The following is a 144,179-nucleotide window of genomic DNA, read 5'->3' on the forward strand; positions in this document are numbered from 1 at the left end:
ATTTTATGAGCACTCTGTTACCTCTATATATATCTTTTAAAAGATTAATTACTCCATTTTCCACATCCAATGTGCCGAGTATGTCCCACAAATGCTCCTGAGTAACGTTGTCATAGGCTCCCCTAATATCCAGAAATGCTAGCCATAAGGGCCTATGTTCCTTTTCCGCAATTTCTATACACTGTGTCAATGAAAATAGATTGTCCTCCAACCTCCTTTGTTTCCGGAACCCATTCTGTAGTTCCCCTAACACCCCCTCGTTCTCCACCCAAGCCTGCAGTCTATCCTTTATAATTTGCATCACCACCCTGTAAACCACAGATGTCACTGTTATGGGGCGATAGTTACTTACGTCTGCTTTGTCCCCCTTTCCCTTATATATCATGTTCATTCTACTTAATCGCCATTCATCGGGGACTTTCTCATCCACTATCATTTTGTTCACTACCTGTATTAATGTTTGCTTGGATTTTGGTCCTAACTTCTTTATCAACATAATCGGGATCCCATCTGGTCCTGTTGATGTGCCACTAGGAACCTTCTTCTCTGCCCTTTCCCACTCTCCTTGCTCAAGTGAAGCTATTGCTGTAACCGGTCTATCCTCCTTCGATAAACTATGTACCACGTGCTTTGCTGAAAATTTTTCCGTCATCCTTGTTCCTATGTGTTTTATTGCTTCATCCCCTTCTAGTCGAATACCCTCATCTGTAACAATAAACCTTTGTTCTAGCCTAGTTTTATTACTCATTGCATTTAGATGTTTCCAGAATTTTTGGGCTGCTTTTCTATCCTTTTTATTTACTTTTGACATCCATTGGGCACCCTTTCTTCTAATTTTCTCATTAATCAAATAGGATGCGTCCCTTCTACACTTTATGAAGGTATCCCATTTTCTGTCTACTTCGGGTTTTGGTTCCCCCCTCTTCTTGGAATATCTGTGTTCTCTGGATGCTTCCTTGCGCTTTTCTATTGCCCTCTTGACCTCCTCATCCCACCAACTCTTGGGTTTGCGTCTTTTCCCTTTTAACTTTACTCGCACCTTAGCTAGCTCTAGCTCCAGTAATCGAGTTAATTTGGTATAAGTCCATTCTGTTTCACTATCCTCAAAAATTACTTTCTCGATTCTTTTGGCTGCTACTTCCAATTGCTTTTCTGAGTAAAAATTTCCCCCTGATTGTTCATCTTGCTTCAGTCCTACATTGCTTTTTCCTCTGAAGCTCAACTTGATACGCTTGTGGTCACTACCTAGACTTCTGGAACCTTCTTCATCTATGCTCATTACCCCTAATCTGTTATACATCCTCTGTGACATTAGTGCATAATCTATCGTCGAGTGCAGACTCCCCGCCTCCCATGTTATGAGCCCTTCACACTTCTCGGTGCTGTTGCATACAACTAAATCATGCCTGTCACACATGTCCTGCAGCATGCTTCCTGTCGAATCCGTGTACCCATCCAGGTCTTCTATGTGTGCATTCATGTCACCTAATATAATTATCTCGCCCTGTCCTCCTAGCTCATCAATGTCGCTTGCAATACATTCTAACATTTTCCTGTTTTCCTCTCTGGCATTGACCCCTGTCCACAGGTATACAAAGCCAAGGAGTGTTAGCTTGCCTGCCACTGTTCCTTTTAGCCATAAATGTTCCCTGCATCCCAGTCTAACCCTTTGAAAATTCATACTTTTATGAATGAATGCCCCAATTCCACCTCCCTTTCTGCTGCCCTCTGTTCTATTGCAATATTCCCATGCGTAGTCTGGGTTACAGGGTGGTTGCTCCATGTCTCTAAGATGTGTTTCCGCTAAACCATATACCATTAATTCCTCCTGTCTTAACTGTTCTTCTATTTCCTCCCATTTCAGTCTATTCCTGCCACCTTGCATGTTAATGAAACCTATATCTGAATTAACTTGGCCCTGGCGCTTGCGTCTCTTTCTTCCCCTATGGTTCCATTGTCCGTTTGATCTTAATTCTTCCTTCTCTACACTGGTTCCATCAGAGCTCTGGGTCCCCCCAAAAAAGCTGTTGCCTGGCGACCTATCCTACTACCCACCTTCTTGCCAGTGGCACCACCGTAGTGGATGCCATCCTGTGCAAAAGGGTGGGGCCTAACCTCATACACTTCCCTGTTCACCTCCATCACCTCGTATCTTAGTCGTCGACTCAATAGCCTAATTACCCGATTAGTCTCCACGACCCTCCTTTCCGTTTCGCGAGCCTGTCTCTGGACCTCTGGGATTGTGCATATGGTCACATGCACACTCTCAGAGGCCTCTCTAAGCCTACGCATCCCCACCTCCAACTGCGTCTCAAGATTCTGGCTCCTCCCCTGCAGTACATCATTGAGACCAGCATGGATGACCACAAGGTGTTCGCCATCCATGCTGCCCACCACCACCTCCCGGGCTCTGGCCATTGCATCCACCATGCACTTTCCCGACTGAGCCTCCACCTGCACCCGCCTGTCTGCCTTCACTGCCGTCAGAACGCCTCCCTCAACCCTCGCTACATTCGAGTCCCCGACCACAAGAACTCTCCTGCGCCCCAAACGTTCGCTTCCTAATTCCATCTGTTGGCCTCCGGATCGCTCTAGCTGCCTCTCCTGCCGCTGTACGCTATTGTCGCGAGTTTCCATGCCCGCTTTAACCTTTTTCATTGCGTTCTCATTTTTCTCACTTGATGCTCGCTGCACTACCGCACTGTACGATTGACGAGCCTCGTCCCCCGCCTGACACTTCTCCGAACTGGGGTGCCCAGCCGGCCGCGACCTGAGCGCTTCAACCTGTTTTTCTAGTTGGATCCGCTTTTCCCTCTCTTCTTTAATCTCGCCCACCATTCGCTTCAACAGGGCGGCATTATTCTCCTCCTTTTTAATCAAATCGGCGACCTGGGCTTCCAGCTTAATCCGTGCCTCTCGTTCGACCTGCCAGTCCGCATTAAGTGCATTAAACCCAGCTTCCCATTCCCCTTTTAACGCATGAACGGCGTCCCCAAACCGCTTGCACATCTTACACACGAAGCTAGCCTCATCCGCCTCGGCTAAGCTCCCGAACCCAGTCTCATCTAAGTAACACCAACGGTCGCACTCCTGGCACTGTACTAACTCCCCGTCCTCGTCCTCCTTAACTTTCCTAGCTTGCCGACCCATCGTCCGGCCGGCTACGCCTTGTGAAAGCCCGCCAAAATTCCTATGCCGATAGCCCTCGACCCTGTGCAACGTAAAAACCCGCTAAAAATTATTCTCACACACCTCCGCTGGCCTCCCTACCCTTAACTCGGTTTAAAACTACCGCCCGACAGCATGTATAAAGTGTAAATACCAAAAACACTTAGCTTCGGACGTAGTCGCTGCAGCTCCCAGCCACGTTGCGCCCACTGGCATCCGATCTCACAGGCTGCGCCATCTGCCGGACGGCGAGGCAAACGACGTCTCGGCTCGGTGGATGCGAGAAGCGCGCTCTCTTCGAAGATGGGGTTCGTCTGACGGCCGGAATTAAGATCACAAGGAACATCACTGCTTCTGCTACTAAATACCGCCGTGAAAATGTGATACCAACAGCACACACTAATAACTGATAAGTCGTCGCTTGTGAGTTGCATGTTCATCTGGCAGATGACGCAGCCTGCGAGACCGGCTGCTTGGCTCGCGTCTGCAAAAACTGTACTCGTAGCCGAAAGCAGTTTCTCTCCACTTCCACCAAATACAGGTAAGTACGGATGTTCATTTAGATCTCAAACAACTTGGGCAATAATATTCTACCTTGTGAGCGCTGTTTGCTCTCAATTAGGCGAGTATTTTGCACAGAGGAGTTTTTAAAAATCCGGCGCATAAAAACGAAAGCCCCTGTATTAGTAAGAAACTCTATGGGTTTACCTCCTGCGCCCGCACAGTGGATCCTTCTAACCCTAACAATACACTGCACATGCGCAAGAGGAGTCCGGTAAACCAGTATACGTCTCCGGTATGCTAAAAACGTCTATTATAAACTGAGGTTGGAGGAGGGCACCAAGGGGGTGGAGCCTTTAGTCCGGGCCCCATTTGCCGCAGATCTCCGGGTGGCCTGAGCGATCACTGGTCGTCCATGGCCGTGTAAGATGGCGGCTGTCCAGTGGGTCGAAAAGAGGTGGTATAATGGGGTACTGAGGGAGGACTGGGGCATTCCCATGTTGAATGGTAGTGGGCGAGATGTGAGCCAGAAAAAGGGCAGTTTTCGGGGTAGCGTGTGGGATAAAAGGTGTGCCTAAGATGGGGGAACAATGTAAGTCTGGAGTAGATGCCAGAAAGATGCTTCTTCGTGATGGAGATTTTGTAAGGCGGCATGTTCTATGGGACAATAGGTAAAGTTGAAGTATGCGCAAATAGGTGAGTGGGGTGGCCTCCGCTTCTTCTCGGTTTGGGTGGCCTTCCAATGGCGCCCGGAGTCCTCGGGCTGTTGCATGAACGCGCTCGATCATTGCCAAGGAGACATGCCCAGGTGTCCAGGCGAGGTAGGTTTTGAGGATCCGATTGGTGCGATGCAAGATGCGATAAGTGATGGGGGAGACGCGTCCTTTTGCGTAGATGCGTCAGGCCATTTGCGAGCCAGTGATTATGATGGAATGATCTGGGGGCCCTGTTCGCATGGCCAGGGCTATGACACATTCTTCTGCTTTTGTGCTATTTCTAATGCGTACTGTGGTACTGTGGCTATGGCGACTGTTTCACTCTTGCAGTCAGCCACCGCCGACGTCGTATACCATTGCATAAGGTGTGTGCCGGCGTCCGTGTTTAGTGTTTCTTATTTTAACGTGATAGCATTAAGGGTCCCATTCAACGGAAAACCCGGCGTCGTCAGCGGCGGCGTGAACGAAAGATCCGCAGAGATGCAGCCTACCTGGCAGGTGGGTCACCTAGGTCATGTCACCTTGCGACGTCATTACAAGCCCCACTGTCGCAGCACCAGCCATTGCAGAGCAATGGCACATAGCTTAACCGCTGCGCCAAATGGTATGAGGGCTTCCAGCGACCTATGAATGAAGTTCTACATATATGGGCGTTAACCCACTAACGCTGCCCCAAAGAGCGTGTCCGTTCTTGGCTTCCGTGTCGTAGTAGTCGGCGTAACCGGTTGTCCAAGTAGCAGAGTGAAATTCCACCTGGAAGGTGGCTACCAGGGATGATCCCGGAGGGTGGCTAGCAGTGTAAACGCTGCTCGCCAGCCATGAAGAGCTGCACTTAAATTTCGCATTACTAGCTATCGTAATAGTCTGTGAATTTTTTTTTTCTTACCATAGATACGGTGCAAGGCTTTTTGGCTTGCCTCGCATGTACCCTCAATCAAGAGGGCGCACTCAGGAGGATGCCCTAGTTCAAGAGGATGGAGTTAATATACTGGTCAAGCGTCCTTAATTGTCAGGTTTTGAGATGATAACTTGCTCCTGCAAGCGGCCGTGGCTTTCACTGTTTACAAATTTGCTTATTGGCGAGAAACCATGGCTTGCTGGTTAATAAATCGCACATGTAGTTGAGGTCATTTTTTCTGAAAATGTGCCCTGCCTAGCTAACCCCGAATTCTTGGTTTCATGCAAAGTTAGTAATATTTTATTTAGGTTACAAGAAGCACGAAAAAATTGCATAACCACTGATACACAGCTTTAATTCACTACAGTGCTTAAGCCAGCCTGCTTCATGAGCTGGAATGACAACAAATATGCCTCACATGACCTAACCACTTAATTCTTACACATCACAGCCATATCGTTCAGTTGATGAAACCAGAATAGTATTAAGAAGAAATCCAATTATAAACTATTTGGCGGTCGTGAGCAAATACCACATGGTGATCGATGTATTCTAATGTCTAACGCATCATTCAAAAGACGAAAACGCGCAATAAAAAATTTGGTGTCTACACTTCTTTCTACCCGGTAGCAATGGCGCCTGAAGAGCTTGGCTGCACTTCCGCGACGTTCGTTACGCGGGTTGCGATGCCAATCAAGCCACTTTCTGCAGACGCGCTACCAGCGGAGCCTGGAATGTTTGGATACACGTCTATTGCGCCCTCCGCAATAAACTCACTCATAGCAACATGCGGAGATGTCTTACCATCTTTGGCCATTGGCAGCTCTCGCTTGCAGCTTCTGTAACAGTGTGCCGCTCTGTACGTTCTTCGAAGGGGTGTTGGTTGCCGAAGTTTTGAGAGTCACTGAAGTCCAAACCCAGAACAAATAACAAGAGGTGAGCAAGCATAGCTAGCTGAGTGTAAGAGTAGACGCAGAGCCCTTGGCTCCCATGCCACCTCTGCCAGTTGCTAGGGGCATCTGCTGAGGAGGCCAATGCTGCTTTTTTAACTGTTTGCTCCTGCGCATAGAATCCAGATGAGACTCCAGTTTTAAAGATGAAGAAACAAGCTTAAATTTCAGTCGAGTCAAAGATAACACCACTTGGTCACGGCGCTGCAAAGATACCTGGGTTAAAAAAAATGCCTATTTTTTTGGACCATTTCAAGTACCACTGCAGATTTCAGCAATGAAACTTTGAGGCAGCGCAGAAAAATGAGTCATACGAGCAGATTACTGACCATGACCATTATTTATTTCTGCCAGACTATATATCTGCAAGAAGGGACCATACTTTCAAAGTAAAAGAAATTAAATGCAGAACTGATTCACTAAAAATGTCATTTCTTCCAAAAACAATAAATGAATGAAATAAGTTGCCCCAGGAAGTCGTTTCAACAAAATCTAATGAATCGTTTGCCACGTTGCTGTAATTTTATGCTTGTGTTTGTTCGTATCAAATTATGCTGCAATGTATTCTCTGTATTTCTTTCTTTTCCTGCCACTATGTTGTATGATTATGTTGTAACTCTCTCCCCCCCCCTGCAATGCCAAGCAGGCGCTGTGGTAATAAATGATGATGACGATATTGAATTTTTATGGCACAAGGAGCGCCATGGTCTTCTCAAGGTGGGGTCAAAGACCCATTTCCCAGGCAATTTCAAACTAAAGAAGCCGAGCACCAGGCAGGAGAAAGCTTGTACCCATTGTATCACCGGTGGGCACCCGGCGGCACTGGGGATCGAACCCCGCACCTCCCGCATGCGAGGCAGATGCTCAAAGGACTAGGCCACCACTGCGGTTATAAGAGTGGATACTTTGATTTTTTGAAAACTGAATTTTTCGCCAGTTTTTGCAATTTCATTGTCATGTCCCCCTTTTAAAACACTTGCTATAATAAATGGCAACGTCTCTGTGCTCCAGCCAGTAGTGGATTTATGAACCACTTTTACAAGGTGTGGATGAACGGCAAGGGCATGCATATTTTCATAATATATTTCTTGAACTTTATTAGTTGAAAAAAATAAAATGGTGGCCAACATTATTTTTCACTGAGAAATGCTGAGGTGATTCTGCATTGTGTGCTGCATGTTGTGCTCTGCAGTGTGTGATTTGAAAGTGCAAAAAGAGAAATAGAAGAACAAAGCAACGTCTCACTTTAGCATTCACCATCAACCCTGCGTCTCACATTCAATTGCCTTTATTTTTAACAGCATTGCACTACAAGTGTTTCTACAGTGCAATTCATTACCGCCCCAACAAAATTTATTTTCGAATATACAGAAACCAAACAGGACTCTGATGTTTGCAAGGTTCACCAGAAAAAGCTTGCCAAAACATAGGCGTGGTCTGACTTTTGTTTTTTATTTCCGCAAAGTGTCTGGAAATGCTTTTGTTTTGTTAAAGAACTAACCAAGCAGTCCATCATGTGCCATTGTGCATGCTGGCCATTTGCTTGAAGAAGTCAATGTAATCCATTTTGCACTGGCCACTTGTTGGCAGGAAGTGACCTCCCGGGTGGTAGAGCACACTCGGGGACACGAAGAAGGGAAGAATTTCTATTGCTTGAGCTGGAAGAGAAGGCAGAGTGAGTGTGGTGTGCCTACATTCACCAGACAAGAAGCAAGATCTCAAAATGGAATGCAAAACACGGCATATTTACTTGCAAGTGAGGAGGAGGTAGCAGCAAAAAAAGTAATAGTAAAAATAGTAAACAGTAAAAATATTAGTAAAGACAGGAATAATAATAGAACCATAGGAGGTAATAGTAAAAAGATGTTTGGAAAGGAAATGGTTCAAGGCATTCTGGAACCTTATGCAGTGTTTTCAATTCGTGCAAAGTTCTGTTTGATGTTTACACCACCACCCTCCAAGCAGCATTTAATTTTTATTTTGCTACAGTGCCCAATTCACGAAATACAGATCATAAATATAGAGCGGTCAAAGCACACAAATATGGTGACATATGCAGTAATATAAGCTGCTGCCACTCTAGCTAAGTAATTTCAATGTTGGACAAAAGCAATCAATGAAAACATGAGCTGAAACAGAAAATACAAAAAAGAAGTTACACACCTTTTGGGATGATGTTGTCGGTTTCTCCCACGATGTGCAGGGTGGGCACATCTATCAGGCCTTCTTTTGCAAAGAGGTGATCATGCGCACTGGACCGGCTACGGAACCCGGCCACTAGGACGCCAAACTTAAAGCTGCACTCCACCTCTGCAAAAGATCCAAAATGGCGTGATGTTCCTAACCAACTGGCCAGCTAAATCAAGCAGCCAACACAAATCATGGTAACGAGTCACCCACATTCATTAATTATCCTACAAATACAGGAGTGCAGAACTAGAAACACGGCTTTACGTTGTCACACTTTGGCCATGATAAAACAAACAACTCCAGCACATGTGGCTTCCATGCTGACAAGCCTCATTACCCTGTCCTTCCGTCCCATCTGACCTTCCCCAGGCTGGCCTGCGTCTAGTGCCCTCCTGTGCTTATTACCGACACTACAAGGTACACTAGCACCCCCCCCCGTGGCACTGTCCATAACTAGGTCTCTTGTAGCCGATGCCAGGCACTGCCAGACACTCCTAACAAGGTTTAATCAGTGACTAGCCCAGGGTGTTCACATTCCGTTTTCAGTCTGTGAGTGAAGAGCTGCCACCTGTGCAGTGTTGTGTTGCACACTGACAACGAAACAGGGCAGCAGCACAGTTTGGTACAGTGATAATGAAGCTAGGAAAAAACTGAAATTACTAGGGTCTGATAATGGCATGCTATGAAAAATTACAGTAGAACCCCTCTATAGTAAAGTCACTTGTACCAGCAAAAATCTTTACAATATCAGGGTCTTCACTATATCAGATATTGGTGATGGCATAGCTCTGAGGATTTCTCTGGCTATTTGCTAAATACAAAGTGTTGGCTTATAAAAGAAACAGTCATAAATACCTTCCATCCTTCTTTTATCAATCCTTTATGTGATAACTATTTATTTTCAGTTACCACAGTTTACGTTATCATGTTGTCGATTTTGTTCATGTATTCTGTAAGTAATGCATTTGCATGACTACAAACCGGCTACAAATATAACGCTGATTCCATGCAAAAACAAAAGCTTTGCGTCAACACAGCATGGTCTTCTGCGTGACACAGTTAAGTGCAACAAAACCGCCCATGCAGCACTGCAGCTGCCGTGCTGCGAACGTTTGCCCTTTTCTGCTCTTCTCTACAGATCTCTGTACTTTTACTAGATTCCTTTCTCAGCGAACCGTGCTGCCTTCTTTCTTCGTTCATAGCCAGCTTTACATTTTTTTTTTCCCATGCGCGCTGCATGCTTTGCCACATGGCCCCAAGGCCTTCAAAAAGTTGGCATCTCCTGGCGCTCTTGAGCTCTGTGGTGAAGCCATCTAAAAAAAAAAAAAACGCCACTTTATCGTTTTTGGAATTCATTTGCCTCCAAATGTTGGCTGCGCGATCGTTGACTCCGCGACCGCCACAATGTCATCAATCTGCGGGAAGTACGTCGCCATGGCCAGACGCTCTTTACTACAGCCGTTTCTTGCACAAAAATCTTTCCAAAAAACGAAAAAAAAATGCAGTCATCTATGGAAGGCAAAATTGGACCGCAGTTTCAATTTACTATATCCGAGTTTACTATATCTGGGTTCTACTGAATTCTTTACTACACATCGCGCTGCTTCCACTAGTGTCTGTCATTAGCACTACATTCAGTGTTATATGCGACAAGAGGATGTATGGAAACCAACTCGTCCTATGGGCAGTTCTTCATTAATATGAGACTGCCTATGAAAGGAACTGTTTCCACATAACTGCAGCGTAAAATTTACGAGCACAAAAAAGGGAGAAACACATACGACACGGACAAAAGCTGCACTCACAACTGATTTTATTTCGCCAGGAATGGGAAATATAAAGGTTCCGTCGCGGATGCGCGCGCAGCAAGTACACGTACCTCGATCACAAAAACCAAAAAAACCAAAAAAAAACCAAATCCAAAAACCTAAACACAAAACTTTATCACACCGTGAAACCCATCTTATCGCCTGGCAGAGAAAAGGTCACATTCCGCTTGATACAGATGAACAGAAGTATCGCTTACGCAAAAAACGCCCTTTTTCTTTATATGGTAAGCTTCCAGTAGTTCACGTGTAGTTTGATCTTTGCTTTTGCCCTCGCATCTCCGGTAAGGAGGCAACAAAAACTGGCTGCGGGAAAAAGCATACTAAGCCCCATGAAGAGTGCCAGGCAGGAGTGGTCTATGAAATTCCGCTGTCATGCGGAAAAGCCTATGTCGGCCAGTCTGGCAGATGCGTCAACGATCGATTGAGGGAGCATGAAAGAAATTTAGAGAGAGATGAAGATGTTAATTTAGTTAAACATTGCAGGTCTTGTCAGGATTGTTCGCCGCATTTTGAAGGTGCAAGGATTCTAGGCAAAAGCAAAGATCAAACTGCACGTGAACTACTGGAAGCTTACCATATAAAGAAAAAGGGCGTTTTTTGCATAAGCGATACTTCTGTTCATCTGTTTAAAGCGGAATGTGACCTTTTCTCTGCCAGGCGATAAGATGGGTTTCACGGTGTGATAAAGTTTTGTGTTTAGGTTTTTGGATTTGGTTTTTTGGTTTTTGTGATCGAGGTACGTGTACTTGCTACGCGCGCATCCGCGGCGGAACCTTTATATTTCCGATTCCTGGCGAAATAAAATCAGTTGTGAGTGCAGCTTTTGTCCGTGTCGTATGTGTTTCTCCCTTTTTTGTGCTCGTAAATTTTACGCTGCAGTTATGTGGAAGCAAAGTAACCAACTTGCCCAAAAGCTCGTTTTACGAAAGGAACTGTGAGCGGGAAAATTGATTTGAATCCAGTGCGGCTGAATGTTGTCTGGGGACAGCACATACACCTGCTGACACAAAGAAAGCTGCTCTGTGGTAAGCAACAGAGTAATAAAAACTCCATTTACCAGTGATATTGTACAATGCATACTTCTGCACAATGGGAGATGGCACAGGCAGCCGACTGGCTAAGGCTGGCAAAGTATTTGAAAGAAGTTTAGTACAACTCAGCATATCTGGAGGCAAACTATTCTGTCCCTAAGCGAGTAACTCCCGGTGTCCTAAGCTGTAATTGACACAACTAAACCACTGGTGCTGCAAGCAAGATTCCTAACCTCCACAATGTTTTAGTTAGCACTAATGGTTGAATTAGCTCAATTCACGCTCAAGGAGGGGTGACATTAGCAGGCAATCTATCCTTTTTGGCTAGCAGCCAACATGCCAGTATCTTGTCATGCAGCACTGCCCATCTTTACTACATTCCTTAATAACCCTCTCAATTACGCCATCACTACCAAAAAAGAACTGCTATTGCACCTGCAGGTATGTTGGGTGACACAGGGGAAAAAAAAAGATACCCTTCTGCACACATCGAACGTGGAAACAGTTATGGCAGGCCCAGCTATTTGGCTACACTGCAGGCAAAGTAGTGATCAAAGGTTAAGTTGATGTCTCTGTGCTTGTTTCGCACAATAACTGTGATAGTCAACTGTCAGCGAAATTTAGAAAATGTCCTGCTAGGCACAGCAGGAAAATTTCGGTGAAACTGATGAAAAAATTTCTTAAGAACAAGCAGGTCCAAACAGTAATGGCATTCTCAAAAGTATACAGGCCAATTTTCAGAGCTCGAGGCAGTAGCTATGCACCGGATGTAAATGGAATTGCATACGATAGCAGTAGTGCATGAGCACACACTTCTGCGTGATTAAGAGGGCAAGATTTTCAAAACTTTAGAAGCATTTATCACAAACAAAGTGCGTTGTGTTACAGTCGTGAAGCATAACAGTATGCGCTGTGGACGCAAAGTAGCTTCAGCAGAATGCTGCTGACTACAGCACGCCATGTGGCTGACGATGGGTGGCTGCAAGGCAGTCTTCGAGACGAAAGGTTATTCAAACAAGCTGGCTAGAATGTACATGAAGAGACTGTTGAGATGTTTTTATCATGAAACCAGAAGTCAAGTGCAAAAGTATGCTCAGTGTATCAGTGCATGATAAAGGCTTATCTTTCTTGGAGAGCCTCGTGCAGGAAGTGGCCTTGGCTGAACCCTACGTTTGTTTCCTCTGCTGTCCTGCTGGTCTTCAAGAGAGAGCTGTGAGCCTGAGCACGTAGCCGTTGGTAACTGTTCACAAAATGTGTGGCTGACAACTGCCTGTCTGGTGTATTCCTGGCTTTGCCTTAGTTAAGCTGATGACTTCAAAGATGAAATTACACCAATAGCCATGCCAAATAGTTAATTTCTTGTGCTGTCCTTTCTTCTGCTTCAACTCTCATGGCACTTTTGTAACAATCAATAACTAGTTGAGAATGCTTCAGCTGTTTCGTGAGGCTTTAAATTCATCATGTGCTTATGGCTGTCAGCCTTAGCTGGTAGAAGCAAGAATTGTGAAGTAAAGATTATTGAGATTACAGATCACAATATCTACTCACAAAACAAACTACAGAAACAGTTTTGGGGGGGGGCATCAATTGCTTCCTTCTATTCTTTACTGAAGAAGCATGGTGACCAAATACCACGTACACATACACAGTGGTCATGCAACACATTAGTAATTCACACTAAGAAGTTGCCAAACACCACTTAAACTAAACTAAAAATAAAAATTAATGTCCTTTGTTATGATCAATTGGTTCATAACCTATCAGCAACAACACTCTTGCATAACAAATGCACCTACCATATTAGTCAATAATAATTAAGAAATGTTTATTCCCACAGAGCAAATTTTACCCTGCATTTATGCCACATTAAAGGACTAGTCTTCTGATTTTTATTCACAAAATGTTTTTTTTTTAGCAATCAAAAGCTCCTTGCACAAATAAACAAATATCTGGCTGTGCTACTCAAGAACACAGCAGAACGATTAAAAACCAAATCTTTTCCTTATGCTAGCCTCACTTTCTCATGGTAGATGGCATCTGAGAACCCTCACACCTGGGACAAGAAATATAGTCAGTATACAGTGACTCCATGCAACAGTATGGACACGATGACTGCCACGTTGCCTCAGTGGCATGTAATGACAGTACTGTGTATGACATACACTAAGATGCATAGGTTTTGTTAAAACTACAGTTGATAGCACTAAGGTGGGTTTAAAAATATTACCAACAAAACCACACACGCGGTATCTATCATAGATGGTAGCAACTACTTTTGGTGGCATACCGAAAGCAGTGCTGCTAAAGCATATAGGTGGTGTCAGTAGTGTGATCTATTTTTTTAAAACTTTTTAAAGGGTGATAAACCAAGGCTAAACAATAAAGGCAGTTGTAATTTACCGAAAGAGTGAAAATTGCGCTCTTTTAAGTTTATATGACCAATAAATAACTGCCTGTGTGACACTGGGCTAGTCATAAAATGCAGTATATTCACTCCAGGTGTCTGCCATGTTAACTGCAACAAGGGAACACAGCATGCCACTGCCATCTGCTCAGACCTGACTTCGTTTCACAATTTAAAATACAAATTCCTGTATAAACCACGAGAATTGCCCTCGTTATTGCCATTATGCAGCGAGAGCTGCTCGAATACGCAGAGATTTTTATACCCGTCTCCGACAGCAGACTGTCCCTTTAATGCTAACCCTCTAGACAAAAAAACTTCATTCATAATGCGAAGAAAATCTGGTACAAAGATGAGATCACAAACGGCTGAAAAAACCACCCGTACTCTTGAGGCACTGCATCAAAAGGATCATGGCAGCCATGGCAGCGCCCTGGCTGAAGCCCAGGATTCCGTCAAAAGGACCCTGCATGAAAATTCGGAGTCCCCACATTTTGAAAGCAAGAAAACAAAAAGTTCAAAGCCTCAGTGAAGGGTAAACCCATCTGAGTCATTCACTTTTCAAGCAGAAAATGAGCTTCAGTATGACGTGGCTGGCTGCAAATTGTGAGCATGACACTTCTGGTTCTGTGTTTGCATCCAGTGGATGCCGGACACAAACAGCATTCAGTAAATTTATATCCCCATATGTAGGTCAGACATCTGAGAACAGCTCTTGCAATAAGAACAGAATTAATGACCGCTAACTTCAGAGCATACTGATGGCTTTCTCTGGCAACCACACCTGCCTGACACACCAGTGCTAACAATTCTTGAGACCAAAAAGTGCAGCCCAAAAGGCAATACCCTGCTTGTGAAAGAGAAAAAAAAAGAGATGCTTACGGTAAAAGTGGATTTAAGTTGGCATGTTTAAAACTGCTTGCATGCTACAATGCTAACAGAAGGCCATTAAGAAAGAGAAAGGACCTGGAAGGAAGAGTGCCAAGAAATGAAAGATGAAAAACATAGATGGAGTAACAACAGTAAAACACTCTCCGGGGCATGTTGGTTCATAGCTAACAAGAATAAAAGTGCAACAACACGACACAAAGAAGGAGGAAACCAACAGGACAGGCGCTAACTTGCAACACTTTACTGTCTTCATAAACCGCCGCGTATATATCAACCACAGGGGGGGGTGGGGGGGTAAAGACAGATAGGGGGGGTTGAAAGCACGTGCGTAGAAAACTCGAATATGGCACAACAAGAACAGGTGATTCCGCAGATACTATGCCATATCTAAAAACTGACATTCTTTTTTATACATCACGATTGACGGGGTGCTAACACATGCACTCCTACTCTTACATATTCTGTGCGCTTCTATCAATTCGCGTGCGATCGGTCATTACTTTTGCAGATTACACTTGTTTCCAGAAGTTTTGCTCCACATGCCTTCTTTCTTCCTTCTTCTTTCCAGCAATCCTTACAGTGAATCGGTAGATTTGACCCGGTCCCATTCTTTAATGACAGACTGTGTTCTCTCAAATGGTCACTAATACATCACCCCGTTTGGCCGATGTAAGTTTTACCACACGTCAGTGGGATGCTATACACAACTCCAGCCGCACAATCTACAAAAGGATTAGCATGTTTCGTTTGGCAAACTTTATTCTTGTCCTTATCCGGGTTAGTCATTCGGCACAATGCGGCGAGTTTCCTGGGAGCAGAAAAAACCACTGGCACCTTGTACTTGGAAGCAACATGCTTAAGATTATGTGCAACTTTATGCGAATACGGGATCACAACTGGTCTAATTTTCTTTTCTGGGGTTCCACTTTCGTCTCTTTTTTCTTTTCGTACTTTCTTCACCTTTTTTAGTAAAGCTTCGCTGACTGAGCTCAAGACCGAAGGTGGAAAGCCCGCCTGTTTTAGCTTCTGAATCTGGGCGTAAAAGCTTTCCTGCGCTTTGTGGCAACACGACTTCTTTAGAGAGGATTCCAGGCACATCATGGCGACGGCGTGCTTTACCGTTTTCGAATGCGTAGAGCCGTACGGGCGATGTATTAATGACCGTTTGAGAGAACACAGTCTGTCATTAAAGAATGGGACCGGGTCAAATCTACCGATTCACTGTAAGGATTGCTGGAAAGAAGATGAAGGAAGAAAGAAGGCATGTGGAGCAAAACTTCTGGAAACAAGTGTAATCTGCAAAAGTAATGACCGATCGCACGCGAATTGATAGAAGCGCACAGTATATGTAAGAGTGGGAGTGCATGTGTTAGCACCCTGTCGATCGTGATGTATAAAAAAGAATGTCAGTTTTTAGATATGGCATAGTATCTGCAGAATCACCTGTTCTTGTTGTGCCATATTCGAGTTTTCTACACACGTGCTTTCAACCCCCCCTATCTGTCTTTACCCCCCCCCCCCCCCGCTTTTTCTTCTCCCTCTCTAATAGCGCACCCAGCTCTCGAATACATCTACCAAACCACCCTGAATGTAGAATGAGAAATGCCCTAGATGGCTCCTCTGAGTTGATTCCCCTCAAAAAAAAGAACAGTAAAGACAAAATTTGCGAGGACAGCACAAGCAGGATCTCACAACTGTCTACTGCACAAAAAATGAAGATAAACAAGAAAACAAAGAAAAGCATATCTCTGCACTGCATATTTCCAGTGCTAAGAGCAAAATTTGCATGCTAATAAATCTGCCAGGTGTAATTCAGCATGAAAAGAAGCACATGTCATTGTTATGAAAGCTAGTCGTGCAATTTATGAACGTTTTTATGGATGCGAAAAAAAAAATGCTGAAGCAGATGGCCGGCAGTAAACGTGGAACAGAATGTCAGGGCTATGCAAGGTGTGTTGCAGTGTCACATATATATGTGACGTCCCATAAATTGACGAAATTGGGCCCAAAACGTGACATAAAAGGGTGTTTTCAGAGCTGTCAAGTATGGAAGGAATGTGCAAAAGGAACCAACCAGGGCATTTTTTATTCTACATTCAGGGTGGTTTGGTAGATGTATTCCAGAGCATGTGCAGGCCAAGGCTGAAAGCATGAATGCACAAGCACGTTGCCTCAGCGCACGAGGAATCTAGTCACACACTGCAGCAGGTGCGCACGCAGTCCCAAGTTGCATGGCACGTCTGTTCTAGGGTAGTCACGTGACAAAAACAGCTTGACATGTACGGCAGGCCTTTTGCATCATGACACGGGCCACAGACTCACATGTATGCATTCTATAAATCACACCAACAGAATAAAAAGAACCATTCATAAAACTCGCATGTGCTTAACACATCACGAAGAATAACACATGGCAAATGAATTGGCACGAAAATCAATCAGGAATAGATGTGTTACATAAGGAGCATACAACACATTTTTCTTTGTTTTGTTAGGAGCCTTTCTCATTCGTAAAATGAACAGTTGGAAGTTTGGGTTCTTATTGCCGTCATCGTTTGCCTTGACTGTCTTCGCTGTCTGTAAAACTCAGTACAAAAGAACAAAGATCAATGCAGCAGTTTTTGGTTAGGAAATAACGTGTCACCAATGGTGCCGACATCGTCTGTTCAACAGCTACTGCTGTAAAAAACAAAAATGCATGCCTGTCACTCATGTTTGGGGAATAGCCATTCGATGCATGCTAACTGAGTGTTCTCTGTCACACTGCTTGTCCATGTACTTATTCTGCTCTTCTTCTTTTTACTTCCATTACATAAAAAAAATGGCACAGTACTGACACTCACCTGTTTCAATCATTACATTTCTGTTAGTAAAATTCACAGTGGTAGTTTTTGCATAGCAATTGTGCTATGCGGTTTATATGATGCGGCTGTTTCGGTGGACGGCTATTGCAATGGCCCAACAGTGACAAAAAAGGATGTTGCAATATCTTCAAACAGAGCGTTAGTTCAAAATGTGGAACACCTTGTCATGCAAGTGGTTATTCACATTGCTTCAGAGGAAATGACTAGATTGTTCACAGTATCAGAAAGAACTAGCGTGGTTCCCTCCGAGATTCAGCTCCAGCGTTTGGGAAACTCCACAAGGCAGAGGCTTAAGTTACACATTCGCTACGAAAGCAGTCGCAACGACCTCCTCACCTCCAGTTTGCATGCCTGCTCGATGGCCTTGACAGACTCCTCGAAACCTCGGCATGTGTCTGTGTACTCCCGGGCGCTGAATGACTTCTCACTCGAGAACCACCAGCCACGGCCACCTGGTCCACAGGGCGCGCAATTCACTTTGATCACTGTGCACGCAAGTCTTTTTTGACAGAAAAAAAGTAAGTGCATTTGTTGCTGCATAGGCTGCCAAACCATGTTAGGGTAATGAGTCAATCCCACAGTAGCTTAACAAATACCGAAAGGCAAGCAAACTAAGCTGCATTCTGTAAGGAAAAATAACTAACACGTCTACCACCAAAAAGCTGCACTTATGAAAGTAGCATTCTTAGGCTGGCAGTCCTTTTGGCCAGAGAAGATACATGATAAAGGAGTGACCACTCATTAGCATCCATCCAAGCATAGCCATATGGCTACAAGGGAAATCTATACAAATTTCATAGAAACTTCGCAGTTGAAGAAAAATTCCACTAGACGACACTGATTTGCTTGCGCATCAAGTGGCACAGGTGAGCCATATGTAGCAGAATTTAGTGTTGCAGCATGCTGTGATGTTCACTCAGTCTAGCAAAAAAACAGATGCTTGGTCCATAATAATGAGGCTGCACCTTCAAAGAGAAAACTCCACAACATGAAGATCAGCTCTCTGCTTTTCTCACCTTCATTGTCCCCAACACAGAGGGCGTCATTCTCTATGAGATGAGGTGCATCGATGAATACTGGAAACAAGCAAGCAAGGCCATGATGCCCAGTGAGGAAGGGTGCAGTGCACAGAACAATGGCGAAGGGGACATGGAGCAGCACTGTATGGTTTACACCAGCCTGATAGACACACAATGAGAAAAGATGAAAAAATAAACACCCAAATAGTGTGATAATAGCATTCACAATTCAGCCCCACCTTCCTTAGGCTTTTTAAACACTCTGTGCCACCCAGTATGACAGGAAACACCGGGTCAGCCTTTAGCCAACATTTTCTCTTCAGTAATTGCTGACTTCTACTAAGCGATCTTTATGTAGGAAAATGAGCACCCAGACGTACCAAGCTTTGAGTCACACCCCTTGGTACATGATTACGAAATACACACTGCAGAAGAGGGAGCGGCTCTCGAAACAGTATTCTTCATAGCTGAGGTTTTTCATACGCAAAAGAGACAAAAATAAACTAATATATATAGAAATGGCAGCGGTTGACATGGAGCACATTTAGGTATTTTAAATTTTGCGGTTACAGGAAGTTCAGTCAATTTAACGGCAAACTGCAATGAAATTTTACTTTGGCTGCAACATCTCATAATATGTTGGGTACATCACAGAATTAAAGATGTTCTGTGCTTCTTAGAAAATAAGATATATTGTTATAAGCATTTAAAAAGCTCTAGAGCAGAAGATGATGCATGCACGTGGTGGCGTATTGTGCAGTTAGAGAATGTACCGGACACGACATGGGAGGTCACCGAGAACCTTCTCAAGCTGGAACCATTGAGAATGAACAATTTCCGGACAGCGTGAATTGAAGCTAGTGGCTGAACTGAAGCTTGGCTGACCTACTGTGGAAAAGATATGGAATTTTAGGTGAGGTTATCATGCCAAAGTGCTGTATAGCCATCGGGGGGCATGAGTGCACATGCTGCACACGAATGCACATGCCACATGCATTTATGAAGTATGGTAAATAGCGAGCTTTGTGCGGCATACGGCAATCTGGTTTCTTTCACGTGGCATTGTGGTGAGGTCCTTGCCTAGTTTGGTCAGAATTAATCGAAACTTCGCATCAGCTGCAGCTATTGTCGAAGAAACACAGCTTTTGCAAAAGCTCTACTGGCAAGGAAATCTCTCGTCGGAGACCGAAGAATGAAAGCAGATGCCGCATAATAACAAAAGATGGTCGCGGTTGGCGGGTATTTGTTTGTAGTGCTGTAAATTCACGCGATTGGCGACGCGTCGCCCACAATACACGACAATAACTTATGCATGCCCCGCTGCGGCTTCTATGGGCAGCACTGATCTGCCAGAATGCCATAACTACAGTGCCCCAGTAGTTCCAAGTGTGCCGGCTTTTGTGTCAATGCCGGCTCTTAGTAATGGCCGCCCTTTTCTCGGTTTCAGTTAGAAAAATGATGGTTTTTGCAAGTGATTTCTGGTGCACTTGCTCCTATTAAGAATGCCACCTTTTGTTTTTAGTATTTTTTCTTGACATACTACTGGAAAAGCTCTTCTACAGGGGGAAATATTTCATTGCAGATGGCTTTTAAATATGCCTTACCATGTTAATGGGTTCCCTATTGCTGTGCACTGAATTTGCAGTGCACCATACTATTTGTATTGGCAACAAAACTTTTGCCTGTAAAAAAAAATTAATTTTTCAACACAATGCAGTCTGCTTTTACATTTAAAAAGACATTTTAACGGCTGCAGCTTTTGCTCCTTTGTTTAGCACATAAAAAATGCACGCACTCTCTTGAAAGTAGGGGCAGAATGTCATGTCAGGGCCAGTAGATTAGTGAGAAGGTCAAAAAGAAAAAAAAAGCATTGTGATGAAACGCTACAGCTGGACTTAAACATATGGGGTTAGTTAAAAAAAACAGGCCCAACATCCATGAACTGCGGCATGTGGGCAACAAACTGCCATGTTCCAACATCAGACAATAAGACAAAAATTACTTGAACAAATTCACATACGTAGCTTGCCGCATGACCTCATAATTACGATGAGTTCTTCAACTGTGCACGTGGGCTTAATAGAAAAAATAGTAATAAAACATAGGTACAGGGCATGTGACTTAATGAAACATGCCACACAGAGCTGGCATGAACATTTTCCCTTTTAAAATGCCGCTAACAACAACTTACCTGAGCCAAGCCTTTGCCCAGTAAAGCTTTGCCAGTACTTTTTGTGTGCGTACAAACTGCCATTTCCCCACTACCAATACAGAAATACGGTCAGTGCTTACCCAAATCAAGCAGGGACTTTGTTGCCTTCCGAAAACCACCAAGCTTGGACTTGAATCCTGCGGCATCCTGCCTGGAAGAAATTGAAGGTCAGCTTCATAGGTGGGCCTGTGGCCAATTCTTGGAAAATGTAGGTGGGTAACGGGAGTCCTATTTTCCCAATGCATTCCTTTAACTTTGTTCATGGGAAAAAACAAGGGACAGAGCGGTTTAACCATGAAAAATCTGCCCATAATGAGCTTTCGCAAAAAACTCTGTTGCTGACAATTTGTGCCCTCTGCAAATACCTTCTGCCGACTTCTCAGCCTGTTTGTATTAAGTCTGGAAGTCAGGACACAAAAGTCACAAAGAACCGCACAAAAAGATCAAATTGACCCTTGTGGTTTAGAGCACAGTGTTGTTCACATACAACCGCTGTACAGAGACCATGAGGAAACTACGTGTGAGGTGGCCAGGACATCATAAGTGGATTGTACCTATATGATGTCTATGGTATAGACAAAAGTTCAGCGATAAGCTGTACTAAACTGATGACTGGACCCTGTGCTAAACTGCTCTTGGGAAGTGATCTGGACTAAAAGAAAACAGGCAAAAGTACTCCTGTAATACTATTTATGTGGCCAAGCCTAAACAGTGCTTAGAAGCGTCATGCAATGCAACAGTGTTAAAAGTAACATTCTTTGCACGTTGCAAAGGGCTGAAAGCAGAAAACATGAAATTCATTTCCTCGTACTGTTATAGAGAGCAATACTGGTACAAAAAAGCCTATTCGTAGTAAAGTTGGTTTAGAGAAAAAGATATTTCGTGCTAATAAGCGCCAAGACACTACAAGAGACTCATTTCTTTGCGAAAAGCAGAGCTCAGCTTTATTACAGACACATTACTCACCTGCTCCAAACTTTTCCTTCTTTGTCTTGTATTCCTAGATATTTACATGATATAATTTTTTGCTGACGAGATCCCAGCCTCTAGCTTAGTACCCCATACCACAACTCAGTGCTCACAGAATGAGTACCAGTACTCATGTACAATGCACTACCGATCTTACAGTTCCTCCATTAAAGAAATCTTGAGTTTTATGGTGCAGGTGAGCTGGGTGAAGTAACTCAGATTTCACTACAAGTGAGCAAAGCACTTCTCAACAGCCCCTTAAAAAATATTTTTTTTTCCGTTCTTTCATCTACGTTCCAAGCCCGCTCTTAATTTTTTTTTCTTTATTCTGGTTTGCAATGAACTAGATAAATGCATAGCCATCTACAAGACGTGAAAGGGATCTGAATAAGTGCATTATGCAATACCAAGGATTCACTCATTCAATCACATCTCGCTGGATAGCCAAAATGCACTGAAAAGATTTCAGGGTCAAAGGCTTCTTTCTTAATCAGCCACCCACATGAGAAGGTGAAAGTACAAATGTACTGTATACCTGGACTGTAGATTAAACCTAGAAAAGAACCATGTTAAAGCAAACATTAAAAAACTCTGCGATGAATAAATTTGTTACTGTTGTTAGTGGCTATTTATTAATAAAAATAACAGTGGAAGGAAAAGATGTTGCTAGCCGCAGCATCTGCCATCGAAACCTGAAGCACCTGAGCTGCGGCTAGCGGTAATAAAAAGACAGGGAGGGGACAGGGAGAGGGAAAGAAAAGGGGGAGCGGTAATAAGAAAGGATAAGGGATAAGGGTAGGGTGGCAATATACCCTATGTACAAATTCAGGATATGAAATAATAAATTTTGAATAAATTTTGCCTTTGGAGAACATACGCCTCCAAACATACGAGGTCCGCTCAATATGCAGGAGGCAGAAGCATGCTGTTATGAAAGTAACCGCATGAAGTGAAATAGCTGCAGTTTTCATAAGGTACAAAGCACAAGGTGCGCTGCAAGAAAAGGTAGCCCATGGCAGCACTGACTCACCGATAGCCATGTAGGCAAAGTATCTGAAATAAAAGAACAAAACAAACATGAATCTCACATGTCCAGAACACAGATTTGCACAATGCATTTCTTGAACTTTACTTTTAAAGAAAATAGACCAATGTGGCCTTCCCACAGAAAATTTCTCACTTGGAAGGTGGTCACCTTCCAAGTGAGAAAGCCGCCCCTCTAAAGTTTTAAATCTGCACCAGCACTGTAGATACGAGAACATGTTTTTTGCAGTTTTTTAAGTACAGTTTGAGATGTACTTTACTTGATCGAATTTTTGTTGATCATTAATGGCCAAATGCTTTTAGGAGCGAGAGATATAGACAAAAAATGATGCATGCATGACATAAAATCTAGAGGTCATTTGAGTGGTCAAATTAAATTTTTTTTTTTACATGTTGAATGCTGCATTTGTGCACAGGGTGACAGAGAGTTACATAGACTGGCCAAATGAATGAAGTCTGGCAGAAAGCAGCGATGGGATCCCTGTGTCCGTGCAACATACAAAGGTGCACAATATTCAAAACATCCATTGCTGCCATGTGCCGGATCCTGGATTATCGCAGTCCAAAACTAACGCAAAGGAAGTAATGGACCTCCTCTTCCATATCACAGATAAGGCACACAGGGTACCACAAGAAAGTTTCATAAGCTCACACAGGGCTCCAAAAGTGAGGTCTCGTGATTAACTGTGTAGGTTGAGAATGTCACGTACGATCTACTCAACTTGAACTTGCCGGGAGACCTGAGCTGTGAGATGATGAATGCTCCAGCACAGCTCGGGGCTGGCTGTAAATGAGATGTCTCGGTCAGCAAATGGTGTGAATGGCACTGCAAATCATAGTGTGAGCATGGGGCATGGTGACTTTAGTAGAAAGCGATTTCTGTGTAGCCACCAGTTCCACACAGAAGATGAAGGGGGTTCCATGACCTTAAAGCGAGATGTCAGCAGGGTGGCTAGAGCGACAAATAGACATCAGTTCCCTGGACACTGGCACTGACAAAGAAAATGACAGAGCTGAATGGGTCATGGCTATCATGGTCAACAATATGAGTGGCCAAAGTGTGGGCATAGCATGATCTGACAAAGGTCAATAAATGAGGCAAGGTCTGTTGTTGCACGGTTGTTCCAATTCCCAATGAGGTAGAACAAGTCATGGCAGTGGCAATAAGGCATGTGTGGCGAAGCCCAAGCCACAAAGGTACAATAGCTTTGAATCACATAGGCTTGCTTTCGGTCTGTGAGCTTTGCACTGCACATGCATACACCTGCATTTGGAGGCACCCCTTTGGAGAAATGCTGCAAGAGCGATGAGGGGCATAAAGGTGATATCGTTTATAACCTTCAGATTCACTGCTTAAAAATGATTCCATGTCCCTTTTGCCAAATGCCAAATAAAATTCGGATCGATTGATGAAGCGTGCGTGCACAACCACTCCAAACATACCATGCCGTGCGACACTGCAGCGGGCCGAACCTGTTTATCAGCTACATGGCACATCAGAGCTATCTAAACGGCGTGTTTATGCGCAGGCATTTAGTTAACATCGTGGAAGTTAACATCCCCGCATCTTAACCACGTGAAATTCTTGCGCATGGGCAGGTTAGGCAGAAATCCAACGCGACGTTCCCAGCGGTAAGCAACTGACGTCCTTTTTCTTTCTTTTTTTCCATGCAGAAAGCACAAGGCCGACTCACTCGCCATCGTAGCCGCTAATGCTGATATCTGTGACACACCGCGGAGAGGCGAAAATGACTCGATTGCATTTCCGCTGCAACGCATATGCAAATTGTTCAGCCTTCAAGGAACGATTTTACGAACTTCTGCACCCGCATAGGCAGGAGGAGCACATCAGTCGATTGACTGACTGACTGAAATACCTTTATTATCCGACAAAGGATGGGGTTGCGCAACTCAATGATCCCAGGTAATGAAGAGACAGATCTTTCACGCCATTAATTTCGACATACAACAATCGGCTGGCCGCTACAACGCATGTCTCAAGCCCGCCAATGATTCAACACCAATTTACAGCGTTTTAAAATCAACTTCCATTCAAAGTTTTGCATTAGGCAAGTCTGCGGAACGCTGACAACTTGACTCCTCAGACAGCGTAGCAAGTTCCTCGTCCAAGCTCGCACGAAAGCGACAACAACAAGGCGCTCGAAGGTCACCAGAGACAGCGCGACGCGACATCCGAGCCGTTGTTTTCCCCACGACGAAATCCGATAACTGCCGGCAGTCGGCATGTCCAGCTACCCATCGTTCGGTCCAAAACTCACCCGCAGCTTCGAGGCGTCCGCCATGATGGTTGTCATAGCAACCAACACAGGCGTCAAGAGGCGCTGCAGTCGACACAGCTGTCCATGCAGCTGTCGCAGTTCGCAGTTTCAGTTTCAGATAACAGCGCTCCGTTTGCGCCAACTGAGCTGACAATTCTTCGAGTTACTGGCCATCTCCCATTGTGTTTCCGACCCTCACAGCGGTTAGACGTTGCGTGAACGCAAGGAAAGAACATGTCGATCGGTTTTCTTGGCGCTGGACGAATTGCGCAAGCCATGGCTAAAGGATTTATTGAATCAGGTACGTGATCGAGCTGCGCTAATCTCTCAAATACAGCGATTTTAAATTTGCTCGTGCACATTACCGGCAATTCAGAAAGATGGTCTGTATATTACCACGTATAACCGAACCCTTTTTAAATGCATATGTCGCTGGACACGCGTAGAAACAATTACAGCACATTAACTGCTTGCGCGAAGCTTTAATTGATAGGTATTTTTAGATAGATACTTTACAGTCGAGAATAGCTAATTAAGCAATATAGCGACAAGGCATATATACTAAAAAATTACATTAAATTTCTCGGGACGAAAATGCGTTGCAAACATGAAGCTTAATATAATTTATTGTCTTAATATGGACGCGTGCAGAATATGATACATGCATGTATTAAAAATAGCATGATCTGCTGTTCTTTCTATTTAACCACTTCCCACTTACCCATTCCCATTCCAGACAACTTCCCATATAACAAGAATGTAGAAAAGCAGAAACTCCTGATATAATTCTAGAAAAGCCGAGAAAAAGAATATGGGAAGAATATGAAAAAAAAAGACGTAGAAAAAATTACTTTTCGATATGATTCTGCCTAAAGTTCTGTTTAGCATCAGAAGTCTGCTGCAAACTTGACTTACTTCAATCGCTCATAAATGACAAATCTGCAGTCGCAGTTTGTGAATGTTACAGACGTACGTCGCGAACGCACCTGTGGGAGGACAAGCGAAAACCGAGCGAAATTTGACAGCGATCACCGTGCCCATAGAGTTTCTTACTATTAAATAGAGGGAAAGCTAGCTGGCGGCGCTGCACCTGGACCTCCATGGGCGCGCAAAGCATAATGGGGCGATGAGCTACTTGGTGCGGGACAGTAGGTTTTTTTTTTTTAGGAACATAGAGTGGCGTTACTGAGATGTCCCATTCCGTATCCACGGCGCGCTTCACGCGCAGACGACTTAGGCGTAAAAGTAGCGTGCAAAAGCGTAGCAAAAACGTACGCAACAGCACACGACGCCAATAAAAGGTTATTGTTTTCCGAAATGCTGTGAGAAAATCTTTTAAATTGTTCAAGCGACAACATTTTTTTTCAAAAACATATTTCTTTTCAAAAGTGCGCCTGTTATGCACGAAATGTTGGCTTTTGAGGTCTGCTATGCTTGGCCAATAGGAGAGCAAGGCATCGCTTATTTTGGACAAACTTTACATTCACATGCTTTTCTGCTCGTTTGTTGCAATTTATAGACAGTATATTGAATGTTAGAACATTGTTAGTATCGAACAACGTTTGTTTTTTCATTATTTTTTGGCCAAAAGTTGTGGTTCTGCAGTCGGCAGCTCTCCGCCCATGATGCTTAGAGCGCCCATGGTGGCTCAGGTGGTCTCGAAGAAGCTCCATGCAAACTCCCATAGGCGGGGCGCCAGCTTTCCGTGTAGTTAATAGTAAGAAACTCTATGACCGTGCCCGTATACATTTCCTTCGCGAAAGGAATAAATCACGAAACGACAAAGAGTCCCGCCCTTTGAACCACGCAGAAAACGGGGTCACTGCGCAATTCGTCGTCGTCCACTCGAGACGAGCGCCTTTCACTCTTCCGCGCGCGCGCCTGGAGAGTCTGAGAAAAAAACTTGCATGCGTGGGCTGTTCGATGGAGGAGATTCGGTGTCCTCGCAACTGATAGGGGCGTTTTCCAGACAGCATACGCTCTCCGCATGCGATACGCATTCTCGCTCAGTCAAAGTGCGCATATCCGGGTCTTCGTTGGGGCGCTCATGTGTGTAAAGCGCAAACAAAAATAGAGAGGTCTCGCAACTAGGGCACTTCCATATCGAGTAAACGTTATCTGCAATCGATGGAGTGGTACAGTGTGAGTCCCCCCCCCCCGCCGCCCGGCTGACGCAATGCGCACTTTTTTGAAACGGAGATGTAGGCGCGTGTATATGTGCGACATGTGTACCTTCTGAAAAATTTCCTTGTAAATTATACAACATGAAAAAAAAAATGCGGATAATAATATTTCGGGTTCTTCACTGCTTGGTTTGCGCCGAAGTAAACAGAATTATGTGTAATATACAGTTGAACCTCGTTATAACGAAGTTGAAGGGGGCCGGCGATTACTTCGCTATAGCCCGTGTTCGCACGCTTCCAAGGGAAATCGTCATTCCTTCGTTATATCCGTTATTTCGTTAGGAACCGTTTCGTTAATTATAACCAGGTACTGCACAATCCATCTAGTAAATGTTTTCTGCAGTTGAAGAATCCAGTGGTGATATTCCATTCAAGATACCTGTAAATTTTTTAGCCGCCGCGGTGGCTCAGTGGTTATGGCACTTGGCTGCTGATCCGAAAGACGCGAGTTCGATCCGGGCCGCGGCGGTCGAATTTGGAAGGAGGCGAAATTCTAGAGGCTCGTGTAGTGTGCGATTTTCTGGGGCCCTTCACTATACGGCGTCCCTCATAGCCTTCATTAGGGGCAATCTTAGTCAGAGTGTTGCTGCGCAATATGTGTGCTCATGAGGAGTTCTCTCACTGCAACGAAATATCTATGATTTACATCCAAGGTATAGCCATATCATGATTATCCAAAACACTTGGAAAGCATATGTGCACCGAACTTGCACTAGAACGCTTGCCTTGGAAGAAGGCAGCTGTGGTAACGTGAAATTCATCTGGCGCATAGCGCCAAAATCCCGATTCTTCAATCAGTTTTGGCGTGCGATTACTATTTCAAGGAAGGCTTTCGCTGCGTACAAATATTGTGCGCATACTACTGACGTTTTTACAGCAGCGAGATGGAATGGGCAAAGCGGAGAGAACAGGTACATATATTCGAAACCGAAAAAAAACTGGACTCAATGCAATCGCCACGTTCCAATCGCAAGCGGCAGCACGGCATGACGCGGGCCGCCATTTTGGTCTCCGCGGTGATTCACACACCGCACACGTCTGCCGGTGCGCCGTGCGGTCGCTGTCGTTATCGAGAAAGGCTGCAAGTATGAAGCACGTGGAAGAGGCGGCCATCCGGGCCGTCGGCAAGGTCCTTAATGACAAAGACCGGCCCTTGAAAGAGCGCTTTCGAGCTCTCTTCACCCTCCGCAACTTGGGCGGTGAGTGCGCGATCGACTGCATCGCCAGCTGCTTCACGGACCCTTCTGCGCTGCTGAAGCACGAGTGCGCGTACTGCTTGGGCCAGATGCGTGATCCTCGCGCCATCCCGACGCTCGAGAGGCTCTTGCGAGACGAGAAGGAAGAAGCAATCGTGAGGCACGAGGCTGCCGAGGCCCTGGGTGCCATCGCCGAGCAGGAGAGCGTCCAAGTGCTGCGCGAATTCGCCGCCGACCCGACGGCCGTCGTGGCCGAGACGTGTCAGTTGGCCCTGGCCCGCATCGCTTGGCTCGCGAGCGCAGAGAGCCGGCTCGAGGCATTCGCCGACAGCCCGTACAGCTCGGTCGACCCAGCGCCGCCGCTGCTTGACGACGGGGGCGGCGTGGAGGAACAGGCGCGTCTCCTGATGGACAAGTCGGCGCCGCTGTTCGAGCGCTACCGTGCCATGTTCTCGCTGCGTAACGAGGGAACCGAGCCGGCGATCCGGGCGCTGGCCGAGGGGCTTCGCTGCCCGAGCAGCGCGCTGTTCCGGCACGAGGTCGCCTACGTGCTGGGCCAGGCGAGGCACGAGGCGGCCGTCGAGAGTCTCGGCGAGGTGCTGGCCGACCAGAGGGAGTGCGGCATGGTGCGCCACGAGTGCGCCGAGGCCCTGGGCTCCATTGCGACGGGAGACTGCTTCGACATGCTGCGCCGCTTTGAGGGCGACGAGGAGCCGCTGGTGCGAGAGAGCTGCGCCGTAGCGCTGGACATGTGCGAGTACGAGAACAGCTGCGAGCTGCAGTACGCCGACACGCTGCTCAAGGTGCAGCCCGAGGCGCTCATCTGAAGAAGCGATACACGGCCGCCTGTGCCCTGCTGCTGCGCGAGTTATTGCCCCGACCTTCACGGGCCGTGTTGTGATGTTCGCTGTCGATGTTGTTTCTCTGTTATCGCGATTTTCGGATGAGGTGGTCACTGGATGAAGTGCGGGCTTCCTCACCTCTTAAATGATGTTTTTTTTTTCATGTGCAGCCATCACCTCACAGTAATGACCCTAGGTCAGGCTTGGCCTAAATGTAATATATAGGCGCTACCGCGGCTGTCTGTATGAACCTGCACAGCATACATCATGCTGAAGCTGGTTCGTATTGTAGAATGTTTTGCAATATGCACTCATTGTTCTCCAAGTCAGTGGGAAATGGCTACATGTTGACTGGTGACACTAGCACGGGAAAATATGTAGGCGGCGGGAACTGCTGCTTGGTTTTTTTCAGTTTGTACGATATTACAACGTCCACTTTTGTTGCATTTTGGCTTATTAGCAGCATTCATGCCAAGGTTTACAGGATGAATAAGTTCAGTTTCCACCGTGTTGAAAGCAAGTTTTTGCTGTCGGTTTTTTGTGCAGCTTCTTCATTAACATACCCTGTTATAGCATTGCTTTTAATGTTGGTTCACTGTGCAGTGGGTGCATGCTGTCTACTATATGGCTTGTTTGTGCAGCCTTAGATGAGGTTGTGGCTGCCCAAACCACATGCTTCTTGTGAAATGGTATTGCTGTGGACTAGGTGACTAAGCGGGTAGTGACACGGGACAGAACACTTACACTGGGGCCCACCAACCATTAAATCATGTTGCCATCTGCTGTCTCATCCTGTTCTTGGCTTGCCATCGTGTGTCAGTATGAACAAACTTTGGAGGTGTGTTCTTTACAAATTTGTGGTTTTAGGTAGCACTGGGGAAAATGTCACACTTGAAAGGCTGCCATCAGCTTCAGATTTTTGCCACATAAGACTGCATTGACAAAAGGTGTGAAAAACGTAATAACATTTTGTGCCCTTCTTGGCAACGTTCCACCTTGCTCTTCTTCACTGACAGTTCACTGCGTGGCATGAACTCTGGACAAATAATTTCCCTGCGCCCCTATTCCACTCTTGCCTCGGTCCACTCTGCCTCGATGCCTGCGCTATGCCAATCATCCTACCTATCTTCACATGATCTGGCAGTACCGGGGCTGTTACTACAGTCTCACCCATTGTCAACCCCACCCCCGATTTCATAGGAGGGGTGGTTTACAGACAACACAGCTACTGGCCAGCGACTCTGTGATGTTTATTGCTACTACTAGCTTGAGGTTAATTTCTTTGCTGTCTTTTTTCATAGTTGCATTGACATTTGGCTCTCAGACTCTCAGAACTGACTTCTGTTGTCCACTTTTACGATGCACTCTAGTGAGACGCGTTTGGCGCCTTGCATTCGTGCAGCGTGAAGCAGTTGATAATGCTACGGCATGCCTACTGTCATCAAATTTCATTCATCTGACCTGCCTGTCAAATGGCTGTGAGTGATGATTGGATCAATCTTTAAAAATGTGATTGCAGCTTCTTTAGTGCTGCCAATGGTCTGCATTTCCAAAGGTGTCACTATATCGAGTGGAGGCCTATTTACATCTAATACCCTTGTCAAGTGGGCAAGCCCACTTGCGGAGTGTGTCAGTCGTTATAAGTGCACTTTGTCAAATCTAAACGTCTCAAGTGGAGTGTCACTCACAGAGGATTGCACTCCGGTTGGAGTGCGTTCACGGAACACACTTCGAGGGCTGAGTGTGTAACCTTGACAGCAATGACTTTGAAGGCACGATATGTATGGTGCATAAAAACACATTTTTTCGTTATAGCTAAAAGTGAAGCAACACAACAAAGGAATGCGATCAGATGCAATTCTGCTGCATGCCGCCATCTTGTTTGTTGTTAAAATTCTGGATAGTATTGGGTGGTCTTGGCTTTTCTTCTATTTCTATTGTTTTTCACTGTTAGAAACTGTTTAAGCTCGTGTTATTTGCGCTGTCATGTCACAGTCATTATTTAATTTCTTTTTCCTTTTACGTTGAGCTTTTCAAAAGTTTTGATCAATTTGTGTCGCCATTTTTTTTTTGCTACGAGTGCACTTTGCCTTCCCGTTTCGCACCGTGTCGCCTAAAGTCTCACTCGGGATGCCGAAGCGCACTTCCCGTAAGTGCACTTAACTTGTGCGCTTGACAGGGGTTTAATTGGGCAGTGAAGCACTCTTTTCGAGCATAGTAGGAATACCCTGCCATTTATTAGATTAAGTGCCCGTGATCATCTGAGACAATTATAGTAGTTGTATATACAGCAAAACGAGTACAATCCTGCTCTTAAGATTGTCTTCCATTTCCTGCACCTTGTCGAGTCCTTGCGTTCATTTTGCCCTGCTGTGATTCCATTTCCAGTGGTGTCAAAGTGGAGAGCTGGTAGTTGTGTAGTTTTGGTCAGTGAGACTAATGGCTGGCACAGCCTTTGTTAAAAGTAGAGAGCTCGGAGGTTTGCTTTTAAGCCTTATGGTGGTGCTCGTGTAGCATTTGCCGCTGTCTCAAGTTTCGGATGGATGGGAACGAGAGTTCCTTTTACATTCAAAAGATATGGAAAGCTGGCGGTGCTTGACGAGCCACGCAGTGAGGTCCAGAAGCAAACCTCTTGGGCTTTGTGCTTTTGACATAGGCTGCACATAAGGCAGGCAGAGCAAGCCTGGTGACTTGTGTGCCTAAACTAGTGTTAGCCTAATTATGCATGCCAATGAAAAGATACAATGCATAGCTACTGGGCTGAGCAGCATCATAAGTTGTGCAGGTGACAATGTGTAGCCTCTATAGCAGTAGGAATGATGAGAGGAGAGGGAGAGCCTTAGAAGCATTAGGGGAGTTCTGATCGCTGGTAACTCTTTTTATTGTTTAGATCAGGTTATAAAAATTTTGCAGTTGATTCTACAAAGGCTGGCTCCTCATTCAGCGCAAGCTTTGCAACAATGGCAAAGTGTGCTTTGGGGCCTCGTCACTGTTAGACTGTTTCAAAAAGCTTGTAGGTTGAGTTCCTCTACAGCAGCTAGCTAACACAAGCTGAAGTAATCATTCTAGAAGGTGGCTTCAATTTGTTATTCGAGTACTTTGTGAGTGATTAGCGCTTACTCACTGGATTTTGGTATTGTCCTTGCTGTTGTGTTGTTACATTACATCAGTGTGTTAGGTACCGATAATACTTCACATCGGCATGTGCTGTAGCTTCCAGACTGTGGCAACCCAGTAGATGCTATGAGGTTATATTGAGTTCGAAACTAAAAGGCATGAGCCAGACGTTACCTGCAGCTGTCGTTCGCACTCCACTTCTGTGTGTATGTGTGGACGAGTTTGTATAGCAAGATGTGAACACGCAGCAATAAACGAAGCTGGGAAGCACATAGCACTTGCGCAGCAGAAATGTGTATCTGCTATTTTTCAGGTGTGGTTTAGCGTTGCAGGTTCATATCATGAACTAGTGGCATGGTTTGTTGAGGCAGTGTGCGACTGTGTCGTGGTCTCTAAACATCAACTTGGGCAAGTAATGTTTGCATGTTTCATAGCTGGTTAACGTAACAGGCAGCCTTTACGTGTTCTATCGTTGATTGGCAGTCTTCACTCAGAGTAACATGGTCATTGACCTCGAGTGTATAGGGCTTGGATCATTTTTGGAGTCTGGGAAAAGCATCAGGCTTCTGCTGCAAAAGGCTAATTGCATACAGTTTGTGACAGTTTGGTCACATGAATGAGCAAAATCTACAATTGTGTATAATTTATGTCTAACGCCAGCACGTTTTCCTTATCCAATCTTAAAACGGCACTAAAGACGTGACAAAAGAAGGAGACAAAACAAGCGCTGACTGACAACTGGTGGATTTTATTCCAAGAATCACAGGAAGATATATAGGTTCAAATGGATGAGCAAAAATACAATTATAAGCACAATGTAGCATGACAAGGAAAAGGCACATGCCCAGCTGGGCTGCTAAGAGGGTCTCAAGAGAACAACCGGAAACTGCAAAAGCTACAAAATACATGAGTATACAGTTGGCAACAAGTCTATAACAAGTGTACAAGATAGCTAAAATCTAGCGGCGGGGCGCACATTTGAAATCTAATGGTCTAGAAATTCGATTTCTTTTGGAAACGAAGCGACAGATGGTGTGCAGACGCAATGTTCTTTTGTTTTGAACATGAAAGCTTCTCATATCTCCCGCGTGCACTGTTCGCGATATTTTTTGAGGATACACGCTTGATTTAAGAGAGGAAAACAATCCTCGCAATCATGGCAATGAAGTGCATGGTTAGAACCTGTTGTCGAATCTTGTGAATTGGTGTGCTCTTGTGGCCAGCCATTAATGCACCTTCTGGTTTGTCCTGTCTAAAACCTGCCACATGAAAGTGGAAACTCAAACTACATTTGACTTGCATGCAATAAATGGCTGCTGGTGCTTCTTGCTGCACACTGCCTTCTGAGTCGTGCCAGTGTTGACCTGCTTACATATGGTGGCTAGCTTGTTTGGCGCAGGAAACAGTACTCATATGCCGACCTTTCCTGCTATCTTTTTTATCCTGTGTGACAAGCCATGCAGATGTGGAATGATAGTGGTATGCACCCAGTCAAACTCTGGGCGTTCTTTGCTGGCCCTGCCTCAGAACACACAATAATTTTTCCACCAGATTGTTTCTAGACGAGAAATGGGGCGGCAACATCCCATGGGTGATTTTGTTGCCAAAGTGGATGTGCCGTTGCCGCTTCTCACGGGCGTGGCTAACTTGATGGTGCTGAAAGTGAAGCATTTTCAGGGTAGTCTCTCTTACCTGTCGCTCTTATTTGTCTGTTCATTTTCTCTTTTTGTATCTTTATGTCGAGCCTCTGCCCTCTCTGTGAAATGCTTGGAGCTGAGGAAAGGTACAAAGGCCACCATAGTTTTTCACAGCTTTTATGGGTGAGATTCTCTATTCACTGCATGGATGGGGAAAGTTTGTGAACAGTGGGATGTTTACATTTTGGTTGAGGCTGTAGAATTCGACAGGCATTTGTAGAACTTCCAAAAATGCTTTTTCAGGAACAGCCAGCATTGAGAGTGTTTTATTTTTATCTGTTGCCGAGTTCCTGCTTCTGTTGGTACCGCGAGGTAGGGGCACGCTGGATAATTCTGACCCGAGTTCTTGCCTTTGCAGGCAGCAGATGGAAGCTTGCAAAATTTAGTGCTTGTGAAATATTCTTAAACTGCGCCTTTAGCTGAATTTGTGAAATAATAAACTCGTGAAAAATAAGCATGTCACAGTATATTTACCCAACCTGAGCAGTCTACCTGCGACAAACGTGTCTTTAAGTGCAAGTTCTGTCACCCATAACCATGTTGTGAGGTTCCTGTTATATGGACTGTGCTGATGTCATGTTTTCATCAATGTTACCACACTTTTCTGTGTTTCTTTTCATTGTGTTGTGTTTCAGGACTGCAGCAAAGGTCATGTTGTGTAAAAATGGTACAAACGCATGATTCAGTGTTCAGGTAAAATTGTGTTTCACTTGAAGGCTGGAAAGTACAGTTCAAGTGTAAAAGTGAGCATGCCAACTTCACTCTTGGGCAGTGTTAATTGCCAGTGTTAACAAGCACAAAACTGAACGCTGAAACCATCGTTCTTTCACTTATTAAGTGTGTTGCGGCAGTGAACTATAGAGGTAGACATGTGTACCTTGCCCCTAACACTGTGCTCTTTCACAGTATTTCACCCATTGGTAGCAGTGCAGTAACGTAGGTTTCATGAAACATGTTCTCACACATTGCACAAATTGGCTTACAGCTGTTGGAGATGGTATTCCTGTCTGTTTTGCAACCTCGTCCAATGCATTACCTTTCCTCTCTGTGACGTTTGAAATAATATCTCATTGTTGGCGTCATAGTCGCAAAATTATTGCTGGGCATAGAGCAGCATAGGTGGCTTTTGCTCTAGCATTCTTGGTTGTCTCTTTTGTGTGCTGGCTACGTTACGAATGGTTTTAGTAAGATTTTTCACATGTTAAAACATGTTTTTTCATATTTGGTACTTGTTATACCTTTGCCAAATTGCTTACATTTGAAGGTGCAAATTTTGCAGACACTTAATCACAATTTCACAGCAGTGCATAATGGCAGCATTTAAGCATTTTTTTTTGTCTCTGACTACAGGCCCGACAGTCTATATCTTTTTCATTGCAATGCAATATTCTGTGTTGCTTTCTATGTTGGCTTCTTAAAACGACACAACATCCTCCTGTTTGTTTGGGTCTGTTTCAAATTTGTGAACTAATGTTGAGCCCTTGCACATTCTGTTGCAAAAGTTTCTAGGCCTATTTGCCTGTGATTTCTATGGGTATAAAGCTGTACAGTGATACACTGATCGCTGCCACTTTTCTTTTCTTTTTTTTGGTCAGAAATGTTGCAGAAGAATTCTGGAGTCGTTCTAGTGTTTGTGTAAATAGATTACTCTCCTGTTTTGCCAAGAAGCACATACAACCCTATTTGAGCTGCAACTGTTTTGGCCTGGGAACTTTTGTAATAGATGGTACCTTCCATGGAATTGCTCTGTGTAATGGCAGGATAGTTGTACTACATGTAGTAAGTTATTACAGTTGCTTAAAATAGCTTTATAGTAGGAATGGTGAGCAGTTAACTGCAGTACCAAGAATTGGTTCATTAATGTATATTCAGTTTTTTTGCTTGCGTGGTTGTCTTCATACGGTAGTTGCATGGCAGAGCTGCATATAAGAATTACTGGTGCTGTTCGTTTTATATTTCAGGGCTTGTGGATCAGAGATATGAGGATTTTGTGTCATGAGTGTGCTCATGTCATGTGTAATAATGTTGAACTGGTGAAATCTGCTAGACTGTGAGAGACTTTTCTGCAAGGAACATTACAGTACATGTTTCTATAATTTGTCATTGGGCTTAGTCTCGTGATGTGCTCGATTTCTTAGAGCATAAAGCTGTATGTGCCAAGGTGGTTTTTATCATGGTAGTTGCATGATGTTGTTCCTGCCCAGTATGGTGGAATGAATGTTAGGACAAGGCAGACATTGTCATTGGGTCAAACTGTTTGCTTTTTGCTGTTCGAATGTTGGAGTTAGGAATGAGTTTATGGGCCAGATTACAAGTAAGATATCTGTACCATGTGAAAAGAAGGAACCAGTGCAGTTGATTTATCTGCAGTGCATGCAAAGAAAGCAAGAGTGTGGCTCTGTTCATGCGACATCACAACTATCAGGGTGATAACAATTTTCGAAGTGTTAGCTTTAAAGTGTTGTAGCGTTTAGTTTGCACGGCCAGCAGCATTTTATTGTGACTCAGGTTTTAATACAGTGATGTATTTTGCTCTAGTACATGTCCGAATATTTATTGCATAAAAGGGCATCATGCCAGCCAAATCATCATAGCAATTGTAAATGAAGTTTGTCCTAATAAATATCTATAATCAAAAGACGGATTTCGCTGCCATTCCTTTTTGGATGTTGGTGCAGTACTAGCTGTGCTTGTACCAGACTTGCACAAAATGTCAAAGAAAAATACTTTTAGCCAACAGACTGTTATTTTGTTTTTAGAAAAAATTATTCATTTGATTTATACACAATACTAATCCAATCTGGGTTTGTTGCAGGAGTGCATTACAGGATCAGTAAGAACGACTGAAAAGAATACATTCAGTTGGTCAGCGTTTTAAATGAGAACAAGAAATGGCAAGGGTAAAGCAGGACCACAAGACATGGTGTCTATCAACCGGGAAAACCGGGAATTCTCAGGGAATTTAGATAATCTGGAAAAGCTCAGGGGATTTTTGCTTATATAAGGGAAAATTAGCTGCAGTTCTACATAAAAGGAAAAAAAGTCGCGATAATGCTGCCTCGTGTAAACAATGCGGACTGGCATTGCACGGATTGTCCAGTGCGGCGTTACGCGTCCTCTCCTCAGCGACCGCTGGCCTTCAACGTTGAGCTGTCAAGTGGAGCATCCCAGCAAAGCGGCGCTTTCAATTTCGAAGCGTACTACGTCGAAAGCGAACATTTTCCCGCGCTTCCTACTGTTCGCACATGCGCTGTTCGATGGCCAGCGGCCTCCCCTTGTTTTCCTGTGTTTCCGAGTGGGCAGCTGCAACAAGGCGGCAGAAAACGTTGTGAGAACTTGCGATGGTCTCAAATGAACTATTCCTCCCTGTGCGCATCCCATTGATGGAAGCGTCCATTTGTGCCGCAGGGGGTGCACACACGTGATGCATGCGGCGCAGCTTTGGGAGAAAGGGAAATAGTTTCGCGCCTTTTCGCGATCTGCCGACGCTAGCAAAGCAACGAATTCTGTCCGTACTTAGCTGCACCGTTTTGAACCGACTTGGTTTTAATGACTGCTGTGGTGCCGCAGGCAAGCTGTGTGCGACGAGTCAAACATCATGGCGTTCAAGTGCACTTTCGTCCATGACTGGACGAATGAGAAACATTGCGAGTTTGCAGCCTGGATTAGGCCCGTCGAAAGTAACCCGAACGGAGCGTACTTTGCGCTATGCAGAAAGCAGTTTTCGCTCAACAACATGGGAAGGAGAGCAGTGACAAGTCACGCTGAAAGTAAGAAGCACCGACTGGCCATTACTGGAGCCGGGACACCCTCTGTAGCCTCATTTTTGACACCGCCGGCCACTGTTATGACCAGTGCCGGGCCAGTGCCGTCAGTTTCTGCGCATCCTTCAAGTACTTCAGCTACTGCGACGGACGTCCAACCCGACCGTACAGCAAAGGATATCTCGTGACTTAGAGGTCATAAATGCTGAAGTGATGTGGTGCCTCGACGCTGTTGTGACGCACACATCATTCCGTGCTGCCGTGGCATCGGCTTCTCTGTTCCCTTTGATGTTCCCATCATCAGCTACAGCCAAGAAAATGCAGCTTGTCAAAGACAAGGTAGGATATACTATTGTAGATGGCCTCGCACCTTTCTTCAAGGAGAACCTCATGTCGGAAGTAAGCCAAGCCTTCCACCTCGTCGTGGCGTTTGACGAATCGTTAAACAAAGTTGCACAAAAAGAGCAAAAGGACGTGTTGGCTTTTGGTCGGACGCAGAGCGGAGCGTGAAAACGCGCTACTTGACGTCATGCCTTCTGGGGAGCACGCGGGTGGAAGAATTGGTGCCCGCTTTTAAAACTTCCACAGATGGACTCTCCTGATCAAAAATTCTTCAGATCTCAATGGATGGGCTGAATATAAATATAAAATTTTTCCATGAGATCAAACAAGAACTTTGTGAATCCGGTGGCGGCCATCGTATTCTCGAAGTTGCTGGCTGTGGCCTTCATGTTGTGAACGGTTGTTTTAAAACCGGACACGCGGCAGCAAGGTGGCAACTCGTGAAATTTCTTGGTGCTTTGTACAACTTATCCAAATGTGTATCTGCCCGACGGGCTGGATACGCACGCATAACCGGGAGCAACATTTACCCTATGAAGTTTTGCGCTGTGCGGTGGCTTGAAAATGTTTGTGTAATTTAAAGAGAAATTGAGATTCTGCCGTACCTAAAAGTGTACGTCGAGTCGTGTCGAAACGAGAACAACCGACCGACTAGCTCCAGTTGCTGCGTGGTCGAAACAGCCATTCGCGATCCTCTGCTGTATGCAAAGCTAACCTTTACGCTTGGCATCGCGGAGGAACTGCAGCCGTTCCTGGCTCACTTCCAGACCGATTCGCCTATGCTTCCATTTCTTGGCGCGGCATTGGAGAACCTGCTACGAGCACTATTGAGTAGAATAGTAAAGAAAGAAGTAATAATGGCGGCGGACCGTCCATTGAAGTTGATCAAGTTGGACATGGACCTTACTTTACTGCGAGCGTAGTTGCAACGCCCAAAGTTGACTTTGGGTTTGCTACGAAGAATGCGCTCCGAAAGGCCCTGAAACTTTCAGATTCGGCTATCCTAGAGTTCAAAAGGGACTGCGCCAAAAAGATCGCGGAGAGGCCGCCGTTGAAGCTCAAGCTGGCGAGTGGACCGTCATCTCTGGGTTCCGCGTGCGCGCTGATTCCCGAACTCGGGGAACGGCATCTAAATGATGCACTTGAAGTTCTAACGGAGCACCAACGGATGATAGGAACAGAAGCTGACCGGGCGATGCGGTCCTAGAAGCATGTATGCTCCCTAGCCTCGACGCAAGCGGCATTGAAAAATTTCAATAGGAGCACGCATCGGCTTGATGCCCTTGGGCAGGCATCCGTGGTTCGAACAAAGAACTGTTCGCATTTGTGAAGGTGATTCTGTCTCTTTCACAAGAAAATGCGTCTGTCGAGCGGGGATTTTCTATTAACAAGGGATGCGTTGTTGAAAATCAGAAGGAGCAATCTTTGGTCGTCCAGCGAATCGTGTATGACGCCGTAATGTCGGCAGGAGGAGTTGCCAACGTTCAGCTGACCAAGAGGATGCTCCAAATGGTCCGTTGTGCGAACGCACGGTGGAAAGAGGAGCTGGAGAGGATGAGGACAGAAAGGGCCGATGCACTGAGGAAGGAACGGGAAAGGAGGCGTGCCGCCGCTTCTGTGAAAGAGCTTGATCTGGAAAAACAAAGTGTTGGCTGACGCCGAGATGCAAGTGTCCCTCATCCAAACGAAAATAAACTCTCTAAAGCAGTGAAACAACACACTGAAGCGTTGCGCACGAACTTGACGGTGACTTTCCAGGGTTACTTTGAGGTTTGTCGCTCTTTCACTTCTACAAACTAAGGTTTCTATAATTTGCAGTTCGTCTGAATAGACTTGCTGAGGGAGAATCACACTTGTGACGCTGAAGTTCAGGTTCCACACCATTGTGGTTACTATCAGAAGATAGAAATATCTCACATTTGAAAATATTTGTTTCCGCATGCATCTTCCTTTTAGTTCGTAGTTGAAAATGTTCAATTCAATTCGCAGTTTATTTTAACATTTTTTGAAGATATTCGATTTGTTATGCGTTTTGCTAATCTCTACCCTTTTTTGAAATGAAATAAACACTACGCCATAGGATTAAATCGTTTTTATTTTTTTACCATGCTTACTGGAGAGTGGTACCATCAGGCGGCTTAGTGGAAAACGCAGGGAATTTGGAAACGTCAACTTGGTGGACACCCTGCAAGAACTAATCTAGTACAACAAATCTCTGACATAACTGAAAAAAAAGAACAAAATAACACAGCAATGGGCTCATTCTTGTAAAGAACAGCAACAGAAGAGAGGTGAAAGTTCTTAAAACACTATACAATAAAACCGAATACAAGATGAACCGCAAGAGATAAAAAGCAATGTTAGTTGGTGTATAGCTGCGCAGTTGAAATTTCAAGTTAAAACATGAATAACCGTACACTAACAGAGGTGTGAAGTTAGGAACGAAGAAACACTTGGAAAATCATGTGCTAATTACGTATTCTGCTCTTAACTGCAGCAGTGAACATTTTTAATGACAAACTGCTAGTAATTGAAGGATGCAAACGGTTTTATTCTCTAATTGCTGATGGGAAAAATGAGTGTTTAACGCATTCAGTATGAAAATGGTACTCATTAAGTGTATGGGAATGCTAATGATGCGTTGTCATCTTGCTTCAGAGAATGAAATACATATTGCACTGTCAGTGTCTAGGTTTAAGTGGCGATGTATTACCCTAGCTGGTAAATGAGCTTAAGCCGCGCGAGTTAAGCGCGAGTTTGCAGTGTTGGTATTCCATCTTCTATCATTATTCCAGTTGGTGAATCAGTTATTTTGTATTTGTTAAATATAAACCTGACTGATTTTTTTGGACTGCTCCGAGCTTAGCTATATTCCAATTAGTATAAGGGAACAAACGACGTTAGCATAGTCGAGAACAGATCTAACCAAACTATTGTAAGCTAACAGTTTAGTTTGAGGAAAGGCTAGTCGCAGCTGTGATCTAATATAAAAGTCGTTTTAGAGGTGTTGAGGTAATCCCATCTATATGTGCATTCCATCTCAGGCCATAAGTTATTGGTAGGTCGAGTTATGTTCAGTGACTGGAATGAGTGGCATGTCATTAATAGTGCATGAGAATTCCAATTTGTGCTTCCTCCTTTTTATTGTCATATAAGCTGTTTTAGTAGAGGTGAGAGTCATCAGGCACTTAGTGCACCTTTCTGTTATAGTTTCTAGTGTGTTGTTAAGAGTTTCATGGTCGGGAAATGTGTTGATTTTCCGATAAATGATGTAATCATTTGCGAAGAGTTGTTTGTTATTGTTAAGATTAGCCGCTAAGTCACTAATGAAAATTAGAGGACAGGGGCCAAGAAGCGACCCTCAGGATAGGAAGCTTATTGATTAATTTCTATAAACTGTGTTCGGTCTGATGAGTAACTTCTAATCCAGTTAACTATAAGTCCATGACCTAATGCCGTTTATAGCTTATTAACTAGTTTAGTGAGTGTAACCCGATTGAATGCCTTTGAAAAAACAAGTAGTATTTGGTCTCTGTTTCTGGCTATCCATGTTCTGGGATAATTAAGTGGTGCACTAATTCTATTAGTTGTGTTACTGTTGATAGCCCTTGGCAGAAGCCATGTTGAAATAGTGATATATAGGTACGTAGATAAACGTTTATCTTTGAGAAAAATCGTTAAGCGTATAAGGATAATTTGTTCCAGTATTTTAGGCATTTAGGAAGTAATTGAGATCGGTCTATAGCTCGTAATATCTCTCTTGCTTCCTGACTTGTGTATTGAGATGATTTTATCTTTTTTTCCATTCCTTGGGGAGTGTACACGTATTTTAATGATTTATCAAAGTTTATGTATAAATACTTAGTCAACCATTTGGCATATCATTTCAGACAGACATTGGGAATCTTGTCAGGTTCTGGTCCGTTTTTTGTGTAGAATTTCGCTGTCAGTCGAGTTGGTGGTTGTACTCGTGTAATAATTAATTATTACACCAGTATAACCACCAACACTCAAGAAAAAATAAGTAGTTTCAAGGCATTTTAATGTTTATCTCTCGAATACTCATTAAAAAAAAGAAAACTGTTCCTTCAGATTAAGAATCAACTGAATGCCCTACTAGTTCATTTAAGTGTACATGCGGTGCACTAAATTACTGCTAGCTTGCATCACGTCAGTCTCGCTAGCAAAAAGTCTCGAAGAAGCTCTTAGAGCAGTTAATTCCGCTGCATTAATAATAAGCGAGCCTTATAATTTTGCGCTATTGTCTATAGACTTAATATAAGCTGCACCCTAACTGCGATAACGACAGTCGCGGTGCCCCAGGGAGGCGCGGAGTTTCCCCATTGATTTGACAGCCCATGCCAAAAATTTTCCGAGAGCTTCCTTGGGACCATATGGCGAAACGGACCCTTCCGATAATGCAGCCGTCTTTGCTAGCATGTAAAGCTGCTGCCGCTGAATATTATTTATTTTACCTTTTATTTTCAGCCTTATTTAAAATTTGTATGAGAGGCATCAAACCTACCCAAACGATGATGCAAGACACAAGTCAGCTTAAGCAAGTTTTCTTCAAGACATCCTGCTTCAGAAGACTAGAGGTCTTCCTCACTAGACGTTTTAAGGCTTGATCTACGTATACGGGCGCATACATGGGGTGTTCTTTTAAAAACTTTTACAGATTATTAGCTTTAAAAAATTCTAAGAACTATTACGATACTCCCTAATGCGAAATTTGAGCGCAGCTCTGTCTGCTTCGGCGGCGCGAAGCGCAGGGTCCTCTCGAAGGCAACGCCCAGCCGTTGCACCCAAATCGGCACCCTAATCTTTTGGGTCTTCTGGGCGGCGGCAGTGTGCTTCGGCGACACGAATGGCAGGGTCCTTTCGGCGTACCACTGTGGCGCGATCTGCGAGCGGTGGTGCTTTCGTTCGCTCGGCACGGCCGCTCTTCCCTCGCTCGCCTTCCCTCCCCTCGCTCCCATCACGCTCGGTTACACCTCCGACGGCGTGGCGACGCGGCTCAACTCACGGTGGATTTTACCGCAAGGCGGACATGTACGTGATAGCACACTACTAAAATACAATTATTTATTTTTATTTATTATAGATACCTCAACTTATATTGCTCAATTAACTTATATTAACTAATGCACTCTAGTATTTTTTATTTTAGGGGCATGACTATGCCACAAATTTAAAGGCCGTCATCCGTGAAGGTGAGACCTGTTTTTAAATCTTGTTTACCGGCAATGTGGTTCGAAATATCGCGCGTTAAAAATACGAATTTCCCATCTCGTTGAACTGGCTTTACCACATTACATACCTATAATATGGTGGCACTCGCATTTGTAATGCAGCAAATACAGAGGCAATTTCTGTATTTTATGACGTAGAAGCAGTTAACATGATTTTAGCTACTACAGAACGCGCAATGATATTATGTAGTGTGGGAAAGCCGACTCAACGAGCTTTAAAATGCATAATTTTCACGTTTTGATGTTCGAACCACATTGCCGATAAAGAAAGTTTATAAACTGGGCTCGCTTTCGAAGTAAACGGGCTTCAATTTTGAATTATAATAATCTTGCCTCTTAAAATCAAAACTAAAAAGTTTATTAGTTAATGTTTGTTAATTGTATTTTAGTTGAGTGCCATCATGTACGTAATGTCCGCCCTCCTTTACTGCCTTCCTGCATAGAACGCACCAACACATCTCTCACAGTATTAAAAATAATAATGCGTAAAGGTAAAGAAAAAATCAGCGAGTATATGCAGCTGCAGTGCAATATATACGGTAAACAGGAAAAATGCAGAGTTGCGTGTCCATTTGAAATATGACAAAAAAAAAACAAACTCAATCAACACGTGACCAAAATGTACATGCTTGCATAACTGCACACAGCAGTAATATTTTATCACTGCGGATATGCTATTCCGATTCCTGCGCCCCATGCTTGACAAAAGTCCCTGCTTACTGCAGCACCAATCCATCTACCAGACAGACATAAGACGTCTTACCAAGATGTACAAGCCGTCTAGAAGACGTGTCAACTGATCCCTGACACGGTTACTGCATGTTTATACAACGTATTGAGGAGATGTGCTTGGCATTTCGCAGACTGCTTGCAACACGTTTCTAGACATCTTGAACATCTCCAGCTTAGCTAATCCTCCCACATTTTTGAGCTGTAAGACGCTTGGAAAGACTTCTTGTATATCTCAAAGACAACTTCTAGATATCGGCAAAGGGCACGTATGACAGTCTACGACAGGAAACGTTCATGACAATCAGAAGTCCGAGCAACTTATTTTGGGCTGTACCCGAAAGTGTTCTGCTCCCTGAGCACAGTATATCTCAGAAACACAAAAACCTAAATAGATCTAAAATATTGCTACGTGGTGGCCAGCCGAAGATTGAGACGCGATGAACAATGACAGATAGATTATTTTTGCTGTTGTTAGCCTAAATGGTCGCTGGCTTAGCGCGAGCGCTCCGAACCGCTTCTTCTTCTTCTCCTTAGTAAGCATTCACTGCCAGCTTCATCGTCTTCGTGACACTACCCGGGGCCACCAAGCGATGGTCCCGATCGTTGACAAACATCGCGCGAAATGGCGATGGGCTTGAGAGGATGGTAGAACAGTAATGACAAAGTGGTAAAGTGCGTGGAAAGCCGGCCGTACAAAACGTGCACAGGCCACAGTTTTTTATTAAAAAATAAAAATAAGACATTTTCCAGACGTCTATAAGACGTTTTTATTCGACCTTTTTTGTAGAATGCGCGTGCTTACGCATGAAATAGCTTTCACTTTTGAGTTTATTTTCGTGCTATGGTAGGAATCAACACGTTCAAATAACAGAACATCGCATTTAAATGAGACTAATTCTAATGCTCCAAGGATAAATTAACAACCACGATTATACCTTCAATAACTATGTAGGTCAGGAGTTCTCCTTGTGTACATTGCAGAGGCGTTAGGCGCGGGGAATACAAGGATGAGCGAAGGTTTTCGGTAGAGTAAGGTGATTGCAGAGTTTGTATTCCTTGATGCTTCGTGTGCTTGCAAGGATGACTCAAGGGCTTCCTTTGTTAAGCAGCACGTCCTCAAGAAATCTTGGCCAGTTGAGATGGTATACTTATCTAGGCGAGTTGCCTTATAGCCGTCCAGTAGACAAGTTGGTGTTCAATGGAAAAGGCCTTTGTAGAAGTACAAAATTCGTCTTTAAGATTTGTACAAGATGTCTTGCAAACGTGTTGTAGCTTGAAACAGTGGGAGCATTAGCTGAGCAAAAAGATTGCGATGTATCAAAATGTCTAGAAATTTCGTGCAAGCACTCTGCAAGTTATCTTGTCCAGACATCTTATAAACGTTTGGAAAACTCTGAGGCCAGCTGAAATGTCTATAAGGCGGTTTATTTTTCTTGGCCACTACAAGAAGTCTGAACTTTTGTATTTTTTTAGAAGTTATCTTTGAGTCAGCTACGAAACGTCTTCTAAAAATATCGTAGCTTGAATATGTGGAACATTAGTTGAGCTAGAGGATATTTACAGAACGTCTGAAAGGTATCTGGACACATCTTGCTAGCAATTTATTAGATGTCTTCCTAGGTCATTTCGCAAGTGTTTACAAACTGTCTGAAGATTCAGTTAGGAGGTCTTCAAGACGGGTTTGACTGCTTGCCAAAATTACTTGCCATCTGAAAGGTGACATAGCGTTCAGTGGGTACGCGTTGCTCAACTTTATAATGCAATTTTATCGCAATTCCTAGCTGGAAAGGTAATCAACGAATGCGATTAATTAATACGAACTGAGAACATTTCTGCTTACATAAATTAAGCTTAAATGCCAGCAGATGTAAGTCAACAGAGTCAGTGAAACTTCACTTGTGCAGCATGCTGTCCTTTGTGCTTAAGAACAATGCTGTTTTGAGCAACCTGTTTTCTTTCTTCTGAAGGTGTGGCGAGCGCTTCTAAAATTATGGCCAGCTGTCCGGTCGCTGACAAGCACCTTTTGGATGAGATCAAGGCAAGCCCTCTGTTTGTGTGTGTCGTGCCGCGTGCGCTGCGCTGCTATATTTTGAACGATTGTTTCGTAGACGGTTGCACTGATTACACTCCATCAGGCGCATGCAGCGTCGGTGGGAAAGTACGGATTTTATTATATTATAAGTGTTAAAAACAATACATAATTCATGGGTTGCGTATCAGCTGCTTGAAGCTCATAAAAGCCCAGGAAGCACTGAACGTTAAAATAATATTATAAAAGTGTTATATAAGTTGCAGTAACACTGTATTTACATTGGAATGTTACAGTAATGTTAAAATTAAAATATAACATTATACGTTGTATCCAAACGTTTGTGTAACATTGCAAGTAAAGAATGTGCTAATGCTGAGTCCTAAACGTTGTTACACTGTTAAAAACTAAAAAATAAAATTTATATGTAGTACATGAGCATTAGTTTAACATTCCTTCTAAACATTACTCTAATGCTGTGTCTTAAATAACAGCTATAAAACAACACTGAAAATATATTTAAAGCATGGTGCCACGAAACTTTTTCCACTGTTTTTACAGTAATGATTTCCTTCAACCAGCGCAATACATTGAAACTGAATCTCTTAGACCTTGCCTGCTGCCATAGATTGGATTGCATGCAAAACCCAATTGTTTTGCTAAAAAATTCTGCTAATTGGCCATTCATGACTAATCTTCATGGAATACCCTTCAATAACGAATATTAAGTTTGAGTCTATAATATCCGTTCGGTGGTGAGTGTATGAGTTGCACGTTGTGCTGTATTGTGGGGCTCAAGTGTCACCCTCGTTGCTGGCCCTTGCAACGTGTCGGCAAATTGTGCACAACTGGTGGTACTGCACACTCCTGCAGGGTTGCTTTACCCAGATAATGTATAATTAATGTTTTTTAGATGTTTAATTAGGGTACGTAGGCAAATGTTATCCCGATGTTAGTGTGTAACATTTCAGAATGTTAGAAAAAGCGACTAAGAACTATGAATAAACGTTTGACCAAAATAGACAAGTAGTACTGTTTTAACGTTTCGGTGCTACCTGTGGGGTCGTCGCTTGAAAATGGGCGTGGGTGGTCGACCACACCCATCTTTCGCAGCGTATGTGCTCCTATCGGCGATAAGTCCTGTGTATATCGCAAAACTGCTCAGCGAACATCGAAAGCCACGCGATAAAACCGTTGTTTATAGTTATGAGCCATGTACACAATGGACGGTTTCGCGATTGTTCGCTGTTGTTGAAGAGTTCTCTCAGGCTACAGAGAAAATTAATCGGTTTGATGTTACGAGGTCTGAGTTTCAATGTTTCTTCAATGTTGTTAATTCTGTTGTCTCCATTGTAGCGGACACTTCGAGAAAGAGGAAGACGAACAGATCAGGCGACCTTGCAAGTGCTAATTTTCAGGAGAATTCAGAAACTGGAGCGTGTGGACGTACTTTCGCAATTCTCCCGAGGTGGACGTTGTATTAAAGTCGCGCACTCCTGTCTGCCTCGATCTGAGCCAGCGCAATTAATTTTTGTGGGCGATAATTCCTGAACGGCAATTTCACATTTCGCTTATATATCTTCTGGCCTTGTCTATCTATTGCCTTGAGGCTGAAGACGCTCGAAGAATTCGATGCATCCCAGGTGTTCTCAGTGATGCTCCGACTCGCAGAGTACTGACTTTAAACGTTGAGCTGCATGGAGGCAACATTTTTGGTGCTTGACTAAAAGGCACCAAATGTTCTACACATGCAGAAAGAATGTTCATTTATAAATGCACCCAGTTCCTAGTCAGCAACCAGCACCATGTTAATATGCAAAATACCAGGTATTTCGAATACAACGTTAAAGAGAGATTCACAGAAGTTCATTCGACATGTTACATCTACGCAAAGCGCACTGTGAAATGGTCACCTAAATGTCGTACGATCAATGCTGTATGCATGCACTACTGAATCTGCACGTCAGAAGATGTTCCAGCTTTATTCTGTAAATATCTAGCTAATGTAACCAAGGCACATTTCTTTTATTCAATATTTTAAGCTAGGTTTTTAATATCAGGCTGCCGTGTAGGCAACTTGCTGTGTAAGCTAAGAGTGCAGTGATTGGGTGGTGTGTTTATTATGGACTTCATGAATACCGTGATGTAAAGATAACATTATGAACATACCGTCATAGTGCATTTAACATACAACGTCTATGTTCACCATAACGCCATACAACAAGCAGTGCTACAAACTCTCCAGCCACCTCATTAAAAAAGTAATCTTCACTCATGCCGATAGGTACACCGCTCCAGAATGGTGCCCATAATATATGGGCTGGTGAAGAATTGTTGTTTAGCAGTTATCTGCATGCATATGCTAGCTATTGGTTTATGGTTCATGGGGGTTTAACGTCCCAAAACAACTCAGGCTATGAGGGACGCCGTAGTGAAGGGCTTTGCAAATTTCGACCACCTGGGGTTCTTTAACGTGCACTGACATCGCACAGCACACGGGCCTCTAGAATTTCGCCTCCATCGAAATTCGACTGCCGCGGCCGGGTTCGAACCCGCGTCTTTCGGGCCAGCAGCCGAGCGCCATAGCAACAGAGCCACCGCGGCGGCTTTGTGCTAGCTATTGGGTCTGTGTGGTAACAGTTCATTTGTTTCATTAACAGTGTAGTTTTAAGGAAAAGCCGCGATTACTGATGAAAATTAAATATAAGCCGAAGAGACCAGCTGCTCTTGTGCTCGCAAGACCGCCCATCACAATGCTATGCAATGTCCATTCTATAGGTCATGGGTTCGGATCCCACCGCCGGCATGGTTGTTTTTTCTGCTGCTTTATAAGTAATTTTCTTTAAGCGATAGATTAATCTTAGTATCATTATCCCACTGATTAGCACCACACATTAAAAAAAAGAAAAAATTAAACATTCCCCCATGCACCTTGGTTTTGGTGACTGTTGGCTCCCTTCATAAGTTTGTCAAAACGAGTCCCTCATTTTCCTTACCTTATCTGCTAATTGCTTAACGAGGGTCTCGGTTCTGGCAGTCTTGATGCCATAGGTAGCATAAGAGGGCTCTCGCACAGTTTCCGCCCTCGCCGTTAGATGGCGTTCTACGTCACACTCGCGGTATTACAGGACGTGCTACGTCCACGGCTATGGACGAGCGTGGCGCTGGTGAACACTCTCAAGGTTAGCTTACAAGCAAAAGCATAAATACCCACGAAAGCAGCAGATTGGACAGCCGTCGCCGTAGCTCAGTTGGTAAGAGCACCGGACGCGATATTCGGAGGTCGTGGGTTCGGATTCCACCGGCGGCGTGGTTGTTTTTTCTGCTGCTTTATAAGTAATTTTCTTTAAGCGATAGATTAATCTTAGTATCATTATCCCACTGATTAGCACCACACATTAAAAAAAAGAAAAAAATTAAACATTCCCCCATGCACCTTGGTTTTGGTGACTGTTGGCTCCCTTCATAAGTTTGTCAAAACGAGTCCCTCATTTCCCTTACCTTATCTGCTAATTGCTTAACGAGGGTCTCGATTCTGGCAGTCTTGATGCCATAGGTAGCATAAGAGGGCTCTCGCACAGTTTCCGCCCTCGCCGTTAGATGACGTTCTACGTCACACTCGCGGTATTACAGGACGTGCTACGTCCACGGCTATGGACGAGGGTGGCGCTGGTGAACACTCTCAAGGTTAGCTTACAAGCAAAAGCATAAATACCCACGAAAGCAGCAGATTGGACAGCCGTCGCCGTAGCTCAGTTGGTAAGAGCACCGGACGCGATATTCAGAGGTCGTGGGTTCGGATCCCACCGGCGGCGTGGTTGTTTTTTCTGCTGCTTTATAAGTAATTGTCTTTAAGCGATAGATTAATCTTAGTATCATTATCCCACTGATTAGCACCACACATTAAAAAAAAATTAAACATTCCCCTATGCACTTTGGCTTTGGTGACTGTTGGCTCCCTTCATAAGTATATATATATATATATATATATATATATATATATATATATATATATATATATATATATATATATATATATATATATATATATATATATATATATGTTGGCTCCCTTCATAAGTGTATATATATATATATATATATATATATATATGCATAGGGGAGTGTTTAATGTTTGTTTAATTATATATATATATATATATATATATATATATATATATATATATATATATATATATATATATATATATATATATATATATATATATATATATATATATATATATATATATGCATGCCCGTGGGACGTATTTCATATTGATAACGGTGCAACAAAACAATAAGCCGCCCCACCCTATGTGTAAGGTCGCAGCTAGTTCGAGAACGACGTATACCGCAGCGGTGGCCGTGTGGTTGAGCATCCGCCTCGCATGCGGGAGGGGCGGGGCTCAATCCCCGGCCAGTGCCGCCGGGTACCCACCGGTGATACAATGGGCACAAGCTTTCTCCTGGTCTGGTGCTCGGCTTATTTAGGGTGAAATGCTTGGGAAATGGGTCTTTGACCCCACCTTGAGTAGAAGGAAATACCTTGTGCCATGGCGCTCTTTGGCCGTAGATGCCCTTGCACCATAATAATCCATAATCATCATCGAGAATGATGTGCTGAAGATTTCTGACGCGGCTTAAAAAGCGGCCCGTCAGATATCTATTTTTAACCTATTTCCAGAAAAGCTCCTCTATAAATTTAGTTTGAAAATTGCGCAGAAATTTCTTCTACACGTCCGAGAATATGTTACAATAGGCGTAATCAGGCATACAAGTAAAGACTACAAGTCGGAACATACAGTCGTCAGCAAGACGTGCCTCGTATTGATTACGGAGGGGGAAAATGCATGCCCTTTCATACCTGATTTCTGGTGATTGGCTAGCGTGACTAGGCCGAAATAATTGTTTTCCGCAAAGCTGCATGCGCCCCATAAACTTTTGCCGCCGACTGTACTTAAACGTATATCTTGTGTGAGATATTACTGGCTATGCATAGAATTTTAAGCTCGCGGTACTGGCCACAATGTTCAACTTACCCATGGCACATCAGGCGTTAAATAGATGTCATTTTAACTCTGGAGTACATACGGACATTTGAGGTATCCGCCAGTAAGTGTGTGTAGTTTCCTGAAAAGAAGATTCATAGTGCGTGCGGGCCGACGTCCTGGAAAAGTCCGTGCGAATGTTACAAAATATATATTATTTTTAAATACATGTGTGCTACAAATAATTATTATTGTCCTCGTAACGTCGCTTTGATATTATATGTGGACTTAGACGTTTGGATTTTGCTGGTCTGTACAGCGGATGTTGGGGTTCGCTGGGATTATGTTCTGTAGATAGCACTGCAGCAAACGAATGGAGGGCGACCATTTTACTGACTATTAGTTCTGTCCTAGCTCCAACGCTTTAAGGCGTCTGAGCTTGCGGTTGGCATACTGTGCTACTTTAGACGCTTGCCATTCGGCTGAGCTGCTGTGGGTTTAACTTTCGTAAATGTGATGGATGGTTGTCGACGAGGGCTAATATGCGCACTACCTGCAGCAAACCGTAAAAAATTACATCGACGTTCATAAGATATTGCCAGTCAATATTTGACACCTTCAGCAGACATCAATTTTAGTCTTGTTTTCCAAAAACGTACGTGCCCAGAACAATAAAATTAGTGTACGTGTAGTACGTACTGTAGATATTCCAGCTGGACGTCTGCGAGATTTGTATTAGTATAGAGCGCAGTGGATAGATGGGCAGCCTCCATGGCCTAGACACCTGTGATGTGAAATAAGTGTGATTGATTTTACGTGGTGCCAAAAGATGAGATCACAATTTTATAGAGTTGGGTATTTATGACATCGAGGGTACAGGAAGCACACCGACCTGCAGAGAATCTATCATGAACAAATAATGCCATTATATTTTCGGTCAGTATGCATGGCTGTTCGAATCATACAATCGTGCACAACACACCATCATGACACTTAGAGCATATCCTCCTTCAAGAGGATTGCAATATTATATAACACAAGTATTTCGCACATCTCTCCACTCACCTGATTCAAATAAATGACTTTCAGTTATGTTTATATACTCCCAGGAAGAGTGTCCTCATGATAGCTAGTGGTAGACTGTTGCTTAGCCAAGTCATATAAATGAATGTTGTGACATTTTATTCATTACCTGTGCTACAGTGTCGACTAGGCTCATCTGCAGTGCTGTGTTATGTGAAAACCGCAATTAGTTCCGAAACACTAAAATAAGCTCAGGTAGCAGCTGTCAGTTTATGTGCATAGCCTACCAAATAAAAGGTCGGCCTGCAATCCATACATCCATGCGACGTAGTATCGGAGACGCGGGAAATGCGACCTGGGCGAACAGGAGTCAGGTGATTTTTTAGTCTCCTCATTTCACTTCCTCACGCTAATGCACGCGAGTCCAACTTTCACCTCAACAAATATCAGTTCCAGCCAGCCTCTATTTACAGAGGTATGCGCTTCTGTTGCGCCTTACACGTTCTGGAGACGTTTGTCTTTCGACAGCGGTGAAAAATGCGCCTAGTCTGGGCCCAACCGAAGAAATTTCAGCTTTGTCCAACAGCGAACTGGAATTAAGAAATGTTGCTTGATTTGCTACTCCCAACAGCTGTTTTTATCCTGAACGCAGAGCAAGCACACGAAAAAAAATGTAGGCATAGGTCAACAGGGTCGAACAGATTTAGTAATTCACCAGGATTTGTATATGTGTAATTAAAACACGGATGAAGAAAAGTGATTTTATGGGTGTCAGTTTCCTTCGATGTCCCTGAATAACATATATATGCGTAATGTAAGACCGATGTAGATGCAACGTCATGAGTACATTTATAGTTTTTTTTTTCTCAAGAAAGGTTGGTAAGCTGGACATTGAAGAGATGGTACTTATGGACGTAGACGTTTAGGCTCAATCGGGAGGTCGTTGGGAGGTTTGTGGTTTACTCGGTATGGCAGGATACCGTGACGAAAAGAGATCAGTATGAATTTCAAATTAAATGATAAAAAAGCTCAGCAAATGCACAATAAAAATCATAACAGGTAAAGCGATAATATTTCAGCACGATGCTGGTGTGGATATGATCGAATTAGTGCATAAAAGAGAAGTATTATCGTCGAATGAAAATATTGCTCATTGTAAGCTAAGGGGCTGGTTTGAACTGAGTATTGGTCCTGATAACCTCCATGTGACAGGGGAGGGTTTTCATGCACCAGCCGTTTTGCGCCTTCTGTCACATTCCACGTAGCACTGGTGGTATAACAGGACGTACCGCGTCCGCCGCTGTGTATTTGTGTGGCGCTGAGCATACACAAGGTTAGGCTGCAGGTAACGCGAACAAATGCGAGAGAAGAGAAGGCAGCTACAGCTGTAGCTCAGATTGTAGAGAACTTAGCGGGGCATGCTGGGATCATCGATTAACAATGTTCTCATTGGCGTCATTAGTTGCCTTAAAGTATGTCGTACGAAAATAATTACTCACTGAAAATTCTTTTTTAATGAACATTTCTCGAAAAAAGTAAATTTGAGCTATGCTTCCTTGGTTTCAGTCACTGTTTGCCCCGTTCATGCCCTTGTTGACCGTTGGCGTCGTGCATACCATGAATAAAAACAATAAAAACAAAAATAGTTTGGCATTCGGGTCTTGACTGTTCTTGAGAGGGAGTCCTAAGTTGCTGCTGTTTACTAACGTGAATGTTCTAAGCGCTGAAGTACAGATACTCTGCGTACAGATAAATGGCGCACGCAACGGTGGTCGCGGTGTAGCTTAGGTTTCGCGTACGCCACCTGTTCAGTCAAGGGTGCCGCTGGGCACCGTTTAATTGTGCGAGTTGGAGAATCGAAAAATGCTTGCGCATTGCTCCTTGCGCGGGAAAGAAAAAAGCGCAAAGGAACAGCTTAACCACGTGTTTATGTGCTGTGCATACCGTCCCAAAGCTTCCACTTGTCTTTGTATTGCGTTCGCCTCTGAAAACTCCTGCCGTGATTCGCTTCCCAGGCGCTGGGCTGCCAGACTACCCACGACAACCTCGCGGTGGTGGCCCAGTGTGACACTCTGCTGGTGGCGCTCAAGCCTAACGTGGTGCCCCGCGTGCTCGACGAAGTGGGGCCCTCGGTGCAGAAGCGACACCTGGTCGTCTCCCTGGCGATGGGCGTCACGCTTGCCGACATCCAGGAGGTACGACGACGCACGACAGGAAGAAAGCGAACGCGTCTTGGATTCTTTCAAGTAACTAATGAGTCCTACCCGGTGGCGGCAAGGCAGGACGGTGGCATTCTTCACAACATAAAGTTCTAGAAGAAAGACTGTTTTGTAGCGTAAGCTACACTGGCCGAGGTTGACCAGCCTCGGATGCGCGTGCTGCGCATGCGAGGAGAGCCGTGCTGCGTATGCGCGAGGAGCAGTGATATCAAAAGGTGAATTAGAATTAAAAATGCCCTGTGTTGAAGCTGGGAATCGAGCCAGGGCCTTTGGTGTCTGAGGCGGAGACGCTGCCTCTCCGCCACGACGGCTCGATGTTTAACCGTGAATAAAGGCGCAAAATAAATAAGCGCAAGTTATCCGACATCAGGAAGTGTAATATGGAGAGGATCGAGCATGCTCTAAAGAACGGAGATAGCCTGAAAGCGGTGAAGACGAAACTAGGCATAGGGAAAGCCAGATGTATGCGTTAAGAGGCAAGGAGGGCAATGTCATTAGCAATATGGATAAGATAGTTAAAGTAGCCGAAGTAGCCGAATGGGGTGGAGCGCATATGGCAAGTTCTCTCAGATCATGAATAGCAGGTTACCAATATCCCTCAAGAGAAAAGTGTACAACAGCTGTACCTTACCGGTACTCACTTACGGGGAAGAAACGTGGAGGCTAACGAAAAGGGTTAAGTTAAGGACAGCACTGCGAGCCATGGAAAGGAAAATGATAGGTGTAACGTTAAGTGGCCGGAAGCGGGCAGAGTGGGTGTGGGAACAAACGCGTGTTAATGACATCCTAGTTGAAATCAAGAGGAGGAAATGGTCTTGGGCAGGGCATGTACGGCGAACGCAAGATAACCGCTGGTCCTTAAGGGTAGCGGTGTGGATTCCAAGAGAAGACAAGCGTAGCAGGGGGCGGCAGAAGGTTAGGTGGGCGGATGAGATTAGGAAATTTGCAGGCATAGGGTGGGGGCAGCTGGCAAAGGACAGGGCTAATTGGAGAGACGTGGGAGATGCCGTTGCCCTGCAGTAGATGTAGTCAGGCTGATGATCACGATGATGATGATGATGATGATGATGAGTGAATGCACGCCTTTCATATATTAACTCTTCCGAACCAGATGTCGCCGCTATTACGCTACGTATATCCTGGCCTAGCAGGGCTAGGCCATCAGCAATTTATTCGACATCAATTTCCTAAATGGCAATGTCGCTCATAACAGGTAAAGCTTCATAACAGGTAAATGTAAAGTTAAATCATAACAGGTAAGATCAGAACGCTGCATTCACGTCTCTGCAGTTTTTTGGTAATTTGTGCTATAATCAGGGAGGCGCCGCTCCCTTTTTGCCACGGCGATTGAAGTGGAGGCTGCTGGCCTCTATTGGAACCGGGTGGGTCGGCAGCAGCCGCCCATTGGGAGCGCTTGCACTGCCAGAGTGACTCGGGCAGCCAGGGCACTGTTGTGTACTCGGTGCCAAGTGAAGACTCTTCGTCCTCGGCCGACGATGGTTTCATACCGGTTGTTGGCAAGAATGCCAAGCGCAGACTGCGTAGACAAGACGAATCGTCCTCATCGAGCACGTCAACGGTGTCCTCATCAAGCACGCCAACGATCATCACGGCGCGAAGTTCCTCGGCGCATACAGCCTTGTTTGTGCCGTTGAACCCAACGGACTACTTGAACCTCTTGGACAGGCAAGCCATCTCTATCTGGAGAGCCTCGTACCGGGAGGCATTAAAGATGTCAGAATAAACTCGTTCAAAAACGTCATTGCCATTGATGTGGTGGAGAGAAGTGCACTAGAGAGTTTAACCGCAATCACCAAACTCGGCCACATCAGTGTACGCCCCCTTATTCTCCAGGACAGCGGCACTACGGCTGGCGTAATCTACAACGTCCACATCGCCATCTGTGACGCAGATTTACCCATGTTGATCAAGCCGGCAACCAACGGCATTTCCATCATTCAAGTTCAGCGGTTAGGAAGATCTACATGCATCAAGCTGACCTTCAAAGGTGACTGCATACCATCATACGTGAAGGTTGGACACTTTCGTCATCCAGTTCGACCTTTTGTACCTAAGCCACTTCAATGCAGGAAGTGCATGAGTATCGGCCACGTGAGCGGCGTCTGCATCAACTCCATCGTGTTCCCGCGATGCTCCGAGTCACACAGCGGTGACGTTTGCCGCCCGACTACCTTGAAGCGCGCCAACTGCCACGGCCCTCATGACTCTTCCTCGAAAGACTGCCCCCGTGTAAAGACCGAGCAGGCGGTACTGAAGCAAATGGTGCGAGACCATTTACGCACAAAGAACCCGCCGCAAAGGTGCGACGACGTCGTTCGCGCCGCCGAAGGTCGTTAAAGAAAGCAGTCACATTTGAGAATGCCCCAAACGCAACTGCAGCTTGTCCGCCTCCACCAAAAACCGTACCAAATCACGGGAGCCCGGCGCTTGGTGAGGCTGGACCTGCTGCCTCAGATGCAACTTGGCCACCACTGCCAAAGCGGCAGTGCGCTAACCACACCTGTCTAAGGAACGTTCTCTGCTCTCTGCTTATGTAGGTGAGAATTCTAGTGTGCAACTGTTTCTACCTTATGTATTTTGTCTGTTATTGTGGTGCACTGCTGCCGAATACTGCCCTTGCTGCATGATGTGTTAGAATGGGGAAGGGGAACGTGAAAAACGCAGGAAAAGAGTGTGAAAAAGAAACCACAGATATGAAGGAGCTGCAAGAGTTGGTAACCGCATTTGAAAATTTTAAGCGTGATTTCAGGGCTGAAATGCGCGAGCTAAAAGACAGCGTTTCATTCTGCACTGATGTTTGCACCGAAGTAAAGAACACGGCCGATGAAATAAAGCAGAACATCATCGTGCGGTTTGTGCGCAGAAGCAAGCGAAATGACATTCTGAACAAATGCAGAAAAAAAAAGAGTTGATACCACTGTGCTGGGTGATGAAACGGGAAAACCAATTTTTGTCAATGAACACCTAACTCAGGCAAACAAGGTACTGCTTTCTGCTGCAATCAAGAAAAAGAAGGAAAACGGTTGGAAGTTCGTTTGGACTGCAGGCGGAAAAATACTTGCCCGTAAAGAAGAACATGGGTCGGCTATTCAAATCGCTAGTCACGCGGACCTGGCCCTGATTACTGCATAAGAGTAGCAAGCGAAACACCAGCAAAAACACCAGCACACCACAGGTTAAGCATGTATAGCTACTATAGCACCCAGGAATTCAATAACCAGCACAGCAACAGAGATAGTACTTTTTCCGCAATGCATGTGAACATTCGAAGTATTAAAAAAAAGAGTGACGATATAAATACGTTTCTCGAACCGTTCAAAATAAATTATGACATCCTGGCCTTTTCCGAGACATGGATTACAACTCCTGATGATGCACCACTTTTCTCCGGCTACATTCCTCGGCATGTATATCGCGAACACAAGAGAGGCGTAGGAATCTCGGCATATTTTAAGGAAACACTCACGTATGAAATATTACAAGATTTCTCATTTATATCACCAGATATTGAATGCCTAGGAGCACGAGTTGGGAAGTTTGTGATCTTAGTTGTGTATCGTCCTCCAATGGGGCACAAAAGAAACTTCTTGCAATTTCTTGACACGTTTTTTTCCTTCGTTGGTGCAAAACAATATTCATGCGTTATTCTGGGAGATATAAACATAGACCTTTCTTCCAATGACTTGCACGCCAGCGAACTAAAGACTCTTCTTTCTACATACAATTCCGAAAACAGCATACGCATGCCAACAAGAATAACGACACAGAGTGCAACACTGTTAGATGTATGCGTAACAAATTTAGAACCTCATGAATTCTATTCTGGAGTGCTCTCATCTGACTTGAGCGACCACTTGCCATTATTTTTTATTGCGGTATCCCAAAAGAAAACCAGGAAAGACCCGGATGCGCTGCTTCATACGCGTCGAAAAATCACTGATGAAACTCTGCAGCGCTTTGCTCGTCTGATAGAAAGAGTTGACTGGAGTGAAATCTATAAACAAAAAGACGCTAACAAAGCCTTCGATATATTCTTCACCTTGTTACGTTCCTCGTATGATGTGGCATTTCCAGAAGAAAAAGTCATTTCTCGTAGAAACAAAAAATTTTCGAAAACCATGGATGAATTCACTTCTTTACAGCCGCATAAAAACAAAGGACAAAATGTACCACGAATTTTTGCACAAAAGAGACCCAGGTTTATTTTTGAAATTTAAAAAGTACCGGAACGCACTAACATCGGATCTGAAGAAAGCTAAGGCAGAATACTTCCATAGTAAATTCGATAGCATAAGAGAAAATCCTAGAAAGGTGTGGGATGCAGTAAATACACTCACTGGAAGAACTAAAAAGTGTTTAAATATTACTGAAATCACCATTGATGGCAAGATTGTGCGCGGTGATGCTCTCGCCAATGCTATGAACATGCATTTTATTAAAGTAGGCTTGAATGCCTGTACAACAAAGAATTGCACTGATCAGTCAGTATCGACCATAGCACCGTTATGCGAGTCAATTTATATGCGCCCAACAACTCCTCACGAAGTAGAAATGTTAATAAACAAGCTTAAAAATAATGCTGCTGCTGGAATCGATGTCATCGGCCCGATTGAGTTGAAGTATATATCCGCAGTGATATCCGTTAGTTTGGCCTTTATTATAAATCTTACGTTGTCCACAGGAGTCTTTCCACAAAAGTTAAAGGTAGCAAGAGTCACCCCTATATATAAAGGCGCGGGCCCTGAAAACTTAGCAAATTACCGCCCTATATCCGTCCTGCCAACGCTTTCAAAAATTTTTGAAGGTGTCATTCATAACCGATTAGTGTCATTTTTTGATAAACATAACATTATTACAGAAAGTCAATATGGTTTTCGAAAAGGGAAATCAATGGAGCAGGCTTTGTTATACATTAAGGATAAAATAATTTCTAACATTGAGGATCGAAAATACACTGTAGGACTTTTTCTAGATATTAAAAAGGCATTCGATTCTATACAATACAACATCTTACTACACAAATTATCTATGTACGGTGTACGTGGTGTTGCCCTGCAACTTCTATCTTCTTATCTTTATGACCGATATCAAATAGTACTCATTAATGGCTCAAGTTCATCACAGTTAAAACTAACTCAGGGTGTCCCACAGGGAGCGATATTAGGACCGTTGCTCTTCCTCGCGTATAATAATGATATTGTGAAAATACCTGAATCACCAGAGATCATTATGTATGCAGATGACACTAATATTTTTTTCACATCGCATGAGATAACAGCACTCGAAACCAAAGTAAATAACTATCTAGTGCACTTGTCCAGCTGGCTGAAGGAAAATATGCTAGAACTGAATTCAAAAAAGACAACATTTATCGTATTTCGCCCAGTTAACAAACCACTGCACAAAAGAATAACACTTAAGTTTGATGACCAATGTCTTTCCTTGGTCAAAGAACAAAAATTCCTTGGCGTATGGTTCCAGGAAGAATTGTCATGGACGCCACATGTGAATCATCTAACAAATGAACTAGCACGAACCGTAGGATGTTTATACAAAGTAGGGCGCATAATTCCTCTATGGCTAAAACAATTGTTGTACAACTCCCTGTTGTATTCAAAACTAATATATGGGATAATGGTGTGGGGAACCACAACAAAGGGCAATTACAATAAGCTCATAATACTGCAGAAAAAGATATTACGTTGTTATGAAAATTATTATGGACGTTACCAGCTACTACAAACTTCTCCTTTGTTCTTAAAATATAAAATGCTGAGGACTGACCAGCTGTACTACTATAAACTACTTCAGTTCGTACAACTCCGGAAGCTGCACATTTGTGACAGGGAAGAAAACTCCACTTATCCTTTCCGACACAATAAAAGACGCATACCAAAAACTAGAACCAATTACGGTAAACAAACAGTTCCTTATCAAATGGCTTCGATTCTTAATAAACTTGAAGGTAACTTGAATTTCGGATCTAGTATTAGCATATTCAAAAAGCACATTAAAGATGTCCTAATAATATCAGGTGTTTTGTACGGGGAGTGACGAGTACATATGACATGCATACTCAGGATGTATCCTTCTTTTGTACTATGGTTTTTCACTTTATTTTTGTAATAAGTGTCCTTCAATGTATTGTCTACTGAACAAAATCTCTGTATAATATCCTTGCATTTTTTTGTACTTATCATATTGTGTTAATGTTGTGGTTATAATAGCATAATTTACCCACATTTGTTTTAATTATGTGACTTACCTTCTTGTTATGCTCAAATTTGTATTGCACTTCCGTCGACTGCAGAGGGACAGAGGCCTCGTCAGGCGCCACAGCCTTAGCCTCTGCCCCTGCAGCAGATGCTGTAACTGCTCTGCTGAAATAAATCTTTCTTTCTTTCTTCTACGCCTACTGTGTCAGGGATGTGGGCGCATTCAGGGCAGTCTGCAGCGCCTACGACTGATCCAGCCAACAGGCACGATCAAGGCCATGGCCCAGATATGCAAGTGATTGCAATGCTAACGTCACTAATGAATGTCATGCGTGCTCTGCTTTCCAGCCTACGCACGCCAACAGCAAATAGCGCAGTTCAAGTGCTGGATGCGCTACATCCAGTTCTTGCGGCTCTACAGCAGAAGGCATCATGAATTCTTCGGACCTGTCTTTTCAAAAGAAAGTCAAGCAAGCTCTCATTTTCCAATGCAATGCTCGTGGACTCCAGTCCCGGATTTCTGATTTACGGCACTACGTCAACGAGAATCACTTCCCCATTCTTGTGATTTGTGAACCAACGATCCCGGCAATTTTGCGAATATCCGGTTACGAGGCATTTGCATCACCCACGCACAACAGGTTCAGCAAAGTCATCGTCTACACTCGACGTGAACTTACATATGTACAACATTCGGTTCCTCCGAACGAAGACAATCAGTACGTTTGCCTGACTGTGAAGAGCCGAGACCTGACGTCTGCGCTACTGGCGGTGTACTTGGCGCCATCAAGTCGTTTAGACGCCAGAAGGTTGAGTGGTTTGATTGCAGCTACACCTGCTCCGTAGGTAATTATGGGTGACTTCAATGCTCATCACACCATGTAGGGTAGCGTTAGGATGGACGTTAGGGGAAGACAGCTTGTGTCCTTCACCTCTGACCATGATCTCCAGTGCCTTAATGACGGAAGCCTGACCTGTATTCTAGGGGTGACTTATAGCAGCTGCTTGGACTTGACTTTCGTTTCACAGTGCCTTACCAACAGCGTCCGGTGGTTTTCGGATGTAGAAACCCATGACAGCGACCATATCCCGACCTATCTGATTATTACCGGCCATTCCACATTTTCCCCAGCCACGTGTAGGTAGTGCATTGACTGGACAGTTTTTAAATTACTTATGGAGGCTGCTTGCTCAGAGGGCTTCTCTACCGGTCTTGAACAAAAAATTAAGAAGGCCATGGAACACGACATCTGCCCTTTTAACCCTGTCGCTAACTACACCGATTTTGACTTCGAAATGCAGCGACTGCGATCACAACGGCGCAGGGCAGAGCGCAGATACCGACGCACAAAGTCACGCCTAGACCTAGGAGATGCTAGGCGCATACAGAAGAAGATTCAGCGCAGAATTCAGGCACTGTAAACACAGCAGTGGAGGACATTTTGCCAAACACTTGATCCACGGAAGCCTTTGTCACGCGTTTGGAGTGTAATTCGGGGTCCTCGCACGTACCCTCAACAGCGCTACCCGTTCAAATCCGTCGCGCTCCACCAAAGACGCGGTGTGGTTGAGGTAGCTGAAGATTTTTGTGCAAGAATAACAGGCCCTCCGAATCCAGGCGCAACGCTGCACTGCAACAATGTTTCACCCTCACGGGATTCTCGGATGGATGCACTATTCTCCATGGCAGAACTTGATGCTGCGCTGGCTTGTTGTAGAAGGTCATCATCACCAGGGCCCGATAGTGTGACGTACTCCGCACTTGCCAACCTTGGCCAAGAAGCTCGACGGGCTCTTTTGGACACTTGTAACAAGTCATGGACTGCTGACATAGTTCCTCATGATTGGAAGACCAGTCGTCTGGTTCCACTTCTTAAACCGGGGAAATCGCCGCTCGACCTTTCATCATACTGTCCAATTGCACTCGCCAGCTGCGTCGGCAAAGTCATGGAAAGAATGCTGCTCACACGCGTGGAATGGCACTTGGAGCGATATCAGATTTATCCAACCTTCATGTCTGGGTTCCGACGGGGCCGCTCTTCTGTCGACGACAACGTGGTTGACCTTGTAACGTCGGTGAAACACAGCAAAAGTTTGAAAAGATTGTCCGTGACATTGTTTTTGGATATCAAGGGCGCGTACGACAACGTAACGCATCAGGCCATTTTGGACGTAGTGGAAGCTGCTTAGATCGGAGGCCGCACGTTCAGCTGGATACGCAGCTATTTATCAGAGGTCGTTTTTTGTCCTGACTGCGGACGGACCAACGTCCTTACACCGAAATTCGCGCGGAGTCCCTCAGGGTAAAGTGCTGAGCCCAGTTCTCTTCACCCTTGCTCTCATCGGCCTGGCCGACGTATTGCCACAATCTGTATTTGGGCATCAGGGGTGACCCGTCCTCAAGTTCCTGCAAGGGTTCAAAAGGCGGCATCGATATTGACATCTTATCTTCGCTTGCAGGGCCTGAACATTTCGACCGAAAAGTGTTCACTTGTGGCGTTCACACGCAATATAATGTCACGTTACACCATTCGCATCAATGGCGAAGCCATTCCCTATGAGAGAAGCCACAGATTACTTGGTGTTGTCATCGACAGAAACATCTCGTGGAGTTCACATATCTACGACATGAGAAAGAAACTAATTGTGATTGTCCACGTCCTCTCCTTCCTCGGGGGAAAGTCCTGGGGAGCATCAGTGCGCTCGATGCTACAACTGTACCGTTCCCTATTTCTGGGCTACATGCGGTACAGCCATCCGATATTCAGTTACATTAGAAAGACAAATATCAAGACCCTTCAAAGTGCAAGCGCAAGCTCTCCGCATCTGCCTTGGACTGCCTAAACGTGCATCAACAGCAGCAACCGTTCTTGTTGCCCGGGAACATCCTGTTACTACATACATTGCTAATGACACCATGAGAACACATATTCGGCACCTCACACAGGTTCCCTGTCATCACCTCGCAACACTCCCAATAATTAGGCCGCATACTGCATTCGCCAAAATCATTGAAGCCCATCGCGCATATCTTCCATCGGAGTTCACCCCTGCGTCAAGAACGTACTCACCCTTATGGAGTCTTCATGGACCCCGGGTTCACCTCTATATTCCTGGCATTACGAAGAAAGCTAGTGCATCACTGCCCGCTCTCAAACAACTGACATGGAATCACCTGTATTCTTACCACAGTCCCCGCATACATGTTTATACAGATGGATCAGTTCACTCGACCAGTTCTGCTGGGTCGGTGGTGATACCGGCCAGATCCATTTTCATGAAAGTGAAGACGACCTATCCAACATCTTCAACTGGAGCGGAACTCGCAGCCTTACGGGCTGCGGTAGAGTTCATCAGTCAACAACCTCCACATGACTGGACGGTTTTCACCGACTCTAAAGCAGCCCTTCAAGCCCTGCAAGCTGCGCTACGCCGCGGGTCGCAGGAACAACTTGTTGCTGAGAACCGTCTACTGTACCACGGCACCGTATTCAAAGGTCATGACATCATTTTTCAATGGCTGCCAGGACACTGTGGTATTAACGGTACTCACCAGGCCGATGCGGCTGCGCGTTCTGCTCACAACGACGGACTTCCAGTGAGGATCCCAATATCAAGACCTGACGCTGCGTGTGGGCTTCGCCCTTTGGCGCTGGAGCTCACACTTTCAGCGTGGAACACGGGAGAGTTTTGAAACCTCCGCCTCAAGGAACTGGATCCTGTGCTGCGCCTTCGTCTTCCACGTAACTTAGCACGTCGCGAAGCAACATTAATGCCGTTTATGGATCGGTGTTGCTTTTACAAACCACTATGCTTTCCGGATGGGGATGGCCGACAGCCCTGCCTGTGAAAGCTGTGGAGGACCATCGCTCATTTTCTCTGTGAGTGCCCTGCATTTGCGAGTTCAAGACATACACTGTGTTGTGCCCTGGACCGCCTCGAACCTCGCCCATTAACAGAGCAAAAGATCCTCAGTCCGCGGCCACAGCAGTCGACTACCCTCAAGGCATACAAGGCACTCTTTGCCTGCTTGAGAGCGACTGGATTCAGTGACAAATTGTGACAGCGTTGTGCGTGTGTGTGTGTGTTATGCCTTTTTCCCCTTCTCTCTTCCTCCTTTTAGCCCCTAATCCCTCTTCCCCAGTGCAGGGTAGCCAACCGGAACCCCTTTCTGGTTAACATCCCTGCCTTTTCCTCCTCCTCTTTATCTATCTATCTCATAACAGGTAAATGTAAACATAACAGGTAAATTTAATGATTACCTGTTATGATCACCGGTTATTCAGGAAATAAAAAAGACTGTTTTTCAGCAGTGTCCGGGCGGGAACAGCGAGAGGGGAGGGAACACATGACAGGGGCCTGCAGGTAGGCTTTGCTGCACGGGCTTCTCAGGCCAGCTGTTTTGATTTGGCGCGTGTACGGGGCAGGAATTCCTAATGCCGAGCTACAAATCTCTGATTCTAATGAGGTGCCTACCTGTAATAATAAAAAACGATTAGTTTCTGCTTAAGAACGAAGCGGCTTTTGCCAGTCAAAGGACCCGCTTCCAGCCAATAGCGTCAGCTAATTTTCATGAGCTTGCTAGCGTGGCAATGGAGGGAGTGGCAGATGAAAGGGGATAGTCCTCTCCGTCCATGGTCAGGGATAGTCCCTTCCCTGCATTGTCGCACCGCCCGCTGCGTTGTCGCGCTAGTAGGGTCATTAGAATAGGCCGACACCATTGCTTTGAAGGGGGTCTTTTGACGGAGAAAAATCGCTTCGTTCTAAACTGTATCCGACTATAGCTGACACAGCTCTTCTCTGGTGTCCACCTCCTGTGACAATGCTACGCCGAAGGCAACCCCTTCTTAACAGTGATCGGCCCTATCCCGTAAGAAGCACCGAACAGTGGAAAGTCCTAAAATTCCGTGACAACTACGGTCGACAAATGCTCCAAAACACTTTAACAAGGATTATAAATGACTACAGTAGGTTAAACATCGATATTGCGAAATTGCCCCTCTCTGAGTTATAACAGTTGTCCAAAATCTAATGTACATTCTTGGATAATTTTTCTTGTTTGTGTATATATGTGTGCGTGTTCTTGTGCTTATGTCTATAACGGCATGTATAAATTTCTGTTTGCGTATGCTGACATCTAATAGGTTGATTAAATCGATTTCTCTGATATCATAAGGCTGTAACTATTTTTTCAGCATGGCTTTATACTTTCTGCTGTCGCTGTATTTTGGGGGTCAGGGACTCCTGAAGCCGTCGTAAAACGACTTTCTTTTGTCCTCCTGTACACCTGGGTGTATGAATAAAAGCGTATGCGAGCAAGTAAGTGTTCGGTGAAATACACTGTATTTCTAGTTCCGGGAAACAAATTCTTTCCGGCAGCTGAATCTATCACCTTTATGATTGCGATTAGTACGAGACTGCAAGTCATAGGCATCTGTAGCCTACAACTTGACTATGGATGTAGCGGAGCTAATAAACTTTTTCCTTTTTTTTTCTTGAAGAGAGGGGAGGATTGGAGAAATCTAACATCACGGCGCGCTCATTGGTTGTATGCGGCGAAACGTCCGGAATCTTTCCAGGTGATTCGGCTTAATGATGGAGTGAGCTTTCATTTTTATATATCTTATTTCGCACATTCATACAGGCACGAATGGGCAGACTTCATGGGTGAATAAATGCGTCGGGTGACATTAATCTTTGTAGCAAAAGTGCGGCTAACGTTGCATTTGCCTGAACGTCGGGGAGGATAAACTGAGAGAGGCGATTCAGAGAGCTGCGAAGGCGGAGAAACTGAAATTACGCTGTGCAGAATAGGTGCAAAACAAGAATAGTGGTACGAAACAGGGCCGCCAAGGCGCACGTCTGCCGTGGAGAGATTAGCTTGAATGCCAGATCATTAGGTGCACGGAATCACCTTGAGGCAGATCATGAAGTGATGTGGAGTATATAAAATACAGGTTTTATTATGCACAATCAGAACCGATTCATAAGTCAGCCCTGCTAAGCATCAGATTGCTTATGGTTTTTGGGGGTTTAACGTCCCAAAGCGACTCAGGCTATGAGGGACACCGTAGTGAAGGGCTACGGAGATTTAGACCACTTGGGGTTCTTTAACGTGCACTGACATCGCACAGCACACGGGCCTCTAGAATTTCGCCTCCATCGAATTTCGACCACCGCGAACCCGGGATCGAACCGCGCATCAGATGGGTCGACTGGGAGTGTCTTGGGTCACTTGAGAGAAAAAAATGTAAATAACAGCAATCAGAACATCAAGTTACAGTGGTGAAAAACAAGAACAAAACAAATCATTTAGAAACTCGGAGGCTCTGAGAGTTTTTTTAAGCTCACGACTTGTCTTTGTATTTGGCCCACCTGTTGCTAGTTTATTAAATGAGCGTGGAACGTATAATGAAGCGTTATTATGCCATACTTAGCCGCGCATTTCGTACCTCAGCTAGTGAGGCTTCTAATTAAGATTAGACATACGGAATTTCAGACATGCTATATGCGATCATCGCTATTCGTATCCAACATACTGTGTTATGTAAGAGTTAAGGAGAAATATGGTTTGTAGGTTTTATGTAAATGTAAATATGGAGTCCAAATTAGGGCCATGAAGTCCACAATAAAAGAAAGCGAGGTTTCAATGCTTGCGTTAAATGTGCGACAGTGCCGCATGCGAATAACCAGGGGGAATAGTACTAATTCCAGAGAGCGTTTGTTTTGATGGCTTCGTTGAATTGTTCTTGCAAAATTAAACTAGCTAGAGACAGCATTTATTTTGTCTCTAATTTTTATTTATTCGCAGCTGTGGTGAAAAAATTAAGTTGTTTGGCCTTGCATTAGCCAAATTTTTTCGCTTGCTAGCGTGTGTTTGTGTGCGCTGACGTCAGCACGGGAAGGACTTCTTGAGGCTACGTGAGGGGAATGTGCTCGGCTTCTGCCACCCTTATCTTGGGGGCACTGCTTGGAGCGGGGATGGAGAGAGGGGATGTGGGGGGGGGGGGGAGGTATTCGCTTGCGTCGCGTGCAGTGGTGAGCGTCGCCGTCGGTCAGCCGGGGGCGTCACTTCCCAGGCCGTAGTGGCCCCGTCTCTGGTGCCATGGGTGGTCCCTGCGCAGCGCACTAGGGGGGTTGGGGCTCTGGGAGCGGGAGTCGACGTGGGAGGCCGACTCGGGGAGGATCCGGCTTACAGCCGATAGGCCAGTCCGGTTGTCTGGAGAAATTCCAGCAGCAGCCGGAAGGCCTGGGTCTGGCTGCGCCCAGGGTGCAGCAGGTACTGGTCCGAGTGGGCAGGCAGGCCGTGGCTGCGGTAGTCTGCCGATATCGCTGCTCATTCTTAGAAGCGTGCACGTATTGCAGTATTCTGCGCAGAGCGCGCTGACAGCTTGGCACACCTTTTGGCAACGCCGCATCTGCTAAAGTATCTTTGGCCCAGTTTGGAGTTGCGATATTTATACCATCTCACTTCCTCACGCAGTGATTCGGAACCTATGGACCCTTGGCGACAGCTTGTAGACGTGTGTGGTAGGCTCAAAACCACCGTCTCGCGCTCCTAGTTTCCACACCACTGCAAGAAGGAGTGAGATGGAAAAGGGAGGATTGTTGGGCCAGTTGGATTGTTGGAGAAAAGAGATAGCCTTTACAGATATTGACCTGCAATAGTATCAATCTTATATCATGGTGTTTTTTTAGTTTATTTTATGTGCACTTCCCGTATTTATTGCGCTTTCGCATGAAATACACTCAGTTGTAAGTTCGGTGCTGTGTGTGTTGTTTCTCTCTATATTGTCCCGTTTTTCGCGCCATTTTCAGTCTTGAGTGAGATGGAACATGTCTCCATATTTTGTTATATTCAACGGGCGACAACTGTCACTGGCCCCTCCAACCCACACACACCCATCCATTCCGTGCAGAGGCTTCCCTCAGGTACGCGCGTGATTCGAGTGATGCCCAATACACCGTGCCTGGTGCGTCAGGGTGCCAGCGTGTTCTCGCGTGGCGGCACAGCCACCGCCGACGACGCAAGCCTCGTGTCCAGGCTGCTGGCCAGCGTGGGACATTGCGAGGAGGTGCCCGAGTCGCTCATGGACGCCGCCACCGGACTCAGCGGCAGCGGGCCGGCATACGTGAGCAGCGCCCATTCTTTGCTTGTGCTGTGACTTTTTGTCAGGCCGCTGCATGTGTCTAAACAGAAACATCGTCTATAAGGGGAGACGAAGACACACTGTTACTTCAAGTGCGGTGGTCACGTGCGAGATCCTATGTCTCATTTAGCTTCCGTTCTGCCTGCGAGTGACTGCTACGGTTGGGCGTCGGGCATGCATCGACGGCCTCCGAATGTTTATTGGGAAGCTCTGAGCAGGGAGTCCGGATGCAAGGGCAGATTATCGCCTGAACGCTGTGGTTGTTTACACTTTTTCGCCAACTTGAGAGTATTGCTTGAATGGGCATCTAGAGTCTGCGTCACCCTTGTGTACAGAGTGGTCGAGCAGTGTGCACCGTTCAATAAAAACTGAAATTAGAAATCAGCTGGTGGTTTCCGGTCAACGTTGCTTGTACCTACCTTGCTTGCAGGTCTATGCGGCTTTACTTCCGCGCTAGAGTTGCCTATAAATGCTAGAAGCTGCAACGAGGCGTAGATTTAAAGGCAGGGAAGTGCGTCGCTCGAGTGCCGTACACAAGGGTGAAGCAGGGATTGCTCAAAAGACACGAAAGAGAGCGCATAAGAAGCCATGGAAAGCCCACAGAAAGACGTTTGCTGTGAGGCTTGCAAAGGCGGTCATGACAGAAATGGCAGACTTATGCAAGCCGCTATCCTTTACTCTTTTCCAAGGGTACAGGGCAAGTTTTATCGCCCGTAAGAACAAGAAATCACAAGTGCTTAACTTGATTCATTAACGAGAAGTGCAGAATTTTCGGAACAATACAGCGAGCGGCCCAAAAGACACTTTTTCTCATATGGTGATAAGCACACTTAAAGTGTCGCGAGTAATTCACTTTGTGTAACACTTCTAACCAACCATAATTACTACGTCGCATGAAAGGCAGGTTTCAAACATTGGTGTAGAATATTACGTGCTCAAGCTCAATTTACTGATGAAAGCTGGCAGGATTTTAATACGCGTTGTGACGAAGTTTTATGGTTCCTTTTCTTTTAGAAGCTCAAAAGGATGAAAACTCCGTTTTGTGCTCGTTCCAGGTCTTCGTTTTGATCGAAGCCCTGGCTGATGGCGGTGTGAGGCAAGGCATGCCAAGAGACCTGTCCTACAGGCTGGCTGCCAACACTGTCATGGTGAGCATACGAAAAAGTAAAATCATTTTAATGACTTACCAGACGGTCTGAATAACGAGATAAACTGTCTGTGTGCGGCACCAAGAAGCTTGACACATTAGTTAAAAAAACAACTGGGTTGTGATGGGCGTGCAGAACCTATGGGTGCGAATTCGACTTTGTTGTAGCAAAATCTTGACTACCGTTAATATATTTTTATAAAGGGGTAAGAAGATGAAGCGAGAAATGCATGGTAAAGCGGCGAAAGGGGTTCAGGGGCAACTGCCCTAATTTTCCATGCTGAGTTTGTTTATATGTTCTATTGATCTCCGCAGTACCCATTATGTGCGAAATGTGCGCCGGATTGCATAAAAAAAAATGTATTATGACACTTTGGAATCTGGTGGACCCCGTTAGAATAAAGTGAGGGGAGGCATAACCCACGTGACGGAAAAGTGGCATAGCTATTTCGACATGATGCCGTGTTTGGCTGTAAAGGTATCGACGTATTTGCGACATCGAGGGGTGGCCTCAACATATTTATTAGTCCAATGTTTAGAGGGATACCCGAAGGTGGAATAGATTTGTAATAAAGGGGCCATTACTCCTTAGCATCCACGCAAGCGCAGTCATGCGGCTACAAAGTAAAGCTATACAGCTTGAACAGAAACTTCGTAGTTGAAGAATAATTCGTCCTGGTCCGGGGTTCGAACCCAGGACCATCCCCTCGCCGGAGCAGTCGCTCTACCAACTGGGCCAACTGGGGTAGATATAGTAGCACGAAGACGAATTGATAAAAACTCCAGCTTGTGTGCCTGGAGGTTCGCCCAGTCCAGCCTACGAATTGCGGCTGCAACAGGGTCCATCAGCGCTGTATTAGAAACCAGGAACATGGTAAAAGCATGTAGAAGAGAACAGGAGCTATAAATCACATTCTCCGCGCAGCCCGAGAGCGCCTGCTCGAATGAGTGGCGACGCACTTTGATGGATTATTTTACCTCCAGATCTTCCGTTGATATTAGTAATCGACTGGACGGACACATCTTCGCGGTTGCAGGGTGCGGCCAAGATGGTACTGTCAACGGGCCGGCATCCTGGTTCGCTAAAGGATGACGTCAGCTCTCCGGCTGGGACCACCTGCGAAGGGCTGTGGGCCCTCGAGAAAGCTGGCTTCCGGGCTGCACTCATCGAAGCCGTCGCTGCCGCTACCGCGAGGGCCGCTAGAGGTCGCCACTAAACGACCACAAGCAAAGGCTCAAATGCAGTGCGCTAGAGCCTGGGGAGGAGACATGGAAGTGACGTTTTATGTTCGGATCGGACGAAAATAGCATAGCCCGCGCTAGCGTAACAGCAAATGTACAACTTTGCGAGCTGTATTGGATATTATATCAGGAAGTGCTTGCGACGCGGAGCGCTCAACTTAGCGTCATCTTTTTTTTTGCGGTCACACCACAGTGTGTCTTACGCTATCCATCTTTTTTGTCGTGGCGGTAAGAGGGAGCAGGGTGGGAAAACTGACCTCTTGCAGAGTGTCCGAGCGCGCATAGCCGGCATAACGTAATATATATTGGGCAATGAGAGGACATTGACAAAGCACCTTGAAATGCCCAGTTAGGATGTCTTGCTTTGTGAAAAATTCGTGGCTACAATGCCATTCGAAAAGCACACGGCAAGTCACTGCTATAGTGTACTGCAACAGTCACTATCTTTGCGCCATCATCTGGGCATGCATGTCACATATTTTAGCTAAAGAGGCGTCCACACGCAGAATCGGGACCTAATATTACAACTTCCAGGAATTAAGGAGTGTAGCACATCTCTTTTGAGACTTTCTAGCGCAGAAAAATAGGCTACAACACTGCCAGATTCTTGGCACCTCGGAGTGCTTGGATTGTTAAGAATGACACAATGAGATAGAAGGGAAGGAGACACAAATGATGTCTTTCTAGCCGTTTTAGGTAAGATACGACTCATAAAATTTGAGATTTATTTAGAACGCATGCCTTTTATTTTATTTTTATTCTTGTTTTTCCGTCTATGTGCTTGCAACTAATGAAGACATCTGATGTTGCTTTAATTCACCTCTAAAAAGACACAGACAAACACACATACGCGCACATACACGCATGCACGTACACAAGTATACTGTCCACCACTGAGCTGTTGAATGTGACCATCGCGAAGCTCACCATGGAGTCTGTCGAACGCCGTGCCCTTGAAACCTTCGCACAGCCGCCACCGGAAACTATTTCGCAATGTTGCACCGACCTGTTCACACTTTCGGAGACAGTAAATATTTTACGGTTCTTTTCGCAGTTTAGCTCTCCTGCCATTAGTCAGCCGCGCATTCGATGCCGACGTTGTCGAATGACACTGCTTGCCGCGACTGCCGACGGTATAAGCGAAACGGAATAGCAAGGGAAAATAATCTTGACCAAACACGGTCCCGGCACCTCGGCACCTCTGCAGTGGAGGTGCATGTCTGCGGTTTCTGACATGCCGGAGAAAGTATACTTTTCAAAAGCGCATTATGTTCATATCTGCACACTGGAACAATATGCATAAGACTCACAATTATGTCTTGCGGAAATACTCCACAAACTGAACAAGCCATTACTTGTACTCGAAAGAGGTATTATCCCATGAAGATATGTCGGCTTTTGTGTGTGCACTTGCTTTTAAGGCGAATAAAGATTACATGCGAGTGTGTGTGTGCGTGGCTATGAATTAAAATTTTTCATTGATTCACTTTTTTTAAAGGTTTTCTCTTGCTAAGCTGCACACGCGTTAAGATGTTAGCAGAAATAAGTACGACACCATAGGCTGTGACACTGCTCAGAGCGTCATGTCAGGAAAATTTAATGAATGAAATCTCACCGCTCTAAAATGTTGTGGTCCTTGAGTCACTAGGAAGTGACGCGACACTACGTGGCCATAAAGACACTGCAACACTGTTTCAGAGCATCCAATGAGTGCCTCTATCTCCGTGACCATCGCGAAGCTCACCATGGAGTCTGTCGAACGCCGTGCCCTTGAAACCTTCGCACAGCCGCCAAAATGTTTCTTCAGATATGTGGACGACTGCTTTTGCATGACCCAGAAAGTTACTTTGCCTGCCTTTTAGTCGCATTTAATTTAGATAGAAGACACTATTGACTTCACCATCGAAGTTGAGGCGAACAGTACGTTGCCCTTTTTCGATGCCTTTGTAAAACGCGATAGGGGCAAACTATTTTTCAGCGTTCACAGGAAATCTACTCACACCGGGTGTTACCTCAACTTTAAATCAGTACACCCAGCCACACAGATGAGATCAGTTGCTACTAGCTTATTCAAAAGATCCCAACGCCTATGCAGTTATCCCGAAGACCGGGCAAATGACTTTGACTTGGTGCGTCAAAAAATACCATGCAATGGCTATCCGACATCTTTCGTGGCATCGGTCGAAACACAGCTGTGTCGACCACCACTTGAAACTCCCGTGCCTTCACCTCTGAAACGTGCCGCTGTTCCCTACACCCCCGGAGTCAGCGAGGCGTTGGCGCACATTCTGAGCACTTTCAAAGTCCTCATCGCCCATGTCCCGACCAAAAAATTACGACATGCTTTGTTGAACGTAAAGGACGCTTTTCCATAAGAAAGATACCGCGGCGTGGTATACAGCATTCCCTGCTAGCCGAGCGCTCCTTATCGAATCAACATGATATCGACTGGGACAAAGCACGCGCTCTTGCAACTGAAAAGAAGACATTTCCTCGCCTTCACCTAGAATCTTTGACGATAGAAACAGCCAATAACACCTTGAACCGGAACCGGAAATGTGACAACGGCTTACGCACACTCTCTGCGCCCCCTTTTCAGGCACTCATAAGCTCGAGCCACCACTTCTCTTTTCAATGTGAACAAGGCTCCCGTACGGGAGCCGAAACGTCTTTGTTGTCTTTGTTTTTGGCCGGCGTCTACAATTTCACATTATTATGCAATAAAGGTCATACGGCATCTTAACCACGCTGGTCACAAATAACGGCGAAATATGCATTCTTTTCTTGCGCGCACAGTGACATAATATTACGTGAAACGTGGTCTTAAAGTTCCTTTGCTCTATGTTATCCTTCTCAGGGCGTCATGTGAATTTTGACTGGCAAATCTGAAAGAGAGATGGAATTCTCTTAATAACACGTGCAAGGCTCTGGCACCACTGTCAGAGGCGCAGAAGTATCGTGCGGGACCACACCACTTTCCAATACCGTTGTTTGAGGAAGTCTCGTGAATGGTAGGTAATTTGCAACCTCATTGTTCTTCAGCCAATAGAAGGATACAAGGCCTAATCGAACCTGGGCGCCAGACGTAAGGCGATCAGGTGGCCTTGGCCTTGTACATGGCCAGGTGGCACGCCGTAGCCGATTCGGCGTATACATTAAGGACGTCGTCAGATTCTACAAGTCTGCCGCGCCTTCTGCTCACCATTCGTTCGTTACCAATATCGCGATACAGCTGCACCTGGGCACCAACTGCGGACCCTCTGTCGCGACATGAGTAGAGTCCCCGAGGCCGAGGCTAGCTCAAACCCGGTCTTCCTTAGTAGTATGTGTCTGTGTTGAGTAAAAACTGAAGGTTTATTTGGGGACACGAAACAACAAAAGTCTAATACTCTGTAGTTATAACTTGGCTACACGATGGTAAAGTGAGGAGCGAAGAGCTAGAAGTTTATTCCTAAGAGGCGCGCGTTGACCCTCTTGCCCAATGTCTAAAGCGTCCTCGGGATCAGCACTTTTTCTAAGACGATATCAATCGAACAATAGAGAAGTGATTAGCGGAATGTGAAAGCACACTTCAAGTACGCGGCGTCGCTCACCCCGTTGTCACATCGTGGAACTGAAGGAATGGTCTTTCGGCACTTCTCAGTCCAATACTGCAGGCGGACTGGCTTTCCTGGAAGGGATTGTACACGTGCGACGCCGCTTTCAGCAGCTCAGAACGCCAGCTTGCTGTTCTCTGGTAGAATACGGCTGCCGCACGCTTGTAGTGGCTTCTTCGTACAGTCTTTTCGTTGCTTCGAGGGCGCCGTTAATTCAATCCAGCAATTGGCTGCTGTCACTGGGTGCTCCACTAAAGGCTGGCAACTTGCAACCAGACAGCGAGGGATGCTGCCCTAATTTCATAGGGCACTGCGTTTTTTGTGTCTGTTTTTGAGCTATTTTACAGCGCGTCGAGAACCGCAGGCAGGGTTCTTACAGTAGTCTGCTTAATCAGTGGCAAGAACCTTGCCCGTTGCATGCCTAATTTAATTAACCTATGTATTTTGGAGGAGGTCAAGCCTCTCAGCATTGTAGTAAGCTTTCATCCGTCTTTGTTGCCCAATATCATTGGGCAAATCATACGCAGGGTCGAAGATGCTTCTGATCCCTTGTTCGTAAGTGTGCCCCAATCTACTTTCCTTGCAGTCTTAGCCTGTTTGCTATGCACACATGTTACGCGTTTGATCTATATCTTGGCAAGCACCCTCCGCATCTCGTCCTTCACACTGGCTCGTGCACTCTGTGGCGCTTCTGCCTGGGCACTCGCTCACTATTTCTGTGCAATGGTGATCTTACAGACGCTGTAGAGACCTCGGAAATGGCTATACCGTGTAAACCATGTTAACGCGAAAGCCTGTTAGAGTGACACACTGCCAGCTCCGCACACACGCTCCATGCGCCACGTCAGTGGGCAGCGTCCCGTGCATCTTTAAATCACATAGCTCCGTCTCTTTGAAGAAGCTTTTATTAACAAAGATGGCCAAATTTCAGCCGCCGTGTTCCTTGCTTATCCTAATAAAACTGCCATTGCTAATCATGAAAAGATATTTTTTACGACTAGCTTATATGATGTGTTGATTCGCCTTCAACTGCAGCGAGTCTTGTGCCCAACGTGACGTTGCAGCAACCTTAACACCATACGTGCAAGTGGGGTGCACCTTTTGTGCACTACTCACAAGGTTCCTAACCCAAAGGTGCCGCATACAGCTGCTTTATGAATGTCGCCGAACATGTATGAGTTGTGTTCTTTTCGCTCGCCTGGTTTCCTTAGTTGCTTCTGGGAAGCAGGAGGCCGTTGTGACAACTCACGATCTTGGTGTCGCCACGGTTTCCCCGTTACTTCGACCCTGGCATAGCGCTATGAACAGGCATAGAAGGTGTGTAGTGTCCAGTCACTATTTTATGAGTACGAAAGCAGCGCGGGTCTGCGTATTAGGTGTGCTGGACTCACAGAAAACTGGTTAAAACAGATTGCAAAACGCGATAACAAATGTCTCATGCTTATAGGGGGCTGTGCAGGCCTGCAGTCCGTTCAACAATAATAACAATAATAATAACTTGAGGGGACACCTGAGCTTCGCCCTAAGGGTATGACGCGACAGCTTTAATGGACCCCTGCAGCGGCCTAAGGTACTCTTTGAATATCGCTTCGCAGACACGGTCATTCGCTAAACTACATTCATAGATCTTGGGAGGCCCTCATGCCACACCTGGTGCAGTGGTTAAAGGCCTTTAGGACTTTGACCTAAACGCGTTCACCGTATATACCTTTGACATGAAGGTCATTGGGTGTCTGTGTTTATATTGGGTCCTCTGTTGACTCTTTTATGATTGCTATGTCAGCTTTGCTGATGTCGTCATTGGAGTTTTCGGACCGTTCCGCCTGGACAAGTACGCAAAGTTCATTGCCAATGAGCCATATAATGCTTTCGCATTAAAATCTGCAGCCACACATATCACGCCAAATGTGTGGAATGCTGTCAAATTCGCACTGTGGTGGGGCTTGCGGAATTAACGGCGGCCGTACCAGCTGAAGCGCCTGTTTAAAGGATGTGGCATCAGTATACAGTCGAGCACACTTATAACGCCGATATGTATAACGAACGCTCGCTTATTACGAACGAGGGCGGTGCTAACGTCCAAATGTGTATTAGGGCAATGACATTACGTCTCAGATACAATGAACAAGTGTTGCAACGCAACTCTATTACAGAAAACGAGGAGCTGCCACAAATTACGCTCCGGTGTCGAAAGCCTCGCGTTTCCTGCGGCGGCGGTGACCGAAGAACGTCTCCCAGTCCCCGTGACGCAACCTATCCTATGCCCTTCTCCTTTGGACTTCGATTACGTACTGATATCCGTCTTTGAGGCTATACAGTTCTGCAGTCGATGACTGACAAGGCATCAGAAAAGTCCTTTTGGCTGTCCGGAACGACGTCACCTCCATTCCACATCCCATACCAGCCGAATCACGGAATGAATGCGCTGTAGCCAATGTAAAGGTCATGAACCTGCCCCTTACAGTGATAGTCGGTACATGCCGCCTCGTTTCGTGCACTTTTGATGTTGACCGCCTTCAGGATATCGTACGGTGTACCTCTGCGCCACTCTACCCAGACACGGGCCGGCAACTTTTTATCAAGGTGCCAGGTTGTGCCATTGACGCCTCTAATTTCTGCGCATCTGCTGTCCTCAAGAACCTGGTCAGTGGATGTAGACTCTCATGGCAGTGGTCATATACCTACGTACGTTGAGATTGGCGGTGCTTTTGTGACTTCTCAGTGGCGTGAAGTACGCTGCACGAATTGGGATGTTTTCGCTGACACCGTAGAGAAACTGGTGCAATCACACACAGACTACGGAAACTTTATTGATGCAGTAGCACCTACTAAGGCGTCTAGCACTAAGATAATGACTCTTCAAAAACTATACTCAACTACTGAGGCATAATATGAGCGACTTCGCGCAATTCGACGCAGAGCAGAGAGACGAGTGCGCATGAAGAATTATAAAAAGGTATCAGCTTTGCTAAGCGTGCACACAAACACGTTCAGCGTCACTTCGACAAGCTAGAAAGATGAAAATGATCATCATTTTGCGTGAAGCTAGGTCCTAGAAAACCTCTTTCCTAAGTGGGGTGCATTTTACGCAGCCTCAGAGGTTAGCCTGCGCAATGGCATTCTTTTGAACGCGTAGCTGTAAATGCAGACACTTCCGATATCAACGCAGCAGAGGCTTTGTTCTAAAAGGCTGCTTCATTCACAGCCACATCGGTGCCACTACCTCTCCAAAGCTTTACCGTTTCGGTCAACACTACCGTCCTTGACGAACCATTCACTATGGAAGAGCACCATGAAGCTCTGGAAGTTACCAAAAATTCAGGGGTTCACTAGGTTGACCTAAAGTGCGGTGAGGCGAAAGCCGCTGGACACCCGAACCGCACCGTAAGGGAAGGAAAATTAAATGAAAATTGGTTTTAAGGAAAGGAAATGACGCCTTTTTCATATCTCGGTGGACAACCGAACCACGTTTGATGGACAGCTACAGTGTGAGATTTCGTGGACGGACGGACGGACGGACAACGATGAGCCTTTAAATGCCTTAAAAATTCTGAGGTATGCTTACGTGGAGGAATGCGAAAGCATGCGTTTTGAGGAAAGGAAACGTTTGTGACGAAAGGAAAGGGCGCAGTAGGTCTCAGATCTCATCTAGGTGGACACCGCAACCACATGAAAGCTTGTGTGTTGAGGAAAGGAAACATTCTTGACGAAAGGAAAGGGCGCAGCACCTCTCAGATCTCGACATCTCGGTGGACACCTCAACCCTGCGAAAGCATGCGTTTTGAGAGAAGGGAAGCGTTTTTGACGAAAGAAAAAGGCGAACTAGCGCTCAGATCTCGACATCTTTTACATTTTGCGGACACCTTTTCGCCGACATAATAGCCTAGTAATGCTTTCGCATTAATAAAAGATCCTGTCCGGGACCGGACGGCGTCAGCTACACTGCATCCCCTTCGCCCTCCCGAAGAAAGTAAGGTCAAAGCTCAACTGCTTGCACTTTCTAACGCCTCCTGGGAGGATGCTGCCTTGAGAAGTGCTGGAATCGTGAGCGTGTTATACCTGTTTTCAAGCCTGGAGCGCCACCTACTGACTTACACGACTGCCTTCATACTGCACTTTTAAGCTGCATCGGAAAACTTATGAACCTGACGGAAGGGGAACTTACCTTCCGACCATGTCCGGCTTCAGAATAAAAGAGCAGCATTGACAACGTTATTTTCCTTATCAACTATGTCAACAGCAGTAAGGCAGAGTGGTTCTGTCACCATGACTGTGTCTCTTCACGTGAAGGGTGCTTTTGATAATGTCTCATATGAGGAGATTCATTCAGCCTTATAATCAATCGGCCTTGGTGGGCGAATGTATCACTTACGGCATGACTATCGTCATGAAAGATCGATTTTCATTGGATCAAATGAAGGCGGCACAGCCCTGCATCAAATAACTGGTGGAGTACCTCAGGGGGGAGCACACTTTAAAGAAAGGAGGTGGTCTAAAAGCAGTGAAGAGAGAACTATAGCGTAGATAAAAACCAGATGTATGCGTTAAGAGACAAAGAGGGCAATGCCATTAGCAATATGGATAAGATAGTTAAAGTAGGAAAAGTTCCAAAAAAATCTATACAGTTGCCAATCTAATCAGAGCGTTAATGGGACAGGCCTGGATTGGGGACCGTTGGAGACAAGAGTTAATAGAGAATACATAGCGATTCCCTGATGACACTGGCCTGCTAAGCCACTCGCGTGGACAAACATTTCTGGGTTTCATTGAAAACCTGCCTCTCTTCCTTACACTCGCGAGCACTCACTCGCGTTCACTCTAGCCTCCAGTCACACATGTTTGCGTCCCCACGCACTCACTAAAGCTCAAGGTAATAAAATGAGAACTCCGTCATGAGTGCGTCGCTGCATTTAATGATCCCAAATCTGACGAAATTGAGCAAGTGTGAATACAATCTTTTTCATACATGAAAGCCTTCGTTGCCATTTTCTCAATGAGGTTAACAGGAGTTGAAATTCTAAATTTTGCCATATCGTGCACATAGGGAAGAATCCCATTCGCAGCAGTGAATGACAAAGGATGCAGGAGAAAAAAAAAACGTTATGCAAACAGCGGCAGTGTACTGATAGACGATTCGAAGTGTGGATATACACCAGAGCATTTCTCATTCATCAGCGTGGTTAGACAGAGATTATCGTCAGCTGAACATCAGGCACAAGTCAGACTGCTTGCCACTCAAACGCAAAGCTGCTCCTGTTGACAATCTAGGCGATAACTGGCATTCGTTTGACGAAATATGACACATATGCACAGTCGTTTTAACACACACGAGGTTATACAAACATTAAAGTGTAGAACGGTTATAGTGTAATAGTGGCGATCCATAGATCACTGCTAAAAGGGCAGAATTTATAGTACAGTTCCTTTCTAAGCATCGCACACACAGCCTGCGTCACCAGGCATTGGTCTGCACAGTCCTTTCAATGAATGCTTCACTAGGTCGAGATGCGGAACGACTTTGAACTGATATATAATTCGTGATTCGGCAGAAAACAGCTCTCGCACAAAGACAGCAGGCAAGCCAAGGCCGATGTTCACTAATCATGTGATTGCCCACACACCAATACTAAAGCCAACGTGCACTGCACTGGCCAGGCTACCCTGGGGATGCACGCTTCCGTCGGTATGTATACCTTCGATAATATAAGCGATATCTCTGCGGGGAATTCGGCGTATTCGAACAGGTAGGCAGCAAAACGCACATCCGCACAGCTAGCTCCTTATGTCACGCATAGCGAGACGAATTTTTTTTTCACCTACAATGTCGCTAATCTCATCACTCGAGCTTCTCTTATCACACATTTTGACAAAAATGGGGACGACTATCGCATTTAAGACACTGTAGCGTAATTCACCCACTGTCTCTGCTTTCTCTCTCCTCCGGCAATAATCGAAGAACAAGCTACAGAAAGAAATCTGTGCCGCATGTCTAAGAAGCGCTTGTCAGAAACAGTTCATGCTTGTAAAAAAACAAGGCGGCTTGGAGACGCAAGAGGCAAAAAATAGCTTACAGAAAAACACTGCAAAGTCCTGCTCTATAACTGCACTACAAGCCCAGAAATATGCAATGGCGTTCGGGTCCCACACGCACGATATGCGACAGAGGAACCTACGCTGCGTGCCTCACTGAAGTCGGTAACACTTTTAGCATTTTCCAAGAGAACACCTTCGGAAGCACTCACAACACAAACTATGTATGCTTGAAAAAAATTCCCATCGTGGAGGTCGTCAGGTCAAGGTACATTATTTGGTGAACAGCTGCACGCCGGAGGTTGCGGTGGCCCGTGGCGTGCTTGTACCGGTGCACGCTTAGTCGGTCAGAATGGAGGCCCCTCGGGCTGGGGCATCCGTCGTAGTCTGGCAAAGGGGAGAAGGTGTAAGCCGGTGAGCATGTTGCATGTGCATGCAACGTACACGACGGATGGCGCAGCACTACGACGTCATGTGAGTGGATTTCTCTCGAGACCTCAGTTTGGCTCAGTGCCTTGAGCTCTAGAGGCCTAATGATGCTGGAACTTGCCTTCCGTACTACTACTACTACGATAGGCGCTTAATAATGCGACTTGCGGTTGCTTGCTGTTTAAATCTCTACAGGTGCTGTCGAAAGTACATTCAAGGCAATATTAGAGAAAAAATTGTATATTATATCCCTCATTTCATTGAACCTTGAATAGACATATGCAGTCTAATTGCGGTTCTTGGAATTACAGTGTCCTAATAAACCTAGGCAATTGCGCTTTGTATTCAAAGAAATAAAATTGCTTCGACACAGCCGCAATACAACCGAATATTCGACTATCCGATCAACACATTACTATGTGCTGACGATAGCGTAATTTGTCGAACAATTATATTACCCTGAAACTATAACATCACATTATAAGCTGACCTAAATTGCACCGAATTCTGGTGGAAAAAATGGCTCATGTCTATAATCATTATTTAAACGTCACTTATTACATTTAACTGAATGGAAATAAATCCCTCCTCAAAATCTTGTGTATCTCCATCCGAAATCGTCACAGTTACCTCGCATAAGTATTTTCGTATCACTATTTCTTATTCCCTTTAGTGGTAACTCTACGTTTCGAAAAGAACTAATGGCGCCAACCGCATGCTTGATTTTTTTTTTGTGTGACAAGCACTTCCCAGTGGGAGATGTGATATGTCTGACCTTTTTAAATACTACAGTATTGCCTCTAAATTTAATCCAAACGCCATAATATTTAATCTGAGTGCCATTCAATTTAATCCAGGTGCCACATAAATTAATCCAATCGCCAAAGCATTTAATCCGAACGCCAGCGAATTTAATCCTCATTCATTCTCACACTGGACCGCTCAAACCTAAAACGCGGTCTACAAATCCCAGACGCGTTATCGATGAGTTGTTACTGACGAAGCATTAGACACCCAATGAGCAAGTAATAACAATTTACTGACGAAGCATTAGACACCCAATGAGCAAGTAATAACAATAACTTTTGTTTAATTATAAGAAATAAGGGCAGGGTATTTATACCACCCACCACATCAACCGAAGTACAGGGTGAGCGCGAAGCATTTATCCGATACGCATAGGCGGTGTCCTGTAACTCGCATCATCATGTCACACCTTTGTTATCCTGATAAGATGAGCGACTCACTCTAAGGTTATGACTAAGAGACACTCCCTGTGATCAGCCGATAGTCCACTCACATGACTTCGCATCACTTGCAACCCACTGCAGGGTTGCCATAACGTCCCGTCATGATGAAAGTAGGCTCCTTGTGACGTCACAACTTGTAATGACGCAGCGAAAGCGTTTAGAGTGAGCGATAGGGATAACATTACAATAACGACTTGATGTGATGCTTGATACTGCAAGTCACGTGAGACCGGAGAGTGGACTCAGCGAGATAGCTGTGTGCAAATGATAGCCGTATTGTCCACGGAAATCCGATACCAATGTTGTTGGGTCGCGAAAGTGCCTCCCCTTTCCTGAAAGTCACGTGACTTTATAAGGCGGGAAGAATTGCACATTTTTATGCATTTTATTAGTGTCATGTAGGAACACACTGAATGTTCTAGATAAAGGTGTGTCGAAGTGATAGCTTCATTACATTCGACATAACGTTTCGTTCCATACCCCTCATGACTGGTTGAGAATGCGGGACGTCAGATTGCAAGTGGTGCGAAGTCATGTGAGTGGACTATCGGCTGATCACAGGAAGTTTATCTCAGTCACCACCTTAGTGTGAGTCGCTCATCTTATCAGGATAACAAAGGTGTGACATCATGATGCGAGTTACAGGACACCGCCGATGCGTATCTGCAATTTGCTTCGCGCTCACCATGTACTTAGGTTGATGTGGTGGGTGGTATATATACCAGGCCATTATTTGTATTATTAAAAAAGTTGGTATTATTACTTGCTCATTGGGTGTCTAGTGCTTCGTCAGTAACAACTCATCGATAACGCGTCTGGGATTTGTAGACCGCGTTTTGTCCAGTGTGAGAATGCATGAGGATTAAATTCGGTGACGTTTGGATTAAATGCTTTGGCGCTTGGATTAATTTTTGTGGCACCTGGATCAAATTGAATGGCACTCAGAATAAGTATTCTGGCGTTTGGTTTAAATTGAGTGGGAAATACTGTAGTTCGTCCCAAAGAGGAAACGCACGCGCAGTTGAGGACCTTGACCTATCAGATCTTTCTCTAGATCTTGAATGCAGACAAAACTGAGCCAGATGATTCATTCATTCCGATTATTCCTTTTGTTCGAGCGTCACGAATATCATCAGAATCTAATCGTCCATGCCTCATCTGACGGCGTAAAAGAGCGAAACTGTCTTTTTCATAAACCTCATCGCACACCGCCTAAAAATTCCGTTGCCACACCTGCCCGCAGCGTTTTGTGACCACCTTATTTACGACAAAGCAGTTTTCCCACCTCTGAAAATATCATTGCAAATATTTACGCTTCCTTTCGCCAAACAACATAAGACTAGAAATTACTTCCTGCCAACGCAGCTTATCTTACTAATATAGCACACTTCAAGGCGTTGATAGAAAAAAACCACCACCGTGCTGTACCCCCCCCATGTTATACCGGAACAAGGGCAATGGAAGTATCAATCAGTAAATGCACTTTTCAAGGCGGCTGTACACAATTTGAACTCAGACTGACCGCTTTAAAAAGCATGTTTTCAAGAGGTCGTGGAAATAAAGCGATCCTGCTTCATGCTGGCAGAATTGAGCACTGTTGCAGCCATGAAACCAATATTTATAGTACTGTTAAATTAATTTCACATTTATATTGCATAAAACAAGCTGAAGCAACGTTAGAGGGTTAAAAGTTCGTGTTATTTGTGTATCCTACCACATCACTACAATAACAGCGCTGTGACAGGTAACGAAAAAGCAACGGAAAGTACTCTGCATTCGATTAGTGAAGCAGGAAGGTCTGGTTGTGAAAAAATTCAGGATTAGGACACGAAGCAAGCCTCAGTGTACAAGAAATAAACTACTGCTCGACCTTCCTCCTTCTTCCCCTGTTGCAGCGGTCGCTTTGTAGCCAAACAATGCACGAAACGGCTCAACTCCCCGTTTTTCGCAACGAATCACCTCGCCTCCGTAAGATATGGCCCGTATGTCCTCAAACGCCCTCTGTTTTGTTTTTCACGCGTTTGTCATGTTATTTCGGTTCACACTCTCTTGAACCTGGCATTCGATCAAAAACGACGACTCCTTCGCATCGGCAATGAACTGCTCTCGGTTCTTGCTACTGCATGGCGTCTCAGTGTTTTCCCAGTCTGTCTTGGATAGGTACCCACAATTTAAACTGTGGTCCATTTAAACTGTGGTCGACAAGGCGTGCGTCACTGCGCCGAAACAGCTTTGCGAACGAGAATGCAGAAAAGAAAGAGACCTCCCCTCCAAGTTTCGACCTGCACCATCCTGCGCGCGGGCGCACTTGAAAAAGCGTTTGTGCGCCAGTCACGACACCCGAAGGGCTTTGTCAGGGGGAGACCCTTTGGAGAGCAGCAGGGGTTGAAACTTGGAAGTAGTAAGTAATAATTTTGCTCAGGATAGTATGTAGATTCTACGCAATCAGTGAAACTGTCGCATATCATTCTGGTAAAGCGGGGCCGTATGATTTCTGTCACCAAATTTTGCCTGCGTACAGTCGCTATTGCACTCGCGCATTATTTCCAAATTCACAATACGCAAAACAGGCGCATTTATTGACTGAAGAAGTCTCGGCATAAGTTTTCGACGGCATTCCTGGCGAAATAATTGGTGACCCGGGCACCGTTAGCACTCGACCTCTCCATTGCTCAAATAAACACGCGACTTTAGAATTGAATTGTCAGTCTGCTAGAAATTTTCTATTCCTCAAAGAACAACGCACTGCTGTCATACCGCACACGCCTCCGTTACGGCACCAACATTCCTCTTCTCAAAGCAATTACGTGCTTATATAACACAGCTGACGAAGGTTGCCACAACTGCGCCATGTTTTTTAGGACACGTTCCGAAGCCATGTTTCATGTTAGCTTCATCATGGAACCCTTAGCTGGCATTAAAACCGGCCCGTATATGCTAATTTTTGCAACATTGTTTAAAACAGTTCGTAATATTTACATGACGGAGCATTGTGCTCTCGAGAAATAACGCGTAAAAAACGGTGCACTGATGTGCATTATCTCAGTGAGCCTCTCGCGCCTGCGATATGTTCTTTTTTATCACCACACCGTAACTGATAGCCATGCGAGCAGTACACCCTGCGTACGGCATTTTCCTTTGAACCCGATGATTGCACAGCAATGAAATCCTTAAGGCAGTGTACAATCAGGCCTGCTATACATTTCTTTTGTGTGCCAGCCCTCGATGTGTTTTTTTATGCTATCATTTGCCTGTGCTTTGAGGATATTTCAAAACGAGCGATGCTTCTAAGTGTGTCACTCTCCAGGCATCTTAAACGTCACGACGACTCGGTACATATCAGGTGTTTGAATACCGTATGTTAAAACTCGGATTAGCTCTACACCTGCGTGAATGGCACTCACATCAACGTCAACAAACATTTCATCCGCGTCAGTGTTGCTAGGTCGCCAGACCACCCAATCGAGGTCGCACGAGGTCTCCGCTAGTGGCGTGTCCTTGGTCTCTGGCAGAAGGGTGACAAGAGTCAGCGATGTCACCGTCAGCAGCACCGAGCAAAGCTCGAGCAGAGGCTGCTCCAGGCGTATCTCGAGCAAGGGCGTGGCTGCAGCGCATACACCGCCGGCGAAATAGACGGTGCCCAGACCAGTAGCTCTCATTAAGGTCGGGTAGAGCTCGAGGCTGTACGTGCACACCACCGCAAGGTTGGCCAGGACTGAATCGAAAAGCAGCTCCCTGAAACAACACCCCCAACCAGCGCTTATTCAGTCTGGAAGTGCACCATGTATCGGACTACATATAGGACTCTGATCCCTGATGCGCAAACGTCAATAAAGCTGGTTTCTCCTGATGTGAAAAAGAGGCAGGTGAAATATTTGGTGCGGAAGTGATGGCAGCGAGCGCTTAGTAGATAGTATGATGAAATTAAGTTTATTAATGAGAAGCTCGGGCCGAGGTCCCGATGATTTTCTCCTCGCCTTAGGAACGCAAAAGCACGGTCACGCACAAAAGATTACGAGGATTTGGAAAGTGGTAGATGCTAAGATAGGACTGTTTTTTTCTTTGTAGGGAATGATGACTTTCCTTCGCAGGGCATCCTGCTCATCTAGTCTCATTGTAATAATTCTTTCGACTCCTTACAGAATACCTTCACTGCATTTCTGATATAGCAGTAGGCGTAGCCCATTATCTGTATGCCGCTGCAGTGATGGCATGGTTCACGTATCTTCACGTATTACGTATCTTAACGTCTTCAAGCATCTGAGCCTGCTTTCACATGTCAGTTTACGCGCAGTTCACAAACGTGCACGTTAATCTTACTGGCTTACGCTAATTAAGGCTGTGATTTGGGTGTGTTGGTATTCCCTATTTAACAGTTAATCAGTAGCATACGCAGCTCACCTGAGCAGTGGTTGCACAGACGCCGTGGCTGTGTATGCGGCCAGTGCCTCAACAGTGGCGAGAAGCAAGACACAGGGCAGCGCGAGCAGCAAGGCGTCGCGTCGTTTCAACGCGTGCAGCAGCTGGTCCGCAGCAACCAGGCACAACACTCGGAGCACCAGGCGCTCCAGGTCCAGAAGGTCCAGATGCGCGGCGTCTTTGTCGGCGGACAAAGCGAGGCAGCTGAGGAGCGTGAATAACATGAAGACCAGGACCAGCGTGCGCGAGCGAAAATTCGAGTCGACCACGAGGCCCACGCTCCCCAGTATGTTCTGCTTGCGCAAGCGCATCCGCGCTGTCGTCCTTGAAGGCTTGCGGCTAAGCACAGTGGTTAGCCTGACAGAGATAAAAAGAGCGAGCGACGAATGCAGTTACCAACCTCTCGAAGCCGTAGAGATGATGTTGGTATACACCGAGCTACAGACTAACACTGCCTCTATTTATTCCCCAGACTTGGAGAGTTTGGCTTGCCTCCGACCGGCTGGAGAACCGCGCGTAAGGACCTCGGTTCTGGTAGCCTTGATGCCACAAATAGCAGAAAAGTGTTTTGCAAGGCTGTCGCTTCGCCATTCGATCACGTCCCACGTGAAATCGTGGTAATACAGGACATTCTATATCCGCCGCTATGACTATGGTTATGCTGGTGAACAGTCTATAGACCTCCTGCATGTTTGTAAACAAACAAGGTGGCGCTGCAGTCGCTAGCGGGCTCGTGGTAGGCAAAAGGTCGGGGATTGGCGTTGCGGATAGGTGTTGAGCGCGGGTTTTCAAGGGTTGTAGGTGCGTTTCCAGTTTCTGCGAATCATAACAATGGTTGATGCTTCCAACTTAGTTATTTGTCGAAGTACATGAGCTCGCGTTGGCCACCTGCGGCGTATTCAGAGAAATAGTTTGCCGCTGTGTATTGTATTATGGTTAGTAGTAAACATGTAGAAATCGTTCCTGCCGTTTATTTATACGGTAGGCATTGAATGAAATAAGTTTGACACTCTGCACTAGCTGGAATGATTTTCCTTCGGGACAGTAGTGAAGGGAAGTGCTGACGTTGCTTCGTCGGAGCTGACGTGCGCTCATCGTCTGTTGGCATACGTGTCGCGCTGTGCAAAAAGTGGGGACAGCGTCGTGTCCCTGATCTCCCCTGTCTCGCTTAGCGCTGTTTATGCCGCATGACCACGCACCAGCCAGGCCGACTTGTCCTCTTGTTAAGCTGGTCGATTTGGTGAAAATTTTTGATTTCTAGAATAATTTTTTTCCTAGCCCTGGAGTCTTTGTTTCGTGACGAAAAATTATAGCAAAATGTCGAGTACACATTTATAAATTACGCTTTTTAGATGTGTGGTCGTCAAAGATTGTGAGGTAATTTCTTCGATTTCAATGCCGCATTTTTTTGACTAAAGCGAAAGTGAAGAGGAAATAAACGAGGGAATAAATTTTTTAAAGGTTCGTTTTCTGACCTTTCAAATTTTCTGCGACTGGATCACTCACCTTCGTAATTCGCATGAAAATCAAATGATTACATTTGTCGCAAACTATTCTTGAGACGTTGAGGAGCGTAATAAATCTCGATATTTTCTCCTACCCGTGCAGTACTGTGTTAGTTATTTTTTGTAAGAAACGTTTTCATGTAACTATGCATGCATAAGTACTGATCCTCTAGAAAAAGAACTAATCGCGTCATCATACAGAACTGGGCTTTGTGTACATGCTGGCGTAAAAAAAACTGCGCACTATCCACTCAATTATTTAAGACCTTGGCGTGATTTGACGAGGGTGTTAATTATAATTACACAGAACTGCACCACGTATAGCTATATATAAAAAGGAATTACTGAAACTAGCGTAAGAATTTCATATTTGCACCAAGTTTAGTTACATATCGCATGCATAAATAACGAAAACACTTTTCATTGCCGCGTCCCCTCTCAACCTCGTCACGTGTCTGTTAGTACCACGCCTGCGGCTGCTTTTTTCCAAACAAGCTTCGCGATCATGTACTACCTCATGAAACGTGACACATGCATGATGCAATGAAAAAGCATATGGCGTTTAGCACGCTTAAGGTACGCTATTCTATGGACACCAATGCGACCGCGCAAGATTGACACAACTTACCAGACTTCTTTCTACTCGAATCAAATAATTACGTCGTCATATCAAGAAACAGTTTTAAGTAAATATTAAATGCCATAAAACGCGCCACTAAACCATGCTGTGCTATTAACAAAAGAACGCATTCCCTGGGGGCGAGTGAACCTGCCGGCGCCCCGCGCACTCTGGCTCAAGGTGATAAGTACGTGTGCAGCTACATATGTCCTTTTTTTCCTTGAGCAATTATCAGCCTACTATGCTGATGTTCAGGTGAATGAACGCAGTAACTTGCATGCTATTAGTACATTGAGTGGCAGTGCCTATCGACTCCCAGACTTCGCGCTTTACTACCGTGGCCCAATGCCTGTTAGCCAGTTTCCGAATGCGGAATTTATGTGCGAGAAACCTATCGAGGCTAATTTAAATTTTTTTATGCTACTACGCGGATCCAGCAGTGACGCAGCTGGTCAATACATGCTGCTTCTGCAGTGAACAGGCTTGAAGCAGCCGCCGGTAACTGCGGTAGCTGCGGTAGGCACGGGCAAGCGGAACCTGTTTTGCCTACCATGCGAAAGTCGCTGCTAACATCAGCGCCACCGCATCTTGGTGACGTCGCGGGGTGAAAGAGGTCTATAGGTTAGCTTACACGCAGCATAAATACCTCGGAAAGGAGAAGATTAGACAGCCAGCGTCATAATTCAGATGATAGAGCACCATATTCGATATATGGTGGTCCTAGTTTCGGATCATTGTGGTGGCATGAGGTTCTTTTTAATGATAAAATCATTGTCTTTCACCCATAGTTCGATCACACTACTAATTTGCCATTAGTGAACACCACGTATTAATCAAAACAAACATTCTATTTCTTGCCTTGGCTACGTTAACTATTCGGTTTTGTAATAAGCTTTCCATTACTAGCTGCTTATTTTTCGACCATTGTCTGCGCATGTTGTTTTTATGTAGCAAAGCAAAGTTATTAAGTTCACATGAGTAAAAGACTCGTTTAACTATTCAATCTACCCACCTCCAGCCAAGCTATCATAAATCATGGAAGTGTCTTCCTTTCTGACAAAAATTTTAGCGCGACAAAACAAGGGCGGAGAAAGACAAGGTTTGTTCAAAAGCGCTGTGAGCGTTTTTTGCAACGTCCCTGTTGGATTAAGGTTGTTCTTATTGCGCAGCACTAACTAGCCTGGCAAATTGTTTTACTGGAGCGTCTTGCTTTTATCCACGAAATGTATTTTCACTGTTTTCTCAAGAGCACAACTGGTTTTGTCCTTGAAGTCTTCTATAAACCAAGTGGCGAAGTGTGCCCTAGCGATATTTGGTGTAAATTCTTGATAAGTTTGCACAGTGCAACTACCCCAGAAAGGACGCCGTCATGAGGAGTACTTAAACAGCGATAGTAACGTCATTACCAAGTTACCAAGTTTTATTGTTATATATTTGTGAAAAAATTTGTTGGGATCATCCATCATGCCGATACTTCGGTGCAGTCGAAAACAAAGATTGAAGGCCGTTGTAGATTACGCGAAAGCGCAATCTACATGTATTCGAACAGCTCTCAAACAGGCGGTATGTGTATCGACGGACACTGATCAAGATAATTTTACCTCCTGAAATTTTATCAACCACTCAGATACCGAAAGACAAATAATGATTGTTAATCGCATGATTTTACATAAAAATCACTTTCCAAGCAGACCCTTCGTTATTTTTAGGCCATAGGATTGGTTTGGTATTTGTAGGGTTTAACATCACAAAGCGTAGTAGAGGACTCCGGAAATTTTTACCACCTGGGTTTTTTTTTTGGTGTGTACTGACACCGTGCAGTGCACAGGCCTCTAAAATTTCGCCTCCATCGAAATTCCACTGCCGGAATCGAAAGGCCACATGAGCGTCTTTCATTTTTGCATGTTTGGCATTCGGCGTAACGTCACAGCACGCTTAGCCGCCGGGCATTTTTGCATTCGCGTCACTGCGTATACACACTCGCCTCGCGTGCCAACCACTTCCGAACATGTTCTGCAGCGAACTTAAGTTCTACTGCGCTGCTTGCATGGTACCCGGTCGGTCGCGCATAGAATTTTAGACATTCCCAACCTGCGCGTGAAGCGGTGCAAAGCCGTAGTGGCCATCGCCTTGCTTTCAGCCCCGGGGCTTTCGAAGACCACCCGCAGCCACCGTGGAGACTCATCCACAAACAGAAGCACCACAAACAGCAGCGGCAGCATGCAGAGCAGCACGGCGAGGCAGAGTACCCGCCGGTCCAGCACCATTCCGGCCATCAACCGCGGCGTCAGGGCGGCCGTGCCTACGACCAAGTGTGCGGCGCACACACTGCGCTGTCGCTGCCGGTCAGCGTAGCCCTCGAACATGGCCAGCACCACGACGAGGGCCAGCGCGCTGAGCGAGCCCGTGACTAGCATGCGCGCAATGACGAAGGTGGTGAAGGTCGATGTGAACACAGTCCCGATGGCCGCCAAAAGAGCCAGAAGGAGGCTGACGACCATCACGGGCCTGCGTTGCCCGCCATGTATTTATGTACAAGTATGCCTTCAGGGCGAATGAAAAATCACAGCCACCACAAATTTATGATCAAAGCATTTTAGGGTGACACAATTATAACTGGACGTCCTGCTAATCAATGTTGGCGTTATTAGGTTGCAGCACAGCGCAACAAAAACAGATTGCAGTGCACATGAGGGAATTTGACGAAGCACATCCCAAAATAGTGAGCAAAAATTACAGGTGATGGCTTTCTCTGCCATAAATGCGGCAAAAAGGTCTCGACACATACAAATCTCCTGGGGCATCAAGTAATTCTCATCACATATTGAGGGTTGCGTCTATGACTCTTACCAGCGACCCAGCCGGTCGGCCATCTGTCCTACGAGCGGCATGGCCACCAGCCCTCCGATGTTATTGTATATGACTGCGAGGAATAAAAGCCCGCGGCGCTCGCACACCAGGTTCCACTCGCTGGTCAGTGTCTTCACTCCTGGCGAAAGGTCGTACTCCCAGCTGCTGCATGGCACCTCTTGCAGCGGGGTCGTCACCGCCGTTGCCGCAGATCTTGGGCGGCCGGCAGCGCCGATGCCGTTGCTCTCTGTTGTCACAGAACCCACGCTGTAGATGGTGCACTTGCTGTAGCGGCCGTCGTTGCCAAGCGGGATGAATCTCCTCTTCCACTGCGCCTCGCTCAAGTTCCCCACTTCCTCGGACTTGTGGCACCAGTGGCCCACCGACGGTGCAAGCAGCGGCATCGCCATCCAGTGGAATGTGAGCATGGCCAGAGAAAGCAAGGCACAAACCAGCAGTCCTATCCTGTACAAGGCGCGGGGCACGATGTTCGTTTCGGCTGTCGATGGTTCGTGGGTAATCGCGATGCTGGTAGCTCTAAGCCGTGTAGAGCGTGACTTCATAATTGCGGTGCCAGTGGCAAGCGCGCCCGGTATAGCCAGCACTGCAGGGTCGGGTGAAGGCGTTGACGAGGGCTCGGCACCGAAGGTAACGTTGGTCAAGCCACCGCGACTTTGGCTCCGCTTTTGTGTGGGACCCGAGTAGACGTGCTCGCCGGAGCTTCTGTCTCCTGCGGAGGAGACCGTCATGGCTTCGGACACCAGTGGCGTAGGCGTGGCAGTCTCGACTGCCTCCGCAGTGCTTGTCTTCGGTGCATCGCAGACACAGCCGCCCCTTTCGTTATCATGGACCGAGCGCACTGCTGGGCTTTTCGGGCTCTGAGGGGTGGATGCTGACGTGCTCTCGAGGGTAGGAGGCAGCGGCATGACGCTGGACCATGAGACAGCGGGGGCTTCCTGAGATGGACTTTCTTCAGGTCTTCTCGACTGTGTTGGGTCACGTGCAAGTGTAGCGGAATCAGTGATGATCGAGCACGCCATGTTTACCGAGCCCGAAGAGGTACGCCGGCGCCGCTTTTTTACCTTTGGAGACTTCTCCCTCTTCTTTCTGAGTGTAAACAGCAATAATGACATTTTTCAACAAGCGTGACAGTAAAGACGGACTTGAAGCTGAACTCTAAGGTAAAAGTACACTAAATATCGGAAGAAGGATACAGAATCATATTTCTTCACAGTGTGTCACACAGCTGTAGGAATTGACTTGGTCATTAGGGCAAGGCGCCGCAGCGCCTCTAAACTGCATATGTGTGCAGGGAAAACAACGTGCTCATTTCGAGTTAGTACATAGCGTGTAGGGTCTTCGTCGGATATGTAACTGCACACCACAACAACTTCAGAATGTCAATACTTTCTTGAAGCAAGCGTTTCTAGTGGTGTGGTGAAAGTAGCGGTTTGAATGTGAGACTGATGGTCGCCTTCAAACATAAAGGCCACAGTAAACTTCGTAAAATGTAGGCAAGAAATACGCTCATAACTATGAAAATATAGGGCAATTACAAGGGGATGAAATTGACTGAGGCCAATAGGAGGAATCGAATTAAGCCATCATTACAAGAAAAGCGGGTGGCAGACTCACCTTCGGTAGCGCCTCCCAGGCTGACCTCGGACCGTCGGTTGCTCAGCACCTGCGACAGAGTGCCGCGCTCTGGTCGCCATAGTCGGGCTCTTCGCGTCAGGATGCGCGGACGGCACAGTCTCTATGTGGTTGAGGGTTAAACCAGCTGAGCACAGGTGAGTACGCCTGGCTTCAATCGCAAAGATTCTTCTTCTTTCACCTCGTGCTGAACGTGCGCCAGCGCTCACGAGGCTCTGCAAGGAAGATAGACTCATTTTCCTCGTCTTCTGTACCTCCGCTTTTCTACATCTTCTATCGAAGAGCTCGAGCCGTAGCGGGTAATAGACCCATGTTTTGCCGCACAAAGGACAGTCAGCACTTTCTGCTGCTTGTCATGGCAGAAAAAAAAGTTATTTTTATTGTTGGTCTGCAAATTCCTCTTTGCTATTCCAGCACTATGCAATATACCTCTGCCAATTACATGGCCTAATCGCCCCGACAAATAATCTATGAGACGGGTGCACTTCACACTGATCTAATGATTTCTGTTCACATCTCAGGATTTCAAATCTTCACGCTGGCATTCAGCACGCTAGTCACTCTGGTGAAACGTTCCAATTGCTGACATTCCAATCAGCAGAGCTGGACACAAGAAGTTCCTTGTGAAAATGCGTAGAAGGGGTGTGAGAGCGAAAATGTTTCAGCACTCAGTGAGTGTTTGTGGTAACAGCGGACTCCGAAACTATCATCTAAGCTCTCTTGATGCTCGCCACGGGAATGATAGGCTCTGAAGGAAACTGACAGATAGCTTAAAAAAGCGCGTTGTGTCCTTAAAAAAAAACGGTTCCTAGCGTAAAATGTGGACGACATCGGAGCTGGGTAGTTAACGACGCGCTTACCCTGGACAACACTTCGCAACGAACGTCAGTAAACCGTCGCAAGAATTTTTTGGACGCAAAATCATCGCACGCGCGTGTACGTGTGAATAATCGTAGATGCTACAGAAAATTCCAGCGATGGCAAGAAACATTGGGTGACGTAATCAAGAGCCCTATGGCGCACACAGCAAGCCGACAACTGCCACTTCAGACAATCCTTGATATGTCGATAGTCTATATACACGCGCCATTGGCCGACCTCCATGTGCTGCCAGTTTTCCCGACATTCGTACCAAAATTGTGACGAAACCATTTGTCGTACAGCATTCCGGGTGGTGTCATTAAATTTCTCGTTGTATGTAGCTTACATGTGCTAGTAAGTTGGAGGCTAGCTTGCGACAGGGATTCGAACTGATGACATATCCGCCTGCAATCGTACGCCTTCATTGACTTTCGTAACAGAATTGTGTTGCAACCGTTCGTCGCACAGCGTTGCGGGTGGCGTCATAAACACGCGTTTATGTGTGGGCGCGCCAAACAACCAAGCGTCTACGTCTTGCGTCCACGACGTGCAAACTCGGCCAGCCTCAGTACAGGGCAGCGAGAGAGTCCGAACGTTCGCCACCGCAGGAAGGACCTCACCCAGCAAGCTGCCGAGCATGCTGCCCAGCTCGCTGACAATAACTGTGTAGATAGGTGAAGCAGCGCATCAAGACAGATGTCGAGCCGCAAAACTTGGCGGCTCTTTAGGAGACTCATAGACCATACACAAATACTCTCGGAAACCTAGAAATACCACGCTCGCATTATACACAACTTTCAAGGAAACACAGAGCATCTAGTAGACGTTCTGCGCTCACAATACCTCAGTCAGATTCAAGACCCATGCTGGCAGGATTATTCGTATGCAGGGAGCGATAATCTGGAACTGGATCAGCTTTTCCAGCTTCACGACCTTCGCGCGACTCTTGCCAAAATGCGCAGGGGGACGGCGCCCGGGAGGGATAAGATCACAGTCATACTGTTGGCAAACCTTCCAGATCAGGCGTAAGGAACCCTACTTGAATATAGCAACGCCATTTGGACCGGAGAAACTTCGTTGCCACCCGATTGGAAGACATCATTGGTAACCTTTATCCCGACGGCGGGGAGACCAGTAAACACAGACAACCTCCGGCCCATCTCCCTCACTTCATGCGTATAGAAACTGATGGAAACGATGGTTCGTGACCGCCTCTCCAGATATCTCGAGAGCACGAACACATTCGCCGACACCATGTTCGGCTTCCGACCTCAGAAGTCCGAAGAAGACATCCATTAACAGCTTCATCGCGAGGTTCTCGAACGCATGGAACACCCACACAATGACAAGATAGTCCTAGCACTCGATCTCAAGGGTGTGTTTGACAATGTTAAACACGGCATCATACTAAAGCATCTTAGCGAGCCCAACTGCAGCTTTCGTACATTCAACTGCATCAACCATTTCTTAACAGACCGCTTGGCATATATACGCATCCAAGAGACTGAGTACGGCCCGTTTGCCATGGCAACGCGGGTTACACAACTAGGCGCTGTGTTGTCCCCCTTCTCTTTAACATTGCCATGATGCACATCCCGGCATAGCTGGCGAGTGTCGGTGGCATGCGCTGTACGCCGACTACATCACCATCTGGGCCACTACGTGAAACATAGGAGAGATGGAGGAATGCCTGCAAGCAGTGGCGAGCATAGTAGACCAATATGATACCTACTGCGGCCTCCAGTTATCTCAGTCCAAGCATGAGTTTGTGCATATTCGACATTCTCTGAAATGCAAAATCTCCGTTCAGCTTTCTCTCGCCAGCGGCCCCATCCGTGAAGCGCAGGAGGTTCGAATACTCGTTCTCTTCATTAATCAGCATCGCAAGGCAGACACAATCCTTGCCAAACTCCGCAAGGTCGGCGACCAGGTGAGCCGAATGGCTCGCCGCGTTTCCAACAAGCGAGGCGGGTTGCGAAGGAAGGATGCGCTGTGGTTCGCCCATGCCTTCGTAACTAGTCGAGTACTGTGCTCGACTTCTTACATCCGCTTACGGAAAGATGGCGAAGGTTTCTTGGAGATTTTTTCTTTATTTGAACTTCAGATACTACGAAAAGGTTGCAAAAACTGCTGGGCCAATAGCCAAAGCTAGTGTAGGCCCAATGTACACATTTGTTATTACAGCAACAGAAGATACCAACATGAAACTCGGTTATAAAAGATCAGTGAACAAAGTAACAGCGAGCAACACTCAACAGCAGACATAAAAAGATTAGCAAACATAACCCTTAATCTTCGAAATGTAGAAGCTTAATAGAAAACAGGAAATTGTTAGCCATTTTGATTTCAAGTGGTACGCTATTCCATACTTTTGTCTAAACGTATGCTTGGGCGAGTTGGTAAGTCATAATAAACAGAACAGCGCCCAGTTTGACAGGGACAACGAGGGAGACACGACACATACGAGCGCGGACTTGAGAGTGATATTTATTGCTTGGAATGAAAAATATATACAGTTCCAACAAAAACGAAAACAAAATAACCATTCATAGATTCACAGTCATTCATACATGCCGCACTGAATAAAGGCGATAGCTGTGATTATCATCCCCCTCCCCCACACTAAATATGCCAGTTCTTTGGAACAAATCGATAAAGAGGGGCTGCTGACGCAAGTATCTTTTGACTAGGCGATGTGCGCTGCTTCAATTATTTCACGTGTTAGTTGGTTATTGTGCTTGCTTCAAAATTGTGTGCGAGAGAAGCCAGGATGGCAAGTTTTTCTGTCACAGTCTCTACAGTGGATGCCGGGATGCCCTTTTACAGTATTATGCACATTGTTGTTGGGCTCCTTCAAGCGTTCATTGAGGCACCTCGTGTTCGGACCCACATAAAGCTTGCCCCATGACAAGGGAATGGCGTAAACTACACCTTCTTCACAGGAGACGAATTGATTTTCATGTTTGATGTCGCACTCTCTAGGAACGAAATCAGTATTAATCATCATGCACATCTTCCGGAGCTTATCCGGAGCCGAAAAAAATGACTTGGACACGTGCTATTTTTGCTATCTTTTTTAGTCTGTGAGGCAAATGATGAACGTGAGGCACAACAGTGTTTTTTTTTCCTTTCGCGTCAATGAATCTGCCTGTTCTCTTTTTCTGTTTTTGCTCAAACTACTGAGTATAGATTCTGACACTGACACTAGCAGCTGGTTAGGATAATCAGCCTTTACGAGCCGATCGGTTTGGTGAAAGAAGCTATCTTGCATAGAGTGCATGCAAGATTTTTTAAGCGCGTTGTGAAAGCATGATTTCGCCACGGCACGTTTAACCACCTTAGACTGAGATGACGTAAAAGGAAGCATTGGCTTACTGCTTCTTGGCTCAAGACCAGCATTTGTGATGGTGCATTAATCTGTGTTTGATATCTAAAAATCGGATGACATTGTTTTCTGGCGCTTCAGTAGTTAGTATGAGGGGATGAAGGCACTGAACAAAGGTAGCTTTGATATGCGTAAAGACTGCGTCAAATTTTTCTACACTAGTGTCTATAAGAACAAAAAGTCATCAACATAGCGGAAACACTGTAAAACCTTTGACCCTTTCAATATTTCTTGAAGCATTCTACCCTTTTGTGCTAACAACAAGTCACTAAGCACGGGAGTTATGCATGACCCTATGAAAACTACTAGTGTTTGCAGGTAAAACTCGCCGTCCCAGGAAATGAAAGTAGAAATTAAATGCACTTGGAGTTCTTTTAAAAAGCCCCCTACGGATATGCCCCTTGAATTGTAAACGAAAGGAGCCGATAACAGTAAAGGACTTAGTTCACAAGTGTTCTTTAGCGCAAAGACCCACAAACCAGAGTGTCCGTTTCGTGTGATCGTATCTGAAAGAGGCACTTGGCAGAAAATTGTTCCCGCTTTTCTAAAGAAGATTTTAAATTCGCTCACGTTGCACGATCCGTACCCCGTAAAAAATTCGCTGAATGTAATCCAGTTTTTAGAAACTAACAAGATCAAGGGACTAATGGCCTGCTCTTTTGACGTTAAGGACACATTATTCACTACCGCATGATGAGCTTTTCGCGCGCTTAGAAGAATGTATTGACCAGCAAGGATTAATTTAATTCCAAAACAAGAGCGGCATATCTGCCGGGGGCTTTTTAGAACTACTTCAAGTGTAATTAACTTCTACTTTCATTTCCTGGGACGGCGAGTTTTACCTGCAGAAACGAGGAGTTTGCATCGGTTCATGCATAGCTCCCGTGCTTAGTGACTTGTTAGCACAAAAGGGTAGAATGCGTCAAAAAAAATTGAAAGGGTCAAAGGTTTTACAGTGTTTTCGCTGTTTTGATGACTTTCTTGTTCTTATAGACACTAGTGTGGAAACATTTGACGCAGTCTTTACGCAGATCAAAGCTACTTTTGTTCAGTGCCTTCATCCCCTCATACTAACTACTGAAGTGCCAGAAAACAATGCCATCCGATTTTTAGATATCAAACTCAAATTAATGCACCATCAGAAGTGTTGGTCTTATGAGCCACAAAACACGCTGTGGAGACGCGTCCTCTAAGTTTGACCCCTTCCAACTAAGATGAACAAGGAGGGCCATAATGGCCGGCGCCAGGTGCGGGCGAATGCCCTGCACCGCCACTATGGTTCAAAGAAACACATCTTCTACGTTGACATTGGAAGCTCCTACCACTGCAAGGGGGAATGATACATGGCTACAGTCATACACGACGGAAAACCGTGGGCGGCCTCTCGTTCAGAGCGCCCAGCTCAACGCATGCAGAGGAGGTAGCGATCGCCCTCGCAGCCTTCCATCCCGACTCTAAATTAATCCTCACAGACTCTCGCGGAGCCTGTCGTAACTTTGAGTTCGATTGTATCAGTCCCCTTGCTCACCAAATTCTTCACCAGAGTACTCGCGGCTGCGATCCAACTCGTCGCTCAATCATGTGGGTCCCCGGCCACCAAGGCATGCCAGGCAACGAAGCGGATCATGAGGCAGCCCGCGTACTCACTTACCGGGCACCAGGCGTTTCTTGCGAGGACCTTAACCCAGATCACACCCCTCTTATTTATTTTAAAGACATTACTGAGCACTATCGTGCAGAACACCGGCGCTACCCGGTTCCTATGAAGTGACTGGGTAAAGCTGGCGAACGAACTCTCCTTAGGCTCTTTACAAACCAAACACCCTGATGACCCCGGTGGTTCTCATGCACTTTGACTCTTCTTTGGACGGCCGCTGCTCATTCTGTGGGGAGGTGGCCGACACTTTTCACATGGTTTGGGCATGCAGGCAAAATCCTTCTCTCCCCCACCTCCCCTTACCCTACCCGAGAGGTCTAGGAGGCGGCCCTGCTCGGCTGCCAGGAGCTATCGGCCCAACAAGCCCTGATTCGGCGGACCTGCGCATCAGTCAAGACCAACAGGATGCCGGAATGAGGGACCCCGTCTTGTATTGTAACGGGCGAAACCCACTAGAGACATTTCTTGAGCACCTTTCTCTAAATATTGCCAAATCAATGCTTTTCGCCACCACCACCACTGAACGTTCACGGTCCGGTCCGCAACCAATATGCAAACACATAAATTCGTAGAAAAAAACTTTAAGGCGTGTACAAATATTACTCGTAAACAATGCGCCCAGGCACAGAATATAGTGTTAGGTTGCAGAGAGCAATGAACATCAGGAATATCCGCAGCAGCTGGATGCTTGCTGCTGAGAAAAATGTTCTGCCTGATATTTTTTTCGGGCATATTGGCAATGTAAGTGACATTCTGAGTCCTGATGTGCAGTATAAGAACTGTTTAGCACTCCTGTTGTATTACAATTCTCATATGGCCGTCTGTCCGTCCTTGTCTCCTAGTGCACCCAGCTTCTGGTGCACACTGCGCATAGGGGGTGTTGTGCTCGCGCTTCCTTCCTGCTGTGGAATTAGGCGAAGTGGGACATGGGGAGGATTCCATGAAGACCACCGCGAGGGTGGGTGAGCCCTCTGGGGGAGACGTGACTGCAGGACTGCCAGAGGGAACGACGCCAATAGCGTCCCCACGTGTTCGAACAGGAAGGCCGGAAGCAGCGACGATAGCGTCATCGCGTGTTCAACAGGAATGCCAGCGACGACCATAAGCGTATTCGTTCCGGTTCTCGCCACGCCGAAGGGCGGTATCAGTGTGGTCCCCTTCAGTCACGCTGGATTTGAACAATTGCCCGAGTGCCGCACCTGCGACAGAGCCTCCGCGTTCCGGTCGCCAGTACAAGCTCTTTCGACACCTGCGGGGAGACAGCCTGCATTCCTGCGTCATGCAGGTGTCCTCCGGATGCACGTGCGCGGCCACCTTGAAGCCGCGAGGACGACGACGTGACCGAGTCCTGTTCCCTTTCTCTCGACCGAGCTTCGAAGAAACATCAGGACCGCCCTGCCGTGGGTGGTACCATCAGTGCCATTGTGTGATGGGATATCATTCTTCGAACTGTATTCCCCAGCTAGGGACCTGGGGAATACGAAGAGTATTTAAGGAGCTGCTGGTTGATGCTAGAAGAGAGCCCCCTTCTTGAGAGGTATCAGAGACTCCCGACTCCTAAGAAGCTCTCTTTACTGAGAAGCACTCTCAGTTGCCCGTACTTGTACGTAATGTAAATAGACCTTGTATAAAGTTTTCCAAGCTTTCTTCCTCCGATCGTCCTCGTCTCTTCTCCAGTCCAGTCACGCTACCTGAATTCCAACAACTGGTGGCAGCGGTGGGATGTGCACGTGAAGTTACCGGCTCCAACGGACCTCGGCAGCTACGGGTCTTACAGGCGTCAGCTATACCTTGGCAAGGTGAGTGTCCAATGCTTTCCGTTCATTTCGCCAGACCGTACTAGCACAGGCAGATGCTAGGTGCGGATTCCTGTTGTCTGGGAAATTGATTTAGGGAAACTGCTTTGTCCAGTTCAAGCTAGGGCTTTTGCTTTAGTGGGCTTGCTAGCGCATGGTGGAACTCACGATGGAGAAGTTAAAAGTGCAGGAGCTGCTCGAAATTTGCCAGGAGCTGGGGATTTCGCTACGTTCTGCGAAAAGAAAAAAAGAAATTCTCGAGGTTTTGCGGCAGGAGGAGGTGACTACTGTGGAGGTCAACGAGGCTTGGGAAACAATTGTTGGACGCAAAGAAGATCAGAAAAGATGGGAGTTGTGCGAGCAGAAAGAAAAAGAAGAGCTTCGGATGGCTCAAGAGAGACGGAAGGTCCGTGAGGCAGAGGAAAAAGCGAGAGAACATGCTCGAAAAATGAAGGAGCTCAAAATCGCGTCGAACGGAGGGAATATGGCGCGTCTTAGCCCTGTAGCTTCGGTAGAGGAGCAAGGGAGGCAGAGATTGCAGGATCTCGTCTCACCATACCGCGTGGGAGGCGATATTGCACTATTTTTGGTAAATTTCGAACGCGCATGCGGGAAGGTGCACATCGACAAGAGCGCTTTGTCTGAGAAGTTACTTCCTCTCCTTCCGTGCGAGGCGGCCGAAATGTTGGCTCGCCTCTCACGGGAAGAGTGTGATGACTACGAGAAGGTAAAGGGCGCACTGCTTAGAAAGTACCGGCTTTCTGCTGAAGCCTTTAGGCAGCGATTCAGGCAGGCAAAGAAAGGCGGAGAGTCGCATACTGACTTCGCGTACCGGCTTAAAGTCAACTTAAACGAGTGGCTCAAGACCGCTGAGGTGCACGGAAGTCATGACAAGGTACTGGAGTGTATCGCACTAGAGCAGTGCTATAGCGCGATTCCAGAAGATCTGAGGATATGGCTGCAAGATAGGCTAACAGATATAGACCTAGACAAAGCAGCACTGCTCGCAGACGAGTATTACGTTCGCCGAAACCTCCAAAGAAGCAAGGCAGGGTACGATAACAGGTTAGGAAAGAGCGAAACCTATTTAAAATGAATCCCCGACCGAAGGGTGCCACCAGCACGCCGGGATCGCCGAACAGAGGAAGCGGGATCAAAAGGAGGAGGTAGCGAAAACAAGATGGAGTTACCCAAATCTGCCGATTTGCCGAAACAGCAGGCACCTGGAGCTCGCGCGTTTGAAGCGCGAAAGCCCATTGACTGCTATAATTGCAACAAGGAGGGTCACATCTCAGTGAACTGCAAACAGCAAAAGATGGCGTTCGCGTGCATGCAAGAGTCGGAGGAAAACCTTAAATTGCTGGAGCCATACATGCGGGACGTGGTTATAAACGGCAAGAAATTCAGGGCACTGCGGGATTCAGTGGCTACCATGGATGTTGCTCACCCGTCCTGTGTTTCCTCCACGGACTACACTGGCGAATGCGCCTGGATTAAGCATATCGCCGAAGAACAGAGTCCATGCTTGCCTATAGCGAAGGTGACCCTAGAAGGGACTTTTGGCAGGCTGGACACAGAAGCGGCAGTTAGCGCAAACTTGCTGACACACTTGCCCTACCTGTTTTCGAACAAATCCGAGCAGCTGCTGAAAGAGCAAAAGAGCAAGGTCTCTCTTTCACCTTGGGCTTGGCTTGCATGGCGCTAACACGTTCTCGAGCGCGAAAGCTCGCATAGAAACTCGACTGCGCTCCGATAAATGAGCAGGCACCGAACCCCTCTCCCGACCAGCCGGGGGATTCTTGTAAGAAAACTGATCCGTCTGAACCGCATGAGCATGACCATGAAGGTATTCCCGAACAAGCGGTAGCTCATGAAATCCAAGGAACTGCCGATTCCGTACAGAATGGGGCAACAGGAACCAACGCGAAAGGTTCGACATTAACACCTGCTTCGACTTGTTGGGAGGAGTTGACTAAGGTTGATAGGAAAGCCCTTATTGCAGAGCAGAAAAACGACCCATCGTTAAAAGCTCTAAGCAATAAGGTGAGCGAGGGAGTCGCCAGAAAGAACATCAGCTTTCATGAGAAATAAGGCCTTCAGTACCGGAAATACTGCGACTCATAGGGACGCGCACATGAGCAACTCCTAGTGCCTGAGAAGTACCGGCGGCAGCTTCTAGAGCTCGCACACGGAAATGCATGGGCGGGCCACCTGGGCATAAAGAAAACAAAAGCTAGATTAGCCCTCGAATATTACTGGCCTGGCTGCTGGAAAGATGTGGAACAGCTTGTTAGATATTGCGACACCTGCCAGCGGGTCGGCAAGTCGACGGATAAATGGAAAGCGCCAATGACACTAGTTCCCATCATTAGAGCCCTTTCGGCGTCCTGTAATATTTACTGTCGGCCCGCTGCCAGCGTCCAACTCTGGTTGTCACTACATTCTGACTTCATTGTGCGTGGCAACCAAATTTCCCGAAACCATTCCCTTGAAGGAGCTACGTTCCGCATGTGCTGTAGACGCCCTTTTGTCAATTTTCTCTCGCGTGGGGTTCCCTGCAGAGATACAAAGCGATAACGGGAGCGTGTTCACAAGCTGCTTGACAACAACGTTCTTTGAACGGTGCGGGATTAAAATAATCCGCAGTTACATCCACCACCCTCAGTCAAATCCAGTCGAGCATATGCACTCAGTGCTAAAGCGGATACTTAGGTCTCTGTGTTTTGAGCATAAGGAAGATTGGGAACGCTGCATTCCTGCAGCACTCTTTGCAATGAGATCCGTCCCCCACGAAAGCACAGGATTTAGCCCCGCTGAACTAGTCTACGGGCGTGACTTGCGGACCCCGTTGCGCATGCTGAGGGATTCATGGGAGGGTTACGGAGAGGATCCCTGTGTAGTCGAATACGTCCTGAAACTACTGGAAAGACTTGTGAAAACCAGAGACCTCGTGGAAGCAAATGGCAGAGCAGCACATTCACTGTTTAAAGTGTACTACGACAAATCGGCACGCAAGCGCACCATTCAACCTGGTGACCAGGTGATGTTGCTGCGTCCGTCAAAAAAGAACAAGCTTGAGGTGCAATGGGAAGGGCCAGCCAAGGTGGTGTCCAAGCTTTCGGACACCAACTATGAGGTGAAATTTAAGAACAAACACAATCGGATAATTCACAGACATTTGAGGAAGCCTTATGTGCAGCGTCAGGCCATGGTTAACATGGCACTGAACATGCCAGAGGAAGAGATCTCATACATACCTTATGTCATACATGAGGACGAGCAGGCAGCGAATGAGCTGCTAAATTCAATCGACAGAGAGCCACGTTTGTCGGAAAATCAACGGGGAGACATGAAAAACGTCGTCCGCGACTTTTGAGGCGGTGTTTTCAAATAAGCGAGGAAAAAAAACCCTCGCCGAACACGACATTCAGCTGTCCAGCGAACAGCCAATCAGGAGCAAACCGTACCGTGTCTCTCCAAGACAAAAAGAAATCATTGAGACGGAGATCCGCCGTATGTGCGAAACTAGCGTCATAGTGCCCTATGAAAGTGACTATACGTCACCAATCATTATTGTAGAGGTTCCAGGCAAGGATGCGAGACCTTGCGTGGACCACCGGAGACTGAATTCAATCACAGTGGACCAGACCTACCCCATTCCGAACATCGAGGATAGGGTTGAAACAGTCGCCAAATCAGAATATACATCCACACTGGATTTAGTTCGTGGTAACTGGCAGGTGCCACTCACTGAGCGCGCCAGCAGGTTCGCAGCATTCGCGTCCCCCGCGGGCACGTTTCGCCCTGTAATGTTCAGCTTCGGCTTCAAAAATTCTCCGTACTGTTTTTCAAAGTTAATGGACCAAGTGCTGCGGGGACTTGCAGATTTCGCTCTCCCCTACCTTGACGACGTGGCCGTTTTCTCACAAAGCTGGGAGGAGCACATTGAACACCTGCGTATTGTGTTGAGTCGACTGCTTGAGGCTGGTTTAACGGTAAGCGCGGGAAAATGCCACCTGGGGTGCGCCGAAGTGAGCTATCTTGGACACGTGGTTGGACGAGGCCAACGCAGACCTGCAGAACTTAAAGTGGCTGCCGTGGTGGAGTACCGTTGCCCAACCACAAAATTGGCACTCAGGGCTTTTCTTGGCCTAGCAGGCTATTATCAGCATTACGTAAAGGGCTGCTCTGATTTGGCCAGCCCCCTGACCGACGCGCTGAGAAAAAGTGGGCCTGCCAATCTTTCTTGGGACCAAAAGAAAGAGAAGGCATTTAAGAGTCTGAAAACGGCCCTAAGCAAGCGCCCAATACTGGCTGCGCCAGATTTCTCGAAACTCTATCATGCAATGTGATGCCAGGGACCGCGTGTTAGGCGCTATTCTTTGCCAGGAAAGCGATGGCAGACACACGCGGCCTGTCCTTTACTTGAGCCGCAAGCTCAGCACGCGAGAAGAGGCGCACAGCACGTCTGAAAAAGAATGCGCATGCCTCGTTTGGGCGATAGACAAACTTAAGTCTCCGGGTCCCGTTTAACAGTAGAAACGGACCATCGCCCTTTGACTTGGCTGCACAATATGTCGCCCAAAAATGGTCGTCTACTGAGGTGGAGCTTGGCACTCCAGCACCACAGCTTCGAGGTTCTCTACAAGAAAGGCAAGCTCCACACAAGTGCCGACGGGCGAAGCCGAGCCTTTTAGCTAATAAAGATTTTACAAAAGGGGATGTCCCCCAAATTTGTAGTTTTGGAGGTTTATTTCATATTCTCTTCCTAATGGAGAGCGCATATCTCCCACTTTCTTCGCAGTAATGTTGTTCATAATCAGGTAACATACCTAGGAGTACGTTTCCTTATTTCGGCCAAGGATAAGTAAGAGCAAGTGGTGTAACGTACCTTGACTCTAGGTATTGGGGCGGGCAAAATTGAACGCCACGTCGGCCAAATCAAGTCACCTGTTCGCGTACCGCGTGCCCTCTAAGCACCAACCTGATTTCATTTAGCGAATTTTTTAGCGGGAGCACACGCCTTGGACAGATGACTTGTCAATACTACTCGTCGGGAGACACCATGTGTTCATTCAGGCAAAACATTTGATCTCTTCAAGTTTTAATTGAAGTTTTTTGCTAAGTGCAGTTTTGGCTCTGAGTTTTGGTCTAGCGGGATGAGTGGGTTCTGAGGTCACGTGCTTTTGTCACGTGTGGTTTGGCGTCTGTGATCCCTTTTGGCTAGCATTGCAGAGAATTTCCCAAAACGGCCATCTGACGAGGGGAAGCGATGCCGAGCTTCGACACTGGAGGTCATCAGAAGACTCCCAAAGAGCATCTGGTTCCTGGCACGCCCAGTCAGCTGAGCTACGTGCGAGCAGTTCATCTTCCGGGCGCAATATCTGGCGTCGGGGGTGCTGTTGTGCTCGCGCTTCCTTCCTGCTGTGGAATTCGGCGAAGTGAGGCATGGGGAGGATTCCCTGAAGACCACCGCGAGGGTGGGTGAGCCCTCTGGGGGAGACGTGACTGCAGGATTGCCAGAGGGAACGACGACAATAGCGTCCCCACGTGTTCGAACAGGAATGCCGGAAGCAGCGACGATAGCGCCCCCGAGTGTTCAACAGGAATGCCAGCGACGACCATAAGCGTATTCGTTCCGGTCCTCGCCACGACAAAGTGCGGTATCAGTGTGGTCCCCTTCAGTCACACTGGATTTGAACAATTGCCCGAGTGCCGCACCTGCGACAGAGCCCCCGCGTTCCGGTCACCAGTACAAGCTCTTTCGACACCTGCGGGGAGACAGCCTGCATTCCTGTGTCATACAGGTGCCCTCCGGACGCACGTGCGCGGCCACCTAGAAGCCGCGGGGACGACAACGTGGACGAGTCCTGTTCCCTTTCCCTCGACCGAGCTGCGAAGAAACATCAGGACCGCCCTGCCGTGGGTGGTATCATAGTGCCATCGTGTGATTGGACATCATATTTCGAACTGTATTCCCCAGTTAAGGATCTGGTGAATACGAAGAGTATTTAAGGAGCTGCTGGTTTGATTCGAGAAGAGAGCCCCCTTCTTGAGAGGTATCAGAGACTCCCGACTCCTAAGAAGCTCTCTTTACTGAGAAGCACTCTCAGTTGCCCGTACTTGTACATAATGTAAATAGTCCTTGTATAAAGTTTTCAAAGTTTTCTTCCTCCGATCGTCCTCGTCTCTTCTTCGGCCCAGTCACGCTACCTGAATCCCAACAGGGGCAACTATTTCTGAAGCAATGTGTCAAGAAGCTTCAGAGCCTACTAGCGTCGCATTGACACACATGATTCGCATCCACCTAAAAATTTTGAAAATGTAAAGAGACTTTGAGCTGAATGAAATTCGAGAGCTCGGCTTATCAGCGTTTCATGCTATAGAGAGCAAAAAAGGGAAGAGGCACGGGAGAAATATGGAGGCTTAGTTTTTAATTTTACCTCCACATACGTTCATCCTTTGCTCGCAGCTATGAATCACCGTAATTTATTGTACCCCTAAAGGCCCCTGGTGCGGCTTGAGATAAAAGCAACAGAGAAGGACAATAAATAACACGGTTATAGGTTGCCGAATAAAATCGACATGCAGTGCAGAAAGGAGTGCACGAAATGATCGCAAGACTTCATACTGATTTCCTGCATTGAATTAAATGTTTATTTTTTCGAGCAAAATACAGGAAATGGGTCCCGCGAAAAAAGATACAAGGGTAGATTGAGAGGTGCCCGAGGCCCAGTTGAGGTAGTTAAAACAAAATTAGAACAGATCACGTCAAAATTCATCTCAATTTTTTTGTCACATTTTATTTCAAGGCGTTAATTGCAGTGAACCGTCATTTGAGTGGCTAATATGGCTTGTGATATAAAGGGAAAGTGTGTACCATTGAAAAATAATTTAGGTGAGATTCTGTTGTTGAAACACACGAATAAGTGACATCACAGCGACTGTCTAATGCGTAACATGGAGACAACAGCGTGACCGTAAAAATTCAATGGTCATGAACCTTTATTCATATTTTGGCTTACGGAGAGAACATTATTAGCGATAATTAGCAGAGTAGTAGTCAATGAACGCGATTTGAAATCAGTGCCCTTTTAGTGGTGTAAACTCTCTGGGTTTCATTAAGTATCTCTCTTCCTTAAGTACACTCTTGGGCAGTCGCGTTTGCTCTAGTGTGCAGTCACACTAATGGGCCTCAACTCACAGGTGGTCGAAACTATTCCGGAGCCCTCCACTACGGCACCTCTTCTTCCTTTCTTCTTTCACTCCTTCCTTTATCTCTTCTCTTACGGCGCGGTTCAGGTGTCAAATGATATATGAGACAGATACTGCGCCATTTCCTTTCCCCCTAAAACCAATTATTATTATTATTGAGCCGATAGCAAGTGTTTGGACCTTTAAGGCCCCTCAGCGGAAGCAACACACCACTCTGGTCACAGATTCCTGTAGACAGCACCTCCGGCCTGACCCGACCGGGGAAAATCGGCTGTCGCCTTTTCCTGTCCTTCCTTCCAGCTTTCACTTTCCTATCTGATTTCTCACAACTGCCGTACCTCCCACTCTCTTTTTGGGTTTTCCTTCTTTTTTTGCGGCTAGGGTTAACCGTGTGTGAGGAACTGCCCTTCGTTACGTCAAATTAGGTTATATTTGTGGTGTACAGCTGGCGACTTGCTTGGCAGTTCTTGCCCCGTCTCCTGGTTGGGCTCCTTGATCGGTGGCTGACACCCCGGCCGAAGAACACATATTTTATAGCTCCCACGAAACGATTGCCCTCACAAGGGAGGGTAGGCCGAAGTAAGAGCTGAGTTCCTAAAGAGAAAACACGAAATGTTCCTTAAGTATCGTGTGGTACGCAATATAGAAGCAGACAAACAAGCTATAAAAATATCTCCGTTGGCAGCTTCTAAGTCTCTGAGCAATGCCTTGGGCCTTGGCTACAAAGTGACGAGACTAGCCAGAGGCGACCTACTTTTCAAGATCCGTGACAAAGAACAACATTTCAAACTCCCAAAAGTAACGACCATTGGAATCATTGCTGTCTCCGTTAGTGCTCATCTATCCCTGAACACAGCGAAAGGTTTAATTTCTGAAATCGATTTAATCATTTTCACCGAAGAAAAGATGTTGAAGGGTCTCAAGGTCCAAAACATCACAAAAGTCTGCCGAATAAACATCCGTGAAGATGGTAAGGAAATACAAAAAAGCACTTCTTCAGCCAACACCCAGAATTCATAGAAGTAGGATATACAAAAAAAACTGTACGGCCCTTCATCCCAAATGCTCGACGCTGTTTAAAGTGCCAAAAAGTTCCAAAAGTGCCTATCATTTCTATGTGTGTTTGTGCGTGTGTGTGAGTTTTTAACGTCCAGAAGAGACTTAGGCTTTGAAGGACGCGGTAGTGGAGGTCATGGGGGGTTCTTTAACTTGCGCTGAGATAGCAGAGCCCATAAGTGTTTTTTATTCAGATGGAGGCAAAATACGAAAACGTCCATCTTGAAGTCAAGAAGCAATTCAGTGAGTTATCGCTGCTGGCGCAACGGTAGCTGGGAACAGATTTGATACTGAGAGACGTCACTGCACTGTCTGGCGTCTCCGCAGAGAAACAATCAAAGACGTGTGCCATTTGCTGAGTGAATGCGATGGCCATGTCGCGAAAATAGTACCTGTGCTGGTTAGTATAGTTCGTGAGGGGTATCTGACATTGGCCACCGCCTGGCTGGAGGGGTAGACGGTCCATACACACGTTTGGTGCTAGCATTAACGAAACATTTCCCTCAGTGACTGCAACACCGTCACGTAGTGCAGAAGATGCGGCTTCCACAAAAGCACCAGAGCACGGTGGTAAACTGAGGTGAGGGTCTAAGTGCACACCTGAAGGGGATCCTGGATTCTGCAATCATCTCGGATGTGAGCTGCTTTCTCCGTCGAAAGAATCTGTTTACAGTCTCGTGGGTCAATAACAGAGCCGTATTCACACACATAAACCACTCCGAGAATAATCCCACTTAAGCAAACCTCTAGAACTAAGCAGCAAACATCAAACGTTCATCACCAGATTTGCAAAATTGGCGTGCAAAAGCTCGGAGCAAAGACTGGTGGATAGATCAAGAGAGCTCAGATTATGTATATGGACTCCATTGTAGACTCCATTATTGCTTAGATGTTAGATTTGGACTCCACTCTCAGTGGTTGCTGAAACATTTTGCCTTGCCGACCCTTCCTCCCCATCTTTACGAGGAACATCTTTCTTGTGTCCAGCTGTACTGATTAGAATGACCGCTACTCAAAAGATTTAGCGGCGTGAAGGTTTGCACAGCTCAGGTGTGAACAAAAATCATCAGGTCAATGCGAAGTCCACCCGCTTTTTACGAGATTATTCGTCGGGACGGCCAGGCCAAGGAAATGGCAGTATTATACTGGACGGGGCTGGGAGAGCACACGGGCATTAGCGGGCGACAAAATTTTTTTTTCTTTGCCGCAGAAAAGTGCTAACCGTCGTTTCTGCTGCAAAACATAGGTTTCATGCGCGCTTCGCATGACACTCTTCTATAGGAGATATAACAATGGAGGTGCAGAGGACGACAAAAATTGGTTGAATTTCCTTGCAGATCCTACAGCTCGCTGACGCACGTTCAGCACGAGGTAGAAGAAGAAGAAGCTCAACAATCTAAGCCAGCCGTCCTTACCTGTTCTCTGCTGGTAGCAGCCGGAACCACGTGGATACTGACCCGTCCGCGCAGCCTGACGCGGAGAGCGTGACTATGGCCACCAATGCGTGGGGCTCCGTTACCGGTGCTAAGCAGCCGAATGTCGGAGGCCGACCTGGGAGGCGATACAGGAAGTGAGTGTTCCGCCCGCACCCCTTGTTATGACGAATTTTTTTAGCCTTCTGCTTATGGACCTAGTCAGTTTCAACCCCTTCAACTTGCCGCATATTTTCATAGGTATGAGCGTGTAGTTTCTTGCGTACCGTTTAAGCTTCAGCTTAAGTTTAAGCTTGACGGCGACCATCAGTCTCTCATTGAGACTGTTACTTCTAACTACACCGCTAGAAACGCATGCTTCTAGTAAATATTGGCATTCTTTAGTTTCTATGGTATGGTGTTACATGTCCGGGGCAGACGCTACACGTAATCTACTAACTCGAAACGAGCACGTTGCTTTTCCTGCAAAAACATGTTGTTTAGGGCAAGGCGCCGCAGCGCCTTGCCTTAATGGCCACGAGAATTCCTACAGCTGTGAGGCATAGTGTGAAGAAATATGATTCTGTATCTTTCTCGCAATATTTAGTGGGCTTTTCAGCTTGAAGTCCGTTGTTACTGCCACGCTTCTAGAAAAATGTCATTATTGCTGTTTATACACTCAGAAAGAAGAGGGAGAAGTCTCCAAAGGTAAAAAAGCGGCGCCGGCGTAGCTCTTCGGACTCGGAAAACTTGGCGTGCTCGATCATCACTGATTCCGCTACACTTGCACGTGACCCAACACAGTCGAGAAGACCCGAAGAAAGTCCATCTCAGGAAGCCCCCGCTGTCTCCTGGTACAGCGTCATGCCGCTGCCTCCTACCCTCGAGAGCACGTCAGCATCCACCCCTCAGAGCCCGACAAGCCCAGCAGTGCGCTCAGTCCATGATAATGAAAGGGACGGCTGTTTCTGCGATGCACCGGAGACGAGCACTGCGGAGGCAGTCGAGACTGCCACGCCTACGCCACTGGTGTCCGAAGCCATGACGGTCTCCTCCGCAGGAGACAGAAGATCCGGGGAGAACGTCTACTCGAGCCCCACACAAAAGCGGAGCCAAAGTCGCGGTGGCTTGACCAACGTTACCATCGGTGCCGACCCCTCGTCAACGCCTTCACCCGACCCTGCAGTGCTGGCTATACCGGGCGCCCTTGCCAATGGCACCGCAATTATGAAGTCACGCTCTACATGGCTTAGAGCTACCAGCATCGCGATTACCCACGAACCATCGACAGCCGAAATGAACATCGTACCCCGTGCCTTGTACAGGATAGGGCTGCTGGCTTGTGCCTTGCTTTCTCTGCCCATGCTCACGTTCCATTGGATGGCGATGCCGCTGCATGCACTGTCGGTGGGCCACTGGTGCCGCAAGTCCGAGGAAGTGGGGAACGTGAGCGAGGCACAGTGGAAGAGGACATTCATCCCGCAAGTGCACCGTCTGCAGCGTGGGTTCTGTGACAACAGACAGCAACGGCGTCGGCGCTGGGCCGTTCAATATCTGCGGCAACGGCGGTGACGACCCCGCGGCAAGAGGTACCGTGCAGCAGCTTGGAGTACGACTTTTCGCCAGGAGTGAAGACACTGACCAACGAGTGGAACCTCGTGTGCGAGCGCCGCGGGCTTTTATTTCTCGCAGTAATGTACAATAACATCGGATGTCAGGTGGCGATGCCGCTCGTAGGACAGATGGCCGACCGGCTGGGTCGCTGGCAAGAGTTATAGATGCAACTCTCAATATGTCATCAGAATTACTTGATGCCCCAACAGATTTATATGTGTGCAGACCTGTTTGCCCCGGCGCTGAAAGCAAGGCGATGGCCACTACAGCTTTGCACCGCTTGACGCGCAAGTTGAAGGCGTGTAAAACTCTCTGCGGGACCGACCGAGTGCCATGCAAGCAGCGACGGAGAACTTAAATTCGCTACGGAACATGTTTTGAATTGGTTGCAACGCTTGATGAAAGTTCATATGCAGTGCTGGGCATGCTGCTATGTCCGGCGGGTAAGAATGTTATGACTTGATGTCGAATCCCTAACAGGCAGAAATGAAAGTAACTCATATGGCCTAATGAAATAATGGTCTGCTCGGAGAATTGAATCGGGAAATCATGTGATAAGCAATCGCGTATTTGTCTTTCGGTGTATGAGTGGCCGATAAAATATCGTGTTCTGCTTCGTCAGTGCGGATGAACTCCAGCGCACATTGACTAGGTGGGACGCTCTGCTGCTCGTGCTGCCCTGTGTCTTACTTGTGGCCACTGTGGAGGCACTGGTCACCTACACGGCCACAGTGTTTGTGCAGCTACTGCTCAGATGAACGGCTTACACTAATGAGGCATTGTTAAACAATAAATCTGAATCAATACCAAATCGCACAGATCGCAGCCTTAATTAGCGTATGCCAGGAAGTGGAAGGTGCGCGTTATCTAACTACACGTAAACTGACATGCGAAAGGAGGCTAGGATGCGTCAATACGTCAAGATACGTGATATATGAAAATATGTGAATCAAATGATTTCTCCACAGCTTAAGAACTAATGCGCTGCAGCTATAGAAATGTGAGAAAATCAGTACAGCTATTCTGCAAGGTGTTAAATGTATATTTTCATGTGACCCGAAGAGCAACGGCGCCCATCTAAGAAAAATAATCCTTTGTCTATGCAAAGGAACAGAAAAGCAGCCCTCAAACATAGTCTTTAACTCTAATATAGTTTTGGGTGTTATGAGTGATTGCCATGTTCTTGCGTTTCTAAGGTGAGAAAACTGTTGGGACTTCATCTCGAGCTCCTCATTAGGGCACTTGATTGCATCATATTGTTCAATAAGTACTCGCTGCCGTCACTTTCTGAACAAAGACCTAAACTGCCTATTCTTCACACCAAGAAAAACAAATTAACTCACGTTTGCAAATCGGGGATCAAGGAGCCCGATATGTAATGCGATGCGTGGTGTACTTCCGAGACCGAATATGCTCTGATTGGGGGTGTTGTTTCAGGGAACTGCTTTTCGATTCAGTCCTGGCCAACCTTGCACTGGTGTGCACGTACAGCCTCGAGCTCTACCCGACCGCAATGAGAGCTACTGGTCTGGGCACTGTCTATATCGTCGGTCGCGTATGCGTTGCAGCCACGCCCTTGCTCGAGATCCGCCTGCAGCAGCCTCTGCTCGAGCTTTGCTCGGTACTGCTGACGGTGACATCGCTGACTCTTGTCGCCCTTCTGCCAGAGACCAAGGACACTCCACTGGCGGAGACCTTGTGTGATGTCGAAAGGGTGGTCTGGCGACCTAGCAACACTGACGCGGATGAAATGTTTGTTGAAGTTGATGTGAGAGCCGTTCATGAAGGTGCAGAGCTATTTCGAATTTTAACATACGGTATTCAAACACTTGATATGTAGCGAGTTGTCTTGGCTTTTACATTGCCTCTAGAGTGACACATTTGGAAGCATCGCTCAAAGCACTGACAGGTGATAGCATTAAAAAAACACATCAACGGCTCGTATAAAACTAAATGTAGAGCAGTCCTGTTTGTACACTGGTTCTAAAATTTCACTGCTGTGAAATAATTAGGTTCAGAGGAAAATGCCGTACGCGGGGAACCAGTACTTGCAAGGGCTATGAGTTACGGTGCGATAATAAAAAAAAAACTTATCGTAGGCGCGGGAATAGCACTAACAGAATACACGTCGGTGCACCGTTTTTTACGCGTTATTGGTCGAGAGCACTATGCTCTGTTATGAAATATCACGAGCAGCTTTAAACAATGTTGGAATCATTGGCATATTCTGGTTGGCTTTAGCGCCGGTCTAACGGTTCCGTGTTGAAGCTAGTATGCAAGCCGGCTTCGGCACATGTCTTAAAAACCGTGGCACAGTCATGAAAACCTTCATTAGCTGCGTTAGATAAGCAGCTAATTGCTATGAGAAGTGGAATGTTGGTGCCGGAACGGAGGCGTTTGCAGTCTCGCAAGCGTTTACTTTTTCTACGTGGTATAGAAAAAAAATTTCTAGCAGACTCACAATTCAATTCTTAAGGCGCGTGTTTTTTTTTTTTGGGGGGGGGGGGCAATAGAGAGCTTAGTGTCCAAGGTGCCTGGTTCACCAATGATTTCGCCAGGAATGCCGTAGCAAACGTATGCTGAGATTTTTTCATTCAATAAATACACCTGTTTTGCGTACTCTGAAGTTCGAAACCTGAATTTGCGAGTGCGATAGCGATTGTACGCCTGCAAAATTCGGTGCCAGAAATGATACAGTTCTCGTTACCATATTGTAATGCGGCAGTTTCATTGCACGCGTAGCGGCTGAGTACTGTCTTGAGCAAAATTAAGAGACACTATATTTCATGTTCCGTCCTATGGTACCCTCCGAGGGGGCTGCACCTGACAGAACACTGCTGATGTCGGGATTGGTGCAATGGGTCCTTGTTGTCACCATATGTTTTCTGTCAAGAGGCGCCCTCACGCGGAATGGTAAAGGTTGAAACTTGATAGGGATTCTCTTACTGAGACGCCTTAAAGTGGCAACAAATAAGAGCAATTGATTCTCGATGTGAAGGTGTCTTCGCTTTTCATCTAATGCCGGATTGAAGAGAGCGTGAACCAAAACAAACAAAAGCGCTTCTACAGCGCTGTTTTTGCAATCATGTGATGAGAAGCACTGATAACACGAAAGGTTACCATCGAACGTCGCTTCAGCTTGTTTTACCGAATGCAAATGCGAAATTATGTAACAATACTATAATTATTGGTGCCATCGCTAAAACAGTGTTCAAGTCTGCCAGCATGAGGCAGGATCATGCCCACTCTGTTATGTCAATGACATTTTAAACATTAGTACAAAGCCAGAATATATAATATACGCGGATGACACAACACTTTTGTTTCGAAACAATGATCACAGCCAGCTTGTAATTAACATAAATCAATCATTGGATAATTTAAGCGCTTGGAGCAAATTTATTTCACTGGAGATAAATGTAACCAAAACAAAAGCCATGCTTTTTTTCCACAAGGCAGTCTCCAATGCCTATCATGCCCCCAAATAATAATCTAATTTTTGACCACGCTCCTATTGAAGTTGTTGATGAAATGAAAACACTTGATGTTTATTTCAAGAAAAATATGTCGTGGGATAGGAACATAAATGAAATAATTTCACGCCTGTCAAAAACAGTGGGTATTTTAGCAAAACTCGATTTCTTCCTACCGCCGAAAATTAAGCTACATATCTATAACTAGTTATGGTTGTCTCAACAAAACTGCTGTTTCCTTTTGTGGGGTACAACTACACAAACAAATTTAAATCGAATATATGCAGTACAAAAAAAGGCTATTCGCCATATAGCTAGAAAAGACTACTACACTCATACTGCGCGGGTTTTTACGAATTTTGAAGTGATTTCAGTACACTATCTCTACTCGTATAACTTAGCAGTTCGCTACAAACAGCACGTAACTACCTCTGAGTGTACAATACTTTCGATCGCCAATTTAACAACACTTACACGAACATATCCTTCGCGTTCTGCTCAAAACTGGACTGTACCTTTCGTACGATCAACGTTTGGCCAGGAAGTGCTTGCACATACTCTGCCCAATCTGCTAAACTATTTTCGCCAAAATAAAGTTAATATTAAAAATGTTAATAAGAAAACAATACATTCATTCTTTCTCTCGCAAATGTAATTTTTCTGGTTTCCTGCAGTGTGTTCCTCCTGTATTTTCGATTTTTTTGTGGGTTTGTTGCCATGTACAATTGCTGTTATTCGCTAATCATGTTTATCATTCATATTGTGCCTTTAAATTTAAAATAGACTGAACTATGCGTACAAAGAGCTACAATGTCTGTAAATGTATCGGGATGTACTGCCTAAATTGTAAGTGCACCAAATGTTATTACCGACACCTCGCTGTTTTGCCATGTAATGGGGCCCGAGCGCCGTCAAGTGAATTAACGTTCACTTTTTGTCTCGGGTTCCCCATTTCTTACTGAAATGGAAATAAACTTCAAACTTCAAATTTCAAAACATACGTTTGTTAGTTGTCCGTCTGAGTCCAGTGTGTGTACACCTGCCTTGAAGAAGTGAAGTTATTTATTGACTGATACCTCAATTGCCTGTGTTGGGGTGTTACATGAGGGGTGGGTCGTTACAGCGTGACGGTGATTTTTTCAATCAATGCCTCGTAGTGTCCTATATTAGTAAGATGAGCTGCGTTGGCAGGAAGGCGATTGCAGTCTTTGGTTGCCTGGGGAGAGAAAGCGTCAAGATGTTGCGCGGTATGTTCATATGGTGGAAAGCAGCTTTATCATGAATAAGGTGGTCAGCAACGCGGCGAACAGATATTGCAACGAAACTGCGCGAAAACACGGTGCTGCAGAAAGGAAGAACACAGGCACAGCGCTGACTTACAACTCTTACTTTTATATATGTAAGAACAGGTATATCAGTAACAGGTTACATTAGGTATGATAACGCAATTTTGAAGAGATGTGTAACGAAGTTTATGAAAAAGACAGTCTGGCTATTTTATGACATTAGACGAGGGATGGAAGATTATGTTCTGGCTTGAGTTTGGTCACGATCGAATAAAAGTGCAGAATGAATGAATCTTCTGGAACCATTCTGAGTGGATTCAAGAACAAGAGACAGATCTGAGAGGTCAGGGTCCTAAACTGCTCATGCGTTTCTTCTTTGTTACGAACCAGCGTTAAAAAGGTCAGAAATACCACTCTGGGAAGTCCTAGTCGCAGGTTACATCGTAAAAAACAAAGCATGTGGTTGGCCACATTATTAATATTCCAAATGTCGGGTGACCAACAAAGGAAATAGAAATGGTGACACGAAAATATTTATGAGAGTTCACTGCCACGATATGACATTGAGATACATAAGAATGGACGAGGGAAATATTTCGCTTCAGTAGAATGTAAATAATGACGTTAAACTAACGATAACAGGCGTGAGCCATTTGTTGCACAATGATGCATGCAGTATAGTTAGCTCAGGTTGTAATGTGAAGGTATCGTTGCGGGTATTGATAATTAAACAGAATACGCAGTCATCAGTAAATAATCAGGTGTTAATCGGGTAGTTGAATATTCAAATGGACGGCCGCTGTGTCGACGCAATTTTGTTGCTTTGAATCCACAGTGTTATTATCGATGTTTATTAGGGCACTGTGTAATTACCACAACCACAATTCGGCTGTATGTGTCTATTCAAGGTTGCATGAAATGACGGTTATGATATCAAATTTCTTCTCTAATATTGCCTTGCATTTACTTTCGACAGCACTTGTAGAATTTTAAACTTCAAGCAACCGCAAGTCGCATTATTAAACGCCTATCGTAGTAGTAGTACGGAAGGCAAGTTCCAGCATCGGTAGGCCTCTAGAGTGGAAGGCACTGAGCCAAACTGAGTTCTCGAGAGCAATCCACTCAGATGACGTCGTAGTGCTGCGCCATCCGTCGTGTAAGTTGTATACACATGCAACATGCTCACCGGCTTACACCTTCTCCCTTTTGCCAGACTAGGATGGATGCCCCAGCCCGAGGGCCCTCCATTCTGACCGACTAAGCGTGCACCGGTACAAGCACATGCCACGGGCCACCGCAGCCACCAGTGTGCAGCTGTTCGCCGAATGATGTACCCTGACGTCCCGAACTCCACGATGCGAACTTTTTTCAATCATACATAGTTTGTGTTGTGAGTGCTTCCGAAGGTGTTCCCTTGGAAAATGCTAGAGATGTTACCGGCTGCTGTGAGGCACGCAGCGTAGGCTCCTTTTTCGCATATCGTGAGTGCAGGACCCGAACGCCATAGCATACGTCTGGGCTTGGAATGCAGTTATGGAGCAGGACTTTGCAGTATTTTTCTGTCAGCTGTTTTCTGTCACTTGCATTTTCAAGCCGGCTTGCTTCGATGAGTGCGGACTGTTTCTGACAAGCACTTCTTAGACATGCTTGAAAACTAAACATTTTCACAGATTTGCTGCACAGATTTCTTTCTGTAGCTTGATCTTCGATTATCGCGATGGCTGTCGCCACTTTTGTTCAAATGTGCGAGAAGAGACGCTGGAGTGACGAGGGGAGGAATATTGCAGGCTGAAAAAAATTCGTCTCGGTATGCGGAACCTGAAGAGTTAGCGGAGCGGATGTGCGCTTTGCTGCATACGTGATCGAATACGCCGAATCCCCTGCAAAGATATCGCTCATATTATCGAAGGTACATACCGACGGAAGCGTGCTTCCCCAGGGCAGCCGGGCGGTGCAGCACACGTTTAACTTTAGAGTTCGAGTGTGGGCAGTCACAAGAATACTGAACATCGGCCCTGGCTTGCCTGCGTTCTTTGTGCGAGAGCTGTTTGTGGCAAATCGCACATTATATATTATATTGTATAACCCACGTCTTTCGCGTCACCGGGCAGCATAACCACGGAGAAACCGCGGCGGCTCAGCACACATTTGGAAAATGCTTTGTCGGGTGGCCACGTATCTACTTTACTATTCCATTAGTTTGAATCTGTGTAATGGAACCGTACATGCTGTCTAACACGTATTCGAATATATTTGGCGTGTTGGTTCTTCGTCACACAGGAAACATAGCGCAGTAACTATTTAGGACGTGGCGCTTGTCCTGTCCTCACCTCGTCCTCTGTAGTTACTGCGCTATGATTTCTGTGTGATAACTTGGAATTATAGCAAACTCTCAAAGAAAGTAATCTGAACGCGAAGGGACCTATAACAAATGGCACGTGGCACGGTTACAAGAAAAATTAATAATAAAGCAAAGTAGAAGCAAAGCCTAGGTGGCATCTTTAAGGACGCGAAAATTATACTTAGAAACATAAGGAAATGAAAGATTTCCTCGGGATACACGAATGAAGTACTGGAGTTCTCTGTGCTTCGCACTGCGGGCGCCTCTTTGCTTGACGCGTTTAGCCATATGCATTCGGTTACAATGCAAAACTGATTATGCCGGAACGACCTGGAGACCACAAGGCTGATGGAGACCATAAAGCGCATGAACTGAGCAGCACAAGGAGGCACTGTAATGAACAAGTAGGTAATAGATACCTTCCCGGTGGTTGTCAAAACAGTATGAATGATAGTTTTGGAGCCCAGCAATCCGGCACACTCCCTCAGTTGCTGCGGAAATATTTCGCCCCCCCCCCCCCCCCCCCCCTTCCTTTTCATAAGGACCATTTTGCTTGTAGGGAACAGCTCGGCTTATGGGAATGGTACCACTTGCACAAGGCTTCACCAGTGTGACGCGCGTATTGAATGCCCGGTGAAGCTTTCATCAGGTGAGAATAAGACAAAAAGCTTCAGGACAGTGACAAGTACACAAAGATATTTAGACATTATTCGTTGGGGTTGTTAGGCAGAGGCACTGTCAGCAGTAGGATGCTCGTGGCTGGAATAGAAGAGCGGCAATTTCAAACTGACAAAAGCGCCTGTCTTCAAGAGAGCTGAACTCAGCTATGAAGATGGCGATTATTTCCTTCGACACAATTATGTGAGATTTAAAAAACCCGTAACACTTCCGTTACTTGATTAATTGAAAACTTTTCACGTATAACTGCCAAGTAGGCAACATTGAATGTTAATTTATTCTCTATTCTATTTTTCCTGTCGTGACTAACATCACAAAGTGCTGATGTCCCTTCTGCTGCAAAACATCGGTCTACCGTTAATTACGGCTAGTGCGTTTCAGTATAAAAGCAATAAATCAAAATCCCTAATCACAACGGACTTGTAGAGGGCGATGAAAATAGGTTGAATTTCTCATGTGCCATTGTATGAGGGTAACCACAATAACAACAACGACATGCTCGTGAGCGCCGACGCGCGTTTCGCACAAGGTGGAGGCAGAAGAAAGAGCTCGACATTTGTGCCTATTTACTGAGGTGAAGAACAAAAAGAAGTCAGCCATACTACCTGTGTCTTGGCCACTCCCCCTTAGTGGGTATGTGCCATCTTTATTTGAGGCCAACCAACCAAGTCAGCCACCCTCGCCTATGATCCGTTTTTGGTAAGTCTGTTTCTCCTGTTTGGATCTGCACCAAACTCTGGACAATGACCAATCCGCCTTTTTCACGACGCGACTGCGCATGCGCCCATCCCCTGGCGGCGTTGTCGCGAAACATATTGGAAGGGTCGCGCGCTCCACTCGAGACCAGCCGTGGAAGTGTAAACAAACCGGCTTCCTACGCGGGGTGCGTTGCTGCAGCCGTCGGGCGTTCAGCGCGACGCATTTGGCGATGCCTACGAAATATGTTGCATACGGCTGCAATGCCCAATATGTAAAGGGAAGCAAACTCGGATTTTTTCGCTTTCCGAGCGCTTCCCGGGACAGCCTTCGACGCGAAGCGTGGATAAAAGCAGTTCGCCGGCACGACGATCGTGGCCGCCTTTGGGCACCGTCAAGCACGTCAAGACTGTGCGGGAATCACTTTGTGACAGATACGGACGAGGTACTGTGGTTAAATGCGTGTGCAGTCCATCACTAAATGTTTTATTCATGGGCAGGAAGGCCTCGAATGTCACCGCGGCACCCAGACTTCGTTCCGACGTTTTTTGCTTTCTCAAGCAAGAAGGCCGAATGGGCAAGTGCTGTGAGCCGCTTTCAACGCGCGATGGAGCGGGCAACGAAAAAGAAGCTACGAGAGTATTCACGCATGGTGCTAAAATTTTGTCATAATCTCCCATGGAAATTTCCTTGTTTATGCCACTACACCCTGGCCAATCCCCCCGTGTGGGTATGTGCAATGTATTAAGAGTCAGAAGAAGAAGGTGAGTTGTACGTGTGTTCGCATCATATCCATGATGAATAGCGCTGCGTGGTATCGCCGGAATGACTCAATGTGCGCCTCTCGCGCTCGTCTTTATGGACGCGCATGCTTGTTTAACTTATGCAGCGGTGTGCTGTGGGAAAATACAGTGAAATGCTAACAGAGCTGCTTTGTTGCGAGTACGCTTGTGATTTTATAGCTCGTGTAGCTATTCTACAGCGCTTGAGCACAACGATTGCTTGTGGAAACCGTTGTCCCCAGTCGTTTTCTGTACTATGGCGTGCACGATGTAGTATCCACCTTTCATGGATGGCAGGCATATACAGCGGAAAATGCCAACCTCACTGATCGGGGATATTTCATTGAACATTATGTTCCGAATGTAGCCTTCATCTCTGAAGCGGCGGCCCTTGCTAAGCTGGTGTTCGCATCGCATGCCGGATGATCGGAGATACTGAAGAATTTGCTCTTCGGTGGGCACTGCAGCCTGCCTCGGACTTCGCACCCAACCATCAGTCAATCCTAGAAATCCTCCAGGTACCAGGTGCTGCCCAGGACACGCCATCGTCGACAGATTCCAACAAAACGCGCTCCGGAGCGGCACTCAGTCCGGCCGGGTTGGGCGCGCAGTACCCTACCAGTGAGCTTCCAGCGTTGTACGCGAGGTGGCAGCACAGGAAAATGAAAAAGGCGGATTGACCCATTGTGCCCTTGCTTCAGAGGCAACAAGGACAACAACAACCTGTGCTCCACGGGTCACAATCTGAACGACATGGAGACCGAGCCGGCCACGCAGCTTGACGTGGACAGCCCATCAGTGGAGGCCAGTCCGCGAGGCTACGTCACCAGTGTTGAGCAATCCACGCTGCATGGCCAACCAGGGCGGCGTTACCGAAAGTGAGTTCCCCATCCGCAGCTCTTGGAAATGACTTCCTGCGTTTGCTTCTAAAGCAACCTTGTGAATTTTACAGCCTTGCACTTCGCACAAATTCTTGTAATTGTAAACGCTTAGCTTTTTGCCTACAGTTTTACAGAGTTTGCTGTGTTTTTATGGGCTCACGGCGCCCATGATTCCCACATCGAGGGAAGTTTACAGCGCTGCTACCTCGGATGACGCCACAAGAACCGCTTTTTGTGAGAACACACTGACATCCTGTTATTGCCATTTTCTGCAGCTACCTATCTTACGCAGGAGGTACACGCTATCCACGAACTCAAAAGAAATGCCGTGATTTCTTCGCGCACACTATAGTTGGCATGTTTTGCCATTCGTAATGGCGACATGAATCACTGGAGCGGAATGACAGGGTGTCAGAGAGTATGCTTGTATGATTTTCTTCCCTGCAGAGTTTTTTTCTATACTTCCAAGGCACCTAGCATGAGGCATTACCTGAGGGATGGCCATGACAGGAAAATAACGATGATCTCGATTGCGTTCTTGAAATGATGAAGTTAATATGATACACGGGATCCACTGGTAGACCTCGTGTACCAGTAATCTAGTGCACATTTTTACTGAACTGCCTGAACGTCAAGGCATTTATTGGAAGGCTACGTCACACAATCTCTGAGGAAAAAAATGTGAGCAGCATCTCAGCCTTCAGTATGTCTGTATTGAAACGATTATAAAAATGTCATTACCACTGCTTCCACGCAGAAGGAAAAAGCAGATTTTCAAGAGCAAAAAAGCCGTTCCGGAACGCCTCTTCTGGCTCGAAAGATTTGGCGTGCTCGATAATCGCTGCATCCGCTACACTTGCTCATGAGGCAATAAAGTCGAAAAGAACAGAGGAAAGTTTTTCTCTGGAAGACCCCGCCGTCTTTGGTTCAGCGTTATGACGTCGCCTTCCACCGTCGAGAGCCTGTACGCATTTGTGACCGCCTCTCAGAGCCCGCAAAGCCCTCTAGTGTGCCCGGTCCGTCCTAAGGACAGGGACAGCTCTATCTGCGACGTGTCGGAGACGCACCCGGCGGAGGCAGTCGAGACAGCCACGCATACGCCGCTGCTGTCCGAAGCCATGACGGTGTCCTTCGCGGGAGATAATAGCCTCGGCGAGCACCGATATCCAGGTTCCACACTAAAGCGGAGTTAAAGTCACTGTGGCCTTGCCAACGCTACCTTAGGTGGCGACCCCTCATCGACGCCTACAGCCGACCCTGAAGCGCTGACCATGCCAAGCGCCCTAGCCTTTGGAAACGGAAGTCTGAAATCACGCCCTGCGCACCATAGAGCTTCGAGCATTGCAAATTGCCACGAACCTTCGACAGCCGATGCCAACATCGTGTCCAGTGCCTTCAGGGTACGGCTGCTGTCTTGTGCCTTGCTTTCTCTGGCCGTGCTCACGTTCCACTGGCTGGCGATGCCGCTGTTTGCGCCGGCCGTGCGGCACTGGAGCCGGAAGTACTATGAAGCAGTGAACGTTAGCGAGGCACATTGGAAGTGGAAATTCATCCAGCGGCGTGATGACGGCCGCAAGAGGAAGTGCATCATCTACAGCGTAGGTTCCGTGATGTCAGCAGAGAGCAACGGCCACGCCTCCGGCCTTTCAAGGTCTGCGGCTACGGTAGTTATGGCCACGCTGCAAGATCTGCCGTGCAGCAGCTGGGACAACGACCTCTCGCCAGAGATGAAAACGCTAAACAGCGAGTGAAACACTTTGTGTGAGCGCCGCGGGCTTTTATTCGTCGCTATCATGTACAATAACCTCGGAGGCCTGGTGGCGATGCCGATCGTAAGACAGAAGGCCGACCGATCGCGCTGGTAAGAGTAATCGGATCAGCTCTGAAAAATATGTTGAGAATTTCTTGCGTCTACAGTAGGTCTGTGGGCCGCGACACCTCTCAACCGCATTTAAGTGGGGAAAGCCCATCAGAAGTAAATCTTGAGCAACGTTTTTTTAGTATATGTGCTTTTTACAGTTGCCCTCATGTTTACTGCAGCTTGTGTTTGGTTGCGCTTTAATAGTTCAAATATATCCTTCGTAAATAATTTTGATTTAGCTCTGGGATATCAGTTATTTTGTGTTGTGTCTAACGTCATGACATTGCGGGCAACGCAGGCCCCTCATTGTCATCAGCGTCCTCGTGGCGATTTTGGCGGCCATTGCGGCTGTGTTCACATCGTCCTTTATCAGCTCCGTCACTGCGCGCATGCTGGTCACGGGCTCGCTCAGCCCGCTGGCCCTCGTCATGGCGCTGGCCATGTTCGAGGAATGCAGCGGCGCCGCGCGCCTGGTCGTGGCCATGGCCGCCCTGTCTCCATGGCTGATAGCCAGAGTGATTTCGAACCTGCGCGCCCTCTGCCTCTCCGTGCTGTTCTGCGCGTTTGCACTGCTGCTTATGGGGCTGATCTGCGTGGATGAGTCACCTTGGCGGCTGCGGGTGGTTTTCGAAAGCGCCGTGACTGAAAGCAAGCCGATGACCACAATGAATTTGCACCGCTTCACGCGTAGGTTAAGAGTGTGTAGCCCCTCGTGCTCGGCCCATTGCCATGCAAGCAACGATGCACGCCTCAACTTCGCCACCGAACAGGTTTGAAGTGCATGGCCCGTTAAATGAATCTCCACGCAGTGACGCCCCTGCTTGTCAGGTGGCTAAGTGTATTATGACGTTACGCCGAATGCGATACCCGCTGAAGTGAAAACCAGTACTGTTGCTGAAACATAAACAATGAGAGCTCTGTTTGGGAAATGCTCTTAGTGGCTACTTGAAGACTTTTGTTTAGGAATCTGGTATTTTTTGGTACTATGAATAATAATGTTTCGGGGGCAGAAATCGTTTTTATTAGCTTGCGAAGTTACACCTACGGAACGTTTATGAACAGTTCGAAGGCTTGATACGCTTGATTTCGGGAGATCTCCAACGCTCTTCCGCATGTATTCGACAGCGCTGAAGAATCGCCGTAAACTATTTCGCCTCCAGATTTAGAAGTTCTTTTAGTGCTGCATTTCTCTCATTTCTTGATGTTGTTCTTTAAAGCTGGCTGGCCGTTGGGGCTTCTCGCTAGTTTAGTGTGTTCGTTTTCTGGAATGCTTTGTTCGATGTATATAAAAGGCCTAATGCTCTATCTTGTATAGTGTAAAAATTGTTGTTACTTCACATTTCATGACAGCGGTATCGTTTTCTGGTTGCGTGTTTCTGGCTATTGCTTTTGTTTGGCCACCTATTAGCACGTTATTTTTGGTGTTTTACTCTCTTCCTCTTATGTAATGCCCCACAAAGGGCGTTTACGGGTCTTATAAATGATGACGATGATGATAATTACGAACAAAAGATGAACTTGCGTGGAAGAAAAATTAATACAACGCCTATTTCGCACTGCTTTCGCGTGCTTCTTCCCCTTTTCGCGGTGGGTTGCATGACACGTTGTCAAGCCGAGCACACGATTTTCATTTAGCTGCGCTAAACGCTTAAGTGGCCACAAGTCGGTTAGTCCTGGCACGCAGGAAGTATTTACTCCGAAGAGCTGTTGGTAGCACAAGAAGGTAAGGTCCGATACTGGAGCGATACGGTGCTTTCAGAAATAAAGAAGTGATGCCTCGAAAGCAGCACTAAAGAATGTACACGCATCGGCAATACAAATAATCAAAAAGGCGTAGTAGCTCAAGGTAGGCTTGCCGTTGAGTTTCTAGATCGGAGGCGCGGAAGGACCCAAGAGACCAGTATACAATGGAGTCCGTTTCGAAGTAGATGGGTGCTCGTGATAGTTGCCGGAGTCTGTACTTATACTGCGAATTGTACGCTATGGTGAGGTCAAACTCCTGCAAGCGGAGCATACAACGTGCAAAGAATCTAGAGAGGTGTCGAAGATCGGCATGCCAGCATAAAGAGTAGTTGTAAGTGCTCACTTTAAAATGATAGCCGGACAGATGAGGCCGAAACTTGCTCGCTTCCCAGACAAAGCGAGCCACCCCCCCCCCCCCGCCCTTTTCCGGGGTGGAATAATTCGTATAATCACGCGAAAGAGCGCGGCTGGTGTATGCTATCACTGTTTGGAGACCCTCTTGGTATTGTGCGAGCGCAGCTACATACCCGATGTTGTTAGCCTCCGTATATATCCGTGGAGCTTGCTCATTGAAGCGGGCAAGAACGAGAGGTGTTTGAAACCGCAGGCGATGCTCAGCAAAAGCGGGTTCTTGTTGAAGACGAAATGAAAGGCTGATCCTCTCGTGTGAGACGAGCCAGCAGTTCGACAAAGTAAAGAACACTTCCGATGAACAAGACATAGTACGCGCATAACACTGGCAAGTGTCGCATAGCTTTCTTGTCATCAGGAATGGGCAAGCTGGGCTCAGCATCAGTTTTTATAGGGTCGAGTCGGACATCAGCGCTGCGAACGACATAATCGAGGAGCATCAGTTCATGGTAAGCGAAGCATTTTTGTGGCTGCAGTGCGAGGTCCGCCCGACAAATAGCTTTGAGCAGTGTGGCCAGCCACTCAAAGTGTTGCTCGAACGTTTCAGAGGGAACAATCCCGTCGTCAAGATAGACTACCCAAGTTTGCACCGTACACCACCAGTCAGGACAGTGCCCTCACGCTGGAAAATACGCTGGGAAATCACTGGGGACAAATGCGGAAATAATAGTACCGCTTTAAATTCATAAAGAAACTATCTGAGGTGACAAACGCAGTCTTCTTGCGATCCGTGTCACCTACCTGCCAATATCCCCTTTTCACACCGATGGGTGAAAGATACTTGCCAGCAGCAGTCAATTGAGAGAGCCGTCATATCGTAGCAAGGGGTAAACGCCTTCATTCATAACCTTCTCTAACTTTTTGTAGTCTACACAAGCCGCAGTGAACTCCTCACAAGAGCCACCGGTGAAGTCCCTTGGTTGTTGGAAGACTGAATTATACCGCAATATCTGTAACTTGACTTTTATGCAGCGCTTGCTTTTTAGCCAAAACATGATATTGCTACAGCCGGTCGGCTGCGCGTCGTCGCACGTGGTGATGCAATGTCTAGTGATGGGAATCTGACGCACTTTCGACAAAGAGGCAAAGCATTCTTCGAACTTAAACAGAAAATCGGGTAGTCTCCCCTTGTTGTGTCCTGGGAGCTCAGGACAAATTTCACTACTGTCGAGAGACGTAACTGCATTGGCCGACGTCTCCAAGGAGAAACAATCAGAAACATGTGCTACTTGCGCATCGAATGAAATGGACATGCCGCGAGAAAGGTGCCGGAATTTCTTATTAAACTTCGGAAAGTTGTGCCGCAGACGCAACATTCACAAAAGCGCTGGTTCACGACGTTAAAATGAGGCTGTCAGTGCACACACGGGCAGTTTATTTTGTCAAAAACATCCTCTTCCCCTTTACCAGTGCAGAGTAGGAGGCCAGGTATCCATTTTTTCCGGCCCACGCCTTTCCTGTCCTATCATTAAACTTATTTCTCGATCTCTTTACAGTGGTGTAGGCCAAAAAGTATCTTACAAACGCCGAATATCCTTTCCGAGGATAAATTTTTGTGAGAAAATTTGCAGATCTGAGCAACGAACACATCCTCCGATATGTTCCAGTCCACAGGAACGACTGGATACTTGGTGGCTGTATCACGAGAGCTTAGATGAAAGTTTTGAAGCCCATCTTTATGACACACTTCCTTAGTGATTGTTGTAATATATGCCCTAACCCCTCCCTCCTTCCCCCCTCTTTGAAAGGGAGCAATTTTGTGCCCAGCTGCACAATATAAAAGGTTTCGCAAGGATGACTCGCGTGTTGAACGACTCCGTGATTATTTGAACAGATCCGATGGGCATCGAAGCCATCAGGTCAGTGCGAAGTGCATCCACCTCTTACGAGAATATTAGCTAGGGCAGTTAGGCCATGGAATCAGCAGGAGTGGAGAAGCCGGGGCTAGAATAGCGTGGAGGGGGGAAGGGGTTGTGGACTGAAAAATAATTTTTTTTCTTTTCGTTGCTAACAGCAGGAAGTAGCAATGGTCTTTTCTACGACAAATCTTGGGAATCTTAACTATAAGAGCTATAACATCGGAGAAGGAAAGGACGACAAAAATGGTTTGAATTTGCTTGCACATTCTTGCGCGCTGACGCTTGTTCAGCACGCGCTAGAAGAAGAAGTTCAATGTTCTAAGCCAGCCGTCATCACCAGTTCTCTGTGGGCGGCAGCTCTAACCACATGGAGAGAGAGGCGTCCGCGCAGCCTGACGTGGACAGCCCCCCAATGGCGGCCAGTGCACGGGACTCCGTCATCGGTGCTGAGCAATCCATGGTCCGAGGCCAACATGGAAGGCGTCATCGAAAGTGAGTTCCCCACTGAGGGCTCTTGCAATGATGACTTCATCCGCTTACTGCCAGAGACCTAGTAAATTTTCTTGGGTCGTATCTGTATGTAGCTTCTTGCTTACCGCTTCCGGAGTTTACTGTGGCTAGCTCAGTCTGACAGCAAACATCAGTTTCGCATCCAGGAAAGTTTCAATTACAGCTAGTTCTTACCACCCCACTAGAACCGCTTACTTTGAGAACAAAATGACATTCCGTAATGGCTGCTGTACCCAGTTACATATCCGACGCAGTCGCAAAACGATATTTACCAACTTAAAGATTATGGACTGCTTTATATGCTCACAAATACTATAAGTGGTGCTATGGTTCCTTGCGTTTATGGATATGTGAATCTCTAAAGCTGTGTTACACATTGTGAAGCAGTGTAATTCCGTATTTATTCTCCCTTCAAATTTTCGTGCACTTTTCTTCTGAAATTGTTGAAAGTCATCGCAAGAAACAGAATGGCACGTCACACAACCCCTTTACAAAATATGAGCACCAGGTAGCCCTTAAGCGGTTATATTTAGGCACACTCGCCACTTAATTTTACATACAACATAAAAAACAATGCCATCAGAGATGTACAAGAGTATAAGTACCTAGGTGTCACAATAACGTCACGGCTGAAATGGACTGAACACATGGATAATATGTGTTCCTCTGCCCGCAAAAAGTTAGGACTTCTTATGTTTCGGATGGGTGGTTGCCCTAGTGCCCTAAGACTGAAGGCATATAAATCCATTGTAAGGCCAACTCTTGAATATGCCTGTATTGTGTGGGATCGCTACACTACAGATGACACCCAAAAACTAGAGAAAATAAAACGTCTTGCGGCTCGCTTTATTTTCAACCGTTACAGGCGCCTAGACTCTCCTTCCGCCATGCTGGAACTTGCAGACTTAGAACCACTTGCAGATAGAAGAAAGAAAGCCCGTCTCAATTTCCTTCATTCATTATACTTTTCTCGACTTGGTATTCCACCCGAAAATCACATCGCTAGTGATTCTAGACGAGCCTCGCGCGACAAGCATACCCTTAGCCTGGAACCTATTTTTGCACGCACAAATACGTACAAGTTTTCTTTTTTTCCAAAGAACAGTTTCTGACTGGAATGCCCTAACGCAAAGCCCTCCGTTGCTTTCTAATCATTCTTGATATCTTCACTGCTGCATTCGTAGCTGCACTGTAACTGCATTTTTATGTGTGTTTTTGCAGTTTATTTTGTGGCATCTATATTGTTCGGTACTTGCTTTGCTTTTCCCCTGTATGTATTTCCCTCTCCTGCTTGGACATACTGCATGCCCGCAGTATTCAATATAAAAATAAATAAAAATAAATGTCTTTATCACCGTTCCTACACAGAAAGAAGAAGGAAAAGTCTCCGAGAGCAAAAAAGCGACGCCGGCATGCCTCCTCGGGCTCGGAAAATTTGGCGTGCACGATCATCACTGATTCCGCTACACTTGCACATAACGCAACACAGTCGATAAGACCAGGGGAAACTCCATCTCAGGAAGCCCCCGTTTTCTCCTGGTCCAGCGTCATGCCGCCGCTTCACACTGTCGAGAGCACGTCCGCATTTGTGACTGCCCCACAGAGCCCGAAAAGCCCACTAGTGTGCCCGGTCCAACCTAAGGAGAGGGACCTCTCTGTCCGCGACGCACCGGAGACTCGCACTGCGGAAGCAGTCGAGACAGCCACGCCTACGCCACTGGTGTCCGAAGCCTTGACTGTGTCCTCCGCAGGAGACAGAAGCGCCGGCGAGCACGCCTACCCAGGTCCCACACTAAAGCGGAGCCAAAGTCGTGGTGGTTTAACCAACGTTACCTTTGGTGGCGACCCTTCGTCAACGCCTTCACCCGACCCTGCAGCGCCAGCCATGCCTAGCGCCCTGGGCGTCGGCAGCGGAGTTCTGACATCACGCCCTGCACACCTTAGAGCTGCCAGCATTGTGATTACCCGCGAACCATCGACGGCCGAATCAAACATCGTGCCCAGTGCCTTATACAGGGTAGCGCTGCTGGCTTGTGCCTTGCTTTCTCTGGCCGTGCTCACGTTCCACTGGCTGGCGATGCCGTTGCTTGCGCCACCCGTGGGCCACTGGTGCCGGAAGTCCGGAGAAGCGGTGAACGTGAGCGAATCTCAGTGGAAGAGGATATTCATCCCGCAGCACGACGACGGCAGCTACAGCAAGTGCACCGTCTACAGTGTGGGTTTCGTAATGTCAAGAGAGAGCGGCGGCGGCGACGCTTTGAGCCGATCAAGGTCGGAGGCTACGGCGGTTATGCCTCCGCGGGAAGAGCTGCCCTGCAGCAGCTGGGACTACGATCTCTCGCCAGGGCTAAAGACGTTGACCAGCGAGTGGAACCTGGTGTGCGAGCGCCGCGGGCTTCTATTCGTTGCAGTCATGTACAACAACCTCGGAGGCCTGGTTGCTTTTCCGTTCGTGGGACAGGTTGCCGACCGGTTCGGACGCTGGTACGATTCATCGAAGCGGTTCTCAACATATGATGAGAATTTGGGGCCGCCGCAGCAGATTTATGTGTCGCGGTATCTCTTGACCGCATATACGGTGGGTTAGGTTCTTCATTAATGTATCCAAAAATTCTTTAGTATGCTTCTTCGACTGCCTTTATGTTGTGTTAAGAGGGAGCCTATTAACGCCAGATTTTATTAGCAAAATCTTTAGTTATAAAATGTATGGCTCCGAATATACTTTCGATTAGTATCTGGGGTGACAGTATTTTGGATTCGGCCCTAAAGACAGGAATGAATGCCGTGACATTACGGGCAACGCAGGCCCGTGATGGTCGTCAGCCTCCTCCTGGCTCTTTTGGCGGCCATCGGGACCGTGTTCACATCGACCTTCGCCACCTTCATCATTGCGCGCATGCTTGTCACGGGTTCGCTCAGCGCGCTGGCCCTCGTCATGGTGCTGTCCATGTTTGAGGGCTGCGCTGACTTGCAGCGGCAGCGCAGCGTGTGCGCCGCGCACCTGGTCGTGGCCACGGCCGCCCTGGCTCCGCGGCTGATGGCCGGAATGGTGCTGGACCGGCGGGTCCTCTGCCTCTCTGTGCTGCTCTGCACGCTGCCGCTGTTGCTTCTTGTGCTGCTATGCGTGGACGAGTCACCACGGTGGATGCGGGTGGTCTTCGACAGCCCCGGGGCTGAAAGCAAGACCACTACGGCGTTGCATCGCTTCACACGCAGGTGTGGAGTTTCCAGCCAATGCCTTGCAAGCAGAGAAATACCAACTTCTTCACGGAAGAAGCTTGGTTGCTACGATAGGAAAACGTTCACGCAGTTACGAATGTGCTGGGATATCAAGCGGCTATCCCAGTTACTACGAATATCAGACCTGCAGATATGAAAACAAGATATTGATCTTAATACAAAATAATCTGATTAGCTGTCAGATACATGCCTTTCGGTGATATGAATTGTCGATGAAATTTCGACTGCTTGAATTATCTTCGTTAGTGCCCGAGGGCGGGCTGACCGACCGTTAGGTTGCTGTTGTTGCTTTGTAAGTGCACTTTCGGGTTATCTCCAAAGGTCTTTAGTCTTTGTGTTCGATTGTATCAACGAATGAGCATAAAGGACGCCGACGTCTGCAGAAGGTTTAGTTTCCTCAGTTTCCAAATGTGTTAGAAAATAAAAATTGGTAATGCTGTCGCTTATGTGAAACAAATGGAAGCTCACATTTTGCTCAAAATTTCTCTTCTTGAGATGCCTTGCATCGCAGACGGGATTGGAGTTGTATATTTTTATTGCTACAGCTCTTCTGTTCGCCTATACTTCTCTTCTTTCTCTCCTATGGGTGCACTTTGCTTTTTGCGTTAGAAAAGACGTTAAGAAATTGACGCCAAAACAAGTTGCACTAGTGAGAAAGCGATGAAAATGCGTCGTGAATGAAAGTAAATGCTTCGGTAAAACATGTTGATGGGTCAGTTGGCGATGAATTATAACAATCCTTGTGCAACACGGATAAGAGAAAAAAATGGACGTTCCCAGTGCGTAATTGGCCCTTCTTCCGCCGGGCTAGGCGTTTTCACAAGAAGTAAGACATCGCCATGATCACGGTCGCTGGCTTGGAGGTGTGAACATTGAAATGCGAAATAAGTGTGTTTCTTCTTGAGTGGATTTTATGTTTCATCAGTTTTCGAGATAACAAGAAGATGCGCTGGTAAGGGTAGGGAAATGACGGGCTCGTTATGGAATTCACATTGAGGAATTGATAGTCAATGAAATCAAGTCAAGCAGAGGAGAATGTTTCTATTTTTAATGCCTGTTGTTCATCAATGGGAAATTTGTAGTGAATAATTTTATTGGGAGAACATAATAGATTACAAAGGAATGAAAACAATTACAAGCCACCTCTATCACTCCAGCCCACCGCCTCCGTATGTGGCCTGTGCTGGTTTACCAACTGAGATACCTTCTTGGGTGTTTATGCTGCGTGTAACATTACCTTGAAAGTCTACCAGCACCACTCTCGTCCATAGCGGCAGACAGAGTGCTCTTTTTCGCCGCGATTTTGGCGTGGAAGGTTATGTAATGGTGAGGCGGTAGCGTTGAGAGAACACTCTTTTGCGACTTATGGCATCAAGACTCCCAGAATCAAGTTCCTTAGGAATAGAGGTACTGTTGCATGGTCGTAAGGTGTTAGCAACTTCATCTTTACGGCTTGAGAGGCTGGAAACTGTATTCGTTGATTTTTTTTTTCTCTGTCAGGCCAAGCACTGTGATGACCCACAAGCACATGAAGACGACAGCGCGTATGCGGTTGCGCAAGCAGAACATACTGGGGAGCGTGGGCCTTGTGACCGACCCGAATTTTCGGACACGCACGCTGGTGCTGGTCTTCACGTTGTTCACGCTGCTCAGCAGCCTGGTTGTGTCCACCGGCAAAGAGACCGTGAATCTGGAGCTTCTGGACCTGGTGCTTCGAGTGTTCAGCTTGGTTGCTGCGGATCAACTCCTGCGCGCATTGACTAGGCGGGACGCTCTGCTGCTTGCTCTGCCGTGTGTATGCCTGCTCGCCTCTGTGGAGGCGCTGGCAACAGCCATGGCCACGGCGTCTGTACTGCCGGTGCTCAGGTGAACAGCGTGCCCCACTTAGAGCCAGGCGCACTTTTGCTAGCTGCATGTAAACTACACGTGTGCCCAGACATAGATACGTTAATATAGCACTAGGCGGAAATCGTGTGCCTGATTTGAGCCATTGCTATGTTTTATTACTCACTCAAAAAAATACGATAATCTAACCACGCGATCACTGAAGTGGTTTACAGGGAAATACAGTAAAGCGATTCTGTAAGATATGAAATGAAGGTTACCATATGTGACGAGATGAGCAGCGATGCTCTTGCAAAGGAATATGGCTGGTAGGGAATTGCAGTAATTGAAAAGCAGTCTGCCCTCAACCTCTGCCACTTTATGGTTGTTTTGGTGATGTTCTGTTTGTGACCGTGCTCTTGCGTTCCTAATGCGAAAAGAAAATCATTTGGGACTTATTTCATAGCTCCTCATTAGGAAACTTGATTGCGTCGTTTAGTCCTTTAAACGCTCGCTGCCATTACTTCCTCTATAAAGATCTGTACTAATTCTCTTTGTCATCAAGACAAACCAGCTTTGTTAAAAGCAGTCTGCCCTCAACCTCTGCCACTTTATGGTTGTTTTGGTGATGTTCTGTTTGTGACCGTGCTCTTGCGTTCCTAATGCGAAAAGAAAATCATTTGGGACTTATTTCATAGCTCCTCATTAGGAAACTTGATTGCGTCGTTTAGTCCTTTAAACGCTCGCTGCCATTACTTCCTCTATAAAGATCTGTACTAATTCTCTTTGTCATCAAGACAAACCAGCTTTGTTCATTTTTACACATGAAGTTGAAAGTGCCCGGCATTTAGAACGATACGTGGTGTACTTCCAGACTACATAGGCGCCGCTTGGGGGCGCTGTTTCAGGGAGCTGCTTTTCGATTCAGTCCTGGCCAACCTTGCGCTGGTGTGCACGTACAGCCTCGAGCTCTATCCGACCGCAATGAGAGCTACGGGTCTGGGCACCGTCTATTTCGCCGGTGGTGTGTGCGCTACAGCGACACCCTTGCTCGAGAGGCGCCTGCAGCCGCCTCTGCTCGAGCTTTGCTCGGTGCTGCTGACGGTGACATCGCTGTCTCTGGTACCCCTTCTGCCAGAGACCAAGGACAATCCTCTGGCGGAGACCTCTTGTGATGTCGAAAGGGTGGTCGGGCGACCTAGCAGCACTGAAGGGGATGAAATGTTTGTCGACGTTGATGTGAGTGTAGTTCATGCAGGTGCATAGCTAATCCGAGTTTTGACACCAAGCATTCAAACACATGACATATATCGAACCGTTGTGGCTTTTAAAGCCCTGGAGAGTCAGACACTTGGAAGCATGGCACATTTTGAAATATCCTCAAGGCGCAGATCAATGACAGCGTATATAAAAGAAGGGTAGAATAGTCCTGAGTGGTTAGTTTCTACTGATGTCCATAACTTTGCAAACACCGCCTTCTGAGGAAAATGTTGTACGCAGGGAGGAACCACTCGCAGCTGCTATAAGTTACAAGGCGTTGGTAAAGAAATGTGTCCGAAAGCCTCAGAAGTTAACCACCATGCAGGGCACTTAGAGAATGCATCTTGGTACGCCGTTTTTTTTACACGTTACTGCTCGAGAGTGTATACTGCTTAATGGAATCACGATAATGAAGAGTTTTAAGGCTTAAATATAAGGAAACCACGCTGCATATGATCGGTGTATTCTGAGGCTTTAACACCGCTCTGGCGGTTTCGCACTGAAGCTAGTCTCAAACTTGGCCTAGGCACTACTTAGAAAACGCGGTACAGTTGTGACAAGCATTGCAGCTCCGCAAAGTGAGACTCTAATAGCGCTTACAAATGAAGTGTTGGCATCGAAACTGAGGCGTTCGCAGTCCCGCAGTAGTTCGTCACTCTCTTAAAAACAGACAGAACTTACAACAGATAGACGACTGAATTATGAGGAGGCATTTTTGCTGCAACAAAAAGCTAATGTACAAGGCTCCCCGTTCCGGGACGGTCTCGCCAGGTGTCTCGTAGATGACGTTCACCGAGATTTTCATGATCAATGAATACGCTCGTTTTTTACACATCATCATGAGCCAGGGCGATAGTGATTGTGCGCCAGCTAAATTCAGGTGCTAAAAATCAATATCGCTTCACTCTGGCTGTGCGCCGGCTGATGTCAGGCGCGAAAAAAATTAATGTCACCTCTCTCGCCAGAATACAGCGTGGCAGTTTGAGCGTGCATGAAGCGCCTACTTGTGCGTTCCCAACCGTTAAACCGTTTCGTCCTAGTGACCCAAACCTCGTCGACGAGAGCTTTAGTGGACCGCGGTTGACTTCTCAACCAATTAGTGCAAAATACTGACAGGCCATGTGGTACCAAAACGGAAAAGCAATTCATCGCCGATACGACGGAAATGTCGCCTTTAACCGAAAGCATAAATTAAGGCAGCGTGAGCCGTAAGAAAATATGATGAAGACTTGAGAAATACAACGCCGTCCACCTGACAGAAAAAAAAAACGGGCCCTAGTTCGCCGAGGCTTGTTCGTGGGGTGGGATACATGAATAATACAATCTTTAACAACCGAGCCTCGCTTCAGCTTGTTATATGCAATATAACTGTCAAATAAACAAAACTATAGCTCTTCGTGTCATAATTTAAGTTAGAAAAGAACAGCAACCAAAAACGGAAAGAAGACACGACGTTTCAGAACCTACACTGTTCCTTGATCAGGTGTGACTACGGGTGAATTGCAGCTTGCCTGCAACTCGCCTTCTTGTCTCGTGACATGACTAACAGCAGTCGATTGTGCTCGCATTAGGCAGGATGTTTTCATTGGGCTCTATAAGCTCTATAGGCTCTATAAGCCCATTGTGAGCTCACCTGGCTTCAAAGGCTAATTTATTCATTAATTGTTTCATTGACAGCTCAAATTCTCCTTTCGGGGTATTTTTTCAGGGGTGGGTTGTTACAGCATGCCTATGGTTTTTTTAAATGAATGCCTTGAAGTGCGTGGTATTAGCGTATTGAACTGCATCGGGAAAAAGGCGACTGCAGCTCTTGGTTGCGAGGAGAAAGAAATTGTTAAGCGCGGTGGTATGCGCAAAAGTTGAGTAAACGGCTTTATCATAATTAAGGCGGTCAGAAATGCGGTGAGGAGGTATGAAAGCACAATTTACAAGCTGTGAGTGATGCAAGCTCTGCGTGAGTGTGAGCTGTGAGTGATATATAATGGCGTTAGACGACGGGTGGAAGATTATAATCCGAGTTGAGTTTGGTGCCGCTCCAATGAAAGGAGTTGTCGAAAGCAATGGCTCTTGCGGCACGATCTTGACTGAATCCAGAAGGAAAGCTTAGGAGGGGCCGGCAGAAAGTTAGGTGGGCGGATAAGATGAAGAAGTTTGCGGGCATAAGATGGCCGCAGCTAGCAAAGGAGATCTTTAAATGGAGAGGTATAGCAGAGGCAGTTGTCCTGCAGTGGGTGAAGTCAGGCTGGTGAGAATGATCATAATGAAGGGCGAGAGCAAGGTTTGATTGGCGTTGACCCCGAGCTGCGCATGCGTATTCCGGGCTTAAATAGTTGAGAAGTTTTACAATGGGCCGTGGTAATCGCATGATACGCCGTAAAAAATCCCGAGGACATGGATGGCGTCACTAGTGAGGTTGGAATGTGTGGTGACCACCTAAGAGAATTTTAAATTGGGACGCCAATGTGTTTAAGAGAGCTTACTGAGGAGGTTTTGTCATGAGAGATATATAACTTCGCCGAAGAATACACTGCCTGCGGTGAAATGTAATTAGGGATGTTTTGTTATAATTTACAGACACAAGCCATTTGTTGCACAGTCAGCCGGTGTTGTTTAAGACAGCTTTTAATATTAGGGCATTGCGGATGGTAGTGATAAGCAGATAATTTACGCAGTTAGGAGTGATTATTCACATGTTAATCGGATAACTGAATAATCAGATAACAGGCGACTTGTCGAAAAAATTTAATTTGTCTGAATCCAAAGCGTAATTGTTGAGATTTGTAAGTGCACTGTGTTAACTGCATTACAGTTAGGCTGCTTCTGTCTTTTCAAGGTCGCATGAAGAGAGGGCGATGAAATTAATCTTCTTCAATAATACTGCCTTCCATTTACTTTTGACCGCACTTGTACAAGTTTAAATTGCAATCAACCATAAGTCGCATGCTTCAGCGCATGTCGCATAAGAGTACGGGAGGAAGATATCAGCATAAGAAGGCAACACGACGTAAAGTCACGGTTGTGCTCCACAGAAACGATGTGGCAATGCTTGAACACATGCTCACTGACATGCACGTTCCCCTTTGGCAGACCACAACCGATGCCCCAGCCCGTGGCCCCATCATTCTGTCCGACCAGGCGCGCACCGGTACGAGCATGCCACGCGCCAGCACAGCCTCCAGCATGCAGCTGTTCTCTGAATAATGCGCCCTGACGTCAAGACGGTCATTGCGGTCCATAGTCAAGCAGACTTGGTTTGCGTTGTGTGCTTCTGGTGGCGATCTCTTGGACAATGCGAGCGGTGTCATCGGCTGCTGTGAGGCACGTAGCATAGGTGCCTCTGTAGCATATCGTGCGCATGGGACCTGAACGTTATTGCGTGCTTCTGTACGTGGAGCGTAGTGTTAGAGCAGTACTTTACAATAGTTTTTTTGCACACTGGCTTTTAGGTCTGTAACTTGTGTCCAAGCCAGCTGTGTGAAAAAGCATTTGTTAAATATAGTGAACAGGTTTCCTGCCAAAGCTTCTTTACGGATTACCGTCGCAGGACTCAGAAACCATAAACATTTGGTGCATCAATGCTATAATTGCCCTCTTCGTGTGCTAGAGTGAGAGAGTAGAAGCTCGAGTGACGACATAAGTGATATTGTGGGTGAAAACTAATATATTTCGTAATGGAGAACATGTGGGCTTCGCTGAGTTGATCTGAATATTGCTGCCAACGTGTACTAACACGACAAATAACATGCGCAGATACCGTTCCAATTATTGAGGGAGCACACAGACGGAAGCGTACAGCACCAATGTACTGCGACCGGTGGAGTATACGTTGGACTTTTAGCATCGGGTGCGGGTATTCACATGAACACTAAACATGTGCACTCGCTTGCCTGGGACCTTTGTGCGAGAGCTCATTTTTCTGCGAAATCGTGGATTATACATCATCTTATATTCGTTACGTATCTCGCCAGCGTCACTGAACGGCGGAAGCTGAATACTGATTTAAAGACATTGGAAGACTGATGCCTGGTGACGTAGGCTGTGTGCGTGATGCTTAGAAATGAGAGTTGCTGTGAAATGTGCAGTATTACCGGTGCTCTGTGGTCCGCCATGGTTACACTATAACCATTCTACAGTTTTGTTTACTACTGTGCATATTTTTCACGTTTTGTGCAGCCGGTGGCTGTGTGCGTGATGCTTATAAATGAGAGTTGCTGTGAAATCTGCAGTATTACCGGTGCTCTTTGGCCCGCCATGGTTAAACTATAACCATTCTACAGTTTTGTGTACTACTCTGTACTACTGTGCATATTTTTCACGGTTTGTGCAGCCGGTGGCTGCGAGAGTTTAATAAATGGCTTGTCTGTTATCGTCCTCATTGGTCAACGACGTAGCAATGTGTTAAAGATAGTTGCGAGGCCAGTTAGTTTTTCAGCTGGAGTAGCATTGTGCTTGCGCGGCAAGGGTTTATTCCTTTGCCTGACGTTTAGCTAACGAAAAACGCAGCCTAACCACGCTGATGAAATAAAAACTAGCCGGGTTGAATTTCACTCTTCTTATTGTCAGTTTTTACTACCACCACTTGCATGGCAATTCGAGTGTTCTTCCGTTTTTTTTTTGTTGTGCTTGCATCCTTTGGGTGTGATTCCACGGTTGGAACTTGGCTCTATGCTCGATGTAAAAAGGTAATATCACGCAATTGTGAATGTTGGCGCTCCATCAATGATGTTGAGAAAATGTCACAAAAACTTTCTTGTATAAAAGAAACTGCCGTTTTTGCTTGCGCGATTTCTTCAAGTTATGGCTCTTTAGAAGCGGGGACACACAAATGAGAGACATTTATTTGCATTAGCTTAAGCGTGAGTGACCGCTGGGGAGTGCTACCGTGAGTGAAGGCCCGTTAGTGTGATTTTCAGTTAGAATGAATCCAAGTGAGCGCCTCTGAATTTAAGCAGAGGACACAGGTCTGTAATGAAACTGACAGCTAGGCTCCCCTACATGTTTGAAGATGAGGTTGGTAGTAACAATAAAAAAGTAAACGACGTGATATTGGAACGTTCACCAGGCAAATTCCTGTTGGTAACAGCCACTGAAATTTCTGGGAAAGCGATGACGGGAAGGCATTGTTCAGGAGACTAGAGATCCAGAAACACCTTCCATGCTAGTGGTTTGGGAGGAAACGTAATTTTATAGTAGGTTGGCAAGCTGGTACGTCTGCAACGGGCGGACGTCTTGGCAACGATAGTTCTAGGGAATCTTTTCACTGGGTCCATGCATGAATAAAGGGGCATCTGAATTCGGCAAAAACTTGTGTGTGGGGGCGGGGGGGGGGGTATGGACTGTCTGTGGCCCGTGGTCAATAATGTGAACTGCGTTTAAGGTGCAAACTTGGAGATTGTTGACAGATGCGCAACCGCCTGGCAACAAAGTCAGTCAAGCAGATGTATCAACAAAAGCTTATAGTTGTAATAGTGCGATGGATTAAGAGGTGAAAGAAGGGAGAAAGGGCCGTTTTTCAGAGCATACTTGCGACATAATGCGACAGCTTCTAGTGGCCACTCCCAAATGAAGCCAGCATGTGTAATTCGGCGGGAAATGGCTTGCGGGAGTAGTGGCTTTTTAAGCGGAGCGTTTGAAAAGCATAGCATACTGAGGTGCCATCTAGTTGAGGTGTGTAAAAGCTCCTCATCTGCTGTGGGCTGCGGAAACTTTTTTTTGTGTAATGATAACAGTAAGATGCGCATTGAAAGCCTTTTTTTTCACACAGTAACACAAATGAAAATGGAGTGCAGACACAAAGATTGAGAACTGGTTCGCTCGCAGTCGTGACTGAGACGATGATAGATATAGTCACCATGTTTGCGTTTCCGTTCACCGTGCAGACCCCGGAATTTCCGGTTAGCGCTTCAGTTAGAAGTGTTAGCATAGTCTCTGTTTGGCATCAAATAAAAGTAAGGCAGGAAAAAAACTATTGCCGATGGCAAATGCTTAACATTTATTGCAAACAAATACGCAAAAATTTCTATACTGCGAGATGTTTCATGCACTTTATAAGCTTGCATGTAATATTGCAATAGAAGTCTGCATTAAACCATTCATACTGAGTTTCAGTTAACAGCTGTTGTCGCTTGAAGTAGCACAGGTAGACTTTCAAAAACCAGTCTATTAAGGGCTTAAACGCCAAAACATTCACAGTAGATCAAGAGCTACCCGTCACACAGCTTTCAGCTCGCTACCCTGTCTTCCAGATGGCTTTTCTGGTTTTTCTTACACGCTACCATTTCTGAAAAAAACGAACCATCCTCAGTTCAGGAGTCGTAATCCTCCAAACATGTGCGACTTAGTGGACACCTTACGGTCAGAACTTTCGAATTCACTTTGGAGGACCATTCCTGAAAGTATTGTCCGTGCTCTTACCGCGAAATGTTCTTCGACAAAACGGCTACTTCTCAAACTCAAGAAACTTTTTCAGCGCTGAGCATTACTTCACTTTAGAACGGTTAAAACTGCACTAAGATGCCGAAGTGCCATCGGTACCTTGATTTGAGTGTTGAACGCATTCCCCGGGAAAGTTTTTGGTGCTTGCTTTAGGCGGTATGTTATTGTGTTGCGTTGTTCTTTAGTCTTTTTAATTTTGTTTTGCCAACACCACAACTTCTACGCACGCCACCTCTACCCTTCCCAGCCCGCCTCCCCTCCCCTCACTGCCTTCGGGCCTTTAAAAAATGTGCCGGCAGACGGTTCTTTTGGATGCGGCATCAAACATGCTGAGACGTTCGTTAAATGTGCCACTGGTGTGGTGTATGAAATCCCACTCAAGTGTGGAAGTGCCTACGTAGGCCAAACAGGCCGTTGCGTGAATGAACGCGCAGGGGAACATGCCCGATCCATTCGGAATAAGGAAGGAGCTAACTTGCCTGCTCATTGCTTTGATTGCAGTGGATGCGAGCCTTTGCTTAAGCAGATTAAAATACTAGGCAAAAGTAATAACAAAACAGCGCGTGAGCTTTTGGAGGCCTATCACATAAAAGATAAAGGTCATAAATGTATTAGCGACACTTCCGTCAAACTTTACAATAAGGAAAAGTATTTTCTGCGCACCTGTTGTTGATCAGGAGTTGCTTGAATATAACCCCTCTCTCAACCTCCTTGTTCTTTTGATGTGATTTTGCATATATAAGGCACTTTCGCACAAATAAACCCAGTTGATAGTTTGCGCTCTTTCTGTTCCTTTGGCCTTTCCTGTGGTTGTCGTTTTATGCGCAACATGGTTTCTTCAAAAGCAATGTACCAACTTGCCCAACAAGAAGTTCTTCTATATTTAAAGACATAGTTCATGAGGACAGTGTATTTCGAATCATCGGCCGCATTCACTAGCTGCTTATACTCTACCTGCCACCGTGACAGTGTTGGTAGCTGCCATACTAAGCTAGGGAAACAACCTGAAATTTTACTATTTTAACGGAATTTACAGGAAAAATAGCCCGAGGAGGGCTAGCCAAAATTGCGGTCCTGGCTTGCGCCGTGCTTGTGTGGTGCTCGTGCTGGAATTTCATAAAGTCAATCTCGCCAGAAGCGGCGAGGATTCTGGCCGGCAGAGAGTTGGCCCGCAGTCAGCTAAATATGAACCCCAGTGCACATGTCCGTTCCCGGTAACCAAGCGGCACACAAGTTACCCCGAGCTGTCTACTTCCGGGTAACCGCAGAACCGCCGGACTGTCGGAACCTGGACGAGCACGCACAATCCTATTGTGAGGTTGTTGGGAACTATAGACTAAACAGAAAACTCGGCTGCCGCTGCCGGGTTCGAAACCGTGAACTCCGGCTCTGTAGCCGAGCGCACTAAACACTGAGCCACCGCGGCGGGTCTGGGAGTGAAATTCCTAACCTAGAATGATATCATGGGAGCACGATGAGAGAACAACGTATTCCACAGTATATGAACACAGTATAATGATGGCTCTGGCGGCCAAAATCGAGATTCGCTTCGGATTAGTTGTATGAAGCGAAAAACCATATAGCAGCGTCATCACTTTCGAATTTCGCGGCTGAGTTTCTAACATCACAGAAAGCAGCGCCAGTATCGACAACGGCCAAAGCGGTGAATCCCTCCACAGAAACGTTGAGCGCATTCGTAAGGAAAAAACGAAGCATTAAACTTGTAGTTGAGTACGCAGTTCTTGCCTCGGGAACTGCGGCAGACTAGTTTTCCTGACCTTAATGCATTCATTCTACACTGGCCTTAATATATTAAGCGGAGATTAAGTGAGTGGAGCAATTGTTCAAGGAAGCATTTGATGGAAAGGAAACTAAAGCTGCGATTTTAGGAAGAACGCTGAACGTTACCGATTACAAATTTCTTCGATGACTGCCATTAATAACTAACCTTTGATATTTGTCAAAGGCTGAAGAAGTCTACAGATGTCTAGCGTTGACAGTCATTTTCATGAAATTGGTGCGAGAACGTAAAATTTTAACTTTCTATTTGCCTTCTTTAGTTTTACAGACTTTATTTTAACTGAAATTACCGCATAAGCTATTGCGCGATAGGGCTCTATTACTTAAAGGCTATGTGAGTGAAACTCTTGTGATGGTAGAGACATCAATAAATACCACGGCAAAAAAATTGCGACAGGAAGATGTTTTTCTATGCATTAAAGGAATGGTCTCAGGCTTACTGTTGGTCTACAGAGACAATCAGCCGTCTCAGAAAACCGAAGCGTTCCTAAAATGACCAGCTTTCGTCTTCTTTAAGTTATTGCTACATATTTTTTTCTACCTGTTAACTCACTTCTAATGCACCCTCGATTGTAACGTGCAACCTCTCTACAGGGTCAAAAGCAAGGTGCAACAATTTAGACTG

The 144,179-nt window shown here is 46.1% G+C and overlaps 3 protein-coding genes across 6 annotated transcripts; 2 read left to right on the top strand and 1 right to left on the bottom strand.

Moving 5' to 3' along the window:
- Window positions 1–7,505: 7,505 nt before the first annotated feature.
- On the bottom strand, window positions 7,506–25,052 carry LOC144128206 (esterase OVCA2-like). 4 transcript variants are annotated; one of them, XM_077661423.1, is made up of 8 exons: window positions 24,966–25,052; window positions 22,673–22,695; window positions 20,754–20,824; window positions 18,459–18,518; window positions 17,779–17,894; window positions 14,075–14,153; window positions 8,397–8,543; window positions 7,506–7,891 (listed from the first exon to the last, which is right to left on the bottom strand). In XM_077661423.1, the coding sequence occupies exons 1-8, from the start codon at window positions 24,999–25,001 to the stop codon at window positions 7,746–7,748; spliced, it is 678 nt and encodes a 225-aa protein (XP_077517549.1). In that variant the 5' UTR covers window positions 25,002–25,052; the 3' UTR covers window positions 7,506–7,745. The 4 variants fall into 4 exon arrangements, with proteins under 4 accessions (XP_077517549.1, XP_077517547.1, XP_077517550.1 ...); XM_077661421.1 differs by having other exon boundaries at window positions 24,858–24,971; XM_077661424.1 differs by lacking the exon at window positions 24,966–25,052 and adding an exon at window positions 24,858–24,894 and having other exon boundaries at window positions 20,754–20,820.
- Window positions 25,053–25,128: 76 nt separating this feature from the next.
- Window positions 25,129–72,574, top strand: LOC144128204 (pyrroline-5-carboxylate reductase 3-like). Its single transcript, XM_077661420.1, has 6 exons — window positions 25,129–25,266; window positions 46,058–46,128; window positions 54,149–54,328; window positions 68,508–68,720; window positions 69,794–69,886; window positions 70,923–72,574. Exons 1-6 carry the CDS (start codon window positions 25,200–25,202, stop codon window positions 71,100–71,102), a joined length of 804 nt encoding a protein of 267 aa, XP_077517546.1. The 5' UTR covers window positions 25,129–25,199; the 3' UTR covers window positions 71,103–72,574.
- On the top strand, window positions 27,177–36,644 carry nero (deoxyhypusine hydroxylase nero). Its single transcript, XM_077661419.1, has one exon. The coding sequence runs from the start codon at window positions 28,038–28,040 to the stop codon at window positions 29,169–29,171; it is 1,134 nt and encodes a 377-aa protein (XP_077517545.1). The 5' UTR covers window positions 27,177–28,037; the 3' UTR covers window positions 29,172–36,644.
- Window positions 72,575–144,179: the final 71,605 nt, after the last annotated feature.

The sequence above is a fragment of the Amblyomma americanum genome, chromosome 4, assembly GCF_052857255.1.
Source record: "Amblyomma americanum isolate KBUSLIRL-KWMA chromosome 4, ASM5285725v1, whole genome shotgun sequence".
Classification (NCBI taxonomy): Eukaryota; Metazoa; Arthropoda; class Arachnida; order Ixodida; family Ixodidae; genus Amblyomma; species Amblyomma americanum.

What these genes read in the sequence shown, in the direction of transcription:
- LOC144128206 (XM_077661421.1), bottom strand. Translation starts at nt 24,932, where the DNA reads ATGCCGACTGCCGGCAGTTATCGGATTTCGTCGTGGGGAAAACAACGG. An exon ending in GTCGCGTCGCGCTGTCTCTG is followed by an intron (nt 22,696 to 24,857) that starts GTGACCTTCGAG and finishes CTTTTATTTCAG; the next exon opens with ATACTTTGCCTACATGGCTA. An exon ending in CGACAACATCATCCCAAAAG is followed by an intron (nt 7,892 to 8,396) that starts GTGTGTAACTTC and finishes CTTCTCTTCCAG; the next exon opens with CTCAAGCAATAGAAATTCTT.
- LOC144128204 (XM_077661420.1), top strand. Translation starts at nt 25,200, where the DNA reads ATGTCGATCGGTTTTCTTGGCGCTGGACGAATTGCGCAAGCCATGGCT. An exon ending in GCGGCAGCGGGCCGGCATAC is followed by an intron (nt 68,721 to 69,793) that starts GTGAGCAGCGCC and finishes TGCTCGTTCCAG; the next exon opens with GTCTTCGTTTTGATCGAAGC. An exon ending in TGGCTGCCAACACTGTCATG is followed by an intron (nt 69,887 to 70,922) that starts GTGAGCATACGA and finishes TCGCGGTTGCAG; the next exon opens with GGTGCGGCCAAGATGGTACT.
- nero (XM_077661419.1), top strand. Translation starts at nt 28,038, where the DNA reads ATGGGCAAAGCGGAGAGAACAGGTACATATATTCGAAACCGAAAAAAA.